Source organism: Sceloporus occidentalis, unplaced genomic scaffold, assembly GCF_023333645.1.
Source record: "Sceloporus occidentalis isolate IW3139 unplaced genomic scaffold, rSceOcc1.0.p SCAF_2, whole genome shotgun sequence".
Classification (NCBI taxonomy): domain Eukaryota; kingdom Metazoa; phylum Chordata; class Lepidosauria; order Squamata; family Phrynosomatidae; genus Sceloporus; species Sceloporus occidentalis.
The window spans coordinates 7,286,818-7,430,996 of NW_028316982.1; the positions used below are offsets into that span (position 1 = coordinate 7,286,818).

Here is a 144,179-nt window from a genome sequence, read left to right on the forward strand (position 1 = left end):
GGGTCCCATGTCCAGAGAAAGGCAGGTTTTATATATATATATATATATAAGTAAATATAAATAAATGGGGAAAGAAGTTTGGGATTATTGCTAATCATAAATTGAAAATGAGCCAGCCGTATGATGCTGTATCAAAGAAGCCAATTTTTTTTAGCCTGCATGGGATAATGCTTTGTTTATTGGGCTATGATTCTGGAGGGTTCTATTCACAGCTTGGCCATAAAACTGCTTGGGTAACTTTGGGCAAATTGCACTCTCTCAGCCTCAGGGGAAGGCAATGGCAAACCACTTCGGAACAAATCTTGCCACGAAAACCCCATGAAGCCACACAGCAACAACAACAGAGTACGAGATGGAACTTCTTGATGGTAAGAGCTGTTCAACAAGGGAACCAATTTACCAGAGAAGTGGTGAGGATCTCTTTCTCTGACCATCTTCAAAAAAAAAGCTAGACAGCTTCCTGCTGGGGATGCTCTAGCTGGATTTCCTCCATTGAGCAGGGAATTGGACTTGATGGCCTCTGCGGACCCCTTCCAGCTCTAGGAATCTATGCTTCTACGTCCACAAGTGCACAATAACAACAATATCTAAAAGTGGAAATCAGGATTTGAACAGGAGAGGGAGCCATTGCACCTGTGATGTGACCTTACAGAAACAGGAGTTACTGTAGTAACCACCCCTCCTCTCACCTCCAGCCCATCAGAGTTTCATGGAGGGGTCAAAATATTGTGTTTTTAAAGAGTTGATTCTGCCTGCCTTGCTTTGACTGGGGATGAAAAGGTTTTGCAATTCAGGAGTGGACAAAGTGTTGCTGTAAGGGTTCATTATTATTCTTGCTGTCCAGTTGACTTTGACGTGTGGCATCTCTATGAATGAATGACCTCCAGGAGATACACACACACACAACTTATGCACAGCTCAGGTCTTGCAAACTCAGGGCAGTTGCTGGGTCTTTCTTGATGGAATCAATCTACTTCACATGCAGTCTTCCTTTTATTTCCGATTACCTTCCACTTTATAAAGCATTTCCATTTTTCCAATGAGTAGTGTCATTTCATATTATTACAGGTTGAGTCTCCCTTATCCAAAATGCCTGGGACCAGAAGTGTTTTGGATTTTGGAGGGTTTTTGAGAGGGTGGATTTTGGAATATTTGCAAATACATACAGAGATATTTTGGAGATGGGTTCCAGGTTTAAACATGAAACTCATTTATGTTTTGTATGCACCTTATATGCAGTTTTGTTGTTGTTCTTGTTGTTGCTGCGTGACTTCAAGTCATTTCCCCTAAGGCAAACCTATGATAGGATTTTCGTGGCAGGTTTCGTCAGAAGGAGGTTTGCCATTGCCATCCTCTGAGGCTGAGAGAGTATGACTTGTCCAAGGTCATCCAGTGGGTTTCCATGGCTGAGCAGAGATTGGAACCCTGGTCTCCCAGTGTCCTAGTGCAATGCCCAAACCATTGTGCTACGCTCTTCTGAAGGTAACTTTATAGACAATATTTTTAATATTTTTGTGCATGAAACAAAGTCTGTATTCATTGGACTGCCAGAAAGCAAAGGTGTCACTATCTCAGCCATCCAAAATTTTGGATTTTGGAATATTTTGGATTTCAGAATGCTGCATCAATAACACTGACAACACCCTGCCTTTCTGCAAAATTGAGTCTCAAGGTGGCTTACAAGTTTAAAAAGAACAGCACAGCTAAAAGTATACAAAAAAAAAAAAAACCCAAACAAACCCACATTAAAATGGAATCAAACTATTCCCAACATTACAACAGCCTCAGTTTAGTGAAGCTGGCTTCGTAAGAGAGTTCAGTCTTGTTTTGCTCTGGGACCCCTTTGTTTGTCTTTCTGTGGGTCCATGCAATCCAGAGAACTCTCAGCCTTTAAAGATGTTGTGGTTGTTGTTTTGCATCAAGTCAGCTTCAACTTCTTGTTGCTTTTGTTCTCCACTTTCAGGTTGTTTCCAACCACGTTCCCTTCTAATATATTAAAAACAAACAAAAACCTATTTTAAGAACCAGATATTTTATATTGGGGGTGCATAGGTCATTTTTGACCTCTCTTGTGATTCAAGGAGCAAAGCATTGATCTCCAGCACTGAAACTGCTGCCCATTGTTTTAAAGCAAGAGCTTTCAATCGGGGTCTGGCACTGTTCTGGTTGTTTTAACTGGGCCTCAAAGAACTGCAAACACCCATTTTTCTAATTTTTAACTGTGCGTATTAAATGGTATTTAAATATTGGTAGTTTAATTCTGTTTTGATGTTGTTCTTTTGCACGCTTCAACTGTATCTTGCTGTAATTGGTACTGCAACAATATTGCAATTTGTAAAATTTCTTGGGGACAAGAAAAGATGTAGATGACAGCCTCAGGTGCAGGTGCAATGCAAGTGCTCCCTCCCTCCTTCTTTCCTTCTCCTTCTTCTTCCCCCCCTCCTTTCTCTTTCTCCCTAGCCTTCCTCCCTTCTTTTCTTTCTTCCACCTCTCTCTCCTTTCCTCTTCCCTCTCTCTCCTTTCTCCCACTTTCCCTCCCTCCCTCCCTCCCACCCTCCTCTTTCTCTTTCTTTCTTTCTTTCTTTCTTTCCTTCCTTCCTTCCTTCCTTCCTTCCTTCCTTCCTCTCCCTTCTCCCACTCTTCCTCCTGCCCTCCTCTATCTCCTTCCTTCCTTCTCCTGCTCTCCCTCTCTCCCTAGCCTTCCTTCCTTCCCTCTCTCTCCTTTTCTTCTCCTTCCCTCTCCCTTCTCCCCCTCTTCCTTCTGTCCTCCTCTCTCCCCTTCCCCGATTCCTTCCTTCCTTCCTTTCTCTCCCTCCCTCCCTCCCTCTCCCTTCATCCACCCTCCCATTCTTCTCTCCCTCTCCCTCTTTCTCTCTCTTTCTTTCTTTCCCTCTCTCTCTCCTTCCCTCCTCCTCCTCTTCTTCCTCCTCTTTCATAACACAAGGCCTGGCGAGAGCTGTTCTGGGAGCAATTCCAAACGGACTAACAAAACATATGAAGGAAATATCCATAGATTAAACCATAATGGCATAATTACAAAACAGTGACCCTGCCTGGAAGTAGCATTACCTATTTCCGGGGAATTCCCTGGAATCTGAGAAATTTAATTAATTTCTTTCTGGGGATTTTGACTGAATATTCCAGTAAATATTGGGGAATTCTGGAGATTTGGGATTTTGGTAAAACATTCCGGGGAATATCTTTGAGGCTTGTTGGCAACGCTGCCTGGAAGGTGCCGCATTATCTGATGATCGCTCCCTGATTTCTAGATTCTTAGGTAGCATCTGAACCACAAAGAACCCAAAGCTCCAGTCATTTAGGCCTTGGAGACTGAGAGGTAATCTACATGCAAGTGCATAACAGGAATTGCTGCCGATTTTCATACATAGACACTTAATTGCCTTCATTTTGACTTCAATGGACATGGATACAAAACAACAACACAATGATGTTGCTGCTAATTAAAATGGTGCCCAAGAAGGCAGTTTCTCTGAATTATTTGCAGCCACACATAGCTTTTTATTTTGTTTACTTATTGGATTTATATCCTGCCTTTCTCCCAAAATGGGATTCAAGGTGGCTTGCAATAATTTAAAAAGGATACAACTAAAACATACATTATGACTGTTAAAAGTAATTAAATAATGTCAGTATTAATACACAACAGTTAAAAACAACAGCATAGTTAAAACCATTTTTTAAAAAATTAAAAACATTAAGGCTTTAAAAACAGCACACCAAATACACACACACACACACACACACACACACACACACACGTATACAAACAAACACTGCATAAGAAAAAAAAATCACACACCAGAAGCCTGTCTAAATGAGAATGTGTCAACCTGCTGGCGGAAAGAAGGGAGCCAAGTGGACCCCCAGTGGCAAGGAGTTCCCCAATCTGGGAGCAGCCACTGGGAAAGCCATTTCCCATCGTCATCAAACACGCCTGTGAAGGTGGTAGGACTGAGGGAAAGCCCACCTTGAGATCCTAAAGCTCATACTGACTTGCAGAAGGAAATACGATCTTTCAGTATAATATAGTAAAGGTAAAGGTAGTCCCTTGACACGAATGTCTATTCGTAACCTACTGTAAGGGCAGGGCTCCTCTCCATAACTAAGCCGAAAAGCCAGCATTGTCCAATGACTTCTCTGGTAGTCATGTGGCCAGCATGACTGCACCAAACGCTGTTACCTTCCCACTGAGAAGTGTTACCTATTTATCTACTTGCATTTGCAAGCTTTCGAACTGCTAGGTTGGCAGAAGCTGGGACTGGTCATGGAAGCTCACTCCATCATGCAGCACCCAGGCCTCGAACTACCAACCTTCCAATTTTTGACTGTCAGATAGATAGATAGATAGATAGATAGATAGATAGTGTAGTACATGGCTTTAAATGTCAAAACCAGCACCTTGAATTCTACTCAGAAATGGGCCCAGAGCCAGTGCAACTGTTTCAGCATGGGAGTCTCATGATCCCTGAACCTTATCTTACTCTCTTGTATACCTTGTATGTGTTAAAGCATTAGATAGAACTGTCACTGGCTGCACTTTGCAAATTTTGTGGCCCTCTTCTAGGATCCATATAGAAAAACACACCTGTCAATTGCAGACAACACTTAATGCATCCCCCAAAAGTTTGTGCAGCAGGAAATTGTTAGTCCTTAAGATGCCTTGAGACAATTTTAAAGCCCACTAGGTGCCCTTGGGCAAGTCACATGCTCTCAGCCTCAGAGGAAGACAACAGCAAACCTCCTCTGAACAAATCTTGCCAAGAAAACCCCATGACAGGTTCACCTTAGGATCATCATAAATCATAAATGGCTTGAAGACAACAACACACACACACACACACTGGGCATGCTCCAGCTTATCCACATCCTCTTTGAATTGTGGTGCCCAGAACTGGACACAATATTCCAAGTGAGGCCTGACCAAAGCAGAATAGTGTGGCACTATTATTTCCCTTGATTTAGACACTATACTTCTATTGAAGCAGCATAAAACCACACTGGCTTTGTTAGCTGCTGCATCACACTATTGGCTCATGTTCAACCTGTGCTCCACTAAGACTCCTATCCTTTTAGTATGTATTGTTGTCAAGCCAGGTGTCACTCATGCTATCTATATCTGTGTATTTCATTTTTGCTGCCCAAGTGTAGTGCCCTACATTTCTTCCTTTTGAAATTCATTTTGGCCTGTTACAGACTGCCAAAATAAAGCTGCTTCGGGTCTCTTTGGAGGTATGCTATTTAAATGATGCATGGGTCCTAAGAGTCCGGAGTTCGCACCAAAGCCACATTCCATTCCTAAGCACTGGAGTGCAGCTTTGGTGCAGCTTCCAGATTCTTATGATGCATGCAACATATAAACAACATACCTCCAAAGAGACCCAAAGCAGCTTTATTTTGGCAGTCTGTAACAGGCCTTTGTTAGCTTTGGCCCAGCTTTTCAGTCTGTTGAAGGTCATTTTGCCATATATTTAAAAAGCCCCACATATTGAATTTTGTTTTCAAATTTTTAGATTGCTTTTTCTAGGCTCAGAAGTCAAATTTCCATAGAAAACACATGTGCGTCATTGCCTGTCACCTACTTTTGTCTGCGCTGCCCTTCTTTGTGTGGTTTACTTCAGTTCAAAATCCTTGGATGTTCAATGTTATATTTTATGCTATATTATAAAATCTATTATATATTTACATCTATTGCACACACATGTTTATGGTGACACTGCCTGATGAATACTGTGGTTTCAATGGGTCCCAAGTTGCTTCTTTTACAAGGACCATGAATAATAAGAGTTTCTCACAAAAGAGCTAAAATACCACAAGACGACAGATTTCTTTGTTGCGCAAAGGTTAAGATGTTGCAGGAGGGCAGATGATTTCATGGAAATAACAATGCTTGCTCATGTAAGTGTGACTCACAGTAGATTAATCAAAAGCAAAAGGCAGAGCTCCAAATGTTCAAGAGCCAAAATTTAGGGGGTCATGTTTTTTGACCCTAATTGTATGGTGTATATGCATGTTTGCAATAACTGGGACTCAAAGGATGTACCTGGCTCTTTTCTCAGCATGAGAGATAAAATTAGAAAGCAAGCCTATAACAGATGAGATTTTAATCACAATTACATCCCATTCTTCAACTCTCTTCTTCATTTGGCTGAAATGTTGGTGGAGGAGAAAGACGTGAGATCTGAAATTGAGGAGCTGGACCATTACTGTAAGTCATCTTTGTCCCCATCATTGGGAGAAAAACAGAATATCAATTAATTAATCATATTAAGACTCGTGGATTTACTCTGTGGTTAAGCAGCAGTTGCTCACTGAATGCACAATGAAATCACCATGTATATCTCCATGCACAGTGTGCAACACCTCGCAATGTGCATGCACGACCATGTGTATATGTTGTTCTTGTGAGCCTTCAAGTTGCTTCTGACTTGTGACAACCCTAAGGCAAACCTACCATGGGGTTTTCTTGGCCAGATTTCATCAGAGGAGGTTTGACGTTGACTTCCCCTGAGGTTGAGAGCATATGACTTGCCCATGGGCTTCATGGCCAAGCTGGGAATCGAACCTTGGTCTTGTCCAACACTCAGACCTCTACGCCACACTGGCTCCTACACACTGTGCATGTGTATGCAGTACAAATTGAGGCACAATGGTACTTCATGTGCGATTTTGCTTCAGTAACCCTGAAGTGAATATAGTTGTTGCTCATTGATTTGAAAAATAATGCCCATCGGTTTCTGCAGGGGTAAGACACCAACAGGATTCTGCTCTCAGGCAGAAAAGAAGATAATGGATAAGAGGATAAGTCTAAAAGAAGAAAATATTGTAGCTCTAAGAGGGGTCACGGAGTATCCAAAAAGGGCCAGACAATGGGCCAAAGTTGAGATGCTTTCAATGTGGATTTGATAATGTTCAAACATCTTGGGAATCTTGGACTAAATTTTTCCCCCAGCACTTGCTGCTGGCCTCACCCAGACCAGAAATGACCTAAATTTCCCCCGTTGTTGTTGTTGTGTGGCTTCAAGTCATTACCAACTTATGGCGACTCTATGATGGGGTTTTCTTGGCCAATTTTTTTTAGAGGTTTGCCATTGCCATTCCCCGAGTCTGAGAGCATGTGACTAGCCCAAACTCACCTAGTAGGTTTTATGGCTGAGCGGGGATTTGAACCCTGGTCTCCAGAGTCCTAGTCCAACACTCAAACCAATACACCATGTTGAAGATGATAAAAAAATCCAGTTTTGAAGTCTGGAAGTTGCAGTGGTAGAAGAAGCTTTCCAAAACTTTATTTGTGCTTAAGAAAGTTCAGCAGCGGCAGCAGCAGGACAGCAAAAAGCATAGACTCCACAGGTATTTGGTAAAAACAACTAGATCTGAGTTCCTGGCAAATAAACAGGATACAGACAGCCAAAATAAAGCTGCTTCGAGTCACAGTGGAGGTATGGTGTTTCAATGATGCATGCGTTCTAAGAGTCCAGAAGTCACACCAAAGCCACGCTCCAGTCCTTAGGGCTGGAGAGTGGCTTTGGTGCAACTTCTGGACTCTTAGGACGCATGCATCATTGAAACACCATACCTCCACTGTGACTCGAAGCAGCTTTATTTTGGCTGTCTGTAACAGGCCATTGGTAGGTAAAAAGAAAATGAAAGAATAAAGAAGAATAAACTCTTCTAGAACATGGCCACATAGCCCGAAAAACCCACAAAAAACTAAAAAGAAACTTACTTTATTGCTAGATCTAGGTTCTACAAAATAACTACCAGTAAATTTCTACTTATACAAGAATATATATACAGTAAATCTCTAGACCTATACATGAATATATACAGTAATCAGTAGAGAAAACTATACTTGGCAGAAGAGTCCCTAGAGCTGACTCTCATGTGTGTAAGAAGAAAAGCATCTTTGGTAGCATAACCTGGTTTCTGTCTCTATTGCTTAGTGAGAGCAGAGAGAGGAAGAGGACAGAGAACAAAGGGGAATAAACTTTACTGACCTCTGGAAAAGGGAGGGCTATGGGAAGTGACCTCTTCCCAAGCAACGCTGACCAACTGACCATGAGAGATACCTCCGTGTTCCTGCTAGAAGACACCCCAGAACCTCCTTGAGGAAAGAAAAGATAAATCTACAAAAGAAGCCTTGATGCCAATGCTCTGAAAGATAGAAACCATGAGTGAGGAGGAGGAGCAGAATCTGCACCGAGGGCCTGTGGGGAAATTGCAGAAAGAGAGAGCAGAATGGTGGGATTGTAGCACAGAAAAACATTTTGCTCCTCTTGGGATCCTGGGATTAAAGGCTTCCTCTGGCACTCCTGGGCAACTTCTAGCCATACCACTTAGGCCCCTTGGGCCAGGGGAACCACTCACCACTGGGCAGGATGTCCTGCCTTAAGCAGCAGCCATGAGAGTTGGCGTGGCCTAGTGGTTGGAGATCAGGGTTCGATTCCCAGTTTGGCCATGAAACCCACTGGGGGACCTTGGCAAGTCACACTCCCTCAGTCCCAGGGGGAGGCCATGGCAACCCTCCTCTGAACAAACCTTGCCAAGAAAGCCCCAAGGCAGGTCCGCCTTAGGGTCATCATAAGCTGGAAATGACATGAAGGTTCACAACAACAACACATGGCCAATGTTCCCTCAGCAGGGCTTCCCCTCCTCCTTCCTCATGACTCCCCAAAAAACTTTCTTAGTTGGTTGCCCTCCTCAAGGTCCTGGTCGCCACAAGTGAGCATCTCTCGCCAAGGCCCCCTTCGTTGCCCACCTGGCCCTCCTTCGCATTTTCCTCACTCTTCTCCTCCTCCCCTTCTTCTTCCTCTTCCATCCTCTCCCTCCCTTCTTTTATCTCCCTCCCTTTCTTCCTCCTCTTCCTTTTCTTCTCCTCCTTCTCCCTTTCTCTCCTTTTCCATTTTCCTCCCCTTCCTCTTTCTTCCTCCTCTTTTCCTCTTCTTATTTTTCTCCTCCTCTTCCTCTTCCTTCCTCCTCTTCCTCTTCCTTCCTCCTCTTCCTTTCCTTCTTTCCTTCCTTCTCCTCCTTTTCTTCTTCCTGTTCCTCCTCCTCTCCCTTCTTTTCCTCTCTTCTTTGTCTTCTTCCTCCCCTCCTCTTCCTCCTCCTTTCCTTCCTTCTCCTCCCCTTCCCCTTCTTTTTCTTCCTCCTCTTCCTTCTTTTCCTCTCTCCTCTTTTTCTCCTCCTCTCTCTCCTCCTTCTGTCTTCCTCTTCCTCTCTCCTCCTCCTCCTCCTCTTCTTCTTCCTTCCTTTCTCCTCCTCCTCCTCCGCCCCGCCTCCCTTCCCTCAGACCCGCCCCCTGCTTTGCATACCCTGACGTCACGGGCCCCCTGCTCCAATCAGCAGCTGCGGCTCCTGGCCGGGAGTCCGGGCAGCGTCCATCGGAGGCAAGCGGCCGGACTGGAGGCGCGCCGGAGGTCGGTCGGCGGAGCCCCGGAGGAGGCTGAGGTGGGTCCGGGCGGAAAGAGGGCGGGAGCGGAGCCTTCTCGCCTTCTTCCCCGAAGCAGGGTCCCTTCGCCGGCCAGTCCTCCTTTGCCAGGACGCTCCTCCTCCATTCCCACCTTCTCTCCAGGAGCAATGCCCCAAAGAAAGTCCTCCGCTCAGGGGGATCAAACCTGTCCTCCTTTTCCAGGACGCGTCCTCCATTCCCACCTTCTCTCCAGGAGAAATTCCAAAAAGGTCCTCCATTCAGGGTGGCGTCCTTTTTTTGCAGGACCCGTCCTCCATTTCCACCTTCCAAAAACGTCCTCCACTCAGGGTGACCAGACTAGTCCTCCTTTCCCAGGGCGCGTCCTCCATTCCCACCTCCTGCCCAGGAAGAATCCCAAAAATGTCTTCCGCTCAGGGCGACCGAACCAGTCCTCCTTTCCCAGGGCGCGTCCTCCATTTCCACCTTCTGCCCATCGGATGTTGGAAGCTAAGCAGGGTCAGCCCCGGTTAGGACTTGGATGGGAGACCGCTGACGAATCTCAGTGGGTGGAGTTTCTGTGGCCGAGGAAGGGACAGGCAAAGCCAGCTCTTGAGGATCCCTTGCCTAGAAAACCCCCTGAGATTCATGGGAAGTCAAGAGGCGTGCACTCAGTCATATGCAGCCTCTTTAGGCCTTTTGACATACAGTAGTTCACATTTGCTGTTTTTTGACTTCGTCAGCGATTTGGAAACAAGAAAAAATGCCTTTCTAGTCCTAAGAATGCTTCGTTTTTAATCTGTGCTGCTTTTCAGACAAGTCTTGAGTCCCAAGATGGGGGAGAAGGTGGGATAAAAATGAAACCATCATGGTCAGCATCTTTGCGCGAAGGAAGGAAAGGAAGGAGGACCTGGAGCATAGAGTCTTCTCCCAGGATGACCAGATGTCCTCCTTTTCCAGGACACGTCCTCCATTTCAGCCTTCTGTCCGGCAGGAATTCCAAAGTGCCCTCCATTTCAAGCATGACGAAGAAGCATGCGCTTATATTCCTGTTAGTGCTTTAAGCTTTTATTTGGTAATGCCTGCAATTTTCTCTTGAATGTCCTACATTCGGCAGTGCCTTGTCCTCCTTTGCGGTTATGACATCTGGTCACCCTGAGTCCTCCTTCCTGTGATCCTTTTTGGTCTGGGATTTTTGCAACAATTTGGGGGGATTCCTTCCCTGTTATTGGAGGGGGGTCTTGCGTGTGCATTGGGGGGAAGGAGGCCCAGCTGTGTCTCCACATTCCCAAATTGTGGATCTCTTGGAATGGAAGAAAAAGGAAAGCTGGACAGAAAAGTCTGGAAAAACAGGGGAAATCCAGCCAGGGAAGGAAAATCCAGATCAGGGTTGATGCAGGAGACTGAAGAGCAGCATCTGCTTCCTTCCAACCTCTGTCCCAATTCTTCCAAAAATAGCCGTTTGGTGGTATACCCATAAAGGCCACACGCTCCCACCATCAACAGGTGCTGAATCTGCTCCAAGTTGTAATCCAAACTATTGTTGTGCATCTTCAAGTTGCTTCCAATTAGGTGACCCTATCATAGGGTTTTCTTGGCAAGTTTCTTCAGAGGGGGCTTGTCATTGCCTTCCCTTGAGGCTGAGAGTATGTGACTTGCCCTGTGGGTTTTCATAATCGAGTTGTGAACTGAAGCCTGGTCCCCAGAGTCGTAGTCCAATGTTCAAACCACTCTGCCACGCTGGATCTGAGGAGTGTACATGTGAAGGTTTTAATGCATCTATGGACTTGTTCACACGGGGAAAATTGGAAGGTTAACCACAGGTTCATCCAAGGTATTTCATGTAATTTTGCAAAATATTTTCAAAGGACGTCTCATGCAAACAGAAGGCAATCCAGACGCAATTGTGAGACATCCCTGGAATAGCTGAATTCGGAAAAATATCAAATTTATAAATCCTTTTCCACTGCGAATTCGAAGTCAATTCATGTTTGCATTAGTATTAAATTCATCTCCAATTTGGCCATGGGATTACTGTTGGCCATGGGATCCTGTCCTCTCTGCGCATGCGCAAACACACTAATTGAAAAACAAGAAGCCGATGGGTATGTACTCATGTGATGTTTTCATTCGCATTCGCGCTGCTTTCTCTTTTGGAAGAACGCTGTGTTCATCTGTGCATTCAATCAGCTACTACATAATTTCTTGCATTTTCGGATCGTAGCCCCCCCCCCCCCTTCTTCCCCTTTCAGGACAGTGATACATTCCTCCTTGTGAAAAAGTCCTCTGTACCTTCAAGTTGCCTCTTGGCTTCTGGTGACCATGAATTTCCTAAGGATTTCTTAGGCAAAGAATCCTCAGAGTTGTGAAGTTGAAGGCTTTCACAGCCGGCATCCATAGTTTTTTGTGGCTTTTTCAGGTTCTGAAGCCATGTTCTAGAAGAGTTTATTCCTGACATTTCACCAGCAGCTGAGGCTGGCATCTTCCTGCCTCTGAAATAGAGCCTCCAATTCCCAGGATTCGTTGGCAGTCTCCCACCCAAGTACTGACCAGAGCTGACACTTCTTAGTTTCCATGATCAGATGGAGGATCTTGTGCCTTCAGCATAGAAAAATTAAAAATTAATTGTTGTTGTGTGTCTTTAGGTTGTGTCTGACTTATGGAGACCAAAAGGCAAATCTATCACATCATTTTCTTGGTAGGATTTCATAGAATCATAGAATCGTAGAGTTGGAAGAGACCACTAGGGCCATCCAGTCCAACCCTCTGCCAGGCAGGAAATCCAATTCAAAGCATCCCTGACAGATGGCCATCCAGCCTCTGTTGGATTTGTTCAAGGGGGGTTGTGTTTTACCTTTCTCTGAGGCTGAGAGAGTGTGACTTGCCCAATGTAACATTATTGTTGTCATTTCTGACTTATGGAGACCCAAAGGCAAAGCTATCATGGGGTTTTCTTGGAAAGATTTATTCACAGTGGGTTTGCCTTTGCTCTTGTATAAAAACATAAATTAATAGATCACGCATGCACACACACACATATTTATTGTAGTGTGTCTTCAAATTGTTTCTGACTTACGGTGAGGCATGTTTCTTCAGAAGGGGTTTGCCATAGCCATCCTCTGAGGCTGAGAGGCAAACCTCCTCTGAATAAATCTTGCCAAGAAAACCCCATGATAGGTTCACCTTATGGTTGCCATAAGTCAGAAATGACTTGAAACCACACAACAAGGCACACAACAACAAAAACAATGACAAAGATTATATGGTGACTTCTGCTTTGCCTTTCCTCCAGGTGGAATTGAAGGAAGACAAGGGGCTTCAGCTGCCAATGGGCCTCTTGCAACAGAGCATTCTCAGTCTGCTTCCTCTCAAGTGCCTGCAGCTTTTTGCATCCATGAGTGCGACAACTTTGTAAGGTAGGCCAGTGCTTTTATCATCTTTTTGGTATCAGATGAGCAGGTGGATGTTGGCTCAGGAACCTCCTAGTTCAGCTATTGCTATTATTATTATTATTATTATTATTATTATTATTATTATTTATAAAGCGCTGTAGGTTTACCCAGGGCTGTACATACGATCAATTAAAATAAAATAAAAATAAAGATCTGCCAATGGCATACACTCTACAAAGAATAATGGAGATTAATACATACATTAAATTAAAAGTAATAAATTAAACACTTAGCTATTCAACTCCACCAGTAGCTAAGAAAGACCATGTGCTTCCCAATATGCTGTCTTTCATAAACCTACAGGGTGATCTTGGGCAAGTCATGCTCTCAGCCTCAGAGGAAGGCAAAGGCAAACTAGCAAAGACATTGAAGCAGGTTTTTAATATATGATCATGTCAGGGAGGCTTTTATGTTATGGGTGTGTGCTCCTGTTATTTATTTATTTTTTAACTTTTGTATGTTTTATACTGTTTTAATAGTTTCACATTTTTGTTTTAAACAATTTCATCTGTAAGCTGCCTTGGGCTGCTTTCTGGGAGAAAGGCAGCATAGAAATGAAATGAAATAACTAAACAATAATTTTCCCTCTTAACAAAGAACAGCCCGGGATAGGTTCACCTTAGGGTTGTCATAAATTAGAAATGGCTTGAAGGCACACAAGAACAACAACAAGAAGAAGAACAACAACAAAGCTAGAGTCATGAGTGCTTGGTTAGATCAAGGTTGGCAACACCTTGGGATTGGATTGGATGACCCCTTGGTGTCCCCCTCCTGTCCCAAAGTTCTCTGATCCAGTTCTGTCAGGGAATCCGGGAGACCAGAGTTAGAATCCCTCCGCAGCTATGGAAACCCATTGGGTGACTGTGGAGAAATCACACTCTCTCAGCCTCAGAGGAAGACAATGGGAAACCTTCTCCAAAGAACTGGCTGACTAAACCCCATGAGAGGCCACCAGGTGTAGTGTCGGACTAGGATCATGGAGACCAGGGTTCGAATCCCTGCTTGGCCATGGAAGCCCACTGGAAGACCCTTGGGTAAGTCAAACTCTTTCAGCTGCAGAGGAAGAAAAAGCCAACCTCCCCTCCAAACAAATCTTGCCAAGATAACCCTGTAGTAGGTTTGCGTTAGAGTTGCCATAAGTCAGAAATTACTTGAAGACACACAACTACAGCAACAATTGTCTGCTGCTCTGAGATCTTTGGAAGTAGAGTGGGATCCATATATTTGAACACATCAATAAATGACCTGAAGATGCAGAAGGCTTTAATATGTATACAGGGGGCCCTCCGCATTTGGGATGTAGAAAGAGAGGAAGACCACAGGCTAGATGGATAGACTCTATTAGGGAGGTGACGGGTAGAAATTTGCAGGATGTAGGCAGAGCAGTGGAGAACAGGGAGTCTTGGAGATGTCTCATCCACATGGTTGCCATGAGTCAGGATTGACTCAGAGGTGGCTAACCATAGATATATAGTATCTATGGTGTCTGTTGGGAGTGCTTTGATTGTGTCTTCCTGCAGGGAAGAATGAGATTTCACTAGATGGTCTCTGGGGTCTCTTCCACCTTGATGAGGCTCTCTCCACATCACATCTCAGATGAGTTGATTCTCTTCCTATTGGCTTTCTTCACTGTCCAGCTTTCACACCCATAATAGAAACAGGAAATACTACTGCCTGGATAAAGAGTAAAATTTCCTTCTTTTTTCCTCCTGTCCTTTCTCAGCTTCCTATGATAGCACTGGTTAAATGTTGCAGTATTCAGGCCTGGGTAAAACCATGTGGCCATGAAGATGTGTTGGACTGCAACTCCCATCTGGCAAGGAGTGCTAGGAATCTCAAACTGATTTCCATGCTGATTGCCTTGAAAAAGGCTGAATTAAGATGATGGCTAACTTGAAACTGTCCCCAAAATAGGGCTGAATAGACTTCGGTGGCCTTTGACACTATTTAGCAGGGAATTCTAAGGTCCTCCTCAAACTGCAACTCCCAGAATTCCATAGGATGCCTTCATGACAGTTAGCAAGTGGCATCAAATTTCTATTATGGTGCAGTGTAGATGCAAAGTTGCAGGCATTATCTGTAGCTGCTAGCTAGACTGACAGTTCTCAAACTTTGGTTCTCTAGGACATTAGCTCCCAGAAGCCCCAGCTCACAGTTGTGGATTCTGGGAGCTGAAGTCCAAAAGCACACAGAGGACCAAAGATTGAAAACCACTGCACTAGACAGAACCAAACCCTTCTCCTGAACTACTAGTATTGTTGTTGTTGCGTGCCTTCAAATTGTTTCCAAATTATGGTGACCCTAAGGCTAGCCCATCATGGGGTTTTCTTGGCAGATTTATTCAGACGGGGTTTGCCATTGCCATCCTCTGAGGCTGAGAGAGTGTGATTTGCCCAAGGTCACTAGCTGGGTTTCCATGGCTGAACTGGGATTTAAACCCTAAACTACTGCAGACCTCTAAACTCCTTACTGAACTACATGTATGTGATACCTTAGGTTAGTTAAAATTGTATTGCTATATTATACCTGTGTAGTGCAGACACATTGTATATTGATAATAAGCAGGACATCCTCTGCACAACCAGCAGCTGTGTCCGATCTGAATCAAAACCAATTGCTTAAAAAGCACAGGAGTGAAAAGCCTTGAATCAATATAATTACTGAAACATAACTACAGAAACATAACGGTGAAGTAAACACCAGGGCCACAAAGCATTGAAAGCAAGGATGAATACAAAGGTGTGAACATCTAATATACAGATGGCATAGAGAATAATAATCACTGTATGAACAAACACAACAAGGAATGATGAACCAATTAACTTGTGTCCAGCACTTCTACATTATATCCTGTTTCAATATTTTTTCCTTGGTAAAGTTTGCATTACATTGCTATTGGTAAGGAAAACTTGCCAGCTGCCGTCAAATCTTGAATGCCATAGATCTCCAGAGACGTAAAATATTGAATAACTTTGCCTTCCAAACTGGCTGGATGAAAATTCGGGAACAGACTTTCTTTTTCACTTGTATACATTTTGCTCCTATTTGCTCTTCCTTATTTTCTAGCTTTCCATGCTTTTGTCTCTTTCTCTGTTTTGCATTTGCACATGTGCAGCCAAGGGCCTTTTTTCCAGGAAAGATGAGTCAATTTGACAAATAAGTTTGGAGATAATTGCCATAATCAGAAACCAGTTCTCCTCCTTCCATGAGCCAGATGCTACCTTGCAACTTCTGAACCTTAGAAGTGTAGAATAAGTGAGACAATAATTCTTTGCAGGAGAAATACTGGATCTGAATGTAAGGAAGGGAGACTCTTTCACTAGGCTGGGTGAGAGGATTTTCTGGAGAGGTTCATACATATTTTTTTTGGCTTGCCTACCAGTTTTTTTGTATGGAGCTGGAGAATGAAGAAGGTTCAATGTTTGGTAAAGTGATGTTTTGGACTACAACTTCTAGGATGCTGAAGATGGTAGTCCAAGCACTGACCTGAATCCTATTGGTATCTTATGTGTGTGTTAAGTTTCCTAAAGGAATTGGTTGGACATTTTTTATATGTTGTAGGATGGCTGCACTGACTTTGAGGTTGTGGAATTGAAGTTGCACATGTAGTGCCATTGGCACATAAATGGTCTGCAATTTCTGAGAACCTTTGTGATTCAAGAGCAGGGTATAAATACTGTAAGTAAATAAATGCAACATGAGCATGCCTGTTCATTTCATGAGGATACTGTTGTACATTGTACATGGATGCAGACTACAAACAGAGCATGGAGGTGAATACACATTTGGTTGTGCCTTCGGTTGCACAGATGGGTCATTTGCACCATATTGTTCAATGTAAGGTTTGCGTAGTGTGTAACTCCACCTGTGGAGGTTGATGCTGACATAAGATCTTGGCCAGTAATGTTTTCTGGTCTTGTGCTTGGAACTTGCACAATTCCTCTCAGTTAATAATAGTCTTCTGAGTTTGTGATCTATCTGTCATGCTTTTAAAATGTTTGCAGTCTTCCCATACATTATCTCAGATTCCAAAGGGAAGGCTGTGTGTTTATCATTTGAAGAAATTTCCTCAGACATCCTATTTTGTTGCCAAATAGCTTTTTCTTTTGTGGTTATTTGTTGTGAAACAAGAGACCTTGTTCTCAACAGCCCTGCTCCAGCCTTGTAAACTCAGGGTTTCTATCACTTCCTTGATGGAGTCAATCCACATATAGTAGGCCCTTGGTATCTGCTGGGGTTTGGTTCACCTGTGGATACTGAAATCCTTGGATGCTCAAATCCCATTAAATACAATAGTGTCTCTGATATAAAATGGCAATATCAAGGTTTACTTTTTGGAATTATGAGGGGGGGGGATATTTTCAAGTCATGGATGGTTAAACCCATGGATACAGAATCCGTGGATGCAGAGGACCAAGTGTATAATGTGGTTGTCTTTCCCTACTGCCTTCTACTTGACAGAGCATTCTTGCATATTGTGATGTGTGCTCTCATTTTACGATTTGGTTTTGTTATTTTGGCTTCTAAGGAGGCTTGAAGCTTGAATTGCTCTCAGACCCATTCATTTCTCTTTCGGGCAGTCCATGTTATCCACAGAACTCTGATTCAGCATTACATTTCAAATGTGTTGACTTTCTTCCTCCCAGCTTTCTTCTCAGATCAATTCTCACAAGCAGGTCTTACTGTCACCAATTTCTTCCCAGTATTTTTGTAGTCACTTGCCCTTTGCCTGGTAGTATGTCATAAATCCTGCCCTCGCTTAACTTGCTTAACCTGTTGCCCTTTACTTTCTTATGCAATTGCAACAATGACTTAATACATTTGAAGAAGGGACCTCTGAGTCAAAAAGGGATGTAAATAATGTAGTCCATAATATGCCTCAAGAATCTTTTGTCAACCTTCCAATATTTCACAGATGAAAACCAAGACACGCATGGCCAAGCAACATCAGAGTGTGGTCAAGATGGTAAACGTTATTAAGGAGAAGAGCACACAAGCCAGGAGAGGCTGCAGCAGTTTGCTTTGGCCTGAGCCTACAGGGAAAGGGGAAGATTCCGTCTCCATCTCTCCTTCCCCATCTTCTGAATGCAAACCCCTATTACACTTTGAACTTAGTTGGCAGCAGTGGAAGTAAGCTGGCAAAGAGGGAGGAGGGGAGAAAAACTGGGACATTTTTACAAGCAGCTGAACAAGTAGGATGGCAGAGGATTAATCCGGATTGTCTCTGCCAAACTGAGAAAGCTGGAGGGTGTGTTTTGTTGTATTTGATAGCATATAAATCATCACAACAACTCAGTGAAATAAGCCAGCATTGTCATTCCACCATCCCAATAATACAGATTTGAGGACTGAGGCAAATGATTGTACAATGGCAACATGAAACAAGTGAATGTGCAGCAGCGAGACATGTATACATATGTGCCACCATGAGCTGCATGCAGATATTTGGTGTCAGACGAAAGTGCCCATCTGCATCTGAGGGGAATGCATAGATGTGTAAGACATCAGGGGGCCATGCCACATTGCAGTTGGTGAAATGATGGTTTGCATTGGCGCAGTGAGGCAGGGCTCATTTTGCAAGGCACTTACAGTCCTTTGTTGTTGTTGTGTGCCTTCAAGTTATTTCTGACCTATGACTGTCTGAAGGTGACCCAACCATGAGTTTTTCTTGACAAGTTTCTTCAGAGGGTGTTTGCCATTACACTTCTCTGAGGCTGAAATAGTGTGACTTGCCAGTAGGTTTCCATGGCTGAGATGAGATTTGAATCCTGATCACCAGTCATAGTCCAATGGTCAAACTACTACCCCCTGCCATGGAAGTCATGGAAGGAGGTAAATGGGGAGAGAGGAACACAGGCAGGGAATTATATGTGGGAGATCTAATGTACACTGCAAAATTAATACAGTTTGATGCTGCTTAAACTGCCACCGCTCAAGGCTATGGATTTCTGGGATTTGTAGTTTGGTGAGACATTTAGCCTTCTCTGTCAGAGCACTCTCGTGCTTCAACAAATTACAAATCCCAGGATTTCATCAGATGGAACCATGGCAGTTAAAGCAGTGACCGACTACTTTATTTCTGTAGGAAATTGATTTATTGTGTATTAATACATCGTATTCTCCATCCAGTGAAAAAACATATTCTACTATTTAGATCTGAGAATACCATTAGTACTGATGAAGAACGGCTTTACTTCTGCAATGCAAATTAGACCAAGATCTCAGTTTTCCAAGTTCTGGGGGAAAGGATGGGATATCAATTTTTCATTAACTAAACTAAACTAATTATTTATCTGTTTTATTCTGTATTTTGTGTTTGTGTGTGTAGCTTTTTTCGGCATTGTAGTTTACTGTTGGATTTTACTATTGGATTTTTAGTTTTGTATTTTAGTACTGTATTCTAGTCTTGTATATTGAAGTAGTCATAAATGTTTTATTCTGTTGTAAAGCACCATATCATCAATGGTGCTATAGAAATAAATGATAATAATAATAAAATGGATAAGGGATAAGCCAAAGGTCACATGGCAAAAGTCTATGTCCTTTCTCAGCTTGCTTTGGGATGGCTTTTGTGAGATGGCGAGCTCCTTCTGTGGCATGCAGTAGGTCCAGAAAGTGGGGTGTTGTTTTTGCAATTTGCAGAATTTTGCAAAATTGCAAAACTATCATTTTATTTGATATTTTTCCCCACAGGGATGACGGGGCCTTTGCAGAGGAGTCTTGGTGAGGGTTGGAGTACTGACCCTCCGATTTCCACCTCTTCACTTGAGAAACAGCATTTGCTTCTATGCTCTCAGCTGTAAAGCCTTTTCCTCCAGGAACTTTCTGTCTAAATTTAGAGTCATGTTGGGGAACAAGGATAACTGGAGAGACAGAGTGATACAGTGTGTTTAGTACGATTAACTATAGCCTTTTGAAGAGCAAGCTGTGGAAATCCTTTCCGCTCCCCGAGTGTGCAGATCTATGTGGACAAAAGAAACCCATTCAAAGGTTGTTTTCTTAGCTGTTCCCTGGAACAGAATTGGACCCTTTAACAACATGCACACAAAGGAGAAGATGCACTCCGGTGCTCATCTGCTGGTTTGCTTGGACCATTTTGATCCTGGAAATTGAATTTCCAGCTGCATTTTAAGCAGGCTCTGTTCTGACTCTGAACTTGTGTACTGTTAAATGTATATCTCCCTCCCTTTTAAAGAAAAATTATTATTATTTCCACATATGCATACAAAGAAAAGGATCTGAAGTGGGAAAGTGGAGAGATGCAGCTTCAAGGAAGACTTTTTGTGCCAAAGGAACAAAACAAAGGTTGTTGAAATTTTTGCATATGATGAAATCAATGTAGGGACTTTTTACCTCCAATGTGGGCAGGACCAGACACATTTCTGAGATCTTTCCAAGGTGACATTTCCCATAAAGCACATGCTCCTTTTTTGTTGCTGTAGAATGAGACAAACTCCATCTCCCAATAGTCATTAAGATATTTTTTTTAAAAAAAGAGTTAATTCAATACAATGTTTCAAAATCAACAGGAACATGGCAGAGTAACTGGTGTTGAAACATTTAGGAAACTTGTCTCTCTCATCTCTCTCTCTCTCTCTCTCTCTCTATATATATATATATATATATATGAGAGCGACAAGTTTCCTATATGAGATATATGAAAAATCACAAGATTCCATAGGATGGAGCTTCAGGGCTTAAAGTGGTGTCAAGCTGCATTACTTCTATAGTGTAGATGCACCTTAAGAAACCAGGGCTCGAATCCCTTCATAGGGTGCCTCTACACTGTAGAAATAATGCAGCTTGACCCCACTTTTAACTACATGGCTCCATCCTAAGCAATCCTGGGATTTGTAGTTTTGTGAGGCAGCAGTACTCTTTGGCACTGAAAGATGTAAAACTACAGATCACTGGATTTCATAGGATGTTCCTACAGCACTTAAAGTGGTATCAAATTGCATTGGGCTGGAGCAGATGGGCAGGAAAAAGCAGCTTGATCCTGCTCTGTCCAAAAGTGGGTTGAAACTCTGCTGTCCCTACAGCCCTCTCCCAAGGCAGACCAAACATCCAGTGTCAAGTCACACTGCTATGTAACGTTTTTTGTAGCCTCCTCCCCACTATTCAGGCACACCACCTCACAAACACACTGCCTGTAACATCCAGGTATCTTCCACATCTGTCCACATGTCGTCCCCTTTCATCAGCCACACAGTTGTATGTGTGATGCTCCACCAGTACAGGGCATTGGTGCATTGATGTGTGAATCATCCATTGGCATAGCACAATCTTGGATCCCCCCCCACATGCCCCCTTCACCCCATGCTCCCTTGCTGTACAATTTATTTTGTGTATATTGTAATTACATCCTCTTGAGTTGTTGCACTATCTTTTTTTGCTTTCCTGCAGCCCTGCACTTTATATATAATCCTTCCTGTACACTCCATTCCTCCAGGAAAAATCTTTTACACCAAAAAAGACCAGATCTGCTACAGCTCCTAAAGCTTGGAATGACCTCCGGAAGAGATTTGCCAGTTATCCTCATTGGAGGCTTTTAAAAAAGCAAAAAACCCCTTTATCTTTCGGCAGGCCTTCTCTGAGTGATAACCGCCCAGAACCAACTCTATACGTCCTTCCTACTATATCTCCTCGTCATTCGTGGGTTGTAGAATAATCTTGTAGTGTTGTATTGTTATATATTTTAATCATGTTTTATGTTAATTTTATAGTTTGGGAGGGAGGGTTGGGTCAGGGTTTTGTGGGTTTTATTGTTTTTATATTATGTATCATAAACTCTGTTGTTATTTGCCTTGATCCCCAAACGGAAGAGGCAGGATATAAATAAATATTATTATTATTATTATTATTATAATTATTATTATTATTATTATTATATGCAGGCACAAAGATGTGCATTTTCCAAACTAAGTTGAAGTCTCCCAGCTTCTTTTTGCTCTGGTTTTTAGCTCCATAGCATGACTTCATTTCGGTTTTCACTGGCCTTGGAGGCATGTGTCATGCAATCACCTTGCCTTCAAAGTGGCTGGAAGCTGCTTTATTCTGCCCATCTGTTTCACCCCATTATTTCTACCGTGTAGCTGCACCCTCAGCAAAACTCACCAGATGATCTTTGGCAAGTCATGCTTTCTCAGCCTCAAAGGCATGGCAACCCCCTCTGAAATTGTCAAAACCCAGGATTGGGTTACCATAAGACACATGAAGGCAAGTAGCAACCACCACAACAATGACTTCTGAGCTACTTCTGAGATCAAATAGCTCCAGAATCAGCTTAGCCTGGGACCATTCAGTTCACTTGGATGCAACTTTTTCACCTAGCGCAGACCACTGCAATATATTCATGCACATTATTTTCTTTTAGTCTGATACATGTGTGAAAATGTTGAAGTCCCCCCCCCCCCCCCCCAGTTTGCATGTGTCTGACACAGTGGGGTAGTATAACATAGTGGAGTAGTTTGTGATTTGCTTAACAGTTGCAAATGTGGGTATCTTAATATTCCAGTCTATTTTATTTTTAGACTACAGTGGGCCCTTGGTATCGGTTGGGGTTTGGTTCCAGGACCCCTAGTAGATACCAAAATCCATGGATGGTTTGGTATATATAATTATTTCAATCCGTGGATAGTGGAATCCAGGAAAGATAGTCTTCCAAGTTTTATACAGTGGGTCCTTGGTATCTGGTGGGGTTTGGTTCTAGGACCCCCTGTGGATATCAAAAATCTGTGAATGCTTAAGTCCCATTAACTACAGTGGCATAGTAAGATGGTGTCTCTTATATAAAATAGCAAAATCAAAGCTTGCTTTTGGGAATTATTATTTATTTTGGGAGTGGAATATTTTAAAAAATAGATGGTGGAATCTGTTGGTGCAGAATTCATGAATACAGAGGGCCAAGTGTATTTCGGTGTAAGTTGTCCAGAGTTCAATAGGTGCCTTGCACTGATCTAAACACAGCTGTGTAAGTGGTTGTGCTTCCTTGGATGTTGCACTAGGATACTCCCTGATGCTGTCACTCTTTGGTGACACAGGCTTGCAAGGACCTGCCAAATTTTTATGTAACTGTGCAAGCAGCATAGCTATACTAGTCTAATTCTATACCATGCAAGAGATGAGCAGGATCTTGGGTGTTAATATGAAGGGTGCCCTACTTCCAGATCCATCACAGCTAATTACTCAAAACATGCAATGGAAAGACGTCAAATTGTGGAATATATTATGGATTCAATAATACCTATCAAGTAATTTAAATTCCATAAAACCATCCAATTGCAAGCATGTCTGGAATGTGCATTTTGGGGCAATGTTGCTTTGAGATTTCCATACAAATTTCTCGTAACTTTTGCATCTTTTAAAAAGTGCAGAATATTGTCAATTTGCCTTTTTTTGTTTTGTTTTTAGAAGGCATATTTTTAAACTGAAACATTTTGCCACTCAATAAATAAGCACGGAACAGCCTTCTCCTCACGTGGCAAGAAGGATTGCATCATCTGTAGTTGCTAAATCCAATTTGCATAAACCCTGTCTGTCTGTTGGAGTGAGGGAATAATCCAATATTCTCTTGAGGGTCTAATCATTGACATTATTGAAAACTGAAGAGGGAAGAAGTGTCTTGAGCAGTTTATTACATTTTTCTCCCCTACTTACAAAAAGAAAACCCAGCTCAGAAAACATAAAATACCTGTGCGTTGGTAAGGGACTTTAGCAGGTAGAGACTTATTCTGACTTGTGTTGCACATTACCTGTAATTTGCAATGATTTGCAGATTTAAAAACATACCCTAGTGTAAATTTAACCTGGAGAAGAGATGATTTCATAATCCTCCTCAAATATTTGGAGGGCTGTCACAGAGGTGGTGGAGCATTTTTCCCCTCCTGGTTGCGCCAGAGAAAAGGACTCAGTAGGCTCATGTTACAAGGAAAAGGATTTCAAATAGACAGGAGGAGGAAGAATTTCTTGACAACATGAGCAATGCAACAGTAAAGCAGGCCAAAGGCAGCCTCTAAAAATGACAGACTCATTTCAGTTACAGGTTTTTAAATTGAAGCTGGAAGGATCCCTCTTGGGGAAGCTGGAAGTGGATTTTCTGTATTGAGAGGGAGTTGGGATAGATGAACTCATAGGTACCTCCCAACTTTACAGGTCTATGACCCATTTTTTTAAAACAACAACAATAGCATCTGTCTGCCTAGCTGAATAGAAAAATGCAGGTTGAGTTTCTTTTATCCAAAATTCTTAAATCCAAAATACCCCCCCCCCAAAAAAAAATCCCAAAACATTTTTCATATTTGGCTGAGTGAGTGACACCTTTGCTTTCTGATGTTTCATGAGCAAAATTATGAAAAAATATTGTGTATAAAAATACCTTCAGGCTACAGTATGTGTATATGGTGCATGGGAAATACAAATCAATATTGTGTTTAATCTTGGGCCCCATCTCCAAGAAAAATACCTCATTATGCCTGTCTATTCAAGTAGAGGTACAGGTATTCCAAAATCGTAAAAAAACCAACCCCCACCCCCACCTCTCCCAGAAATCCCAAACTCTGCTGGTCCCAAGCATTTTGGATAAGGGAGGCTCAGCCTGTAAAGACCAATTTCCTTAGCATTGTTAAATGTCTCCCAAATGAAGAAACAAGTGCATTGTTAACATTAGAGCACTTTGTAGTATCTGGTAGGCATGAACAAGGGGTGATTTTTGCATTTTTAAGGAATTGCCACCCCCAAAACACCCATGATGACTAGGAAGCAACTCTCCTCTGCAAAATTAATTTGCCAAGCAGAAATGCTTTGATGTTAATGAGAGCGATGGGGGCAAGCATCTCAGAGCATCCCTCATTCATTCACTTTCCCATAGGCTTACTGGGGCCCCAAGACAATTTATGGATCTCAGCATGCCGAGAAATGAAATATCTGTTTATCTAGCCTGTGTTATCTGTCTAATCTGTCTCTCTCCCTGTCTTTATGCCTACATAACTGAAGTTTTATAGAAGGAAAGATGGAGAGCTGGGCAGAGCATCAGTTCACTGGGATGGGGAAGTCTGTGAACTCCATGGAGCCATGGTCATTTCTTCAGTTTCCTAAATAAAAAGTTGAAAAGTTAATTTAGCTCCCAAACCCTCAATATATCCCTTAAATATTCATAATTCTGGCAAATGTAAATGATCTGAAGTTCCAGAAAAATGCTTACAGGATCATCTCTTTCTTACAATCTTGAAACTGTGGTACATGCTCTGGTAACCTCTCGATTAGATTTCTGTAATGCGCTCTACCCTTGTACCAAATCCGGAGCTACCCTTGTACCAAATCCGGAAGCTTCAGTTAGTACAAAATATGGCAGCCAGTTTGGTCACTGGTGCATCCAGATTTGACCATATAACACCTATCTCAAAAGATCTTCACTGGCTGCCCATTCGCTTCTGAGCGCAATACAAGGTGTTGGTTATTACCTATAAAGCCCTACATGGCTTGGGCCCGAGTTACTTGAGGGACCGCATCTCCCCATATGATCCGCCCTGCACACTCAGAACATCTGGGAAAAACTTACTGGTAATTCCACCTTCAACCCCCCTAGAAACATTCAAAAAGAGGCTTAAAACTCTTCTTTTTTGTCAAGCCTTCCCCCCTGAAGAATGAAGTTATCTACCCTGTTGCCATTGATTCCCTGCTTACCCTTGAAGGCGAATGATTGTGCTTAGAGTTCTGTAATTGTATGGTTTTATTATGGGATTTTATCCTTTTATGAAATGTCTGTATGGTTGTAATTGTCTGTACACCGCTTTGATCTGTGGAAAAGCAGTATATAAATAAAATTTATTATTATAAATAATAAATCATATTATTATTATTATTATTATTATTAAGCACAATGTGGTGTAGTGGTCTGAGCATTAGACTATGACTTAGGAGACCAAGGTTCAAATCCCCACTAGGCCATTGAAACCCACTGGGTGGTCTTGGGCAAGTCACACTCTTTCAGCCTCTGAGGAAGGCTATGGTAAACCTACTGTGAAAAAATATTGAAAGGCATCACTCTCTGAATCAGGAGCGTCTTCCACTGTTGAACAGCTTTTACCATCATGAAGTTCTTTCTAACGTTTAGGTGGAATCTCTTTTCCTGTAGCTTGAATCCATTGTTCCATGTCCTATACTCTGCAGCGGCAGAAAACAAGCTTGCTCCGTCCTCCATATGATACCCTTCCAAATAGTTAAACATGGCTATGTCAACCTTAACCTTCTCTTCTCCAGGCCAAACATACCCAACTCCTTAAGTTGTTCCTCATAGGGTTTTATGGTTTCCAGACCTTTTACCATTTTGCTCCCCTCCTCTGGACATGATCCAGCTTGTTAACATCTCTCTTGAATTGTAGTCCCTAAAACTGGACACAGGTGAGGTCTATGTTTATAAAGCATAGTATTGTAATATAATACAATAGAAAGGAGCTGTGGATTTTTTATTTTTTTGAGGGGGGGGGGGAGGTTGTCATAAATTAAACAGCCTCCCTTGGCTCTCTGGGTCCCAGCCTGACTTACCGACTGACCCCTCTTTTTATAGACCCTGGCTGCAAGTGATGGCCAGTGGTCAGCTTGGTTGGCTTGCCTATTTGTAATACCTTAGGAGTCTTTCTGACTTGCTTGGTAGCCAGGTTCAGTTAGAATAGAAGTCTGGTCCCCCCATCTGTCACCCAGGGATAACATCCTCAGCTCGCCAGTGTCCGATTTGTACAGCACAGTTGCAGCCAACCTCTTTGGCAAGCTGGTCCTGAGCCGTATCCAGGAGATGAGCTCATGCTTCCACTCAGATGCTCCGTCCTTTGGCTTTCCTCCTGGGCTTTGGCGTGGTTTTGTGTTTAGCCTGCAGAGCTGAGAGGTAGGCAGGAAGCCAGGGTTGGGCTGGTGCAGTGTCATTTTTGGGCTCGGCATCAATCCTCTGGGTGGGCCACCTGCTTTGCAGCAGGTATGTTGCAATTCAGTTACTTGAAAATAGGAGGATGTCTCACCCTGTGACAGATCTTTTTGGCTCACAGATACTTTGTATTTATTGGACTAAGCCTGCTTTATCTCTCAGCTTGCCCTGTCAGAGTGGTGGTGTGGAACTGGTTGTTGCTCATTCTCTGCTTGCAAATAATAAATATTCTGCCATTGCCATCCTCTGAGACTGAGAGAGTGTGACTTACATGGCTGAGCAAGGATTCGAACCCTGGTCTCCAGAGTCATATTCTAGTCTTCAGATCAGTGTACCATGCTGGCAGATGTAAACTTACAGCTAGTGAGTAGAGGCTAAAGTTGCTACCTCTAACAACTCTCCAAGCAGATTAAATTTGTTTATTATTTGTTTATTCAAAATATGCATATCTCGCCCTGTAGCCAAGGTTCTCAGGCCAACGTACAGTAAAATCTGTTTCATAAAATCAGAGTTGGAAGATCATTGAGTCTAACTGCCTTATCAATGCAGGCTATTCAACTAGAGCATCTCCAGCAGGGAGCTGTCCACCCTCTTTCTGAAGATTTCCAGAGAAGGAGACCCACCACCTCTGTAGGCAATTGGTTGCTTTGTCAGAAGTTCTTTCCAATGTTCCATCGAAATCTAGCCCCCCTGTGACCTAAAGTCATTTGACCTGGTCCTACCCTCTGGGGAACAGGCTAGCCCCCTCCTCTCTGTAAAAGCCATTGGTGTATTTAAAGAGTGCCATCATGCCACCCCTCAGTCTTTTCTCCACCAGGTTGAACATGCCCAGCTCCTTCAACCTCTCCTCCTAGGGTTTGTTCTCCATACCTCTTTATCATCCTTCTCTGAACCCGTTCCAACTTGCCTGTTGACATGTGAAATTGTTTTAAACTATTTAAAATTATATGAATGATTTGCAATCATAGAATAGAATCCTAGAGTTAGAAGGGGTCACAAGGGCCATCTAATCCAACCTCAGATCTCCATGAAGGAATATACAACCTGAAATCCTGAAAGATGTCCATCCAACCTCCATTTAAAGACCTCCAAAGAAGACGCCACCATTCCCTTGAGTCAGTCTATTCCATTGTTGAATTGCTCTTGCAGCTAAAAAAATCTTTCTAATGTTTGGGTAGAATTTAAGCAAATTCAAAGCATATTGAAATACGACCTCCATATCCACGGGTCTGATTTACTTACCTGCATCTAGAAAAAAGATCTCTGTGCTCTGAAAATTCTCTAGCATGAGTTTCTGGTCAACTTCCGATATAGCATTTGGCATTATCTGCAATTTTCTCTAACCATAGTAATTCTAGGAATGTGTCTCCTTGCAGATATAGGGGATGTACTGTAAATAATCTAACACTGAAAACAAGAGAAATTGAAACCAGTTCAAGCAGTTTGAAACAATGCACATCTACAGATTTGGATGAACATGGGTAACAGACTGGTTTTGATGCATTAACTGCTTTTGGGTCCTCTTCCTTATTTGCATTTAAACTTGCATTGTAATCTAATGTTAACTGTCTTTTGCTTTTTATGCTGTGACTCTTGCATTTGACAGGTCTCCCTCGCTCTTTGGCCTGGTTAAAGAACATGAGTTTTCACACAAAAGCCTTTGCAATTCTAGGCACTTTATAACTGCAGAGGTTCAGTCCTAGGTGCTGCACGTAAGTGGGTAGGGTTAAGCAAATGAACAAGTTTTGTATGAATGTCACTCCCAAATGAGATAGGGGCTTGGTGTCTAGATCGAGGGAAGTAATAGTCCCATTCTATCCCACTTTGGTCAGGCCTCATCTGGAATATTGTGTCCAGTTCTGGGCACCACAGTTGAAGAGGGATATTGAGAAGCTGGAGCAGGGACGTAACGAAGGGGGGGGGGGTGTCAGAGGGGTCTGGAACCCCCCCCTTCTTGGGTGCAGGCATGTCCCATCAAAAGCGCAGAGGAGACTGGGAGACCAGGGAAAGAGGGGGAATGGCAAGATGAAAGAAGTCAGTCACCCAGGGCCAGGGGAAGGGAGGGAGGGAGGGAGGGAGGGAGGGAGGGAGGGAGGGAGGCAGGCCCAGATAGAGAGGGAGGGCCTCCTTCCTTCCCTGCGACTTCTTCTTTCCCCTCTTTCCCTCATTCAGTCTCCCTAGTCCTTCCGCTCATCCTTCTTCTTTTGCCAGAAAAAACTAGTCTCCTTGTGGAAGGAGAGCAAGAGGAGGAGGAAGAAGAAGAAGGGAAGGAAGACATGAAGGAATGAAAAAAAGGAGGAACAAGGAAGAACGATAAGAAGGGAGGGAGGGAGGGAGGGAGGGAGAACTCAAGGAAGGAAGAGAAGGAAAGGAAAGAAGAGGAAGGAAGGAAGGAAGGAAGGAAGGAAGGAAGGAAGGCAGGCTCTAAAAGGAAGTTTAAAAGAAAGAAAAGGTGACTTCTGAGTTTCCTTTCAGCAGTTATATCCATATACAATATAGTAAAATGTACATAATAACATCGACATTGCTGCTCTTAGTGAAGTTTGTCTCCACGAGGAAGGCAAGCCTTAAAGAACACGGTGCCAGCTACACACTATATTGGTCTGGCAAACCCAAAACTGAAAAACATCTTTCAGGTGTAGGCTTCATGATCAAAAACTCCATCGCCTCCAAACTCGAAACCTTGCCAACAGGACACTCTGATCGCATTATCTCCTTACGCCTCCCACATGTTGTTCTCTTCAGTATATATGCCCCAACTATGCAAGCCGACCCTGCGGAGAAAGACAAATTCTACTCAGACCTATGCCACCTTATACAAAAAGTCCCTGCAGAAGACAAAATCATTATCCTAGGTGACTTCAATGCCAGAGTAGGAAAGAACTTCGAAGCCTGGAAAGGTGTTTTAGGCAAACTGTAACAATAACGGACGTCTCCTGCTAGAATTTTGTGCAGAACAGCAGCTGACTATTACAAACACCATCTTTCAGCAGAAAGACAGCCTGAAGACAACCTGGATGCAGCCCCGATCCAAACACTGGCACCTCATTGACTACATCCTAGTGCGCCAGAGAAATATTCGCGATGTCCGTCATACCCGAGTGATGCCCAGTGCAGAATGTCAAACAGATCATCACCTCGTAAGATGTAAACTAAATCTTCATTTTAAGTTTAAACCTAAGAGGGGTGGCATCCTAAAGAGGAGACTCCAAGTCAACAATCTTCAACAAACTGACATGAGAGCCAACTTTCAGGCAAATCTGCAAACAAAACTTGAAGACCACCCTATAGACTCTTCTCCTACAGTGCTTTGGCAACATATCAAAAACAGCACCCTGAAGTCTCCGGAAGAATCCTTAGGATTCTCCCTCAAGAAAAACCAAGACTGGTTTGATGAAAACAACCAAGAGATCCAGGAGCTGTTGGCAAAGAAGAGAACTGCTCACCAGGCACACCTCGCCCAGCCATCCTGCCATGTAAGAAAAGCAGCCTTTCACCTCATATGTAGTCAACTCCAACACAAACTCAGAGACATTCAGAACAAGTGGTGGATCAATTTAGCAGAAAAGACACAACGTTGTGCAGATCTGGGTGATTCCAGAGGATTTTACGAAGCTCTTAAAGCAGTGTTTGGACCTACATATCAAACCCAAAGCTCCCTATACAGTTCAGATGGTCAAACACTAATCACAGATAAAGCTTCCATTCTGGACCGATGGGCTGAACACTTCCAAAGCCTCTTTAGTGCCAACCGAGTAGTCCAAGATTCAGCTATTCAACAGTTGACACAACAACCGATGAAGAAAGAATTGGACATAGCTCCCACTTTGGAAGAAACCGTTAAGGCCATACAACAGATGAAAAATGGCAAGGCTGCCGGGATTGATGGAATTCCACTTGAAGCTTGGAAACATGGAGGTCATGCACTCCATGCTAAACTCCACAAACTCCTTGTGAGTTGCTGGGAAAAAGGCGAACTGCCATCAGATCTCCTAGATGCAGTCATCATCACCCTGTACAAGAAAAAAGGAGCAAAATCGGATTGCTCGAACTACCGAGGTATAACACTGCTCTCCATTTTTGGAAAAATCCTCGCAAGGATACTGCTGAACAGATTAGTTCCTGCCATTGCAGAAGAGCTTCTTCCCGAAAGCCAATGTGGCTTCAGAGCTAATAGGAGCACTACAGACATGGTATTTGCCCTCAGACAACTGCAAGAGAAATGTAGAGAGCAGAACAAAGGACTCTATGTAACATTTGTCGACCTCACCAAAGCCTTCGACACTGTGAGTAGAAAAGGTCTGTGGCAGATCCTGGAACGACTAGGATGCCCCCCCCCCCCAAATTCTTCAAAGTGATCATCCTGCTATATGAAGGCCAGCAAGGTCAAGTCAGAAATGGCCATGCTCTCTTGGATCCCTTTCTAATAACTAATGGTGTAAAACAAGGTTGTGTTCTTGCTCCAACTTTATTTACAGTCTTCTTCAGCATGATGCTCAAAGAAGAAGACAGCATTTACATATGCTACCGTACTGATGGTATCCTGTTTAACTTAAGCCGCCTGAGGGCCCGCACTAAGACTCTAAACTATCAAGTCCGTGAGCTGCTTTTTGCTGACGATGCTGCCCTTGTTGCCCATACGGAAGCAGCTCTGCAGCGCCTAACATCTTGTTTTGCTACAGATGCAGAACTCTTTGGACTGGAAGTCAGTCTGAAGAAAACGGAAGTTCTCTACCAGCCTGCACCACAAGAAGAACACTACCATCCCCACATCACCGTAGGCACATCTGTGCTTAAGTCTGTCCAGCAGTTCACCTACTTGGGAAGCATCATCTCCTCAGACGCCAAGATTGATAAAGAGATCGATCACAGACTGGCAAAGGCATTTAGCGCATTCGGAAGGCTTCACAAAAGAGTCTGGAGTAACAAACACTTGAGGCGAAGCACAAAATCAGTGTGTATAGAGCCATTGTACTGTCTATTCTCCTCTATGGGTCTGAAACATGGGTCACCTATCGCCAACACCTACGACTCCTTGAACGCTTTCATCAGCGCTGTTTACGCACAATTCTAAATATACACTGGACTGACTATGTGACAAATGTTGCTGTCCTTGAGCGACCAGGGATCACCAGCATTGAGGCCATGCTATTGAGGACGCAGCTGCGCTGGGCAGGACACATTTCTAGGATGAAGGACCATCGCCTCCCCAAAATAGTATTCTATGATGAACTCGCCACGGGTCAGCATAAGAGGGGCGCCCCAAAGAAGAGATACAAGGACTCCCTGAAACAACATCTCAGGCTTGGCCAGATAGATCACCAACAATGGTCCTCCCTGGCCTCGCATCGGGAGGCATGGAGACGCACTATCCATGACGCTGCAGCCTTCTTCGAAAGCTCACGCCGAATGAGCCTTGAAGAGAAACGACAACGCAGAAAGAACCGCAACCTGGAAACATCACCCAAGGAGACTTTCTGCTGTGCTTTCTGCAACCGGACCTCTTTATCCCGAATTGGCCTTTTTAGTCACCAATGCGCTTGTACAAAGCATGGGATGAGTCCTTCCTGAATCTTCGTTCGCGAAGCAAAGCCAGAGAGAGAGAGAGAGAGAGAGACATAATAATAACAACAACAATAACAATAATATCTTATCACCTACAGGGAGGACTAGATGTATTTTGGAATTTTTCAGAGTCTGGTATATTTATATATGTCTAATGGGGTATTTTGGAGATGGGACACAAGTCCAGCCATTAAATCCATCTTTGTTTCATATGCATCTCATGGACATAGGCTGAAGGTAATTTAATACACAATATTTTTAAAATGAGCTGCCAGCAGAATCCTGAGACCACACCAATAATTCCCAAGTTTCTTTGAGTTGGGGTCAGACCAGATGCTCTCATGGTCAGTTTTGGATTTCAGAATAATTCAGATTTCAGAAGTCCAGATAAAGGAGACTCACACTCTACTCTGTACATTTCTTCTGATAATGAACTCATGTTTTCTCAAAAACAGTCATTTCTGGATTTTAGCAACAACAAAAAAGAGGAGGGTCTGTGATGCAAAAAGCAAGATGCTTCCTTCCAGCCTTGTCTTTTCTCTTTTTTAAAAGACAAATAAAATAAAATACAGTTAGCTGGCCCCTTTTCACCATATCAATGGGGATGCTTTGATTGAGAGTTCCTGCATGGTAGAATGGGGTTGGACTGGATGGCCCTTGGGGTTTCTTCCGACTCTATGATTCTATGATTAATTAATTAACGTACGGAATCAATCTAAGTGGGTCACCAATGAAAGGTCAGCTGCAAAGGTCTGGGCCTCTCTGCCCTCCTGCCTTGTAAGCAAAGTCCATTAGCAGACCTCTGGGTTTTACTTTGCAAGGAGTTTTTAATTTTCTTTATTTTGGCCTTTTTTTTAAATTAACGTTTATTGAGTTAAAAGAAAAACATCCATACATACTTGCAATTACAGAATAAAACATATACATATAAACATGAATTCTATAGGTATTCAACAAAGCCAACCTTCATACCTCATACATACACCTTCATAAAAGATTCTCATCCACTTCAGCTACAATATCTCTCCACTTATTATTATTATTATTATTGGATCTAAATGCATCTGAGGAAAACTCTAGGAAAACTGACATCCAGGAAAACTCATGCTGCCAATGTGTTTCTTTCAGTTAGTCTCAAAGGGGCTACAAGATCTCTCTACATGTTGTTGATGTTGTTGTTGTTGTTGTTGTTGTTGCATCTGAAGAAGCAGATGGACTCCAAAAGCTCATGTTTTCAATTTCTTTCTTTCAGTTAGTCCCAAAGGTGCTACAAAATCTCTCTACATATTATTGTTGTTGTTGTTGTTATCATCATCATCATCATCATCATCGCATCTAAATGCATCTGAGGAAGTAGACTGAAGTCTAGGAGTCCTGCCTCTCTTTTTCCCCTAAATGAACCTGAGGAACGCAAGCTCCCCTTCTTCCCCTCCTCTTTGTGTGTGTGGGGGGCTCTTAGGCTCTCGCAATGGTGGCACTTACTCTGGACCCCCCCTTCCCAAAATCCTGGCTACGTCCCTGGCTGGAGCGTGTCCAGAGGAAGACACCAAAATGGTGAAAGGTCTGGAAACAACCAAGCCCTCTTAAGGAGCAGCTTCAGGAGCTGGGTATGTTTAGCCTGGACAAGAGACGCTGAAAAGAGGACTTTTAGGAATTGGTATATGTCTTTGTACCTTATACATATAAGGAATGATATTAGGTTAGTTGAGTTTCATCCTTTGCAGGTTCATGACAAGCCCCAGCAATGCAAGGGATCCCATTGGGAACGCCATCAATTTCTCAGTTCATCTCTGTTTGGAATTGCACACAGAATAAGAATGCTCCCCAATCTAGAGCTCTGTGCCTTGGGCAAGCGGTAGAGGGGAAAGACCTTTGCGTTTCCAAAAGGGAGGAAATGAAGCCCATCTGTTATTGAAATGCAGCCTTATTTTTGCATGATTGTCTTGTGACTCAGGCAGAAGACCAACGTCCTGGCATTTGATTACGGCTCTTCTTGTGACATTTAATCTGAGTTCAGTCATTTGCAAACCAAACAGGAAGAGGGTTTTATGCCACCCTGAAGGAGGCATTTGTGTACCCGTACATTCTACCCTGGAAGTATAGTCACAAAGGAATGAAATGGTGGCATTGCCCACCAAAGGCAATTTTCCTTCAGTCACCAAGTTTCCAGCTTTGAAGAGAATGAAGTGCTGAAAATCTCTCGCACTTGCACCCTTCTCTTTGCTGTGTCAACATTCCCTTGAACGCTTTGCCTGCCCCTTTTCTTGGGATGCTTCAACTCTATTTGTAAATGATCAACAGAAATTTGAAGTTACAGGTTGAGTCTCCCTCATTCGGTATTCTGAAATCTGAAATATTGCAAAAACCAAAACATTTTTCATGGGTGGCTGAGATAGTGACAGCTTTGCTTTCTGATGGTTCAGTGTGCACAGACTTTGTTTCATGCACAAAATAATTAAAAATACTGTATAAAATGACCTTCAAGCTGTGTGTATAAAGTGTATATGAAACATAACTGAATTTTGTTTAGCCTTTAGACTTGGGTCCCATGTCCATGATATTGCACTATACATATATACAAATTCAGGTATTCCAAAATCCTCCGAGAATGTGAAATACAAAAGGCTTCTGGTGCCAAGTATTTCAGATAAGAGAGTCTCAACTTGTACTGCAATGCTAAACCACCGTGGCTGATTTAGGGACAATCTCAGAGCAAATTTAGGCCATGCTGCCTGCAGAAAAAGATGGGGGGGGGGGGAGATGGGTTTTGCCCAAGCACATCATTCCCACCCACAGCAAGGAATTGCATTGAGGTCTTATCTACTTGCCTGGCTGAGAATGGCATGTCATGCACTTAGCTTGCAGAGATTAAGAGCACCTTGCAGCGATGGCAGTTTATGTCTCACTTTGGACTTACTGTAGTGGAAAATCCAAAGCACCAGAGCAAAAGGCAGGTCTGCCATGAAAGAAGAGAGGCTGCCTTATGGGATGGATTAGGGATGACATTAAAGGTTGCCAAGTGGACCATGAAGATATCTTCCTGCACCCTGAGGTGGGTGGGTGGGTTCAGGCCCCAGAGATGTTCTCCTTTTCAGCGAGGTTTCCTGCTCCAGCGAGGACATGTATTAAGTCTGGTAAACTGAAGGAAAAAAATCATGGTGACTAAGGCTGCATCTGCACTTCAGAATTAATGCGCTTTGACACCACTTTAACTGCCATGGCTCCATCTTATGGACTCAGTAGTGGGATCAGTAGTGTGTTGTGGCCCTAAAACTTTCTGACAGGGATGGCTAAATATTTTTCAAAAACTGGAAATCCCAGGATTCTGTTGCATTGAGACATGGCAGTTAGCACGGTATCAAACTGCATTAATTTCACAGCAATTGTTACCAGCCTTTCTTTTCCTAAAAGAAGGTTCAGGCAGCACACAGCTTTTTCCACATTTTAGCTAAATTGGGTGGTTGAATTCTGGATTCTCACTCATCCTACACAATGGTTTAGCTGTGATTAATCCCTTGGATCCATCATGTAAAATTCTGGCATTTGCAGTTAAAGCAGGAGTGTATTTGCAAATTTTCATCCAGAGGCCTTTTCCAGTGCTTCTGAAAACTACAGATCCCAGGATTCCATAGGATGTTATCATGGCAATTAAAATGATATCACAATGCTACAGTAGTGTTGTGTAAAAGGAGACCCAGTAAGAGAAAGATTTTTAGGACCCCTGACTGACCGCCTCAGACAGTAGCTGATATTGTATAGCATACTTATGTAACTCCTGGATGCATGGAACTTTTGTGATAGTGTGTATGTTTTAAATGTATTATTTGTTGTACTATTGCCAAATGTAGACTTGGGGTGCTGCCCCATTGCAGCAATAAAGCTTAACTGTCATGGCTTGATGCTATGGAGTACTGGGATTTGCACTTTTTGAGATAGGTAGCCTTCCCCGACAGTGCCACAACAAACTACAAAGCCCAGAATTTCCATAGCATTGAGTTATGCTAGTTAAAGTGATGTCAAACTGCATTATTTCTGAAAGGACCAGCATAGTTGTGCACCATCCTGCAGTGCACAACTACATGGACAGACTCCTTTTAGTTGGTCCCAACTAGAGTAGACCCATTGACTCAATGGTTGAATAGTGACTTGATACATAGTTAATTCCAGTGGAATTGATGGGTCTTCTTTAGGGGCAGCTAACAATGGGATTTAGGGCCATGTGAATTGGTTATACTTGTGAAGCCCTGCTTCCAAAACCATAAGGGGGTTGCATCCATTGAATGCTGATCAAAAATGCAAGGGAACCCATATGTGCAAAACACTAATAAGATTCCAGCCAGTTTTGGCTCAGTGGAAGTCAGTTAAGAATCTCTCTGTTCTGATTTCTAATTTCTTTCTCCTGATTTCTCGAACATGAACCAAAGAGTGAGCCAGGCTAGCATCAGGTCAGCTGGGCAGCCTTGTCTGAGACTTAAATAATACAGTTTGACACCACTTTAAGTGCTGCAGCTCCCTCTTACAGAATCCTGGGATTTGTAGTTTTACAAGGTCTTTAGCCTTCTCTGCCAAAGAGGGCTGGTGTCTCACCAAACTACAAATCCCAGGATTATGTAGCATGAAGCCATGACAATTAAAGTGGTGTCAAACTGCAATATTTCTACAATGTAAGTTGCACCCTAAGTTGCTCCCTTTCCCTGGCCAGCTAATATGGCAGAAAGAAGCACATTGGGGCTTTCCTTCCTTCCTTCCTTCCTTCCTTCCTTCCTTCCTTCCTTCCTCAGAGGATGGAAATCTTGCCAAGAAAACAACATGATAGGTTACCTTAAGTCTGAGATAACTTGAAGGCACACAACAACAGTATATATAACCAAAACTAAACTAAAGCTAAAACACAGAATTAAAACACAGTAAATACAAATTTCCTAATACACTAAATGCTAGCTAACTGGAATACAAAAGGACTCTGACCCTCCCAACCAAATTACATTGAAAAGATGGAGGGGGAACAAAAGAAGGAACATATTATTCTACCATTATAGATCCAACTAAATAAACTTACTAGAGTTTCTAGTAACCAGATATTATTGCATCATTAGATTTTTTTTTTTTTATTGCTCAAATGGTCCATAAACTGATCTTGCTTCTCTCTGATTAGCTGGTGCTTGACACGGGATGCCCTTGGTCTTGTCTCCTTGAGCAAAATGAGCCATTTGCCCTAAATGAAAAGTCTTGGAAGCGGCCCAAAGTGTGCCCTGATGTATTACTTTGGAAGCCTTTCCCGAATAGCAGAACCATCACTCAAAACATTTGTCTGTCCCCACGGCCGCTGGAATCGGAAAGGACATTCATCACCGGGAATTTAATGAACCATCCTTAATAAAATCACCCAAAGAAAACTTGAATGATTTTCTTAAAGTGGGCAAAATTAGAATCTTGCAAGATCGCACTGTTCCCAAAAAATCTCCTTACTGAACAGGATCCTTCTGTGTTTGAATCATATTTTATTTTATTTTATTTATTTTTTGCTGAAAACTTTTGCTAGACCTTGAATATCTTTGTGGCTGAGTGTGGGAAACCCATGGCCAGAATCCTGTTGGAGTCTTACATTTGTGTAAATTCTCTTGGCCGTTGTGCAACAGAAATGCCCAGTTCACAGTTGTGTAGACAGAGTTTTCTCTGAACAAGGAACCTGGGTTTGTAGCCTCACAAGGGATGGAAACATCCTGGATCTCAAAGGAAGTCTCTTTTTTGTGTTGCTAATGGAATGTAAATTTTATTTCTTGCACTTTAAGATGCTTTGTCTCTCAGTGCCCACATGGCCAGAAGGTAGGGTGACCTGACATCCTCCTTTACCTGGGCATTTCAACCTTCTGTCCGGGAGGAATTTCATAATGTCTTCCATTTTGAGCATGACTAAGAAGCATTTACATTTATATTAGTGTTTTTCATCGCATTGGCTTTTTTAGCTTCATCACACTGTTGACTCAAGTTTAACTTGTGGTCTACTTAGACTCCGAGATCCCTTTCGCATGTACTGTACTGTTGTCAAGCTGGGTGTCCCCCATCCTATATCTGTGCATTTGTTTTGCTCAGAATCCTATAAGTACATATGACAAAATGATTTGAGTGTTAGACTACGACTCTGGAGACCAGAGTTAAAAATCCCCTCTCGGCCATGGAAACCCACTGGGTAATATTGGGCAAGTCACACTCTTTCAGCTTCAGAGGAAGGCAAAGGCAAACCCCTTCTGAACAAATCTGGCCAAGAAAAAGCTGTGATAAGTTTTCCATAAGTCAGAAACAACTTGAAGGCATACAACAGTGGCAGCAACAATATCTTTGTGCCATTTAAATGTTGGGATTCTGGAGTCCAGGGTTCAAATCCCCTACATGGCTATGGAAAACCACTGGGTAGGTAACCTTGGGTGAGTCACATTCTCTCAGTCCAAGAGGAAGGCAAAGGTAACCCCTTCTGAACAAATCTGGCCAAGAAAACCCTATGGAAGGTGTGCCATAAGTTAGAAACAACTTGAAGGCACACTGCAACCACCACATCATGTCCTTTAAATGTTGTGAATGGTTTTCTGGCTTGCAGAGTAAAAAATCTATAGAATTAGTGACCTGTTGGCTTGAAATGAATCTGTTTGTGCTCCAGCTAGCTTCTTGACGTCGCTTCCATCCCACCTCTGGCTTGCACATTTTCTTATGTCACGAGTCCTTTGAGCATGAAATGTCAAATGGTTGAGCCAGTTCCGCCTCTGTCACATATGGGGGGATAATCACATATTTTCTGTTTGTAGGTTGGGTAGCAGTCAGTCATCTGCCCATTTCAGAGTGACTTTCAACCTGCTATTCTGAGGGTTTGGGTTTCTTTTTTACTGTTCTTTTAAAAAGGCAGAGTCCATCTTTCTGAAGAAAGTTCTTCCTAAGGCAGTGCATAATTGACCTGCGAAACCACTGTTCCTGTCTCCCGATTAAAGCCGGAGAAGGTGGAGAGAAGAGCAGACAAAATGATCAAGAGATTTGAGAAACTCCCCTATGAAAAAGGGCTTCAGTGTTGAAAAGTCTTACCTTAAGGTGAGGAGAAAAGATGATTAAAGAGAAGACTTGGGAGAGTTGTATTAAATTAGACGTGGTGTGCAGAGCAAGTTTTTTCTTCCTCCCTTGTATTTTTCATGGAACCAGCACAGACAAAAAGGCAGTGATTGCGCTCATAGAATTAACCAGTTGAAGGATGCATCTATTATTGGACATTGATGCCACTTTAGTGGTCATTGGTTTCAGAAGCCTGGGAGAGTAGAGTGAGCCTTTGGTATCCGCTAGGGTTTGGTTCCAGGACCTGCCATGGATGAAGATGATGATGTTGATGATATTATTATTATTATTATTATTATTATTATTATTATCCCACTTTATTCCTAAAATTGGGATTCAAAGCAACTTAAAGTTTAAAAGCACAGTATAATTAAAAACTTACAAATGGGACAATTAATTTGCCATGCATAAATCTGTGGATGATCAAATCCCATTAAATACAATGGCATAGTAAAATAGTGTCCGTTATATAAAATGGCAAAAATCTAAGTTTGCTTTCTGGAATATATATATATATATATATATATATATATATATATATATATTTCAATATTTTCTAGCTGTGGATGGTGGTATCCATGATAAAGAATCCATGGATAGAGAGGGCTGACTGTACTTGAGCACCGCGGTGGAGAATTTTAAATACTTTATGAAACTATACACCCCAGGATTCCATGGCCATGGAAGTGAAAATGGTATCAAAGTGCTATTATTGCAATGTGGATATACTTGAAGAGTTGTATTCCAGCCTGAATGGGTTAAAAAGCCAATGCTTGGAGAAGAATAAGGTTGACAAAAGCTACTGTTCAGGGTGGCTTCATGCAATATTTAAGGCATTATGTCTTTGGATTCCAGTTGTTTGGAATAGGAAGATGTTGATGTGTTCATGTCCTTCTTGTGAACTTCTTGTAGCTATTGGGTTTGACGTTATGTGAAAACAAGCTTGCTCCTATTTGTTGTTAAGGGTGGTTGGCTTAATCTCCCAACTGTCTCAGTTTGCAAGACCAGTCCCGATTAATCCTCTGCCATTCTGCTTTTTCAGCTGCCTTTAAAATGTCCCAGTTTCTTTCACCACCTCTCTCTTTCCACCTTTATCCTCAGCTTATCTTCATTGCTGCAAACTGAGTTTAAAGTGCAGAAGTTGTTTTCAACCAGTTGTATGTTTTTCATTGTACTGTTCTTTTCAATCTTAAGCATCTCTAAATCCTAATTTTTTGGGGAAAGTGGGATATAAATAAATTTAACAACAGTCACTCTGTGGGGAAAAGTAGGATGGGGGCCTTGGTTGGCTCAGACAAAAGCAAACTGCTATAGCCTCTTTTAATCAGGATGTTTTTCCTTGTTAATAACTTTTGCCATCTTGACCACACTCTCATGCTGTTTGGCCACATGTATCCTATTTTCCCCGTAAAAGGTTGGAGGGTATGATCTTATGTTTGTAATCATCAGTCAGCAATGTGATCCAGCAGCGGAACAAAACCAGTATGATCTTAGGTTGCATCCATAGGAGTGTAGAGTCTAGATTGAGGGGCATAATAGTGCTACTCTATTCTGCTTTGGTCAGGCCTCACCTGGAATACTGTGTCCAGTTCTGGGCACCTCAGTTCAAGACAGACATTGAGAAGCTGGAGTGTGTCCAGAGGAGAGCAAGCAAAATGATGAGAGGTCTGGAAACTACCAAACCCTCTGAGGAGCAGCTTAAGGAGCTGGGTATGTTTAGCCTGGAGAAGAGGAGCAGCTTAAGGAGCTGGGTATGTTTAGCCTGGAGAAGAGAAGGTAAAGAGGGGAGATGATAGCCATGTTTAAATATTGGAAGAGATGTCATACTGAAGATGGAGCAAGATTGTTTTCTGCTGCCCCAGAGAGTAGGACTAGGGACGTAGCCAGGATTTTGAGAAGGGAGGGATCCAGACTATGTGCCACCATTATAATGGGGCTTGGGTGCAGCAGCACAGTGGCATGTGCCATTCATTCTAAAGGAAGGGGGGTCCGGACCCCTGGAACCCCCCCTTGGTTACGTCCCTGGTAGGACACTGAGCAATGGATTCAAAGTATAGGAAAAGAGATTCCACCTAAACATTAGGAAGAACCTCCTGATAGTAAAAGCTGTTTGACAGTGGAACATCCTTCTTTTGAGGGTGGTGGAGTCTCCTTCTTTGGAGGTTTTTAAATGTGGAATCGATGGCCATCTATCCCAGGGAGTACTTTGACTGTGTATTCCTGGTAACTCCTGTTGATGCAGTGAAGAATTGCACTGGCTTTTTTTTTTTTTTTTGGCTATCACATCAAACCATTTAGCTATTGGTCTAGTAAGACCCCTAAATCCTTTTCACACAAACTGCTTTCAAGACAAGTGTTGCCCATCCTATATTTGTGCATTTCATTTTTCTTACCCTAACCCAACACCTTCTGTTTTGCCCTGTTGAAACTCATTCTCTTAGTCTAGGCTCAGTTCTCTAATTTGTAAAGATCATTTTGAATCCTGATTCTCTTCTCTGGGATATTCACTTTCCCTCTTAACTTAATGTCACTTGCAAATTTGATAACCATGTCCTCTATTCCAAATATCTTTTCCATCACCAATAATGGTGAACCCATCTAGGTTGCCTTTTTCAGAGCTCCTTGCTTCGCAGCCTCCACAGTATCCACCATGCATACGCACATTATGTTCTCTGTCATTCAGCACCAACCAGGAATTCATTGACCTTGGCTGATCAATGGCATTCTTCCCCCACAGGTAATAAATATTGATGAAGAATGTCCCTCCCAATCTTCTCATTTTGGTAGCTCCAAGATGCTGAATACTGAAAGAGCTTTAGAGGCAATTTTGGGAGAGGACCATTTGCAACTCAGTAAGGAGAATGCATCCTTCAATTACAGTGTTTGGGTTTAATTCTCAGCATCTTCAAGGTTGGAGTAAAGGAGCAATGTGATGTCATGGACCTTTTGGGTGCGAAATGTTATTTTCTTTTCATTCTATATTAGTGGTAAGAAGATAAGGACCTGTGGGTACTGTGAGGGAATAAAATTTGGAGAGTGAAGGATACCTGAGGAATGTCTGAATAAAGTGGTGTTATTATTATTATTAAATTTTATTTATAGAGTGTTATAGATTTGCGCAGTGCTGTACAATATTAGAAGCCAAAATACAGATAAGAGCTTGCCTATGGTGTACAGTCTAAAAATAGAAGAAGAAAGTTAATAAAATACTAATGTAGTTAACGTCCTAAGATCAAAACAAAAATCGTAAAATAGTAATATCATAAAACAGTAAACATCAGTTCAGTTTTGTTGGTGGCAGCATCTAGATTTTGGGCTGAAAGGCTTTGCTAAACAGAAATGTTTTTAAATGGGACTTAAAAGTTACCGGTGAAGTAGTAGTCCGAGGGTGGATAGGAAGGCGATTCCAGAAATAGGGAGCAGCAAGGAAAAAGGGCTGAATCCGGGCAGGAGAGGAGGAAATCCTTGAAATAGTCAGCAGCCCAGAATCCCTGGAATGTAAGGTATGTACCAGTTCGTAAGGGGACACAAGAGCTGTGAAATAAGTGGGAGCCAGGCCATGCAAAGCTTTAAATGTCAGCAAAAGGAGCTTGTACTGGATTCTGAAAGGGATTGGGAGCCAGGTTGACATAAGAGGAGTTACATAATCAAAACGATTGGCTAAAAAGACAATCCTGGCAGCAGAAAGTGGGTGAATCCAGTGGCATCATAAAGGTTGACATCACCTCCAGGCTCCCTGGCATCCCTTTAGCCACTCGAGGCCACCTTTGCTGTGGTATGGCTCGGGTGCACCACATCATGAGAAGAAGAGTCACTAGAAAAGATTAACAGTGATGGTGAACCTTTTACAGACCGAGTGCCCAAACTCAAAGGTGTTCCTGCACTGGGTGTTACCCTGTGCCAGAAAACAGGACGTCAGGGGCAAGGAACGTCCGCTTTCTGGGGGGCGGGACATCCAGGGGTGGGACTTTCCCAGAGATGGTTGAAGGGCAATGGGATTGGGCCACAGGAGGGAATAGGAGGAATAGGTGCTTGCCTGTTTCTTCTCCTCCTCGGGCCTTCAGCTGCCTCTCCAGAGCCAGTTGAAGGCCCAGGACGGCTGGGAAGAGGTCAGGCACACATCTGTTCCTCCTCTTTCCCACTGTCCGGGTGCCCTCAAAAAATGGCTTTACATGCTATCTCTGGCATGCATGCCATAGGTTCGTCACCACAGGACTATAATGTCTGAAAAGGTGGAGGGCAATAGGAAAAACGGAATACCACATTCCTGATGAATAGCTCCATTCAGAGAAACATGGCCATCAATCTGTAGAACTGAGCAGGGCTGCTGGTGAGAGGGTGACTTGGAGGTCTCTCATTCATAGGATAGCTATGGGTCAAAGTCAGCTTGAAAGCAGTTAACAAGAACATCTCGCCTGTTGCTCAATTGGGCTCCAAGGTGTATTGCTATTCCTGGAGGATTCCAAGAGTGACTATTCAACCTCTTTTTCTCTCTCTCTTTCTCTCTTTTGCCAGCAAAAGGGCAGTTTGCAGATGTAGGGAAAGAGAAGGTCACGAAAGCAGCCTTTGGGGGCCAGCCCTCAATCTAAAAGTAAAAATCCAGTGAATTATAGTTGGCCCACTATATCCATAGATTCTTTATCCATGGATTCAATCATCCATGGCTTGAACATGTTTTTTTCAATAATAATATAAATTCCAAACCTTGATTTTGTCATTTTATATGAGACCCAGTTTTACAATACCATTGCATTTCATGGGGACTTGAGCATCCAGGGATTTTGGTATCCATGGGTGATCCCAGAACCAAACCCAGCAGATATTAAAGACTCACTGTACTTCTCTGTTTAACTGAAGAGCTTTGTGTAGCTTGAACAGATGCCTGGACAGTTTTACTATAATCTGAAGGTATTTTTTACCTAATTTGTATGTCAGGGTCAACATACATCTGGGCCATTTGTGATGATGCCTGTTCAGAAATCAAGAACCCCAAATAATATTTGTTATTGTTGTTCCTTCAAGTTGTTTCTGACTTATGGTAGACCTAAGGCAAACCTATAAGAGGGTTTACTTGTTAAGATTGGTTCACAGGGGGTTTGCCTTTGCCTTCCTCTGAAGCTGAGAGAGTGAGATGCAGGACGGGAGCGAAACCCATCCTTATCCCGTCTGTGGCAGAGATCGCATGGAAGACATTCATACATATAAGCTGATTATGTCATTAAACTGTCAGTGAAGTGGGATTGCATTAACACAGTTGTCAGTTAATACAAAATGAAGGGTAAGGACAGGACAATTCCACTTCACTGATGGGACAATGACAGAATAAGTGCAACACCATGTGAAAGTCTTTTGCATGATCACAGTCAATTGCAGTTTAATGACGGGACACTGACATGATAAGCATGACATCGTATGAAAACCTTCTCACGATCATGCTATAAGAATGGCCAAGGGACAGGACAAGGATGTTCCATCCCCCGTCTGGTAATCTCCATTGACTCATCCAAGATCACCCAGGGGATTTCCATGGCTGAGTGGGGATTCAAAGCCTGGTTTCCACAGTCATAGTCCAACTCTGAAACCAGTATTCCATGTATCAGTGTATAAATGCATTGCATCATGACCTTGAAAGGGCACATCTCTTAGTTTATTTGTGTGAGAGAAAGAGAAATGGAGGGAGAAAGAGAAAACACAATTGCCATTGCTGTTATGAATAAAGGTTTGCCAATCTGTTTGCAAAGGTCCCGACAACCTCTTCTAAAACAACAGCCAGCCTTTGGAGGCTCCAATCGCCCCCAGAAGAGCAATCAGTCGGAGGAGAAAGCACTTTGCATTCCTAGCTCAGAGGAGCCCAGATGGCTTCTGCTCCACTTCATTTTCTCCATTGTCCCATTTCTTCCACCCTCTGCTCCGGAGAGTTAGAAGGCGAAAACATTTTCCGAAGGGAGCTGAAGGACCTTTTCTCAGCATCCTTTCTCTTTGTTGTCCGCAACTGTTCTTGCAAATTATTTCCGACCCACAGTCTCATGTTTGCATCATCTCTCTGCTTCTCCCCTCCTCGCTGTTACTAATTCCTTCATATAGATTATTTAAACAGGACTGTTGTCCTCCTCCTCCTCCTCCTCCTTCACCATCAACTTGGTTTCAGTTTATGACCCTGCTATGAATGAAAGACCTCCTAGAGCCCTGGTCATCCACAGCCTGCTCAGGGAAGCTGTGGCTTCCTTGATGGAGTAATAGAATCATAGACCTGTTACAGACTGCCAAAATAAAGCTGCTTCGGGTCTCTTTGGAAGTATGCTATTTAAATGATGCATGGGTCCTAGGAGTCCAGAGGTGGCACCAAAGCCACACTCCATTCCTAAGCACTGGAGTGCAGCTTTGGTGCAGCTTCCGGATTCTTAGGGTGCATGCATCATTTAAACAGCCTATCTCCAAAGAGACCCGAAGCAGCTTTATTTTGGCAGTCTGTAACAGCCCAGAGATTCATACAGTTGGAAAAGACACCAAGGGCCATCCAATCCATCCCCCTGCCATGCAGGCATACACAATCCCTCCTCCCCCCATCTACCAATTGGCCATTGGATCATATAGTGTTGCACTGGGGGCAGGGAAGGTCCATTTATAGAGTAATACAATCATAGAATCCTAGGGTTGGAAGAGACCCCAAGGGCCATCCATCCCAACCCTCTGCCAGGAATACACAATCAAAGCACTCCCTCGGACAGATGGCCATCCAGTAACTGTTGAAAAACCTCCAAAGAAGGCAATTCCACCAAACTCCAAGGCAGTGCCTTCTGTTCTCAAACAGCTCTTACTGTCAGGATGTTCTTCCTAATGTTGAGTGGAATCACTTTTCCTGTAATTTGAATCCATTGCTTCATGTCCTAGTCTCTGGAGCAGCAGAAAACAAGCTTACTGCCTCCTCATGTTGTTGTTGTTGTTGTGTGCCTTCAAGTCATTTCCAACTTATGGGGTATTCTTGGCAAGAGTTGTTCAGAGGAGGTTTGCCATTGCCTTCTCCTGAGGCTATGGTTTGCACAATAATCTCCTCCAGCATCATCTTCCCAACGAGTTGCTTCTCGTCCTGCCTGTTTTGTTCACCATCCAGCTTTCCCATCAATATACAGTGACTGGAAAATACTGTTTCTGATTTTAGTAGTCAGTGATAGATCTTATCTCTTTTTAATATATTTTTTTAAAAATTATGTCCCATTTTTCTCCTGACCTGGGACCCCAAGCAACTTACACCAATTTAAAAGCAAAGTTCAGCTAAAATCTTTTTTTAAAAAAGTTTTGTTTTAAAAAAAAACATTAGACAAACAATTTTATAAAATATTTTAAATCACAGTTAAAACATAATTGAAAAGATAAAAGCACAGCATACTATGTTGAAAACACTTGAGGATCTTATCTGGTTTCTTCATAGCTTCTTTCCAAGTCTTAATCAACTTCTGATTTCTTGATTACAGTCTCCATTTTAATTAACGATCTAAACTATCAAAAAAACTTTAACTATTTCTTTGTCTTCATCACCTGCTTTAAAGTCATGTAATTGATTTGTCATTATTTTTGTTTTCTTGATACTCAGCTGTAGCCTTGCTGTTCCACTTTTTGCCTTAGGTTTCATCACTATGAAAACTGCTGAAGTTTGGATGAAAACCCATTGTGGAATCACAGTCCTGTTGATGTGAAACTGTCAAAAAAGTGGAACTGGAAATATTTTTGGGAAAATATTCCATGATTCTAAATAATGATTACCGTATATACTCAGCTATAAGTCAACCTCATGTATAAGTCGAGGACAGGTTTTGAGGCCAAAATTATGGATTTTGATATGACCCATGGAGGGTAAAACTTAGGGGTATGTAACAAAGGATCTAAAGGATGATGCACAGGAAAATGGTCCCAGAGAACTTAGAAAATACTGGCAGGCATAATTGTTTGTGCTCATCCTCAAGGCTGGATGGTTGAGAGAGTAGATCCATGCTTCTTTTTGGTGCTCCCGGAATGGACTAAGCTCTTGCCTTTTATTCAGAGAAAGAGGATGCCTCCGAGTTAAAGTACAGAACTTACATTGACCCATGGATAAGTCGATCCAGGTTTTTTGGGTCAATTTTTGACTAAAATTTCAAGACTTATACATGAGTATATACAGTAGTCGCATTTGGTTTAAATCTTATCTCCAAAAGCATTCCAAAGCTTTATGTGGAAATTCCTCTTTTGGAATATTTGTACAGTGTGCCCGCGTTATACGCTGATTTAAGCATATACGGTAAAGCTGCGCGGGGTAGCGCGTCCCATTCAGATGAATGGGGCGTGTGCCTATGGTGCATGCGGCCGCCGTGCCATCGTGCGCATGAGCCCCATTCACTTGAATGGAGCTCAAGCATAGGCCGGAACGGATCCCCCGTGTAAGGCGAGGTTCCACTGTAATGGAGTCAGTGTGGTGTAGTGGTCTGAATGTTGAACTATGTCTTTGGAGACCAGGATTTCCTGCTTCATCATCACTGCCACATTTTAATGTACCCATCAGTATGAGATGGATAAAAAAAATCTGGGATTTACTGCTTCAGCTGGCCCAGCTGGCCAGAACATTTTTGGTCCCTTAAATCTAGGATTTTTGAGATTTTCTGGGACAAATGGCAACCCCAGACAGGGAGGGTGGTGAGGTGGGCAAGCAGTGACTGGTGAAGAGGAGAGTGGATGGCAAGCAACTCCCGCTACTTGCTGCCGCTTTTCTTTCCATCTCCCTTTCTTCTCCCCATGTTGTCTCCCTTCAGGTGGCTTTCTTGCTTGGGAGAAACAACATGAGTTAACGCACTGGGTTGACATCAATCCTAGTGATGCCACTGTGCCAGCCAGTATTTCTAAGTAGATAAATATGTTTGTGCTTTTATCAGCATTTCTATGGAAAGTTCCTTGATAGTGAGTTTTAAAAGGGCAGGTTTCTTTGATGATTTGGATCAGTGTTGTTTACCAGAAAAGATACAGGTTGTAGATCAAATGTTTCCACTTTTGATCGAACTATGAATTTCCCAACAAACGAACACTCTCAGGTTTATGATTTCGCTAAAGGATTTATGCTGTATGTGGTTACTTCAATCAGTGGCATCACTAGAGGGGTGCAAGGGGTGCAGACCACACCAGGTGACACCCTAAATGGGGGATGACGCCACTGATCTTCAAATACCTACCTTTTGGCAGAAACAGACTGTGACATTCATCTTCTTCCCTTTAAAGTGCTTTAAGAGATGGTGGGACTGGGGTGAAACTCAGTGGGAGGAGAAAGGAGAAGCCCTAGAATTTTTTAAAATTAAAATTTCAAATTTCAGAATTTTAAATTTTAAATTTAAATCTTTTAAAACATCACTTTGTATATGTAAAGACCATTAGGTTGTGTGTACAATATTGTAATTTGAAGGTATAATTTTAATTTTGCTAGTTGTTTGCGTCACAGCTATGAGCATTACATTCAGTGGTATATGGGAATTACAATTTACGAATAACGTTAGTGCAAAAAGCATTGCAATCAGCCCTCCTTATCCATGGATTTTTTTAATCCACGGATTCAAGCATCCACGGCTGGATAATACAGTCAGCCCTCTATGTTCATAGGGATCCCTTCCGGATCCCTCCCCCCACGAAAAATGAAACTTGCAGATATTCAAGCCCCATAGGCTTGAATGGGGGTGCGTGCCCCATTTTAACCCCCTCTGTTTGCTCCTTGCGAGTAAACGAGGGCCGCAGATCTGAAGTCCATGAAAACAGAGAGGTAACTTTCAAAAAAAGTATAAATTCCAAATAGCAGGCCTTGATTTTCCATTTTATATAAGGGACACCATTTTGCTGTGCCATTGTATTTAACAGAGCTCGTGCATCCTCGGATTTTGTTATCCACAGCACTTAACATACAATCAATCAATTAAAATAAAACAAAATAAAATTAAATAAAGACCTGCTGGTGACGTACAGTCTACAAAGAACAATAGAGATTAATACCTATATTAAATTGGAAGCAATAAAATAAAGAACACAGGTTAAAAAACAGCATAGACTAGCAATCATGTGTGTTATGCAGTTTTCTGAGCAACACAGAATCCTTTGCTGGGCACAAAAGCAAAGTAGCATAAGATGGCCGGCTGAAACAGTGGGATGTTGCTTTTGAATCCACATATTCCTCTGTTATCTGGGGAGTTCATATAGCAATGCTAAGAGAAACCTACACATGGGGTAGAAATAAATACATTTCTTTAAAAGAGGCATGAGGATAAGGGGATACAGGGATAAGCTCAGACCCTGGGCACCCTGCATCGACTAGACTATCTGGACCTGATTTTTAGAAGTTGGGAGGGGTTGGGGTCATGGTGAAGGAAAACTGCCAAATTTTAGGTGATTTTGTGCACTTTCTGGGGTGTTTCAGACAAATAAATCACCCTGGTATCTGGGGGCTTTGAATTGCTATCCGGAGTTGTTCGGTGGCCACAGAAATGACCCCAGGAGTCCTGGGTGGCTTATGGTCCACTCTTTCCCTACTTCTGCTTTAGAAGATGAGGAAATCTGAATTTTGGGGAGTGCGTTGGCCATTTTGTGAATGGTTTTGGATGCCTTATTGTCAGCCAGAGGGGCTTGAAGCAAATTTAAAATAGATTTCCTTGGCTGATGCTGACAGCCGGTTGCCAGGGCATTCAGCTCTCGTTGCTAAGAGTATGTTGCTTGAATGGCAGTTTGTTGTTAGCTCTTGCCCAGAGAACAACTTGATGCTTGGGCTTGGCAAGGTCCTCAAGAAACAAAGAAAGAGTGGTGGTGGGGATTTGGCAGAAAAGAAAAGCAGTATCTGTGCCACATTGGGTGCCCTTGGCACAGCCTCCATTCAGGAGACTTCGGGGTCTCTGTTTTTCATGCGTGTGCACTCCATGCAGTTGCATTAGGCATTCCCAGTATGTGAGGCAGCGCTCTCTCCCTGAGATTCTTCCCTCTTGCCTTGAGGGCTGGAGAAGAAGGGCCAGACCTCAAGGTTTGAGAAGCCAATCCCTGTCCCAGTGCAACAAGCCTTTCACCAAAGATGACTGCTTTCTTTTGCTTCTATCTATCTCTACCTCCTGGGAAGCTTTGGCACCTGGGCATTTTAAAATCTTTTCCTTGATTCCTAATTCGGAGGCAGTGTTTCAGCCCCTCTGACCTGGTCATGTTGAAGCTTCTGATTTTTCTTGTTTGGGTTGAGCCTTGACAAACATTGCCTTTGCTGCCGTCCTTGTTTTCCTCCCATAATGATCTGGAGGCATCAAGGGGAAACCGTCGCTAATTAGGAGGAAGGCAAGGGGAGGAAATAAAAGGGGAGTGTGGCAGCCATAGAATCATAGAGTTGGAAGAGACCACAAAGGCCATCCAGTCCAGCCCCCTGGCATGCAGGAACACAGAATCAAAGCTCCCCCAACAGCACCTTTAAGACTAACTGGTTTTTATTTTAGTAGGAGCTTTCATGCATAAAAATGTACTTCTTCAGATGCAGCACTGAGTGGTCTTAAGGTCTCAGGTCATTGTTGCTGTTGCTGTGTGCCTTTCAAGCCATTTCTGACCACAGCCACCCTAAGGCAACTTTATGGTGGGGTTTTCCTTGGTAAGATTTGTTGTTTGTCTTGGCCTCCCTCTGAGGCTCAGAGAGTGTGACTTGCGTAAAGTCACCCAGGGTTCTGCATGGCAGAATCAAAGCAGTTTGACACTACTTTATCTGCCATGACACTAGCCTACAGAATCCTGGGATTTGGAGTTTGGTCTTCAGCCTGGTCTGTCAGAGAAGTCTGGTGCCTCACCAAAATACAAATCCCGGGGTTCTGTAGGACATAGTTATGGCAGTAAAAGCAGTGTCAAATGCTTTAATTCTGTAGTGTGGATACACCTTCAGTGGGTTTTCATAGCCAAGTAGCTAAAATGAATTTTGGGAGGAAAGCGGTCTATAAATCAAATCCAATAAAGTAAGAATTAGGTACCTATAAGTTTAGAATATGGCCTCATAGCCCAAAACCCCACAGAAAACTACGTATAAACCATTTGCAGGTTAAGCATTAGCAGATTTTATTATTTGTGGATTACTGTATTTGCCCTTCCATCAAAAAATTATGTTCTCTCTAGGCATCTTTATGTCCTCCAGTTTGATTCTATGGTCAACTTCTGCCAGACTTTGTCCATAGGGTTGCATTGAAGGAACTATAGATGCCCACAGAAAATACTTGTCTCTGCATTTGTAGGTCCTCCTGCATGGTCCTGTGGTCAACTTCCACCAGAGGTTGCCCATAGAGATGCACTGGAGGACCTACGAAACACCTAGAAAAGTATTCTCGCAGTTAAAAAAAGGTCTATATTCTTGTTTTTTTCTACTTTTGTAGGTGGGCTGCACCCCTAACCCCTACAAAAGTTGAGGACCAACTGTAGCTGGAATAACCATTGTCTCTATTTGTCTCTCTTTTCAGGATGAAGCTTCATCATCTCCTGCTGGTAGCAGTGTGGCTTTGTATCAGTGACCTCAGCAGTGCCTCCGGTGAGTACTTAGAACAGGAAGGCTTTAACACAGGAATGGGTAGCCACACATGAGCATGGGCCAGTTATTGCTCTAGTGACCCCCCATGGGTTTTACTGGCCCACTTGGATACACTGGAAGAGATATCACATTCCTTCTAGTGCCCACTTTTGGTCAAACTCTATCCAAAATGGGCTTTGGGAAGGTTGTGGGGTTTTCTGAATGTGTGGCTTTGGGCAGTTTGGAAAAGTTTTGGCATAAAAAAAATCAACAAAAAATTAATTGACTTTTTAAAATGGGATGGGTTCTTTGAGGGACTGTCAGGTGGCTTTGAGGGCTGCAGACACAGAACTTGAGCCCAACATATTGTCTATGTATTCTACACTTTCCACACCCCTTTTTCACCCCATAGAATAATGTGGATTATCCATGCGCTGGACTTTCTACACCCCTTTTTCATCCCACAGAATAATGTGGATTTTCCCTTTCCAAAAAATTACATCAAAGCTGTTATTTAAAGAACTACTTTTGGCACGCCCAGTATGGACTAAATCTCCCAGCAAAAAGTAACTTGTTCTTCGCTTCAGCTAGAGGCTAAGACTAAATGGCAACCCTGTGTTCCTGAAATTGATGATGATGATGATGATGATGATGATGATGATGATGATGATTGGCAGAGGTGCCAATCCTCCAAATGTATATTTGGCAATTTTAGCAGTATAAATACAGTAATAGAATTAAATTGCATAATCGTTCATGCTGTGCCAAGTCTGTGGTCTTAATCTGTCCCATTGGCAGGGACTCTCTTTGAGGTTTTAAGTGTTTCAGCATTGAGCATCCTGTTCCTCAAAGCATTTTTCTTGCTTTGGGCATCCTCTGAATGGGTGTTTACTGTGTAGCACCATGGGTTGCTGTGATGCTGAAGCCCACAATCCCAATTGGCACATGGAATCAATAAATGGGAGCTGGTGATTCCCATGTCAGCGGGACAGTTGAATTAATCTTTTCTAAAGTGTGTGCATGTGTACCTTCAAGTTGCCTGTCAATTTACATTCTTGCATTCTTTGTTGCCTCTGCTTTGCACATGGGCAGACAGACTCTTGGCAGTGAAGTGCAACCACCATGTTACTTTGTTTTTTGTATGTCTTCAAGTTGTTTCCGACTTATGGCGATGCTAAGGTGAACCTATCATGGGGTTTTCTTGGCAAGCTTTGTTCAGAGGGAGTTTGTCATTGCCTTCCTCTGAGGCTGAGAGCGTGTGAGTTGCCCAAGGTGGGTTTCATGGCCAGGTGGGGAATTGAACCCTGCTCTCCAGTCGTAGTCTGATGCTCAAACCACTAGGCCACACTGGCTCACAATTTTCAGAGTAGTATATTGACACCATGCAAATACAATGTAATGTCTTGGCCACCATGTGTTTCAGGTTGTGTCTGTGTTAATCCTGTTTTGAGCTGCCTTGAGCTCCTGTACTGGAAGATAGGGGGGTTCAAGAATGGATGAATAACCTGGGTTTAGCCTAAGTTATGCTGTATCTGTTTCAAATAGTTTGATTCTGCCTTCTCCTTTGATGCAACTCTTTACCTAAGGAAGGCTGCAGTTGTGTGCATGTTTATTTTGCTGGAAGTAAGACCCATTGAACTTGATGGGACTTGCATTCTGAGTGGATGCACATAGGATTGTACTAATGCCCTTGCATATATATCTATAACAAAGGTTCACGTAAGTTCACACTGTGGAAGGCAAGCTGTATCATGGATTGGCAGTGAAGAGATGTGGAAAATATTCACTGACTTTCTCACTCTCATTGAAAAAGGTTCTGAGGACACAGTGAGACACTCCATTAAAAAAAAGTTAACAAACATTAGAGGATTTTTCACATTTCGGGATAATTTTGCTCATAGAGAGTGGACTTTTAATAATGTGTTGTAGCTACTCATTTGCTCTTTCCCTCTTTCTAATGTGTATGTTTTTAATTACTTTTAATTCATTTGATAGTCTGTCTTTTAATTTAAATACACTGTAAGTAGATTGATTCAACAAAGGAAGCCCTAGCTGCCCTGAGTTTGTAAGACATGAGCAGAGCTGTTACTAACAGGAGTTCTGGAAGGTCTCTCATATAGAGAGTCACAGTAAGTCATAGAATCAGAGGACCTTATCACACGAGACACTTACCAAACGTTGCAGAAGCGCCAGAGGTGGAATCATACGTCGTGCTTCTAAAACATAATTGAGGTTTTCCGCTTTCCTTCCATTGTCGAAGCGTTCACGGAGAAGCCAGGAGAAGCCATTTTTTAAAATAACAGGATCTTCCGTTATTACAAAAATAGCTTCTCAGTGAACAATTCATTGACGGGAGAACAACAAGAGCACTTCAGTGACGTTTCAGAAGTGTGATGGATGATCCCATTTCCAGCACTTCTGGAGCATTTGGCAACGTTTGGGCAATGATATCGACACAGTCCCTAGTGTGATAAGGTCCATAGAGTTGGAAGAGACCTTAAGGGCCATCCAGTCCAATCTCATTTTACCATGGAGGAATACAGCATCAAAGCACCCCAAACTGATGGCCATCCAGCATCTGCTTAAAAACCTCAAAAGAAGGAGACTCCACCACACTCCAAGGCAGCATCTTCTACTATCAAACAGCTCCTACCCTCAGGAGGTTCTTCCTAATGTTGAGGTGGAATCGCTTTTCCTGTAGTTTGCATCCATTGCTCTGGGTCCTGTTCTCTGGTGCAGCAGAAAACAAGCCTGCTCCATCCACAATATGTCATCCCCTTAAATATTTAAACATGGTTGTCATGTCACCCCTTAACCTTCTCTTCTCCAGGCAAAACATACCTAGCTCCCTAAGCCACTCCTCATAGGGCTTTATGATTTCCAGACATTTCACCATTTTGATCAGCCTCTTCTGGATATGCTTCAGCTTGTGCATAGCCTTTTTGAATTTTGCCCAGAACTGGAGACAGGATTATTCCAGGTGATGCTTGACCAAAGCAGAATAGAGTGGCACTATTACATCCCTCGACCTAAACACTAAACTTCCATTGATGCAGCATAGAATTGCTTTGGATTTTTTAGCTGCTGCGTCACTGTTGACTCATGTTCAATTTTTGATCTACCAGGATTCCTAGATTCCTTTCACATATACTGTTTTCAAGCCAGGTGTCTCCCATTCTAGATCTGTGCATTTCATTTTTCCCCCTGTGTAAGTGCAGTACCTTACATTTCTCCCTGTTGAAATTAATTTTGTTAGTTTTGGCCCAAAGTCAAAGTGAAACTTGACTGGATGACAAACAAGAATTACCAGGTTTATTATTATTATTATTATTATTATTATTATTATTATTATTACCACCAAGCCTGATGAAGAAGCCAGTGAGGTTCAAAATTAAAAAAGTATAAGAAGGTGGGAAACAGCTCAGCTTTTCCCATGTCATGTTAAAATTCACTTTACAAAAATAAAAAGGGCTTGAGCTGGTGTGACGAAGGCAGAGTTGTGTCACTCGGCAGCAAGCTTTCTTGAGAAGATGTGTTTGTCCCATCGCTATCAGCTTCCTGATCAGAAAGACAAGACTGGGGAGATGGAGGGAGGAAAGCAAGACAAGAAGCCAACTGTGCTCATAAGCTCTGTAGCCCAGATGGAGGAGGGTTCCAGAATGGTTTTTAGAGAGAACCAGAAATAAATTAAGGAAAGAAAGAATCCCAGATCTACCTCTTTGAACTTGGGATGCCTCCTTCACAAGCTCCAATAATTTTGTGCATGAATGCTTGGGCACAGGGACAGCCCTCTGCAATTGTTGATTGCGACATACCCCATTAACATTTTGAGGAATGACTTTATCCAAGTGATGTGACTGTGTGCTACAAACAGGATGTGAGCTGTGTACCAGCCTTCTCTCAGACGTGGTGTTTCCATCCTAGGAGAAGATGCAGCATGAAATTCCACCTAACAGTGCAAGTGCATCCTTTTTGGAAGAAAAAATGGATCTTACATAATAAATTACTGTGGCCCTGTCTGCATGGGCCAAATAAACCAGCCTCCCTTCATCCTAACAGTGGAGAGACTGGATGACACAGGGCCCAATCCATGAATCAGGGAGAAAAAGTTTGGGCAACCTCCAGACCATTCAGTGCTAAACTTGGAGCATACGCTTCTTACCATGGATTTTTAAAAGACCCCAGATGCTTCAGATCTTCCTGGATGATCCAGAACCTTCTGTTCTAATGCTAGGTGTCTGTTCACATGTGTGTCCCTCTGTGCCATCCGCCACAGCTGCCATAGGTACTTAGTTCCATTGATGTATTCAAGTCTTTTAGTCTAGGTCTCAAGTCAAGTCTCTGCTTTCAAGCCTGAACTCAACTCTCACATTCTTGCAAGATACTTCCAAGCCAAGTCTCAAGTTGAGTCTCATGTTTGGGAGCCAGCTTTTAACAGAAAAAAAGGTGGAGTGCATTTTTGGAGGGAACAGCAAGAGCATTAGGCAATGGGCTTGAGGTGGGCTTGAGGTTTCCTTGTCGTCCTGTCCCTGCTGCAAATCAGAAGAGCCTTCTAAAGCTTTTCAAAAGCTTTAGAAGGCTCCTTCCACCTCAGACCCATTGCATAACATGTTTGCTATTCCCTTCCAAAAAATGCACCCCACATTTTGAGAACAGGTCTTGTCTGCTGCTTGAAATGAATGGCACCAGCGAGTCAGCCACTAAAAATATACAAGTCTCAATTCAAGTCAAGTGATTGTTCCATTTTGTCAAGTCAAGTCCAGACCAAGTCAAGTCACTGAAGTGACTTGATTCTGACTTAAGTTCAAGTCAGTTGACTTAGGTCTACATCGCTGCTTAGACAGGAGGGCAGAACATGGACCCCAGGCATGTGATTGTGTCTGGACACCTTATTCTGATCTCAGAAGCAAGTGACTCACTGTGGTGGGGACCATGCCAGATGGCACACCAGGACACACATGCAAGCAGCTGGGATTTGGGATCCTGGGGTTTGTAGTATGTTGTGGCACAAGCACTCTCTGAGAGAAAAAGCTAAATATCTCACAAAACTACACATCCCAAGATTCCATAGCATGGGACCATGGCTCTATAATGCAGTTGCAGCTTTAAATTACAAGAAAAGAGATTTCACCTAAACATTAGGTAGAATTTCCTAACTGGAATTGTCACTGAACACTGAAATGGACAGACTTTGAATGTGGTGGACTTTCTTTCTTTGGAATTTTTTTAACAGAGGTTGGATGACCATCTCTCTGGGATGCTTTTTCTGTGTATTCCTCCACTGGAAGAGGATAGGTCTGTTTGGCATTTGGGTCCATCCCCTTGAGCTCTGCTACTATATTTGATATCTGTCTTGCAGCTGCATGGTTTTGGGAAGGAAGACCAGGTATGCAAGATATGCATGCATATTCTTATGGGTGGTTGACCACTGAGTGAAAGGCTCCAAAGGATGTATGAGTCAGTGTAATGGGCAAAACCTGTCATATTCTTCCTTGGAAGTCAGGTAACTCAATGTGTGGTTTGTTGTTGTTTGAAATGAATGTCACCGGCAAGTCAGCCACTAAAAATATACAAGTCTCAATTCAAGTCAAGTGATTGAGAGGCCTCCAACAGCCTGTTATAAAAAGCCCTGATAAGATCTTGCACACTCAGGGCTGTGGCTTCCTTGATTGAGCATGTGGTCCTTTTCTTTTCCTGCTGACTTCCACTTTAGCAAGCATTACCATTTGTTCCAGTGAGTAACTTCACCACACAGTTTGTCCAAAGTATGATAGTATCAGTTTAGTCATGTTGGCTTCAAGAGAAAATTCATGTTTGATTTGCTCAAAGATTCATTGGTTGGTATCCATAGATCTTTCCTCCAGCATCACATTAGTTGATTTTCTTCCTTTCAGCTTTCTATACCATCCAGCTTCAACACTCATACATAGACACTGGAAATACAATGCCCTGGATGATTCTGACTTTGGTATTTAATGTTCTGTCTTTACATTTGAGGATTTTAGCTACTTTCTTCATAGCTGTCCTTCTAAGTCTTAGTCTTCATCTTATTTCTTGGCTACATTCTCCATTTTGATTAATGAATGAGCTTTGTTGTTATTGCGAACTACCATCAAGTCAAGTTGACTTATGGTGATCCTATGAATTAAATTAGGACTTGGAAGAGCAGCTGTGAAGGAACTAGACAAGAGCCTGAAATGTCAAGATATTTGAAGATTTGGGTAAAATGTCATGTTTTTTAAAAAAATTTAAAAAAGAATACTTTTTTTAAAAAATCATTTTTTATTTTTTTATTTATAATTTTGAAATTTGAATTTTAAAAAACTCTGGCCCCTCTCCTTTCTCCTTCCACTGAGCTTCACCCCACTCCCACCATCTTTTAAAGCATTTTAAAGGAACGCAGATGAATGCCAAAGCCCATTTCTACCCCAAAGTAGGTATTTGAGGAGCAGTGGTGTCACATCCATTTAGAGTGTCACCTGGTGCAGCCCTGTGGTGATGCCACTGAACAAAGTTATGGTAAGTCATTTTTGAAATTTCAATTCTGACCCAAAAATCTAAACATAATTGTTCAAACCTCAAAACCCGCAACCTAAATATTCCCTTGTTTCTTCCTCATATAGATAAAGAATAACTCCCAGTCTTTTAAAAATTGTCTAATGGTTTTCTTTAATTGGTGTCACCCATTTGTCCATTTCGGCTAACGTCAAATACATTGATAATCCAATCTTTTTCTTCATATTTCCAGTTTATAACCCTGGAATTATAACCAGTGATGTGCTTTTTGGTTTATGTTCTGGAATATTCCAAGCTTGGTCAAAGTTTGAACTATTCCAGAAGGTGTAAAAATAACTTTGTCACCTAATTAAACTGCACTTCATAGCATCACATGCAAAATGGTGGTTAATGGAGCTGAACACTTTGGAAGGAAGGAAGAGTGGCTGATAATGGAGGAACAGATGACAAATGTTCAACCAGCCCAGGCTGTCATTCAGAGCAGATGAAAACATAAGATAAAGGGAGGTGTGTTCATCTTTTACAGAAGCATACAAAGTAACTCCACAGGATTACTGTCATGACTTATAAGTTTAATCGTGGCATTTTATCAGTTTTTCAGGAGGATTCTTGGTTTTTTTGATGGAGATTTTAATTGCCATGTTAGTGCCTCTGGAAATAAACAACATAGAATCAGGATGAAAAACATGTCTTGTGGGAGGGAAAATGAGACATTGCGCTTCAAAATTTACCAATGACACCAAGCAGACTAGTGCTACACAAAATAGGGGTCTCTGCACCAATGCCACTTTGTGAGCTGTTGGCTGCTGGCCCACAGCACATTTCCCGGAATGTCGCTGATGTGTTTGGGGAAAGTTGCCAGTCCCTTTCCCTCCCCAGTTTGAGAAGCGCTGGGCTAGTGAATGGACACCTTGGAAGGGATTGCAAGGACCACCTTATCCCATCCCTGCCATGCAAGAAAACAATGAAAGCATTCCTGGGAGATGCCACTCGAACCTCTGCTTAAAGTCCTCCAAAGAAGGAGAGTCCACCACTTTCCATGGCAGTCCATCAATTCCACTGTCAGACAGCCCTCACAGCAGAGCCATTCAAATACTGAAATGGACTGACTTGGAGGATGATGGACTTCTTCATTGGAGGTTTTTAAAAAGACATTGGATTGTCCAGCCCTCAGAAGTCTTTTAGCAGTGAAGGCTTTCACTGGCAAGGGGGTTGAACTGGATGACCCTTGGGATCACTTCCAACTTTATGATTCAGTGGAGTTTATCACACTGGGGCTAATTTTGGCATTAAAGAGAGATTAAAGCGCATTTAAAACATCCCTCAAATAAAGCGAAAATGGTGAGTAATTGCACAAATGATTATCACACGCAATTGTGCAAATAAAGTGATATCAGAAATGCATTGTCGCTCAAATCCCGAAAATAAAAAGATGCTCGTTAATGCTTCTTTATGACCATTATAATGGCGGGTTTTGTGCGACATGGTGTGAAATCATTTAGTGTAATTACACGATTTTTACAGGATATTCACGGAATAAACTCCTGATCTCATAGAATCATAGAATCGTAGAGTTGGAAGAGACCACGAGGGTCATCCAGTCCAACCCCATTCTGCCATGCAGGAAATCACAATCAAAGCATTCCCAACAGATGGCCATCCAGCCTCTGCTTAGAGACCTCCAAGGAAGGAGACTCCACTACACTCCGAGGGAGTTTGTTCCACTGTTGAACAGACCTTACTGTCAGGAAGTTCCTCTTAATGTTGAGGTGGAATCTCTTTTCCTGGAACTTGCATCCATTGCTCCGGGTCCTGTTCTCTGGAACAGCAGAAAATAAGCTTGCTCCATCCTCAATATGACATCCCTTCAAATATTTAAACAGTGCTATCATATCACCTCTTAACCTTCTCTTCTCCAGGCTAAACATCCCCATCTCCCTCAGAGGACATAGTTTCCAGACCCTTCACCATTTTAGTCGCCCTCCTATGGACACACTCCAGTTTCTCAATGTCCTTTTTTAATTGTGGTACCCAGAACTGGACACAATATTCCAGGTCTATTCTGACCAAAGCAGAATAGAGTGGCACTATTACTTCCCTTGATCTAGACACTATACTTCTATCGATGCAGGCCAAAATTGCATTGGCCTTGTTAGTTGCTGCATCGCACTATTGACTCATGTTCAACTTGTGGTCTACTTGGACTCCTAGATCCCTTTCACATGTTGTCTTGTTCAGCCAGGTGTCCCCCATAATCCTATATCTGTGTATTTCATTTTTCTGCCCTAAGTGCAGTACTTTACATTTCTCCGTGTTGAATTTCATTTTGTTAACTTTGGCCCAGTTTTCTAGTCTATTCAGGTCATTTTGAATTTTGATCCTGTCCTCTGGGGTATTTGCTACTCCCCCTAGTTTGGTGTCATCTGCAAATTTGGTAAGTATGCTCCCAATTCTGTCATCCAGGTCATTGATAAAGATGTTGAATAACACTGGGCCCAGGACAGAGCCCTGTGGGACCCCACTGGTCACTTCTCTCCAGGATGAAAAGGAGCCATTGTTGAGCACCCTTTGGGTTCGGCCAGTCAACTAATTACAAATCCATGTAACAGTTACTTTGTCTAGCCCACATTCTACTATCTTGTTTGCAAGAATATCATGGGGAACTTTGTCAAAGGCCTTACTGAAATCAAGATATACTATATCCACAGCATTCCCTTCATCTACCAAGCTGGTAATTTTATCAAAGAAAGAGATTAGATTTGTCTGGCATGACTTGTTTCTCTGAAACCCAGGTTGACTTTTTGTGATTATGGCATTGCCTTCTAGATGTTCACAGACTCTTTGTTTAATGATCTGCTCCAGAATCTTTCCTGGGATTGATGTCAGACTAACTGGACAATAATTGTTGGGATCCTCTTTTTTCCCCTTTTTGAAGATGGGGACAACGTTTGCCCTCCTCCAGTCTGCTGGGATTTCTCCTGTTTTCCAGGAGTTTTCAAATTTGATTGCCTATGACTCCGATATTACATTTGCCGGTTCTGTTAGTACCCTTGGATGTAGTTCATCTGGTCCTGGAGACTTAAAGTTGTTTAGATTAACAAGGTATTCCTGTACTATCTCTTTACTTATTCTGTGCTGAAATTCCCCTATTCTGTTCTCTGCTCCATTATCCTCAGGTTGAGCACCCTTTTCCTTTTCTGAGAAGACTGAGGCAAAGAAAGTGTTGAGTAATTCTGCCTTTTCTGTGTCCCCTGTTAGCATGTTGCCATCTTCTGCATGCAGTGACCCTACTGTTTCCTTCTTCTTCCTTTTGCTGCGGACATATCCAAAAAAGCCCTTTTTATTGTTCTTAACCTCTCTAGCAAGCCTGCGTTCATTCTGCATTCTTGTGATAAACTCCTAAGTAATATTACTAGCTCTTTGAAAAGTCATTTGTGTTGAAAGAAGAGCACAGTCTTTCACCAGTACTGATTTTCTGATATCACAGAACTGGAACTATTAGAGGAGTTGGCATTTTCTTCCCTGCTTCCAGTCTTAGAGGTCCAGGTACCCACTGAATATCGATGCCTGGTAATCCAAGTCAACTCCTTTTCTATAAAGCCAGGCTCTTTTTCTCCTTCAAGGACTTTCTTATTTCCTGAACAGCCTCCTTGCTAAACAAGCCCACCCACAATGCCTACAACCCCACTTGGTAAGGGATGTTAACACAGCAGTTACACTCTCAACCATATTCTGAACCTGATGGTTGACACTACAGGAGGAGTGGATAATTGCAATGGCACCGGGGCTAACAATTATTGATTTATTCATTCATTCTTATTAAAATATTGGGAGTAGGCCCCTTCCATTCCATTTTCACTAGACAAATCCCCTCTGCTCTGGCCTCTCCTTAAGCCCACTTTGGCTAGGCAGGTGCTAGGGTTGTCACGCAAAGGGGTACATTGATGAAAACAGATGGATCTTGTAGCAGAGTGAGATTAACATGTTGGCATGTAATTAGCCAGAGCGGCTGACAAGCCAATTTGTCTTAGTCACCAGTCAGCTCTGGTGGCTCCAAGCCACGTGGCCCTCCCCTCCTCCTGCATGAATCCCCCTCTGTACAGGCTGAGTCTCCCTGATCTGGAATTCCAAAATACAAAATACTCCAAAATACAAAATTGTCCACATGGGTGGCTGAGTGTACACAAATTGTGCATAATTTTCATGCACAAATTTATTAAAAATTATGTTCAGGCTATGTGATAAGGTGTAATAATAATAATAATAATAATAATAATAATAATAATAACAACAACAAAGTTTATTTCTAACACCTTTCCCACCAAAGGACAGAACATCAAGTATATATAATCAAAAATGACCGATAAAACACAACACTAGAAAATGCTAAAATATTAAAATAATATGATAGTATACTTCAACAAGCTCCTCATCAAACAAGACCTGAGAGACAGGTAGGTTGCCTGGACCCAGGAGGTCTCCTCAAGATTACTAGGAATGGGGCATTGCTTTGGCTTGGTGAAAGAATTGTACCTAAATTAACATTGTTGCCGGGGGGGGGGGGGGGGGGCGACATGCTCCAGAACAGGGATTCCCAAAGTTTTGTCCTCCATACATTTTGGACTTCAGCTCCCAGAAGGCTCAACCAGCTTGGCCAGCAGTCAGGAATTCTGGGAGCTGAAGACCAAAACATCCTGAGGACCAAAGTTTCGGAAACCATCAGACCCTATGAGGAGTGGCTTAGGGTGCTGCGGATATTTAGCCTGGGAAAGAGAAGGTTAAGGAGTGACTTGAGAGCCATGTTTCAGTATTTGAAGGGATGTCCTATTGAGGATGGAGCAAGCGTTTTTGTTTTTTTTTCCTGCTCCAAAGACTAGGAGGCAGAGCAATGTATTCAAAGTACAGGAAAAGGAGTTCCAGCTAAGCACTAGGAAGAACTCCCTGGTGGCAAGAGCTGTTCAACAGGGGAAGACACTCTGGTAGACTCTCATCTTTGGAGGTTTTTAAGCAGAGGCTGAAAATTCTTCCTAATGTTGAGTGGAATCTCTTTTCCTGTCTCTTACATCCATTGTTCCAGGTCCTATTCTCTGGAGCAGCAGAAACCAAGTTTGCTCCACCTTGAATATGAGATCTCTTCAGATATTTAATCATGGCTTCCATGTCACTCCTTAGCCTTCTCTTTTCCAGGTAAAACATACCCAGGTCCCTCACCTACTTCTTATAGGGCTTTAAAGGCCTACATGGCTCAAGCCCAAGTTACTTGCGGGAATGCCTCTCCCTACATAATCTGCCCCACACTCTTAGAACATCTGGGAAGTTTTTATTAGAACATCATAATACCAGGTTAATGACAACCTTCCATAGGGCGTTCACTGCCGCGGTCCCAAAATTATGGAATGGCCTACCGGAAGAGATCTGTTTTATCACTACCTTAGAGGCCTTTAAGAAGGCACTCAAGACGGAACTCTTCCGGCAGGCTTATCCACCAGACTCCATATAAAAGGTTATGACAATCGCCCCACTCTTGACTATAACTGTGGCTAATTGTTGAATTGTTATTTTAGAGAACTAATAGGAATGTTGGTGAATTCAGTATTAGTGTTTTATTGATTGTATTTTGTACTATGTGTCATTTTAATGATGTAATCCTGCCTCGATCCATGGGAGAGACGGGAAATATAAATAAACTTTTTATTGTTGTTGTTGGTGGTGGTGGTGGTTTCACCATTTTGATCACCCTCCGCTGGACATGCTCCAGCTTCCCAACCTCCTTCTCAAGTTGTGGTGACAGAACTGGACACAATATTTCAAGTGAGGTCTGACCAAAGCAAAGCAGAACAGAGTGGTGCTACTGCTTCCTACAATCTAGACATTATACTTCCATTGATGCAGCCTAGCATCACATTGGCTTTTTTAACTGCTGGATCTGTGAAGCTGCTTAATCTGTGAAGTCTTGGACAGTATGCTAATCCAATCCCTTGTCATTCATAAATCCAGAGCCAAAGCATCCCTGAGAGATGAGCATCTCACCTCTGCTTAAAAAGCTCCAGATAATTTACAAACATTTTAGAGCTGGGGCCCCAATGAACATGCATTGTGCACAAGCAAACACCTTCCATTTGTGTTCTGCTGCCAAGTCAGACCAGAATTCCTTTTGCCCAGGAGTCACAGCATCTGTGTGTAACAAAAGCATTAACTGAGAATTTAGGTGAAGTTTTGCTGTCACTCACATGTGCTGTTTTTAGTTTGTGGCACCTTTGGGTCCCTGGAAGGGTGCACAAAAGCTAGAATCATTAGAAATCAGCCAGAGACAATAGATTATCTCTTTCTAAGGGCTTCTCATCTGAATTTGCGCATTGCTGAGTCATGAAGAGGGACCCAATTCCTTCCTTCCTGGGCATGCAGCCACCATACTTAAATCATCTCTCTCTCTCACACTCTCTCTGTATATCTTGCTTTCTCTCTGCCTTAACAAAAAATGATGCCAGGCTTCTCCTTGGCTTTGGCCACAACCAATTCCAAGCCAATGGCTGTTCGGCCACTTGTTCTACTTGTAGATTGGTGGGCCATTTTTAAAATATATATATTTTATATATGTTTTAAATACAGAAAGAGAGAGAGAGAGATTCTCTGCCAGTCTTTTTTCCCTTCTATCATCATCATGACCATCAACATTTTATTCTAAGTGTCATTAAGTCCTTGTGAGGTTAAAGAACCGAGTTCTAGAAATTTGGGGAAGATAGGCAAATAAATGTGAAATGAATTATATATATATTCATTTTAATACAAACAGTCTGATTCACAACCAAAATATTAAGCATTCAGGGAGAAAGAAAGAGAAAAAAGGTACGAAGAAAAACAGCGCAAGCAGAAGGAGAATATGGAAAGAGAGAAAGGGGGAGAGAGGTGGTGATCTTATGGTGAGCCTATCATGGGGTTTTCTTGACTTATTCAGAGGTGGTTTCCCATTGCTTTCCTCTGAGGCTGAGAGCAAGTGGCTTGCTCAATTGGACTATGTCATTCATGTGGACCATTGTGAATTTTTTTGTATTTTGTATTTCTGAATTCTGGGTCAAGGAGACTCCGTCTGTACTTTCATTGTCAGCGTTGTGTGCCATTAATTTGTGCTGTTTCTTGTTGCTACTTTGACAACCTGGCAATCTCAGACCCAAGGCAGTTTGCAAAATAACCTATAGGGATGCAATAGGAACTACTCAGTTCTAATTATTATTATTATTATTATTATTATTTACGGTATTTATACCCTGCCCTTCAGCTCTAAATACTCGCAGAGTGGCTTATTACTCTTAGTACAGTTCTAACTCTTTCTGAACCCCAGACATCCATTTTAGGCTGTGTCTGCACTGCACAAACAATCCAGTTTTACACCACTTTAACTGCCATTACTCAATGTAATGGAATTCTGGGAATGGTAGTTTTTGATCCCACCAAACTAATGTTTCCAGAATTCCATAGCCTTGAGCCATGGCAGTTAATGTGGTGTCAAACTAAATTATTTCTGTAATGTAGATGCAGCCTCAGTCGCAGAAGATTTCTCATGCTGTTGCCTTTCTCCCTAGAGCGCTGTGATGACTGGGGGGTGGACACCATGAAACACAAGCCGGTTTACAATGGTGAGCCAGCCAAAATTCGATGCCCACTCTTCGAGGCATTTGTGAAATACAACTACAGCACTGCTCACTCGTCTGGGCTCACCCTCATCTGGTATTGGATTGGCCGAGGGCAGGACCTGGAGGAGCCCATCAACTTCCGTCTTCCCGATAACCACATCAGCAAGGAGAAAGATACCCTCTGGTTCCGCCCGGCTCTATTCAACGACACAGGGAACTATACCTGCATGCTCAGGTAACCATATGCATGCTAATCTCCCTCCCAGGAACCTGCAGCATGAAGTCCCCTTCTCCTTTGCAGTGAATTTGCTTGGAGAGGAGTCTTTCTGTGATTGCATCTGCCCTGTAAAAATACTCTTTGGCTGACAAGACTAAAAACTTTGCAAAACTACAAATCCCAGGATTCCATAGAATGGAGCAACAGAACTTAAAGTGCTGTCAAACTGCATTATTTCTTCAGTTTATATGCTCCTCTAGCCATGTTAGTCTGGAGTATCAGTATGCCAAGAGATCTTGTAGCACATTTGAGATTAAATGTATGGAGAAATTGTAGCTCATGCTTATTATTATTATTATACTTCTATTATAGCTTTTCGTTCCCAATCTCCTATCTGTAGGAACACCAGCTACTGCAGTAAAGTTGCTTTCCCCCTGGAGGTGGTTAACAAAGACCCTGGATCCTGCGTCAGCCAAGCTGTGAAGCCAGAAGAAGTCCTCATGTATTTGAGCTACACCAACATCAACCTCACTTGCCCAGATGTGGAAGGGTTTTATCCAGCCCACATCAAGCCAAAGTTCCACTGGTACAAAGTAAGAACAAGATCTGATGCTTGTTGAAGGCTTCATTTTGGAGATAATGTTGTAATGTTAAGTATACTCACCTTCACGGGCTAGTGGACACTGCAGGCTTTGGGTCTTATGCTAGAAGCACTACTGGACAAGTGCATGTTCCTTGTGTGCCCCCAAGATTGGCACATTTGTCCAAGGACCAATTTATCAGGTTGTTATTGTTTGTTGTTGTATGCTTTCAAGGCACCAATTTGCTGATACACGGGGTTGGTGCTGTCACACAGAAAGCTTTATCGCATTGGCTCCTTCCGTTCCGTTCTGAGCACGGAATGGAAGGAGCAGGGACGAGTGCGGAACGAGTGGGGGACGGATTTTACCGCACGTACCCGTCCCTCATTTGTTCCGTTCCCCCTCTCTTCAGTTCTAAATCCATTCCAGAGGGGGAAATTTTTGAGAACTGTTCTGAACAGTTCTCAAAAAGCGTTCCCTCTGGAACGGAACGGGCAGGGAAGAGAGGGGGAACGGAACGAGTGAGGGACGGGTGTGTGCGGTAAAATCCGTCCCCCACTCGTTTCCGTTTCTTGCCGGGCCGGGCCGAGAACCCAGTGCGATAAAGTTCAGAGCTATACTCTGATTTTAATCTTTTTGTCCTGTTTTTAAACTGTATTGTTTTCAGGTTGCTATTTGCCACCTTGAGTCCCTATATTGGGAGACAGGCAGGACATAAGTAAAATAATAGTAGTATTAGGAATAATAATAATACTAATAATAATATTCTCTTTATCCACCCTTAGGCCCCATCTCATCCACGCTCCACTTTCCCTGGAAACTCATCTTCTGAACCGGTAAATATCACCTCCTTCAATTCCCAACTATTTGCTATCCTACTTTTCACACCTTCCTTTTCTGTTAGCCTTATATAGTTCTTGAGAGTATATTGGTTTTGTGGGTTTGTATGTACCTTTGCACTTTTAAATGAAACTCTCTTACTCATTCAAACCAGAGTCATGTAGCAGTCAGTACTGATAAACGCAGGGGAAAATGATCTCCAAGTTACCCAACCTCTCTCACAGCCTCCTTATTGAGCTAATTCATTTGCCAAAATATTAAGGAGATGCCATTGTTGATGGGGTCCCCAAGTCCACCCACCTTTTTGGGTAACAGGTGCAACACTGCCCCCTGAGAAGGCAAGGTTACTGGAAGATGGTCTCCCAAGGTTTATGTAAGTCAGAGCCAAATAAAAGAAATCAAAGTGAGCACATGCAACTCCCTTCCCTTCCTAATAGTTATGAAAACTATTGATAAAAGGAAAATTTGTTACTCCAGTCTCTTCTCAGCCTTGGACTGCCAAGCTTCTTCTTACAAAAGGAAAAGGGTACTCAGCCTGGGGGAAATGGAGCAAAAGATGCAGTAGGGAAAATACAGCACAGAATAAGTAAATAGGTAGTACAGGAATACTTGGTTAATCTAAATGAATTCAAATTCCCAGGGCCAGATGAACTACATCCAAGGGTATTAAAAGAATTGGCAGATGTAATCTCAGAGCCACTGACAAGAAAGTTTGGAATTTTCTAGAAAACAGGAGAAGTCCCAGCAGACTGGAAGAGGGCAAATGTTGTCTCTGTTTTCAAAAGGGGGGGGGGGGGGAAGAGGACCAAAATAATTGCCACCCAGTTAGCCTGACATCAATACAGGAAAGATTCTACAACCGATCATGAAACAGAGTCAGTACACATTTAGAAAGGAATGCCATAATCACCAAAAAGTCAACACAGGCATTTGAGAAGCCATTGTTGGTGGGGTTCCCAAGTCCACCCACCATGCCAGACTAAGCCGCTTTGATTGCCTTTAGGGCTGAAGGGCGGGGTATAAATACCATAAATAAAATAAATAAATAATCTGATCTCTTTTTTTGATAAATTTACCAGCTTGGCAGATGAAGGTAATGCTGTGTATGTAGGATATCTTGATTTCAGTAAGGCCTTTGGCAAGGTCCCCCATGTCTGGCAAACAAGGTAGTAAAATGTGGACTAGACAATGCAACTGTTAGGTGGATTTGTAATTGGCTGACTGGCCATACCCAAAAGGTGCTCAGCAATAGCTAATCTTCAGCATGGAGCAAGTGACTAGTGGGGTGCCACAGGGTTCTGTCCTGGGCCCAGTGCTATTCAACATCTTTATGAATGATTTGGAGGAAGGAATAGAGGGTATGCTTATCAAATTTGCAGATGATACCAAGTTAGGAGTAGCTAATACCCCAGAGGAGAGGATCAGGACTGAAAATGATCTTAATAGATTATAAAGCTGGGACAAAACTAACAAAATGAATTTCAGCACATAGAAATGTATGGTAAAATTTGCTCTTCTGATCTTGTGAAATGTGCATCAGTTATGTTTATTTATGAATTGTACATGATAGGGAAATAATTTACTCTTACTTGATGCAGTGGTTCTAAAGCATGGGAAACTGACAGGCTTATTCATCCCCAGCTCTGTGGGTCAGCCTCGGAAGAAGAGGAGCCAAATCCCCTCCTCCAATTCCCAAACAAATCCTTGTCTTACTCAGACACCCGCGCCCATGCCACGTAGGAAGACGACTTTCACTTTGATCAATGCCCCCTTTCTTCTCTGGGAAGAGGAATTGCCTCATTTGACTTACGGAGGCCTTGTCCATTAAAATTCAAATCTTGACAATCAATTAGCAAAATTTTTGCAGATGGGAACTCATTGGTCCTGCTGATAAAACCCCATTAAAATGGTAAATTGCCTCTGTGTCACCAAACAGAGATGGATGCAACTTGGAATCCAGCTGCTCAGCCATAATCACTGTGAAACTGTGCCTGTTGCCAGTATTTCTAAGAGGGAAGATGTCCCCTAATGCTCCTCTTTCCTTCCCCTAGCTATTTTCTTGAGGAACAGAAAAGAGCATATGGAAGACGTAATAATAATAACAATAGTAATTAATTTGATGTTAACCCTAACCGTCTGTGATCATAATTTTTGTTTTCCTAATGTTCAACTGTAAACCTGCCTTTGCACTTTCTGCCTTGACCTTTTTCAATAGTGTTTCCATATCTCTGATATTTTCTGCTAGTATGTATTATGGTGTCATCTGCATATTTTATGTTGTTGATGTTCCTTCCTCCAAGTTACTGGAATGTAATATATTCTAAAGCATACCAAAAATACAATGAAAAATAAAAAGGATATTATTACTCCACAGTCCAACATAGGACAGAGTTTGTTACTGCCCAGTTGCCCAGTGTCCAGTCCTTCTGAACACAGGAAACTGCCTTGTCCTGAATCAGGCTATTGGTAGTTTATTCCAGGGTGTCTGGTGGTTGCCGGGTCTGTGGGTGTTGAATCCACTCTGGGTTATAGTTTGACCTTTAAAGGACTGAATCAAACTGTTGAATCATTTCTGGGGACAGGCTTCAGAGAATCATAGAGTGGGAAGAGATTACCCAGTGCATGAATCCACTGCTGAAGGAGAGGTGCTGGTGTTTTATTGTATTTTATTCCTTTTTGTAAGCCACCTTCAGTCCCAGCCCTGGAGAAAAAATTGGAAAAGTGATGGTGTGCCCTTTGGATTGCCTTCACTGTGTGGAGCGTAAAATGTCACCTTCAAAACATCAACCTTACATTACTTTTCAACCAGTCTTGTGCCGTATGTTAAAGGCTTAAGACCTCCTACCCAATTCATCACCTTTTAGAATCATAGCATTAGAACGAACTGCAAAGGACAAGTCCACCCCATGGGATCCCACACAGCTCTTTAAACATCTTCAGTGAAGGAAAGTCCACCTCCATCCAAGAAAGTCCATTCCACTTTAGGAACCATCTCAGAATGGTGATAGCTCTTTCAGAGTTCAGACTAAAACCTAGAGCAGAGTTGCCACCCTCTGCTATCATCAGAGCCACCAGAAGCAACTAATTGCCCCTCTATACTAGCAACAGTTCCCTGACATTTCAGGGAATAGTCTCTCCCAAACTTTCCTGGTGATATTGGGGATTGAACCTAGGAACTTTTCAAAATGGAACACCTGCTATACCTGATTGGCAGTATCTCTTTGCTTTTCTCCCATTGCAATAGCTTTTCAAAATACAATGGACCCTTGGTATCTACTGTGGGGTTTGGTTCCAGGACACACACACTCCGCATATCAAAATACATGGATGCTCAAGTCCCATTAAATACAGTGGCTTAGTAAAATGGTGTCCCTTATGTAAAATGGCAAAGTCAAGGTTTGCTTTTTGGAATTTATATAGATTTAAAATATTTTCAAACCATGGATACTTGAATCCATGGATAAAAAAACTGCAGATATGGAGGGCCGACTGAATATACAGTGCGATGCCCATATCCATGGAAGATAGGTTCCCAGATTGACCATGGATAGCAAAAAAGAGTGGATAATAGCAAACCTCATATTTCTGGTGGAAATTGATCATAGAGTTGTGCTGGAAGACTTCTAGATGCCTACAGAGGTGCCATTTTGGGAAGGTCTCTAATAAAATAGAGGTATTTGTGGACATGGATGAATATGTGTGTGTGAGAGAGAAATCTATTGGGGAGTGTAAGGAGGAAAATTGTCCCCTGGCCCTTGTGCAGTTTCCTGCCTTTGTCTGACCTGCTAATAATAATTTCTCTCCTTGTTGCAGTTCTGCACACTGGTGGATAAATTTCACGAGCGGAAAGCCTATGGCATCAACCTCACCTTTTTCATTGTCCGGCAGACCTATTATGGAGACTACACCTGCATTGCAACCTACAGAGAGAATGGCCGGGATTTCAATCTCACCAGAACATTCAGGGTGAAGGTGGTAGGTAAGAGTGGTTGTGGGAAAAGACGGAGCAGCAAAAAGCATTACTAGTTTCTGACTTACGGCAACCATTCGGGTTTCTTAGTTGTCCAGAGGGGTTTGTTTTTGCCTTCCTCTCATGGCGATATAAAGTGACCCTATAATAGGGTTTTCTTTGTCACCCAGAATCCTAGTCCAACAGATCATGATACTGGGCTATTTCTAAAAATATAGCAATCTCCTCCAAGGGTTTTCTTTGCCAGATTTCTTCAGAAGGAGTTTCCCTTTGCGTTCCCTTTGGGCTAAGAGAGTGTGACTCACCCAAGGTCACCCAGTGGGTCTCTATGGCTGAGAATTCAGGTTCAAACTCTGGATCTTAGTCCAATTCCCAAACCACTATGCCACACTGACTCTGTACAATATTTATTACTGTTGTTGTTGTGTGCCTTCAAGTTGTTTCTGATTTATGGGAATCCTAAGGCAAACCTATCATGGAGTTTTCTTGACAAGATCTGTTCAGAAGGGGTTTTGTCGTTGCCTTCCTCTGAGCCTGAGAGAGTGTGACTTGGTCATCGTCACCCAGTGGGTTTCCATGGCCAAGAATGGATTCAGACCCTGGTCTTCAAAGCCATAGTCCAAAGCTCAAACCATTACACAACTAGCTTTGTAATATATTTATACTGCATCTTCTGTCAAAAGATTTCAGGGTGGCTTCCAAATAACATAAAAAACTAGTTAAGTACTATAAAACAATAAAGATAATTTAAGTAAGCTGAAAATATATTAAACACCAAAATGAGTTTAAAACAGATTTTAAAAATTTGAAAGTTTTTAAAACTATGTACAACCTCCAATTGATTAATTGCATGGGTAGATTTTAACTAATTTCCTTCTGTGAGCTGCCATGGGTCCTAATCAAGAAGAAAAATGACATATAAATAAATACATTCTGCCCCCCCCGCCCCCGCATAAGGGAAATTCTGCATATGCTTGAGCCCCATTAAAGCCAATGGGGTTCATGCCCGCAGTGGTGCATGCTCCATTGCTCTTTTCGGTGTGCGGCACCGCTTATTCCAGCACAGCTTCCAGCGTATGCTGGAAGCCACAAAAGGCATACCCACGTATGATGCGGGCGCACTGTAAAATAAAAAATACATAGAATTTGAGATAAATTAAGGAGACTCAAAGGCCTTAATGAACTGCTGGGACTTGAGGAGGCTTATGCATTGAAAATAAATTATTGTAAAAACCCACATAGTTGAAAACAGATGTGCTGCTTTTAAAAATGGCATTGGATTTTTAATTTAGCTTTACATCCAAACACAGAAGAGAAAGAAATCTACAGTTGAAGGAAAATGACAAAGGCGAAAAGAAGACTTGATTCATCCTCAGACCAACTCTGTTCCTCTTTCAGCTAAATCTTTTAAGTTAATGAGTCCCTTTGGAAGGGGGATTATAATGTCCTGAATCCTCCAAGCTTTGCAAGTCAGAGACCAACTCTGAGATAATGACATTTGTGTAAACAACTCCCCATCCCATCAAAGCAAGACAAGACAGAGCGATGGATCCTATTTCCCTCTCCTCTTCCTCCAATAATTGCTTTTAGATATCTAAAACAGACAAATAATCAAAACTGGATTTTTTTGTAAAAAAAAATGTTCTCTGAGTCCTTGTCTACATTGATTAAATATCCCCAAAGTCTCCCTCCAACCTCATTGCATCCTGTTTACACAATGAATCAGGCCCAAAATGCCTATTTGGAGTTTCCATCTCTTAACTCAGAAGGGATCTAGGAGCCCTAGTAGACTGCAAGTTGGACATTAGTCAACCATGTGATGTGGCAGCTAAAAAAGCTAATGTGATTCTACACTGCATCAGTAGGAGTGTAGTGTCTAGATGGAGGGAAGTAATAGTGCCACTCTATTCTGCTTTGGTCAAACCTCACCTGGAATACTATATCCAGTTCTGGACACTACAATTAAAGATAGATATAGACCAGATTTAGCAAGTCCAGAGGAAGGTGAACAAACTGGTGGAAGCTCTGCAAACCATCAAAGCCCTATGAGGAGTAACTTTGGAATCTGGGTATATTTTTCCTGGAAAAGAGAAAGTTAAGAGGTGATATGATAGCCATGTTTCAATATTTGAAAGGTTGTCATGCTAAGGATAGAGCAAGCTTATTTTCTGCAGCTCCAGAGACTAGGACATGGAGCAGTGGATTCAAGCTACAGATATTCCACCTTAATGTCCTAACGGTATTTGCTGCCTGCCAGTGGAAGATGCTGCCTTGGAGTTTGGTGAAGTCTCCTTTCTTGGAAGTTTTCAAACAGAGGCTGGATAGCCATCTGTTGCAAGTGTTTTGATGGTGTATTATTGCATGGAAGGAGGTTGGAGTGGATGGCCCTTGTGGTCTCTTCCAGCTCTATGATTCTGTTATTCTAAGCATCATTTACCTAACATAAAGGTTTGCTTTTTCGAATTTATATATTTTAAAAATATTTTCAAACCATGGATGCTTGATTCCATGGTTAAAAAAAAATCATTGGATGTGGATGGCTGACTGTACTTTACTAGCAACTAACCCTTGACTGAATCAATGTTAAATTACTCCTTTCATTTGTCCATTGTGCTGAAATTAAGGGGAAACTTTCGACATTTGCATTGTGACATCAAGCAGCCCATTGCTTAAACCATTTGCTGTCCTTTTCCCCTCCAAGAAGCAAATGTGCCCTGAGCTCTGGGTGTGAGTTTTGTCTAGAAAAATAAAGAATTTAAAGGGATCCATCCTTTCTAGGGTTGCCATAAGTCAGGACCTCCAAACCGGGACAAATGTTGGACAACATTTTCAATTGTAGGGCACATTTTTTTAAAATGGAGGACACGTGAAAAAATTTTCTGATTTTTAAAAAATGTTAATATAAATGCATGTTTCTTAGGCATGATCAAAATGGAGGACATTTTGGCATTATTCCTACACAGATGGCAGAAATGTACTTCCCTTTCTGGCCAAACCACCCCCCTCCATTCCAAACAGCACATTTCAGCATTGAACATGGCTTTATTTTAACATGGCCTCTTGCATATTTCAAAGGCTTATTGCATCACCAAACTCTTTGAGTTTCACACTGAACATGATTTAACATGGCTATGCATATTGAACATGTCCAGGTGGTTTAACAAGAAGTGGATTTGCCCTCGGTTTCAGGTGTCTTGCACCAACTATACTTCTCAGAAGTGTGTACTTGGTCAAGGTACTTTCGTTTTGCTTCACTGCGCATGAGTTTATAAAAATAAGAGCAACTTACATTGGACATGCCTCAGAGGCTTGCTGATATCAATATCACCATCATCATCATCACTATCATTATTAAAAGAAGGCAGACCTTTTAGCATTAAAAGCACCAAAAACACACAGAAAAGGCACTTGGGAAAAATACATATTGGAAAAAATACACATAAAAATACACTTAATAAAAATAAATACTGGAAAAAATACACTTTAAAAACAACACCCTTAACCCTCCTCCTCTTCCTCCTCCTCCTCTTCATCCTCCTCCTCCTCAGCGCCAAAAAAGGGCAAAGGAAATGGCCCTTTCCTTTGCCCTCTGGCTGCAGCCCGGCCCAACAGAGGAGGAGCTCCTCCTCCTGAGTCTGGCTGGTCAATGGGGGCAGACTGGGGCTGGAACAGCCCTGCCCCCTGCCAGCGCTCACAGGCTCCGGGCCTGTCCACCTCATTAGCCCTGCGCGCGGCCATGCAAGGGTGCGCGCAGGGCCAGCAGAAGCACCCGCCGGCCAGCGCGAAGGAGGAGGTAGGTGGGCCACGTGCCGTGTGCATGCAAAAAAAAAGGAGGAAGAGGAAGAGGGCAGGTTGCGCAGTTGTGCGGCGCGCAAAAGAAAAGGAGGTGGGGGAGGAGGAGGTGGGTGGCCGCTGCGGGAGTGCGCGGAGGAGGAGGAGCGCTGCCTGGCCCGCAGCCAAGGCAAAATCCGGGCCCCAACCCGGGAATTGGCAGAACCGGACCGGGACTGGGCCGGTTCCGCCAAAACCGGGATTGTCCCGCCTACAGGCGGGTTATGGCAACCCTAATCCTATCCCCCTATATGCAGTGAGGATAGGCTGTCAGGTAGACACTTCTCGAAAGGGGAAAGCAAACATGGTGTTACTCAGTGGGTATCTTAGTTATGGTCTAGTGAAGGACATTTTGGAATTATTCCTAAAGAAGGGTGAAAAGTAGGACATGATCCTGGACAAGTCACCCTGCCCTGGAGTATTCTGGAAGGTGTAGACGAGCCCTTAGAGGAAATCCACCTTTTTGCGTCTGGTATGAAGGTGGTCTCATATCTCTTTTCCTATGGAAGAAGCCTTTTTGTCTTCCCCAAAGCCCCCTCTGTTTAACACTCTTGCCTGTGTGCTTTTCTCCATCCATCTGCCTGTCACAGAAAGACCTGTTAGTCAGAACTGTGTCATTTATAAAGAAAAGTCTGTTTTGTCCAGGTGTCAAGCATGACAATGGGGTTTTTTAAATGCCTGCACTTTGGCAGTAATCATGGCTTGGGGACTGAGCTCAGAGAAGTGTGAAGGACTGTGATAACTGAAGGGAAATTCTCCCATTAAGGAAAGGAAAACATTGTGGGTACAGTATATTGTTTACTCAAACTTGGAAATGGACTGAAGTACCAACAATGGAAGAATGGATGGACAAGATAGCTGAGTTTGCCCAAATGGCCAAATTAATGTGGTTTCTAAAGGATAAACCTCTTGAAGACATTTTGAAAGATTGGAAACAGTGTATGGACTTTATTGAGCAATAAGAAATCTAACAATGTAATAATCTGTGGTTATGGTTTTTAGTAATTTTAGTAGAATTATTTAGTTGGATCTGTAATGGTAGAATAATATTTTCTCCTTTTTTATTTTTATTTTCATTACAGCCAGGATGAGAAGGGGGGGTCAAAATGCATGGATGCTGAAGTCCCATTCCCTCAGGGGAAGGCAGTGACAAATCTCCTCTGAACAAATCTTGCCTTGAAGACACCATGATAGGTTTGCGTGAAGGTCACCATAAGTCTGAAATGAGTTGAAGGCACACAACAACAAGAATAACCACTCAGAGCAGCACATTAACAGTTTCTCACAATCAGCTCTTAAAAACTTGATGGAATAAGAAAGATTTTACTTTCCAGTGGAAAGAGAGCAGAGAATGAGCTGCCCTATCCTTCCTAAGGAAGGAAGTTGTGGTATATCTTGTATGTTTGACACCCATAATTTTGTAATAACCTCCTCTTCTCTTCAACAGCCTTTTCCAGGTCTGGTGGAGCTGCTGGCCAGACAAAATTGGAGGAGATTTCCACCTAGCTAGCAAAGCCACCAGGCCCTGAACTTTGGCACTTCTTCCCACCAATGCACCAAATGACATCCCTGCCTAAGGTGTCACCCAGTGTGATCCGAACCCCCTGCATCCTCTTAGTGCTGCCTCTGGAAGGAAGTGTCCACAGTCTGAGAACAGCCTTCAAGTAGGCTCTGTCTCTCTTCCTCCTACTAGTCATGCCTAGGAAGGTAGCAGGGCAGAGAGAAGGATCTCTGCTGAAGATCTTACAGTTCGAGGCTCATACAGGGGATGCCTCAGACCATACCACATTGAATTGTTGTTGTTGATGGCAGTGTCATCATTTTTATTTACATTTCCTCCAAAATGGAGATTCAGTGTGAATAAAATTGGATTTAGAGAACCAGCATAATGTCATGGATTGAGTGTTGGACTATGACTGTGAAGACCAGGCTTCGATTCCCCACTCGGCCATGAAACCCACAGGGTGACCTTAAGTCCCAGTGTCTTAGCTTTGGGAAGGCAAGGGCAAACCTTCTCTGAACAAATCATGGCAGGAAAACCCCATGATAAGGTTGCCTTAGGGTTGCCATAAGTCAGAAATGACTTGAAGGCACAGAACAACAGCAACAACAAAGTGGGATTTAGGTCTTTGAATGGTGAAAACAGAGAGAAAGGGGCCTTGGTTTTGATTTGTTTTCTCAAGGAAATGCAAACAGTGCCTGTATTTTATTTTTATTTTTTGACAGGCAATGTCAAAATGTAAAATGAGTTTTTTTAACAAAACCTTCCTTCTGTTTTACACATTTTGTCTGCAGCCCCTCCATCCAGTTCAACGGCTCCACAAATAACCACTCCGAACAACTATGTTGTCTATGAATACAAGCCAGGTAAAAGTCTAGCTGTTCTCACTCACTCTTTCGATTTAAACAATGAACATTGCTATTTTCATTGTCCAGTAGATTTTGCATGTTCAGCCAACAGCAATCAGTTGTATACACTGTTCTTATGACACAACTGCAGTTCACCCATGTGGCTGTTAGGAACATAGGAATGCTCTTTAGAATCAAGCCATTAACATGATCTATATCAGGGATATCTGCAGAGATCTTGTAGCACCTTTGAGTCTAACTGAAAGAAAGAAGTTGGCAGCATGAGCTTTTGTAGACTTAAGTCTACTTCCTCAGATGTATTTGCACCACCGCCAACAAAGCTCATGCTGCTAACTTCTTTCAGTTAGTCTCAGAGGTGCTACAACAGCTTTTTACATGCTGATTTTACAGACGTACATGACTATATCTTTGATTTCTAGGAATATTTCTAGGGGAGGGGAGGTCCTTGTGGGCTGAATTAGAAGAACCTCCACATCTTCTGGGCTGTGTTTTTCAGTTTTAGTCACATCCTCAAGTTTTCATGCTAAAATAAACCAATTACTGTTAAGGGTGATGTCCCCTCTCCCACTTTCTTTTTTATGCTCTTTCATTGGAAAGCAGATCTATCATTAGAAAAAAGACGATGTTGAGGAAAGTGGAAGGCAATGGGGAAGGAGGAAGAACCCACAATAGGTGGATTGACTCCATCAGAGAAGGCATAGTTGCACTGCCGGCAGACTCTGAGAACCACTGTTAATGTCTCCTGGAGGTCTCTCATTCATAGGTCTGCCATATGTTGAAGCTGACAACGAAATCATGGAGAACCTGGATTCATTTATTTCTAAATTAGTTCTAGGGAGTGAATCTGGAAGACGCCAGGGATTGAACCCTGGACTTTAATCACCCCTTTGCTTGGCCTTGATTAGCTCTTAGTTTGGTCTTTGTTTGATTCCATTTTTGGAAGGAGGAACCAGGTGTATTTAAAAGAGTTTAATTGTTGTATCGGCACTTGGCTAACATGAAATACAGCTGCGAAGAGATCTTGTAGCACCTTTGGGATTAACTGAAAGAAAGAAACTGGTAGTGTGAGCTTTTGTAGACTTGAGCCTACTTCCTCAGATGCATGGAGTGGAGAGTCCAGGGACAGACCTACACAAGCAGGCTGTCTCTGAGAATGGCAATAGAAATGCAAAACTTATGGGTATGGAGATGAGGTGGCAAGTATGGATGTACTTCATACCACCATTGGTATTGTTCTTTCTTTAGGAGCAGACATCATTCTCCACTGTGAAGTCATTTTTACATTCCTGAAGGACTCCCCGCAGGAGGTCTGGTGGACAATAGATGGAAAGAACACAGATGAAATCACAGACCTCAAGTTCAACATCTCCCAGAGGTAAGCGCCAAGGCTCTCCCTGATGTCTAAGAAGGAGAAGAGGTTGCTTAGTACAACATGCATGTGCAAGCCATGGAGGAGATACAGGTCACTGGTAGCAGCAGAAGGGGCCACAACAGAGAGCCTGGAAGTAAACAGGGAGGAAGTGGGAGATAGGTTAGGGGCTGTGCTCTGTTTATTTATAAGCATTAGTATTAACATTATCATTTAGATTTCTATACTGCTTAATAGTGAACTCAGCAATCTCTAAGTGGTTTACAGTGTGTAAGACAATTGCCCCCAACAAGCGAGGTACTCATTTTATTAACCTACGAAAGGATGGAAGGATGGAGCCCTGGGATCGAACTCACAATGTTGTGGCTGCAGTACTGGGGACATTTAACCATTGCAACTCCAGGGCTTCTTAAAATCAGCTTCTTCCACCAAGCCGGATCTCATAGTGACTTACAAGATAAAAAAAAAAACAACTCCCTAGAAGCCAAATGGCCACATCAAAAGACAATGATGCTTGGGAAGGAAAAAGGCAGTAGGAAAAGAGGAAGACCCCATTCCAGATGGAGAGACTCCATTGAAGAAGCCAAGACTGCCCTGAGTTTGCAAGACCTGAGCAGAGCTGTTGAGGACAGGGTTACTTGAAATCCTCTCATTCATGGGGTTGACTTGGAGGCAGCTAGAAAAACTTTAAAACACTTTTAGAGTGTATGTTTTTGTTGTTGTTTTTGTTGTTGTTGTTGTTGTTGTTGTTGTTGTTGTGTGTCTTCAACTCATTTCTGATTTATGGCAGTCCTAAGGTGAAGCTGTTATGGAGTTTACTTCTCACATTTCTTCAGATGGGGTTTGCCATTGCCATCCTCTGAGGTGGGTTTCCATGGCTGAGCCGAGATTTGAACCCTGGTCTCCAGTGTCATTGTCCAGTGCTCAAACCACTTCACCCATGCTGGCTGTCATGTTTTTAATATATTTTGCAATTTAATTCTGTGTCAATGTAGACTTTTTATAGGATTTTAATCTTTTAAATGTGTAAGCCACCTCGAGTCCTAATCTTGGGGGGAAAGGGAGAATATGAATAAAGATTATTAATAACAATAATAATAATAGGCAATTGCCTTCTGTAGCTATGGAAACAAAATGGGGACAGGGAAGCAGGGAGGTTTATGCTGCATCCTCTCCTACATAGACTCATAGTTCAAGTAAATTAAATGGCAGTTGCAGATGGCCAGGTTGGTGGGACAGTGAATCTGATGTGGCCTTTCATCTTCAGCCTTTCAAAGGAACTGTACAAGGTGCTAGATGCAGGTTTGGGGGACAGTGCTCAGCACCTTGCAAAATTCTTTTAAAGTTCAGGGTAAAAAGTGGAGTGAATTTACTATGCAATTTACTATCAGCTACAACCTGCTTTCACTGTGTAGATTTCTGCTTGCCAGACGTAAGTAGTATTGTGGGCATAGTCTTTCTTCTTTGTCCTTTTGCTAAATGTGCATCTCTTTCCACTTTCCCTTGAATGATGCTCAAGGTGACTAGCCACAGTGAAATTCAGTGTAAAACAAAAAAAAATGATAGTCAAAACATGAGGACAGGCAGGTAAACATAGAAGAAGTGAATAAATCTGATGAAAAAATGAGGCAGTGAATCAAATCAACAGAAAAAGAGGGAGGTAACCAAATTATGACATTTTCAATTCCCATAACAGTCAATTAATGCGGACAAAGAACTGCTTAATGCAGATACCTTTGTTTGTAGAAATGGAGTTTTACCGAGATAGGACCTCATCTTGAATACTGTGTCCAGTTCTTGCATGGGCAACTCTGACAAATATAGTGTGTAGATCATGGGAAGTCATAGTGCTGTTCTCTTCTGCTTTGCTCAAACCTCACCTGGAATCCTGAATCCTATTCTGGGCACCACAGTTCAAGAGGGATGTGGACAAGCTGGAGCATGTCTGGAAGAGGAGACTAGGAGCCAGGTTTCCCAAATCCCAGTCCAGCATCTTAACTGCTAGACCACACTGACTCTCTTTTGTAAAAAAAAAATGCTGTATTTAGCATATGTTCCAGAGGATAAATTAGCTTGTTGCAGCAAAATAGGCACAGAAGAGTAAAAAAGACTAACAAATTAAGACGAATAAATTACCGAGTTAATATCCATCAAGAGGCTCAGTTCTGTCTCTTGTGGCTTCAATCAGAATAAATAAAACAAAATCAGTGTATTAATTTGTTTACTCGATACCAGGCTGTCTGTGTTATCAGAAAGAGTTATGCTGTGAATGAATATGATGGAGAATGTAACTCCCTCTGTATTTCCACATTTCACTGACCTCAGACCTCAACTTTTACTTCTTTCCTTCCCTGAAGCTATATATATAAATGATGATGATGATGATGATGATGATATCACCACCATCCAAAGTGTACATGATACAATAGACTCAATGAAAGTTCTATTTAATAAAAATTGTAATGCTATCCCTCTCTGTTCTTTGAGAAGATGTGTATCTTTTGTTCCGTTCGTTTGATTCAGAGGTAGTGTTAAACTACTTTAGGGATTAATTTGAAAGGCTGGAGTCCCTGCAGTGCAAACTAGAGGCTCCCAAATGTATTGGACTGCAGCTCTCATAATCCCCTAACCAGTTTGATGTTGTGCATTGTAGTCCAACAGAGATAATGTTTCCAAGCTCTTCCCCCAGTGTGTGTGCTGTGAAAAAAGAACCCACAAATGTTCCTCACTTGTTGCACATGATTTTTTGCCAGATAGCTTGTGTTGCACTTCAAAAGCAGTTGTCTCAGGGGGTGACACCCACAGGGTATGTAAAAATATGGTTTGTCCCTAGTTCCCATCATGTGGGAGAGGCAGCAAAATGGATGCATTTATGATCATCAGCTGTGATGGCCTCCATGCACATAATTCCTGCATAGAGTCATGTTGATGTGTATAGGTTCCCCTACAGAAGTGACTGGAGATTTTTGGAACTTCTATGTTTAGTTCAAGGTTGCAGAATGGAGCTGTGCAGACAGTAACCTTGCACATACTGGAGCCATGGCAGTTAAAGTGGTGTCATACTCATTATTTCTCCAGTGTAGATGCACTCAAAGTCTTTGGAAGAACAGAAGACAAGTTGGCTCCATTTTCTAAAGGACATCCTTTCAGATATTTGAGGAGGGCTCTATCATACCACTTCTCAGCCGTCTTTTTTCTAAGCTAAACATACCCAACTCCCTCAGCTGTTCTTCATAAGGACTGGTGATTTTGACCTTTGGTCATGTTGTTTGCTCTCCTCTGGACACCCTCCAGCTTCTCAACATCCTTTTTTAAATTGTGTCCAGAACTGGCCACAAGATTCCATGTGAGGTCTAACCAAAGCAGAATAGAGTGATAGTGGGCCCAAAACAGACAGGCCAAAATAAAGCTGCTTTGGGTCACTTTGGAGGTATGCTGTTTAAATGATGCATGTGTCCTAAGAGGCCAGAAACTGTGCCAAACCCATGCTCCAGTCCTTAGGATTGGAGTGCGGCTTTGGCACAGATTTTGGCCTCTTAAGATGCATGTGTCATTTAAACAGCATACCTCCAAAGTGACCCGAAGCAGCTTTATTTTGGCCTGTCTGTTTGGGCCCATTATTACCATCATTGAGCTGTGATTTATATTTCTGTTAATAAGAGTTGCCTTATTTTCTTTTCCAGGGAGGCACCCTTAGACATTGGAAGTGTGTTGGTTGTAAAGACGTTGTTTGTATCAAAAGTTACAGAGAAAGATCTGAAGCGCAACTATACCTGTTTTGCTCATAACAATAATGGGACTACTCATATGCAAGCGTGGGTGAGGATGAAAGGTAAGGGGTGCTTCCAGTGTCATACTTGTGACCCATGGAACTTTTGGCTGGATAGAGCACACTAGAGTCCAGGAAAGTTTATGCTAGAAAGTTCTTCTTCCCAGCTTGTCTCAAAGGTGCTACAGGTTGAGTCTCCCTTATCCAGAATTCCAAAATACTCCAAAACCCAAAACTTTTCTTATGGATGGCTGAGATAGCCACACCTTTGCTTTCTGATGGTTCAATGAATACAAAGTTTGTTTCCTACACAATATTATTTTAAAATATTGTATAAAATTACCTTCAGGCTATGCATATAAGGTGTATATGAAGCAAATGAATTTTGTACATCTCCAAAATATCTCATTATCTTTGTTGTTGTTGTTGTTGTTGTTAATAATAATAATAATATATTTGTATCCCACCCCTCTGAGAACAACCAGACTGGCTAACAAAGTTAAAAATACAACACATATAAAATCCCTGGTGCCCTCCCCTCCTTAAAAAAGTATTAAATCCAATGCAGAATTTAAAAACAAACAAACAAAAAAACATACAAATTAAAAACTGACCAGGAGGTCAACAACATCAGTCAGCAAACCATCAATGGGAGCGGCAGTATCTTATTCCCAGCCATTGTTCTGAGGCCGGGTTCTCTATTCTGGGAAGGCCTGCCGGAAGAGATCCGTCTTAACAGCCTTTTTAAAGCTGTCTAAGGATGTAAGTAGACGGATCTCATCCGGCAGGCTGTTCCACAGTCTTGTGTTGTGTGCCTTCAAGTTGTTTCCAACTTACAGTGATTCTAAGGTGACCCTATCACAGGGTTTTCTTGGCAAGACTGGTTCAGTGAATACACCTTGTGGCCAAAAAAAAAAAAAGAGTGATATGTAGGGTGGTGATAAGTAGAGGGCCAAGGACTTTGTTGCATTGTGAGAAACTGGAACAAAACTAGAACAAAACTAGAACAGGGATAGAGGTATTACAGATAAAAGATAAGACTGATAATATTTGCTATTCAAAATCAAACATTCAAGAACATACACCAAAAATTGTTGTACATCCTGTCAACATCATATAACTTAAACTGAGGGTGCGTGAAACAATGACCTTGCAGTGAAAACTTGCAGTGTACACAATGACCACAAGCATAATGGCCCTTAACACTTGTTTCTGTCTGAACTTGTTTTTATGAAAAAGCAGTGGAGCAAAAGGTCCTACAAATTTTGAGTATGTTGTTAAGCCACATTAGTTGGGGACATTTTCAGATGCTTTAGCAGTTTCTCCAAAACTGTTTATGAATTCACTGCTTTGAGTCCTGTTTAAATGTAAGGTATCTTTATGCTCATTGTGGAGAACTCACACAATAGATATTGGTTATGTTATACAGTCAGCCCTCCCCTAACACAGGGGATCCGTTCCAGACCCCTGCATAAGGCAAATTGAGCGTATCTCAAATCCCATTAAGGACAACGGGGTACACCCCGTGGCGTGCTGTGGTGCAAGTGCCACAGGTGCGCACCCCATTTTTCTATCAGGGTTTGCTTTCCTCATGATCTCAAGTCCATGAAAGGCAAGCCTGTGTAAGGGGCAGGCCAACTGTATGATGTTTGTATGATGTACAGCAATGGTTCCCAAACTTTGGTCCTCCAGATGTCTTGGACTTCCATTCCAATAAGCCCTAACCAGCTTGGCCAACAGTCAGGAATCCTGGAAGCTGAAGTCCAAAACATCTGGAAGAACAAAGTTTGGGAACCACTGGTGTCCAGTAACCTTTGAAGTATATTGTTCAGTGTTGGACACTGAATAGTAAATATTAGCAATATGATATCTTATCTGTTATACTCCTATATCTGAAAACAGATCCATGGTTTATCCATACAGGAAAATACAGTAACATTCCAAATCCACAAAACAGCAATATCTTCATTGGGACAACCAAAATGCTTGAAATACATGATGCATTATGTACAGCGATACCTTTCTTGAGCCAACCAATACATGTATCATGTATTTTGTGCATTTTGGTTGGCCCAAGAAAAGTATTGCTGTTTTGTGGATTTTGAATGTTATTGTACTATGCTTTTGTTCTAGTATTTTGTCCTAGTATAAATATAGGTTTTGTAGTCTGAGGAGTGCCAGAAGGAAGGCGCATTAGTGCTGCCACAGGAGTGGTTGTAACATAGGAGTTCCAATCACTTCTTGTGGCAGCATTACGTACCAGTCACAAATGGCTTTTTGTGGGTCAGATAGCCATCACTAAACCCACACCTTGATAGAGAAGAGCCAGACTCTCCACCAGAGTAGATTTCAGTACCTCAAAAAGTGGAGATCTCATTGTTCTTTGGGCAATGTTGGCAATCAGCTGCCTTCCTGTTGTCCTTCTACCTTCACAGTCTTCTTGGCTACTGAGAAAACCCATAATGGGAAGGTGTGTTGGGCAAGAATCACTTGAAGGCTTTCTCACCCATATCTTTCCTTCTGCCTCTTTGCTTCTAAAGTAGCCCAACTAGACCTGCTAGAAAACAAGTCACAGAAACTTCCCCTGGGGCTTTCACTCTCTCTGTAGTCTCCCTTAGCTCTATATCCATTTTCCATTCCCCCCCCCCACCATAAACATTTTTCTTAACCCCAAATGCCCTTCTTGAAGCATGGGACCAAAGGTAGAAAGTCACACTCTCTCAGTCTCAGGAGAAGGCAATGGCAAACCTCCTCTGAACTTATCTTGCAAAGAAATCCTATGATTAGGTTTGCCTTAAGGATGCCAGAAGTTGGAAACGACTTGAAGGCACAAAACAACAATAACAACAACAATAATAGTGTCTCAGTTTAGGAAGGGGTTAAAAACATTCCTATTTGAGCAGGCTTACCCCTGACTCTCTGACCCCTGAAGTATTCTCTCCTCGCCCCCTTCGTCAGCATGTTAGGCTGGCATGAGTGGGGGTTTTATTGTTTTTATTGTATTATGTTGTTGCGATTTTATATTGTTGATATTGTCATACTGTTATATTGAATGTTGGAAACCGCCTTGGTCTTAGAAAGGCGGTATACAAATAAAATTTTACTTACTTACTTATTTACTTTTAAATACTTTTGTACTGTATTATATGGTGGTTTTAAATATTCTTAAATTTTATTTTAATTTAAAGGGGTCTCTCCTGAACCTTAAATAGCTCAGGGGGTGGGGAGGCTCAAGGACATGGCAAAAATGCCACCACATCCTCTTAGAGGCTGTTTGGGGATATTGTGGAGCAAAATTGTAATTTTATTTATTTATTGCAGTAGTTTAGTGGTGATGGCCACCAGCCATGCCTCTTAGGTAGCATAATATGCATAATATAATATGCCCTCCTATCCTCCCAGAGCTGCCCACTCTTGCTGCATAAAAAGATTTGCTGGCAACAGCATAAATTATAATTTCCTTTTGTGGTACCCTCCACTAGTATATTTAACTCAGAAAATCTGGGTTTTTGCTCTCATGAAAATCCTGTTTCTTTATTGATCTCCAACAGTTCCAGTCTCAAGGTACACTGTGGAGCTGGCATGTGGCTTAGGGGCCACCATCCTCCTTGTGGTCATCTTGACGGTCATCTACCATGCCTATTGGCTTGAAATGGTACTCTTCTACCGTGCACACTTTGGGACAGATGAAACCATCCTGGGTAAGGGATTTCATTTGGTTGTATGAACTGTTCACCCATTTCTCCTTTTCAGACACACCCAGGTTCAATAAATTGCAGTATGCATGGCCACATAGTCATGGCCAGTCTGGCTTTTTATTCTTTTCTATTCTATCCATTTTATATCTGGATTTTCTGCTGAAAACCAGGTCAATCAGCACCTTTTCCCCCTCTGGATTAATGCTCTGAGGCAATGAAAGCCCGGGAGTTTGCCCCAATCGTCCCATATGTCATTTGGATAACTTGTTGTGAACACTATAAGAATAATAAATTATTTCTGTCTTGCCTCTCCTCAAGGCTTGAGGTGAGGTACAGTGTGTTAAAATAGGAAACACAATTAAAGACACATAAATCCACAGTTGAAATAGAATACTATAAAACCATTAAAAGACATTCATAAGAGTTCTTATACAGATTAAAAAGTCATGATTTAAAATCTACTGGATAGGCCTGCAAGAAGAGATATATCTTTAATGCTGTTTTAAATGCAGTCAGCATTTCAAGCTGTCATATCTCCTCTGGCAGGCCATTCCAAAGTCTGGGGGCAGCAGAAAAAAAGGTAAAACCATTTAAATTGGCCCATGTAGACTTGCCCACCATTGATCTTTTCATCTTTCTCTTGTTGTGGTTTTCCTCCCTTTTTATAGATAGGAATTTTTAGTTTAACAAGATTCAGTTTCTCTGCAAGCATCGGTGCCCCAATACAGTTCTCCCCCACCACCACCACCACTTTTTCTGTTACACAGTGTTTCTCTGTCTGTTTTCTACCCTGGGTTCCTCTCCATCTGTCTTCCAAACGACATGACAATTTATAACCTGTCCTCAAAAGAAAATGTGGATGTACTTATTATCTATTTACTTATAAATTAATGTTCTAGTATCTGCTGCTCCAGAGGCTCAAACACAGACCATTGTGTCCAAATTTCAAGAAAAGAGATCTTGCCTAAACGTTAGGAAGAACTTTTTACTGTAAGAGTTGTTTGCAGTAAATTTCCTCAGAGAGTCGTGGATTCTCCATCTTTGAAGGTCTTTAAAGAGAGTTTGAATAGTCATCTTTTGGGAGTGCTAAACTTCGTCTTCTTCCATGGCAGAATAGAGGTAGACTATATGGGCCTTCAGATGTTAAGATTCTATTATTCTATTATAGGACAATGGGGTTGTTCTCACTAGGTGAAACCCCGCGTTCTGAATCGAATCCAAGGAGTGGGGTTCCTATTAGGATCCGATTTAAACCTAGAACGGTTCTAGAGCAACCCGCAATCGTCCCCACTACAAATCGAATTGTAGAGCGGAATAAAATTTTGAATCGAGTTTTCCTCATTTAACGCGTGTTAAAAAAACACTAGGGTCTGAGCTACGTTTTCCCATTGATTCGATTTAGGAACCGGAGCATTTAAATAGGAACGACAGCCTTTGAAATTGCATTAGATGAATGGGAGGAGCGGAGTGCGATGGGGCTGGCCTTGGGGGAGTTGCCCTTTCTGTCCCCATCCGTCATGGCTGTCGCCATTTTTGCTTCCCTCACCCCTTTGTCCGCTGTGGTCTTTCAATAAGAGATAAGGATTATTTTTATTTTTTATTTTAATGGTTTACAGGCGCTTAATCTCTTCAGCGCTTTAAGCGCCTGAAGTCCCGGCTGCTCAAGCGCCTGCATCTGCCAGTGGATTGCAACCTCCCCTCTGTGTGGGGAGAGCCCATTTCTAACGGAGGAGAGGCAGGAAGGGAAGGCTCCTCTCGAAGAGGCATTCCCTGCCCGCTTGGGCTCTGATCTCGCCCAGACAGGGAAGGGAAGGCTCCTCGCGAGGAGGCATCTGATCTCGCCCAGGCAGGGAAGGGCTCTAATCAATGGGGGCGGATAGAGCCTTTCTCTCTCCCTTTCTCAAATGGAATCTGCCTTCTCCTCCAACCCTGGAAAGAGAATCTTTGGGAAGAGTGCTCCCTCCCTGCTTTTCCAGCAGCCTCCTTCATTGATCTCTGGGCTCTCTGAAGGGATTCTCCCATAGTTCCTCTGGAAAGAGCTTCGCTTTGCCAGAAGCCTCCCCCATTGATCTCTGTGCTCTCTGAAGGGATTCTCCCTGGCTGTCTTTTGGGAGACATGAAGAGGGGATGCTGTCATGGAAAACCTATCCCATAGTTCCTCTGGAAAGAGCTTGGGTTTCTTAAATTCGCTTTCCTAAATTCGCTAAATTCACAAACAGTCAATGAAATGGAAACGATGCCAAAAGATAAATCGCTTCCAAATATTCCGGATTAACGTTACATCATTCTGACGTACTATTGATTGATAGCTCCAAATAAGGTATGGAGGAGAAGAATCGCTTTATTTAAACACCGATTTCATGCCAAGTAGGAACGCTTGCAGGTAAAAACTTCGATTTAAATAACCAGATGGGAACGATGAACAAAGCGATTCAGATAGCGGGATAAGAACAGTGTTATTTTGAATCGATTTTATTAAAAACGTTGTATTTTAAATCGTTTCAAATCTTAAGTGGGAACAACCCCAATATAACACATCCCGTTCTCTTGGCCTCAGAGGAAGGCAATGGCAAATCTTGCTAAGAAAACCCTGTGATAAAATTGCCATGAGTCAGAAATGAAATGAAGGCATGCAGTAACAACTACAAATAACTTGCACAGATCTCTCCCAGTATTTGACCATCCCAAGGATTGCAGAGGAATTATTCTGTGTACAAACACATGTAATTTTTTTACATGTGCACACACACACAAAACATTTTCTGCTCAGAATGCACTGTTTTCTTCACATAAAACCCCATTTGTGGGTGCAGAAGACAGAACTTTGCATGATAAAAAATGTGTTTTTTCTAAGCAGAATAATTCCTCAGCAGCACTTTTGGATGTGTGAATAGAGAGAGAATACTGTGGACGAATGTTCCCTGCACAACCACTCTGGCAGCAGGGAGTAAATCAACATAATTATTTGTCCTATGCATAAAAGGATGAAATAATCACGGATTGGCATCCCTAGTGCAATGGACCTATTAGCCACCCTTGGAGATCTGAAGTGGAGAAATGGGATCGTCTGGATATCATTTGCCATTTATTGGCCCAATTTTACTAGAAGAACAATAGGTGTGACCTACTCTTTGTTTGTATTTTTGGTGACTTAAATTAAATAAAAAGGAAAAAAATAGATTCTGCAATAGCCTGCAAGGAAGTGCTGGAAGCCTTCAGCTAAACCAGTATAGTCTGCCCTCTGTATCCACAGATTCTTCATCCGTGGATTCCACCATCCTTGGCTTGAAAATATTTTAAAAAATCCAAAGAGCAAACATAACGGAGGTCATTTAACTATGCCATTGTATTTAATGGGACTTGAGCATCCATGGATTTTGGTATCCATGAAGAATCCTGGAACCAAACCCCAGTGGATACCTCAAAGCTGTACTGCTCAAAGTTGTAGTCCATGGACAACAAGATATTGGCTGCCAGTCCATTGTGAGTTTCCAGGAAAGAAACAAACAGTTGCCAGCAGTGGGCACAAATATGGTGGCGCTCACTGGCACTTTGAAAAGAAAACCCTGCTGCTCCTCTGCATCAGATATGTCAGAAGCACAGGGCTAAAGGACAGGGATGCTTTCCTCTGCTTTACCAATAGTAATGTTGATTTTTTTAGCAGTAATGTTTTTGGGATATCTGATAAAGTCTTGGGGAGGCCTGAAATTGTAGCCAGCTCCAGTTCAGAGCACCTTTCTCTTCTCTTCTCTTCCCCTCCCTTTCCACCCCCCCTTTTCCTGCAAACTGTGCTCTCTTTTGTATTGTAAATTCCCTGGCAGGATCCATTCTTTTTAATATAATCCCTGTACCTCGCCAACCTGTTGCAAGTGCTTGATAAATGATTGATGTTGGTATTGTTTTTTGCTCCCATTCTTCCCACCCACCTGGCTAAGCCATGTGTGCAACTGAACATCAGAACAATGAACAACTGTGTGTATGATCCCGTTGTTGCTCCTCTTAGTCAATAGAGGCTCTTGGCCTCTTATTCCGTATTCTTGTGTGGATCCCAGATGGCATTGTTTTCTTGATGTTCAAAGGCACCGAATAATTTGGTTTGCTTTTATACAACCAAGTATGTGCTTAGCATTCTCCTTGAAGTGAAATAAGTAAGATTTTTTTCCTGGAGACAGAGGAGAAGTTGGCATCATGGTGTCTGGCCAGCTTGTTAGTGTTCATATTATAGAATCACAGAATGACACGGTTGGAAGAGACCCCCAAGGGCCATCCAACCCCCTTCTGTCATGCAGGAATACACAATCCAATCATTCTTGACAGATGGCTATCCAGCTTCTGTTTAAAACCTTCCAAAGAAAGAGACTCTACTATCCACCCAGGCAGCAGCTTCCACTGTTGAACCACTCTTACCGTCAGGAAATCCTTCCTCTGAAGCCAAGAAAGAAGCCATGGGAGAGGCCTTCTGCCTTCATGCTCTGTTTAGAGGTTTTCTGGAGGATTTGCCTGGCCACTGTTGGAGTCAAGATGCTGGGTTTTGATCTGATACAGAAAGGATGTACTTAATGTTGCAATATGGGGATAGACAACTAGCAGGAGTTGAGAGCCCTCAAAATCTGTTTGCAAGATCTTAGAAGTCCCCAACTATACTACTCACTTAGAATTTTTAAAAATCAACTATAGCATAACCCCCATATCCACAGGACCCATATCTGTGGTTTCACTGACCCTTGTCCAAAAACGTTGTTCCCTCTAGGCATTTTCTAAGTCCTCCAGTATGATGGCACTCTTCCAACCTAAGTTGACCATAGAGTCATACTGGAAGACCTAGAAATGCCTAGAGAAGTGTTCTGTCTAGGAAACCCTATGTCGTCCAGCAGAACTCTATGGCCAACATCCTCCAGAAGTTATCTATTTCAATAGGATTCACTATTTTGATACATGCACACTAAGGCCTGGTACACACTGCCGGAAAGCGGCAATCTGGGACAGCTTTAGGGCTTGGGATTGTGGAGCGACCGCATGCTCCCGAACCCTACCGCACGGTGGAGGTGGTGGTGCCATCATGGCACAGCCCCATCCACAGGGGGGCCATCATGATGACGCAAGCGCGGTGCTGTGCTTGTGTCATCGATGCATGATTTTTTGGTGCAGAGGGAGGCCCCACAGTTTGGCTGCTGTGGCATCCCTCAGGAGCAAAAACGGGTGCCTCCAGCCCACCCTTTTGGGGCAGTCTGTTGAGCCCCAATGTCCAGGAATATATTTCCTGAAGATACAGGGGTTATACTGTAATCTCTCTCTCTTTTTCATGTGTGCTGAAAGCTGTGCCAGAACAAGCCCTGGCACGCCCCGGAAGAAGTAATGGGGCGCACACCTGTGTCACATGTGTCACGCCGCAGGCACAAGTCCCATTGGCCTGTTACAGACAGCCAAAATAAAGCTGCTTCGAGTCACAGTGGAGGTATGGTGTTTCAATGATGCAAGAGTCCAGAGTCCAGAAGCCACACCAAAGCCATGCTCCAGTCCTTAGGGCTGGAGCGTGGCTTTGGTGCGATTTCTGGACTCTTAGGACGCATGCATCATTGAAACACCATACCTCCACTGTGACTCGAAGCAGCTTTATTTTGGCTGTCTGTAACAGGCCATTATTTCTAAGGGGGTTCCAGCATATGTTGGATTTCCCTTAGGGCCCGGAACGGATCACTGCATAAGGAAAGGGCCCACTGTACTTAAATTTCAACTTCTGGTTTATTTCTTGTTTAAATAAATGCCCCACTTGTACCTAAAATAGCCCAGGAGTGTCAAACCCCCCACCCCCCACCCCCGCAAAATTGCACCCACTCTCTTGGAGGGGTGTGGGGAGTATTGGAAGTAAAATGAAATTATGTGGAGATGAGCCCCCCAAAGACCCTGGGACCACATGTGATGTGTAGACCACAAGTCCCACCCCACCTGTTCTAATGCAAGTGTGGGAATCCTGTGTGGCCCTCCAGATGTTGTTAAGCTGCAACTCCCAGCATCCTTCACCATTGGCAAAAATCCTGGCTCGGCCATGTAAAAGCTCATTGGGTGGCCTTAAGCAAGTCACACTCTCTCAGGCTCAAAGGATGGGAATGGCAAGCCCCCTCTGAAGAAGCTTGCCAAAAAAACTCCATGATAGGTTTACTTTAGGGTTGCCACAAGTCAGAAACAACTTGAAGGCACACAGCAACATAGAGACAATGTATTGCAGCAGAGAAGTCAACATATAAAATAGCAAAATCAGGGTTTGATTTTTGGAATTTCTATTGTTTTGGAACATTTTCGAGCCATGGATGGTTGAATCCCTGGATAAGGAATCAGTAGCTATGGAGGACCAATTATTAACCAGGGCCGATCATACTTTGCTTCCAAAATCAAATGAGATTGGGTTTGTTCAGGTTGGCACAACTTTACAACTGGTTGCTCAATCCACTGGTAGATGCAGTGTGATTTTTAATGCCACCCCCCATGGAGTAGCAGCGGTTGGCACAGTGAAACACACAGAGCGCCATCCTTTCCGTCATGCTCTGCCACTTAATGCCATAAATGTTCTGTTTTTCCTTCTGGAGCAAAAGCTGGGAAGGGAGAACGAAATGTCTTCAGCTATCTAACTGAATTTTGTATGTCTCTGTGTTGTTGTTTTTCCTTCATGCATTCTCTCCGACTGGGGATACTGTCATAGATGGGAAGGAGTATGACATTTACGTATCCTATGCGAGGAATGCTGAGGAGGAAGAGTTTGTGCTGCTGACGCTGCGGGGAGTTTTGGAGAACGAGTTTGGCTACAAGCTGTGCATTTTTGACAGAGACAGCCTCCCCGGGGGAAGTGAGTATCCCAATGCTGCAGCTCTTTCCCCATTCTCTCTCCATCACTTATCCTCTTTTTCTCTCTGTGACACTCAGATTGTTTACGTAGGTGGCTAAGAGAGTGACACCTTTGCTCTCTGATTGTTCAGTGTACACAGACTTTGCTTCATGTACATAATTATTTTAAAATATTGCATATAAAATTAGCTTCAATCTATGGGTATAAGGCAGTGATTCCCAAACTTTGGTCTTCCAGATGTTTTGGACATCAATTCCCAGAATTCCTGACTGTTGGCCAAGCTGGCACGGACTTCTGGGAGTTGAAGTTCAAAACACCTGGAGGACCAAAGTTTGGGAATCACTGCCTTATCGCGTGATTGTGCGCAGGTTATCACACATATCACACTTATCCCATCAGTATTCTGTTTCTGTTAATGAAAAGTGACACAACAATTCCACTTCATTTTTGGGATACTGACAGGGTAAGTGTGATGTCGTCTGATAATCTTTGCACGATTGCACGCTAAGGAGGGTAGTGATTCGCTTCACTCCTGTCCTTTTTCACATGTAATAATCTCACAGTCTCTGAAGCAACAGAAAACAAGCTTGTTCCATCTTCAGTATGACATCCTTTCAAATGTTTAAATTGGACTATCATGTCACCTCTTAAACTTCTCTTCTTCAGGCTAAACACACCCAGCTCCCTAAGATGCTCCCTAAGGCTTGGTGATTTCCAGACCTTCCACCATTTTGGTCCTCTTCCTCTAGACATCTTATTGCCCCCTTTGAGATATATAGAAGAGGGGAGAGATGCTCCCTCGGGTCCCAAGGTCCCAATCCTAAATTGCAAAGATTCCCACCAGTCCAGGATTCTTCTTATCAGGATTTCTTGATAATCAAAGAAACATGTTTTGACCACTTTTCAAATATTATTGAATATCCCTTCCATTCTTAGCAAATACGTCTGCAAGGCAAGGCATTCATTTAAATTATGAATATGGAAATGCAGCCCATACACTGAATGCAGTCCTGAAAGCCTGCTTTCCAGCCATCAGCATCCCCAGGAGATCCTCCAAAAACCCCATTCATTGTTGTCGATCTCCTTCTAGTTCAACTTGTGGTGGCCCTCTGAAAGAGAAACTGCCCAGCTCAGGTCTTGCAAACTCAGGGCAATCCTGGCTTCTTTGATTAAATCTGTCGATCTGCAATGAGAGATAGTTTTTTGTGAGTTTTTTGTGCTATGTGGCCATTTTCTAGAAGAGTTTCTTCCTGACGTTTTGCCAACATCTAGATGATGCCAGCCACAGATGCTGGTGAAACGTCAGGAAGAAACTCTTCTAGAACATGGCCACATAGCCTGAAAAACCCACAAAAAACTATGAATGTCGGCCATGAAAGCCTTCGACTTCACATTGCAATTAGAGAGTTCATCTACACTGTAGAAATAATGCAGTTTGACACTCCTTTAACTGCCCTGACTCCATCCTACATAATCCTGGAATTTGTAGTTTGGTAAGCCACCAGCATACCTTATCAGGAAAAGCTAAAAGCTAAAGACCTAGCAAAACTACAAATCCCAGGACTCCATAAGCTGGAGCTACAGCAAGTACAGTGGTGTCAAACTGTGTTATTTCTGCAGTGCAGATGCACACTAGATATTTCTCTTTTCCTACTGCCTTCTACCTTTCTTAGCCTTATTGTCTTTTCCAATGAGTCAGGCTCTCTCATGATGTGTTCAAAGTATGACAGCTTTTGCAGAGGGTTCAGCCTTGATTTGCTCTTGGACGCATTGATTTGTCTTTTGGGCAGTCTGTGGGTTCTGCAGAACTCTCCTCCTGTCCCCCATCCTCTGAATCCCCTGTACTAACCCCAAAATATAATTTTGGTGACCAAGAAAACCAAAACAACTTTAAAAAACCCCAAACTTTAAATGTGTAAATAAACATGCACATTTCAGCCAAAAGTCTTGGTTAGGGTTATTACAGTGAGCTAAACTCATCTAAGGTATGATTATAGTTTGATAGGATTGGTACAGTAAGATCAATACTTCGAGGATACATGTAGTAAATAAAGTTAGACAGAAGAAAGAGAAAAAGGAAACTTTTGCAATGTAAATTGTTGAAGACTAGGCTTTAAGGCAACATTGGAAGTAAGGTTTATACTCAATTTAGTGTCTGACACTGTAGAAAGGGGAATTCCCTTTCAAATGTGATATGAAAGTTGTGTTGAGCATGTTTTTTATGTTTTAATAAATAAATTTTAAAAAAAGTCTTGGTTAGGGTTATGTCATCCAAATGTCCAGAATGCAGAGGTCTAGGTGTGAACAATGTCCAGTGTCTCACTCTATGTAAAGCTAGAAATTAGAATACTAGAAGGGAAAAATCATTTTTTGTTTGGGGGGGGGGGGGAATAGAATTCTTATTTAGAAGGGCAATGCCCTCATTTTGCCCTCTTCCCTACAGTTACACCCCTAGGAAGAACCTGAAAGCAGAGATGGGATAAAGGGCTAGTTTTTGTACCCAGGCCCCCCTGGGCTTTATGGATGGATGAAAATGCCAAACCTGCTTCTACGTTCTGTAACCCCCCCCCCCCACACACACACACACACAGAAATTCAGCATGGCTTGAAGACCTACCCTTTGGGGCAGAAAATAGTGGTCGGAGGGGTGGGGGTTCTGGAGGGATCACAGGCCCCTGGGGTGCAAAGATAAGAGATTTATTGTTGTGGTAGAGATGTTTGGTTGTTTCTTGAACTTGCATAGATGCCTGAAATCTTTTGCCTGGTTAACTAAGTGTGTTTGTTTTGGAAGACGAGAGGGTGAAAACCATGGGGTTGATGATCACACACACACACACAGAGATAGACACGTCTTTCATATTATTCTTTGCTTCACCACTGAGACAATTGCTGAACATTAGCCAGCCCTGCAATTTCTGTGCTATTAAAGAAAATCCAACTTTAAGTGCTGCTAAACCTCAGATTCTGCAGAGTAAATGGAAGGAATTAGTTGCAACAGATGCACCCATTCCTCGTAGTAAAATGGCCTGTTTTATTCTATGTTTCTGCAGATCCTGGTAATTTAGCAAGTGGTAGGATGATACTGAGAAAGTTTACGCAGGAATGTGGGAGAGATTATGGGTAATGGAGAGAAGGAGGGAGTAGTCAGAAGTAATGTCAAAATACTTAGTTTCATGTCTTCCCATAGTCTTCACAATGACCCTGTAAACTAGATTATCTTTCAGAGTTTGCAAAACTACCAGAATCCCCCTGCCAGAATGGTCACTGGATTCTGGGAGCTGGAATCCACACAAGGAATCACAAGCTCTGGTTGTATTTCAGGTAACATCAAGAGAGGGAGAGTGCATAAAAGCAATGTTTCTTCTTTGATATACAAGGAAGATGGTGGGAGGCTCTTGTGGAAATTTAAAGACTGAATTATTTTAGCACATGTCATCCAGGGAGCAAACTTTCCCTTATTTTGAAAGTAATTTTTTTTAGATTCATGACTGTCAGTGGATGAATGGGAGCAAATGGTCCAGTTCTGGAGTTGGATTTGAGTTTGCATCTCCTTATGTGTTCCATGTTTTGCTCAAGCCTTGATAACAACAAAAAAGCAGACATGTCACCTCATCTCTAGAAGCAACGGTGACAATGATGGCATCTGTTTGCCCGGCAGGCTTTCCCGACTCAGAGCCAGAATCGTTGATGTGAGGCACCTCCTTCCCTCCTTCTGCTCAGGTTCTTTATGCATAACCTGGCACTGGCTCCTTGTTCCTTCCTTGGCACTGGAAGTTGGTCTTGTTGTCTATTGTGCAGACTAGCATATTTCCATTGCCCAAGCCTCAGCAGATGTTAACAACACATGCAAGCATCTTCATCCGGTTGGTTGTCTGTTGGAATTCTGTGAAAGCTTACACCTTCAGTGAGCGGTATACATCATAGAATCATATCATCTTTGAGTTGAAAGGTACCACAAGGGTCAACTAGTCTAGCCCCCTGCCTTGCAACTATAGCCCTTTTGAGAGTTGCCCATCCCACATCTGTTTAAGGACCTTCAAAGAAGGAAAGTCCATCACCTATTCCACTGCCAAACTGCTCTTGCATTAAAGAAGTTCTTACTAATTTTGGGGTAGAATCTTGTTTCTGTTTGAAAAAATTCAGTATCCCTTTTTCCCTTCCTCTTTACTATTTAGAGCAAGCAGGGTAGCATAGATGTTCCTGCATGTTAAACTCTGCTCTTTTTCTTCATTTAAAAATACTAGCATTGAATTTTGTTGTTTGTTGTTGTTCTGTCGTTATTGCTTTGTGCCTTCAAGTTGTTTCTGATTTATGCTGACCCTAAGCCAAACCTACCGTGTGGTTTTCTTTGGCAAGATTTGTTCAGAGGATGTTTGCCTTCGCCTTCCTCTGGTCAAACCATTACACCATGATGGTTCTCACTACTAGCATTGAATTACATGGCAATAAATACCATTTGTAACCCTGTTAAAAAACCATGTGATTCAGGTCACTTCCTTTTTGGAAGTTACTCACACAAACAGATTCTTCTCTCCCTATTGGGTCACCATCTCCTTCCCACAGATTCCTCAAAAAGATGGTGAGACCTAAAGCTTTCTTCTTTTACCTGATCTATTCATTAGCTAGTTGGGATATATGCTCCCTAATCATATATAGATTCAAGCCATTAGTAAATATTGCATTTATTGCAAGCTACCTGTCAGTTTCATTTCTCATGCACTACCACCTTATTGCAGGACTAGGTGAGAGTGAAATTCTGTATGTATCAGATCTCTGGGGGGAGATGGCCACCACGAAAGTTTTTGCAGAAAACTGCCAGGTCAGTGGCCCTGATGAGACGATCCAAGCACCCTGTGAAGCAGGGATGGGCAAGGGGTGGACATAGAGCCACTTAAACCCCCAACCCAGGCTGTCTCTTTAGCCCCAACTCCCTTCCAAAACTTTCTTGGACTGATCTGTCATTCCATGAGAGAGGGAAAGTTGCAGCAAATTCTGCATACAGATAGGCAGTGGGAATTAGCCAGGAGGAAAGAGAATTTAGGAGGCTTACTAATAAAATGCCAGAGAGAACAATTTGTCCTGTAGGCTTCCCCCTCCCTCTGTACAGTATTTCCATATTGCCACATAAAAAAGGCTAAGTGTACCTCTCCTAGATGGAGTAGTGATTCAGTTTTTTGATAGCCTGTAAGTCTGTCCCCAAACTCACACACATGTGTTTGGATTGGAATCCTGTTCAGTATTTACAAGATCCTAAAATGGATTTACTGTACAATCTCATTAAGGTGTGGGATCCACATTTATGGATGTCAGTACCCCAATGTGACCCCCTCCCAAAACGTAGCTCATAAAGCAGGCAGCACCCCAACCCCAAAGAGTTCTGAGGTGCTGAAGATTGGGGTTCTGGAAAACGATTACTCCAGGTCTCTCCTCCTTGTGGGGCACCTTGAGACAAGCAGCCCCCTCCACAATATGTTCACGATCATTTTGGGGGAGGTGGCATTAGCAAACATCACTAAAACAATGAAGTGCCATCATTGTAGCTGATGATGCAGACAAGGAAAGACTTTTCTATCTTGACAGGTATTTGATGAGTGATGATATAAGACCCATCTTACACAATATACTGCATGTTGCTAATTGTCGTGTTAGTCTGTGTGGGTGTGTGCTGGTTTTAATTTTCTCTGATTCTTTAATTATGTTTAAACTTTTCTATTTTGTAGATTTTTAACATTTTTTAAAATAATTTTCCCAATCTGGGAAAATGGTGGAATATAAATAAGGTGATGGTGGTGGTGGTGGTGGTGGTGGTGATGCAGGGTCTTGGCCAAGGTTTTCAAAGGAGTTTGCATGTGTCCCCCCCCCCCCCCCCAATACATCCATCATTCAAAACCAAACTTCTGGCCAACATTGAGGGATTTCACCCTTTTTCTTGGCACTTGGAGCTCCAGATAATCCAGACAATTGGCCCATGGAGTCCTAGAATTCATTGAAGTTGCTGTTAGAAAGCCCTTGTCATCTGTTTCATGATCTCCTGCTCTGTGATTAAAATTCTGAGGAGCAATTTAGAGAGCTGATTATTTTTAGGCTGGAGAAGAAAAGATTAAGGGGTGGCATGAAAGCCATGTTTAAATATTTGAAGGGATGTCATATTGAGGACAGAGTAAACTTGTTTTCTGCTGCTCCAGAGACTAGGACACTGAACAATGGGTTCAAGCTACGGGAAAAGAGATTTCTACCTAAACATTAGGAAGAACCTTCAGAGGGTAAGCACTCTGTGGAAGATGCTGCTCCCTCAATGGGTGGTGGAATCTTCTACTTTGGAGGTTTTTAAACAGGATGAATGGCTACTTGTCAGGAGGGCTTTGATGGTGTCTTCCTGCAAGGCAGAAAGGGGTTGGACTGGATGGCCTTTGGAGATCTCTTCCAGCTGTAGAATTCTTTGATTCTAAGAGCAAAGAATCCTGATCCAGACTGAACATGAAAGTCAGGAAAGGCAGCCATCATCTGCCTTTAAGAAGCCTTCCTTGTTGCTGGGTTGAAGTCACAGATGTCTGCTCACAGACAGGATCTGCCTTCCCAGCCTGTTTTGCACGTCTCCTTCTGTTTGGCTGTTATTTTTTGATGAGCTGAGAAATCAGCTGTCCTTCCTCCGCTCAATCTCCCGCTTGGCTCTGATCAGTCCCAATCTGAGACCTCCTTCAGAGTAACCCTCTCATCATGTTTCTTCAGACTTCTTCATTCAAGGGAAGGGATTCTTTGAGTCTCCTGGCTAACCCCAAGATCCTGGTCACAATATTTATTATTTCACACCCCAAATATGGAAAGACAGACATACCACCGAAAACCTACCTACCCACAGCATTACAGGACAAATTGTTCTTGCTTGGTAGACAGTCTTCTAAACTTTTCTTTTTCTTTTGGCTAATTTCCCTGCTTTTTTCTACATAGAATTTGCTGCATTTTGTTTTACCCTCCCATGAAATTACCCTGCTTTCACAGTCTCTCGGGTGTTACTGACAAGGGTTTTGTGGCATCTGACTCAGATTCTATCCAGGAATCATCATCACCTCCTCCCCCACCTCTCTTTCTCTTCCTTTTCTCCCTCTTCTTTTCCTTTCCTCCAAGAATTTTGGACCATCAAGGATTCAAATTCTAACGAAGAATCATCATCATAATCAACATCATCATTTCTTCCTCCTCTTCCTCCTGTTTTTCCAAGCTCTATTTTTCTCATAGCCACACAGACAGATTTCCTCAAAGTCTCCTGTGATACAGCTTTATATGACCACTAGTAAAAGGCAATCCAAGAGCTTTTTTTGCTGAAACCCCTCTCTAAGTTGAGCAAGTAATATTTATCATTAAACAAACAAAAATTCCTGCTTTTGTTAGTAAGAATTAAAAGAATACTAGAATCATAGAATCATAGAGTTGGAAGAGACCACAAGGGCCATCCAGTCCAACCCCCTGCCAAAGGAGGGGATAAATCAGTAAGCAGGAAAAAGAAAGGCAGGAGGAGTAATAAAAGCAATTGAATGGTATTAAAAAGTGAACTGGTTCCTTCTAAAAGTAACCTAAGAATATTCAGGTGTCACCAAAGGTTTCTCAGAGAATACATTTTGTTGTTGTTTTTTTAGCAAGGCCATCCACCCTCAGTTCTTTCAGCCATGCCAACTAAGTTGATGGAAGCTGTAGTCCAGACTGGTGGAGAGCACTATGATAGGGAATATCATAGTGCCAGTGGTTCTTGAACCCATATTCTGAAGGTTTTGGTCTTAAGCTCCCACAAATATCAGCCAATGTGCCCATACTCAGGAATGCTAGGAGTTAAGTGCCAAACATATGGAGGAACAGTGTTTGAGGACCGCTGGAATAGACCATGGAGCTGGAGCCAAGCAGGCTCCTTGGGACACCTGATCCACATTTCTGAGAGCCAGTGTTGGCTTTAGGGATCCTATCCATGAGCAAGGAGACACATCTAAAGTTGCAACCCTATATATCTTTACCTGGGAGTAAGATCTATTGAACCTAATAAGGACTCTGTGCTGAATTGAAATGAGTAGGACTGTACTGCAAGGATATGATCCCATGTGCACTTCCTTGGGGAGAAGTCCTGCTGAAATTAGTGAGGTTGCTTTCGAGTGAACATGCAAAGGATTCCCAACTTCTGCATTATACAGGGAGTTGAACCACTGCTTTACAAATCCCCATGTCTCTGTTTTTCAAAATCCTGGTGTTTCCATGGAGTTATGTGCCCTGTGGTTCTTGGCCACTATGCCCAACCCTCTACCACCTTGATGGACATATTGCACCATTTTTCCCCAACATACGCAACATTTTGTGCTGCTGTTTTCATGCTGAAATGGGCTAATCTCCTTTGGGAAATACAGCATGGAACAAAATAACTATTAGCTTAGTTCAGGCTTCCTGGAAAGCATCTGTCTTTCTCCTGTGGGTAGGAGATTAAAGCCTTCTCTGGAAGGAGAGGACTTATCTCACAGTCCCTCTGATGTTTAGACTTCCTCCTTTGTCTGGGACTTTTGAAAAGGCCAAATCAGAGGGGACCAACCAAACTATGACATATGTCATCTTTTGACTACCAAGAGCTCATCCAAGCATGGAATGGCACACTCTTGGAAAGAGAGAGCAAAGCACTAGAATAGACTAGGTTGTTTTTGCATGCATCGTTTAGATTCCTTTTGGTAACACATGGTGTTGTAAAACCTGTATGCAAAGAGATCCCGTAGCGCCTTTGAGACAACTGTGTGAAACAAGTTGTAGCATGAGCTTTCATAGATGTGGTCTACTCAGATGCATGGACTCCATTGACCAAGTCTAGGAAAGCTTATGCTACAACTGCTTTTGCACAGTTAGTCTCAAACGTACTATAAGATCCCTTTTGTATACTGATATTCCAGACTAACATGGCTACGTCTCTGAATTCTACCCTCTGTTGGAGAACCTGGTAGTACCATAAAATATATATTGGGAGGTACTGAGGAAAAGAGATGTCCAGTACCTTCTTCTACAACACAGTCATCTTGGATGCATAGGAGCAGCTGGAGACTTCCCCAGCTCAGCTCTGTCTCCTCCCATTGATCTGTAGGGTTACATCCCAGGCACTTTGCAGTTCCCCTTGAACATCTCCCAGGGATGGAAGGCTGCAGGGTATGGCGTTGACTCCTCCTTGCCCAAGTGTGCAGGAACAGCCAGAATACATTCTGGTGCACCCACACAGTAGATCAATAGCTAGAGCCATGTAGGTGTGCTGGAGAGATTTAACAGGGACCAAAGGATGTACTTCTTTGTGTCAGTTGAAACTGATTTGTAGACTTTGCTTCCATGAGACAACAGGCTCTGGTGTCATTGGGGTTCACAAATCTGTTCTAGATTTTAGTTGGAATTTTCAAGGAGCTGTCAATGGTGCCTAACTTATCCAGCCCCCCTTCCACAGATAGCCATGTCAGGATGGTATCTGCTCCAGGTTTTCTCTTAGACTTGAAAGGAACTATCCAAGAAATTGATACATGTGCTGGTATCCTCACGACTCGACTTCTGTAATGCCCTCTACATGGGGCTACCCTTGTACCTAGTCCAGAAACTTCAGTTAGTCAAAATATGGCAGCCAGATTAGTCACTGGGACAGCTAGAGGTGACCACATTACACCTATATTAAAATCACTTCACTGGCTGCTATTAGTTTCTGGACATAGTACAAGGTGTTGGTGATGACCTTTAAAGCCTTTCATGGCCTGGGTCCCACCTATATGTGGGATCGCTTTCTTCCATACAATCCACTTTGCACACTTAGGTCCTCTGGGAAAAATTTACTTCAGCCAATAAAGACCAGACTGACTGCGGTTACCCAGAGGGCCTTTTCATCTGCTGCTCCCAAATTATGGAATGGCCTGTCGGAAGAGATACAAAACATTACCAACCTTGACAGCTTTAAGAAGGATGTCAAGATGGATCTCTTCCGACACGCCTTCCTTGAATAGCTCACTTGGTCACCTGTTGATATGGACCCCCATACAGAATACCTTAGGACAGTCATCCCACTGTCGCTGACCAACTGATTATTTTAATGACTCGATGTTATTTTATTATAATTTTATGTTATTGTTGGGGGAAAGGATAATTGGTTTTACATTGTATTGTTATATTTTATCACTGCAGTAAGCTGCCTCGATCCTGGTGGAGGGGCGGGATAAAAATATATTATTATTATTATTATTATTATTATTATTATTATTATTATTATTATACTGAACCTATTAGGGAGGTAGAACCATGGATAGTTCCTTTATGGTTTGGACTAAAACCTGTAACAGAATCATGAATCCCAGTAACAAATGAGACACCAGTAGTTTGAAGGGACTTAAAAGGGCAGAACCATGAAGGCTGTCAATGGCAGCTAGTCATGATGGCTGTGGGTCAGCTGAGGGATCACTGATAGTGTGCCTTTCAACATCAGCTCCTGGAAAACCTAAACAAAAAGATATATCTTATTGGTGACTTTTCCAAATGGTCACTCTTGCTTGGTAGTTGTGGGGAACAGAATTAGAAAGTCCTAGGGCCAGATCCACATTCATGTGCTTGTGTTCTTGTGTTTCCAGGGAGACACAGGTTAACAGCACCCACATGTGTAATTGGGGAATGCCTGGTATTTTTGCAGCTTCCCCAGTGCAGAGTGGGATTTTCAAATAAGCTTTTTAGGGGGTAAGAGCCCAGGAAGTGGGAAGATGGTGGGCAATGAAGCTTTCATCAAGCTCATGTTTTTGACTTAAAAGAAGGGGGGGATCAAGCCTGAAATCTAAGCACCCACAGATCCCCAGCAGGCAAACCAAATTCTACATTCAAGATAAATTATGCAACTGAATGTAATTGCCTTTTTCTTTTTCTTTTTCTTTTGGAGGATAGTGCATAACTTCCATTTCTCAATACCCAGAGTTTTTGTTTAATTGAATTTCTCCACCAAGAACTCTGGAAAAAGCTGAAGGAAGGAAGGGAGGAAAGTGTGTGGACACTGGGGATGTTTTATCCATTCATTCATTTTTAGCAATTATTAGTCATAATTCCAAATTCACCCAAGGCATGCATTCATCCAAAAAGGCATCCCATTCAGCCACAGGGAACTAGAAACCCAAATGTCCTTCCTTCTGTCTACACTGTTTGTGCAGAGGCAATCCCCATCTCTGCCCTAGATAAAGTGGGAGCTGGTGGTTTCCATGTCCATAAGGTGATGAATCTGTACCAGTTCTAAGTCCAAACATTTAAAGAAAAGCTATGCAAGGATCCCAAAAATTTTTCTGGATAAGGCTCAGCTCATTGGATAACTCCTCTCAAAACTGGAGTAAAATTCAGAGCAGGCTCTCCATTCAACTGACATAAAACCCGAAGTTACCAGTAACCCCAGTCCTCCCAGTAATGACAACCTGAATCTTCTGCTGGCCAGGGTTTGCTTTGACAGTCACCCATAGATAAGATTTAGTAACAGCTATTAAAAAAGAAAGCCAACACAACACAAAATGATACCATAATATAAAATCAAAGGCTTTCATGGCCAGCATCCATAGTTTTTCATGGGTTTTTTGGGCTATGTGGCCATGTTCTAGCAGAGTTTCTTTCTGATGTTTCGCCAGCAGCATCTGTGGCTGGCATCTTCAGAGAATGCTTGCCTGGAAAAAGTTGGGTGTACATATACTGTGTGAGCCTGGGAATGCAGGAGTGATTTGCATGTGTCTTGTTCTGTGCTGATGGCCGGCCTCAGGCTGGGAGGCTAATGCAAACAAGGATTAATGTCTGCTAATTGGTGATCATTATCTGCATTCCCAGGCTCACACAGTATATATACACCCAATTTTTCCAGGCAAAGCATTTTCTGAAGATGCCAGCCACAGATGCTGGCGAAACGTCAGAAAGAAACTCTGCTAGAACATGGCCACATAGCCCGAAAAACCCACAAAAAACTAATGATACCATAATAATTCAACAAGTTTGCAAATACTTTGCCAGTTTGCATGTATTCAACAAGTCTGCAAGTTTGCAAGAAATGGGAAAGAAGTTAAAACTAGCTGTAGAAGGAATAGTAATAATAATATTGATTTATAATAAATCATATGGAAATCAATAAAAAGTGAGCTACACTAGATGAGAAGTATGATGTAAATTTAATGTGCAGTTAGAATCAACATTTAAAGATATACATAGACACACATATATAATAGAAATAGCATTCAATGGCCTTTTTTTATCTCTGTTGGAATATGTTAGTCTTTTTAAATCTGCAAACTGGGTTTTACGAATAAAAAGTATACATATTCAACAAGTCTAAAAGCCTCAGGATAAAACATTGGCTGGAATTCTCTTGATGTGCCTTACACATGAAACTTTACTTACACATGGGACTGTACTTTTTCAAATCCAAGGATGTATCCAGGCCTTACTCTGGGAGATAAACTGCTGGTTATACAACACTGGAATTCAACTAAAGGGTGATGTTGTGCTGCCATCATGTAACTAGCCAAGTTGTGGGGTGTAACTATTTGGTGAGAGAGCAATGAGTGCATTGCCCCTTCAAATAAGGATACCTCCCTCTGAATTTTCTTCTAATCCCCATGTTTCTAGCATTGCAGAGAGTTAGTAAAAATTCTTCATGAAATCATAGAGTTGAAAGGGAACCCAAGGACCATCTGGCATTCCCTGGTCACTTGGCATGCCCCTTTTCTTTGGATCCCTAAACTGTGTCTCTAAATGTTGAGTTCAGTGTCTATGTTACTGCTATGCTAGAAATTTGTGGACTGACCGGGAAAAAATGGAAGAGGGAGGCAAAATTCTTGTTTGCAGGTACAAGGCCCTCAGATTTTGTTTCCCCCTCCCATTATCTACTCACCTGACCCATGTGCCAATGCTCACTATGCCAGAATGAGGTAGGATCTTGGCCATTACACCCACACACTCCACATGAATAGAAATGTCTTCTCATTTGCAAGATGGGGTAAGTAGCACTGATTCTTGTTAAACATCTTTGGGACCATCCTACAAACCTGCAAGATGAAAACTGGGTAGGTAAAATGTGTTGCTGCAATAAGGAATAAAGGACAAGTTTATGGGAGAGAACCATACAGTTTGTTGGGCATCATGGCCCTAAAGTTGGTAGAACTCTTGGTCAACCCAGCACCTAAAGATTTCACAAACCTTATCTTCACTATCTTCAGGGATAGAAACTGGCCATGGTAAATTTATGGCTTTGGCATTCTGCACCCAAATTATCCTTGCTTGGCAATTCTGAGCACTGTGTTTTATTCCCTAACCTAGTTGGTGTATTTTTCTCTCCCAGTTGTCACGGATGAGACGCTGAGCTTCATTCAGAGAAGCCGCCGCCTGTTGGTAGTGCTGAGCCCCAACTATGTCCTCCAGGGCACGCAGGCTCTGCTGGAGCTGAAGGCTGGCCTGGAGGACATGGCCTCCAGGGGCACCATCAAGGTGATCCTTGTCCAGTACAGAGCTGTCAAGAGGAGCAAAGTCAAGGAGCTGCGGCAAGCGAAAGCCGCCCTCACCGTCATTAAGTGGAAAGGCGAGAAGTCGAGTTACCCCCGGGGAAGGTTCTGGAAGCGGCTGCTGGTGGAAATGCCCATCAAGAGCAGGCCCAAGAGTGTGGTGAAGGTGGACAAGAGCAAGTCCTCCTTACCTTCTCTGAAAGATGTCTGAGAAACTGGGATGGAGGCTTGGAGATTTTGGAGGCTCAGTTTGACTCCCTGATTTAGCACAACTCAGTTGGACATTGTGGGTTACTTGAGGTCCCACTTCATTGTTGATCTACCTACAAAGCCAAATACACACACACACACACACACACACACACACACACACACACACACACTGTCCCACTTGTTGAGGAATAGACAGGTCCTTCCAAGTAGAAGGAAATGCTAGGCTGATGATGGCTTATGTTTACAAAATCAGGTTTGAAGACCAACTATCACCCCAAACCTGGGGTGTTCCTGATGGGTTGGACTACACATCCCCAGCCAGCATAGCCTGCTGAGAATATATGGGTAGTGTAGTCTAACCCATTAGGAGGGTCTGAGGTTGAAGAGGTAGCTATCTTATTTCATAATTTTACTTTCCAATCATCTCCACAGCCCAAGAGATTCATTGTGGGAAAGGTTAAGGCCTCTTTTTGAACCCAGAGCACAGAACTGGGAAGAAACTTCGCCTCCTTTTCACCACCATCCTCCTAAATAGAGGATAAGGCTTACTCACCATTTCCACCTGATTAAGCCAGACCAGTATAAGTCAGAGGCACACCATTGGAGCTGTGATCTCTGTCAAGAGTAGTATATCTAAACAACACCAGAACACTGGCAAATTGTAGTGGTAAGGTCAAGTAGTATAATGCAATGCAGTCAGTGTTATAGATCAGCTGAGAAGTTTCATGTTGAAGACCAAAAAATGGGTAAAAATCGCATGCATTCTCCAAAAATGTTAGCCAATGAAGAAGGTCATCAATTACTAAATCTACAGGGTTACACCATTGTTCTTGGGAATCCAGCGAGTTCTTGGTACTGCTGGTAGTTCCCATGAGTTCACTGTGTACTCTCATTATCACCATACCAAATCACATCTGATCTTATTGTCATAAGTCAGCAAAACAACAACGGAGAAGAAACTCAGGGATCACACCTGGAAAATAATGGTACCTTGTGTCTACCAAACTGTGTAAGCTGAACTACAGCTGTCTTAGTAGAAGCTGGGAAACTTGGTTTGTGTTTATGGAAAGCGTATCTCCATCCCTTAGCTTTGCCATAGAACTCTTCCTTGGAGCCTATTATCATCTGCTAGCCAAGTGGTTATAGGTTGCTGGAGAGGTGCAGCCAGTCTTTCTGGAGATGCAAGGCTCAGTATGGAAGAGTTCCTCTCAGGTCCCCCAGGTGCCTGGGTGCATCTGGTAGGCATCCAGTGTCATCCATTGATGAATGCTGTCTATCCTCATGTGATTTTCAACCCCAGAACATTATGACTGAACAAGATCCATGGCCCAGAGCCTCAAGTACCACGTGGAGTTACTGGCAAAGTTTCTGTTGCACTGTAGCCTGACAGAACAGGAGAAACTATGCAGCCTTCCAAATATTGTTGGGTGTTGCAAATACCAGCATTCCTCCTCATTAGCTGTGCTGGCTAGAGAGTGAAACCTAACAACATCTGGAGGACCACAGGATTCTCATCCCATAACAGCAAGTCCTTGTCTTTCCAGTAGTTGACTGGAATCCTGTTAGTGTCTGCCACAAGAGCAAGGTTCTTCCTTCAGAAGCATTTGGACCTTTTTGTCCAATGTGCAACATCTGCATACAGTTCTAGGTCATGGAGCTGAGCATGTGGTTCTATTGTGCATACGGATGTGTGTGCACATGTCAATAGGCAGGTGCATTCGGTTGTGTTGCCATTCAACACAAGGGTTCTGTGGGATAATAACTGGGAAATTCCATGTGTGTGGATTTACGCTACACAACCCTGATGTTGGATTTTAGCCATTAGCTGCAGTTAGCTTTCAGTTCAAGGCTATGGGCTGCCAATATACAAGATGTTGGTGGTTTTTTTTATATTTTAGAGTTCAGTGTTATTTCTTAAATCAAAAGCTTTTACAGTGCCAAGAAGGTAAATCTGAGACTTCCAGGTTTATATGGAGCACTTAGTGGTGACCGGTTAAAAGGCCCTGCTGCTTGAAGTGTGTATATTCTCAGATCAGATGCAACACTTTTATTCCCCACCATTGCACAGTTGTGCCTTAACTACTTTTCACATCTCCACCATCTGCTGTATTCCTAGACCCTGATAACACTCCTCTGACCCTTGATTGCAAATGAAGCAACAGGGGCAGGGAGAGTCTTGTGTTTTAAAGTCCAAGGCTGCATCTACACTGAAGAATTAATGCAGCTTGAGCCTGCTTTACCTCTTATGTCTCCATCTATCCTGTGGAAGCCTGGAATTTGTAGTGTGTTGTGGCCCCAGAATGCTCTGGCAGAGAGGGCTAATTATCTCACAAAATGATAAATCCCAGGATTTCACAGCATTGAGCCATGGCAATTAAAGCGGTGTCATACTGCATTAATTTTGCAGTGTAGATGCAGCCAAAGTCTCCAATCACTTCTGGACTCACCAGGGGGAATAGGTGTGGTCCATAAGGATTCTGGGAAGGGTTGGGAATGGGAAAGGACTGATACAAAAGCTGAGACTAAGGGTTCTTTCCTTGTCACCAATTCATCTGGCGTTTGTTCATTTGTTTGATAACAAGAGACTCATTTTTCCTCCACCATTTTTCTGCCTTTGTTTCATATCGTCCACTTTGAAAAGAGATAATATCCTGTTGTGATGCTTGTTTGTTTTTAGTTTTGCATTTTTAATAAAATACTTGTTTTGATATATTTTCCCTCTGCTTGTGTTTTCATTCATTCTCCATTTCTCATCTGCATGCCATTTTTCTTGCCAAGAAAGTCCAGTGACAGGTTCACCTTAGGGTCCCTACCATAAGTAATAAATAACTTTAAGGCACAGAACAACAGCAGCAGCAGTTTCAAAGGATGTAATGGCCAATGTTCTAGTTCAGCTGCTTAGCTATGTAACTATCTTAGGTACATAGCTAAGCAGAATCTTCTGGCCCAACGTCAACCCCATCCCACATTATTGGGTATCACCCACTGCAAGTGACAGAGGTCTGTTCTCCTATCAGTCAAGGTGCAGCCAACTGGCATTTCCTCCCTCCTTGTCTGAGTGATACCAATACAACAGTCAAAAGCAGGATCCCTATTGCAATCCCTGCTTGAATTAGAAGTCACAGGTTCAGGGTGGTGGTGGTGGAAATATCAATTGCCACTTCCCAATTGACAGGAGAACAAGCTCTGTCACTCACTGCATCTGATACCCACTAAAACAGGATTGTATTAGTTTTTATGAACTCTACATATTCCCTAAATTATTGAATATGAAGGGATTGTGAAAATGATTCAGTTACGAATGCAGAATTCTGAGTTACAAGTTTGCAATTGTGATCATGAATTCCACCCAACTTTTCCAGGCTTAAGAGTTGCAGGAGAGTCTTCCCTGCCCCTTTGCTAACCAAGGGAGGCCATATAGCACCTGTCTAAGAGCCCTAAACCAACCTCTAGTTGAAGGAATCAGGCAGAAAGGTCTTGGTGAACCAACCCCATTTGGCAAGAGCTGGTGGCACCAGGTTATCAATTGGTATTGCTCTATAAATAGTCAGAAACAAGCACCTTTAAACAATAAAAAAGGATGCAGCAATAGCACCCACCCATGTAAAGCTTTAATAAGTACATTTTGAAAGTCATAGAATCATCAAGCTCCGTTCAGCAACCTCCCTGGCCCAATTTAAGAAGGGGCTAAAAACATTCTTTTTCAAGCAGGCTTACCCCTGATTCTTTACCCTGAGAGTCCTCTTCCCCCCTCTGTCAGTTGTTTGTGATCTGGCACAAGTTCTTTTATTACTGTTTTAATGGTATTGTTTTTATAAATTGTATTTAATATTGCTATTAACCGCCCTGATGTTTCGAAGGGCGGTATATAAATAAAGTTATTTATTTTATTTATTTATAGGCGCCTTACAGACGGGCCTAAGCAGCGCCGTCGTTGCGCCAGGAATACATGCGAGGGGCGGAGCTTCCGGACGCGCCTTGCCCCTCGCGCGTATTCCGTACGTCAAGATGGCGGAGCCCTATACAGACGGGCGCGGCCATCTTGACGTAACGGACGCACAGCGTCCGGATGTCTAAACCTGGAAGAGCCGTCGCAAGTGCGCGCTTTGGCATTTGCGGCGGCTCTTCCGGGTTGCCGGAAGGAGTGCGATTTCTGCACTCCTTTTTTGCAGCGCCGAGGAATCGCGCGGTTTGGCTGCTGCGGCTCCTCCACACTGCAACCGGCAGTGGCCCAAGACCGCCCCTTTTGGGCGGTCTGTAACGGGCCATAGTCACAGAGTTAGAAGAGACCCCAGGGCCATCCAGTGCAACCCCATTCTGCTATGTAGAAAGACACAATCAAAAATCCCTCCTGTGACATGGCCACCCAGCCTCTGCTCAAAAACCTCCAAAAAAGGAGACTCCACCATTCTCCAAGCCAGCATATTCCACTGTTCAACTGACCCAAACTTTTATTTAGTGCCCATCTAACCACTACAAAACTGTCCTTCTTTCTTTGGGGAGTTGCTGTGATAATGCCATGTCATCATTATCATCATCACTGTTATTGGTTGTAGCAGTAGTAATAGCAGTAGTAGCATTTCTTACCCACCTCCCCATGGATTGTGGCAGGGAACAACAACCGATTGATATACAACTGGCAATATGAGTTAAAACACACAAAATCAGTTAAAAACATACATCAGTTTAAAAGAACAAAGAGGACACGTGCATAGTAAAACAATCCATATTTTAAAATTCATCATTAAACATGACAATTTAAAAATCATCTGGATAATCCTGCCAGAAGAGACTGGTCTTTAACGCTCTTACATTCAGATAGCATATTCAGCTGTTGAATCTCTTCCGGCAGTCTAGGGGCAGCTGAAGAAAATGTCCTTTGGCTGACAATTGCCAGCCTCGTTCTGAGTGTAAAATATTTAAAGTTTGCTATAATAATGCACAGCAAAGTTGAAGGCATTAGGAAAAATGAAAGACCACATTACGGTTGGATAGATTCCATAAATAAGCCATGGCTGCCCCGAGTTTGCAAGACCTGAGCAGGGCTGCTGATCACCAAGCTTGTCCCAGGTCTCTCACATTTATAAGGTCATTATAAAATACAGGTCAAGTTTCCCTTTTGCAGGATTCCAAAATTTGAAATATTCAACCTGAATTGTCCACAAGACTGGCTGAGATAGTGACCATCTCGGTCAGTCCTTGTCAGATAGTGACAGACCTATCTTATTGTCCTCAGCTGTGGTAAGTCACTCTTGTAGCAGTTCTGAGTTTGTGCAGTCTACTGGTGTCATTGTCTCCTCTCCTCTGTCTCCCTATCCATTCGCTATTCCAGAAGAGCCAAGTTTTTAAAATTGATTGTTCATTAAATCACAATAGTATAACTCTGGAAGTGCATTTAAAAAAAAAAATGGACACACACAACAATAAAAAACATGCCAGGTTGGGCATAGGGCAGGAAGGTGGGATTAAAAATGAGGGCACAAGAGGGTGCGAGGGGACAGCAGCAGCCTATTTGCACTATTGAAGGGTTGTGTGGTACCCAGCTGGTATTATTATTATTATTAGTAGTAGTAGTAGTAGTAGTATTTACCCATCTCTCCCCACGGACTAAGTCAGGGAACAACAAATGAGCAATAAACCACATTGATTAAAATACATTAATTAAAACATGCCACAGTTTGAAAGGACAAATAAGGCATACACATTTGAAAACAATGCACATTTGTACTTCCTTTCATTAACATGATCGCAGCAAGAACGCAGGTCATGTGATAAAGTCTCTAGAGACATCTCTGGCCATGGCAATGGTGCCACAATCATAATTGTGAAACGCAAATCAGTTACGAAGTTGTTAACTAGCTTATGACACCATAGTTGCCTAATAGGATGCCAGCTTGTATTTCTGAATATTTTACTGAAATTTTAAATTCCTGCAACACTAGAAATTTGGGTAGCAAAGGAAAAATCCATTTGGGTGGGCAGAATTCTCACTGTTCAGGGATGTCTCCATTTGTGTGCCCCTGGCACACCTTCCCATGGAAGTGGGACCGCATGTTCCTCTGTGGCAAAAGGCTATGCTGATGGCAGCATTGTGACCAACAAGGTCTCTAAAGTCAGACAGGCTTTGGCTAAGGAGCCAAACTCAATGTGCCAAACAGTGATTGGATAATAATGGAGGGGGATGCTGTGGGGATGGGGAAATATTCATAATTTTTCATTCATGGATCATAAAATGGCTTTATCAGCAATCAGGAAACCCCACTGGGAAGAATAATGGACCAGTGAGAATTTTGTGCAACTTTCTCCTGGTATTCAACATCTCAAAGTATTGCATTATTCTGTAGAGAAAAACATTTTTTTCACAAGCCTGCTTCCACTTGTTTCCTGCTCCAAAAGGAATGTTTCTATGAAGAGAACAGAAAAAAAAACCCACACACACACATCATCCTAGGAACTTCACTCTTGGAACATCATCAGGGCTCACCACTTGTGACACCCCTAACGCTCCAGTTTTGGCACTGAAATCTCAGGAGCTGACTAGGGATGGAAAGAATATCCCAAAAATGATTTTTAAAATGGTTGAATAATGTATTTGTCAAGTGCTGAAAACCCCTAATGTGACAAATCCGGGACTAACAAGAATCATTGCTCTTTGGGACTTATTCTGTGAAAAATTCACAGATGGTTGTTTTGCTCAGAAAGCAGCATTTTCTGTTCTAGAAACAGCATTGTTAACACAAAATATAATAATGATTGTGCACTGAAACATTATATTCTGCACAAAATTCTGGTGTCCTGTACAAAAAAAAATAAGTACAGACCGGTATGGTGACCTTCTGTGCAAAATTCACACATGGTTATTTTGTGCACAAACAACATTTTAATTTATCTAACCTCCACACACACAAAGGGCTGAATAAAAAATCCTTTTAGACTACAGAATTATAGCCCTATGGTTTATAGGCTATAAACCATTTAACTGCCATTTTATCTATTTATTTGATTTATATCCTGCTTTCTCCCAAGATGGGATTCAAGGCAGCTTACAGTAATTTAAAAGGGAGACAACTGAAATTACAAAAGTTTAAAAACATCAATATTAAAACACAACAGTTGAAAAAACAACATAATTAAAAGAACTCTAATTAAAAACATTAAAGTATTAAAAACAGACATCAATTATATATACACACTATATAAGTACAACATTAATACACTACATACAGTACTTCCATTCTATTTTAACTCCCACGGCTGTACTGTATGTGATTCTCAGAGCGATAGTTCAAGGAGGAGTATTTATTATAATTCTCAGCCATAGAGCTACTCTAACCTACAAATCATAGTTGTAGCTATATCTGTCATGGTTCTTAACGTGGAATATAGTGCTAAAATTGTGCAAGTGTGAAAGGCCCAAGATTTGCACAAGTGCCTCTGGTCACTTTTCTCTCCTTTATACCTCTCTTCCTCCAGATATGACGGAAGCCATTTTCGACTTCATCCAAAGGAGCCGGAAGATGATCGTGGTTCTAAGCCCGGACTATTTGCTGGAGAAGAGCATCAGCATGTTGGAGTTCAAGTTGGGCCTCTTGTGCCAGAATAATATTGCTACCAAGCTAGTGGTGGTGGAATATCGCCCACTCCAACGGGCCCACCCCAACATCCAGCAACTGAAGGAGTCGGTGGCCTTTGTGACCTGGAAGGGAGAGAAGTCCAAACGCCCGGGATCCAAATTCTGGAAGGCTTTGCGCCTGGCCTTGCCCTTGAGGAGCCTGAGTGCCATGGGTGGGACGGCCTGGAATGAGAGCTGCTCTTCCCATTCGGACATTAGCCTAGACCATGTTCAGAAGAAGAAGGGCCGGTTGAAAGGACAAACAGAGGGACAGCAGCAACAGCAGCAACAGAGCTCAAGGTCCCAGGGCATCCCCATCCAAAGAGGGGTGGCCCCAATGCCCAGGCTGAAGGCCAAAGACCACACCAAACCTTTCCTGGCCTGTCGGTGCTGTGTGGCCTATTGCAATGAAAACCACCAGAAACTCAGGGGCCACGGCCGAACCATGGCCAAACCCAAGTGGGAGATGCAACACCAAAGGCCGACAGTGGGAGGGTCAGCAGGACTGAGGGTCTCAAACAGTCAAAAGAAGCAGCCTCCAGCCCCACAACTGCCCAATCTCAGCCTCCGACATTATGCAGACTTGTCGAACAACAATGATTTTTATGCCCTCTAGTCGGAGGCTGGGGTAGAATGAGTATATCAATACTTAGTCCTTGGACTCAGGGATGATGGAAAGAGAGTCCACCTGTGGTTGAGGGTGAAGACCTTTGAAGGCTCAAGGAACCCATAGAATGATGCCATGCTTTGCTGAGAGAGATGGATTGGCCAAGGTGAGAAGAGCGTCCATGGGGCCTCGTGGAGTGAGGCTTCCCTTCTCAGAAGAACTTGGCTGGTCTTCACATGGTCTTTACACTGGATGCATTTCCTAACAGCTTCAGTCCCAGGAAAAGGTCTTCTTAACTCGGGGAGGTTGATGGACTGGAGGAGCATTAGCTTTAAGAGGCACTCTTGGGGTGCTGTTTTGCACAAAAATGGGAGGCGAAGAGGATTTGGAGTTTTGTGTATGGAATAAAATGAGAAGGTAACTTGGGCTGCATCTACACTACAGAATTAACACAGTTTGACAACCACTTTAACTGTCATGGCCCTATGCTATGAAATTCTGGAATTTTTAGGTTCGTGAGACCTCTGTCAGAGAGCTCTGGTGACACAGCAAACTATAAATGCCAGGATTCCATAGCATTGAGCCAGAGTGGTTAAAGCAATGTCAAACTGCATTGTGGCTGGCAGCAGCCTTGGCAAGACAGTCTCAAGTAACAACAGACAATGGAGAGGATGGACACAAACACACATAGAAGCCTGATGCCCTCCAGAAGGTTTGGATTACAACTTCCACCAACTCTGGCCAGAACAGGGAATGACTGAGGACAATAGACCTTGTAGTCCAAAACATCAGAAGGTGATAAGAAAAGGTTGCTGCATACGTCTACCCTCTGTACCTATTTCTGTGTTTATTTTTAAAATTTAAGTATGGGGAGAGTTTTCCTGAGTTAGGCAAGGGCTCAGTCAGAACAGCAAAAACATAAAAATTAAAAAAAAAATATTTTGCTGATAAAAAAAAATTGATTTTTTTAAAAAAATAAAATTCCAGTGTAAAAAAATCATTCTGGGTTTTGGGTGGGTGGATGCAGTTGTGATGTTTCATTTGGAAATTTTTTCCCATGTTTGCTCTGGCAGTGTTGCCATATAAAAGACATTTTGGGAAATACTTTTATAAAAATTAGACGTTCCCCCTCCCTTCCCAGTGGATGGTTTCTTTTCAAGATGGGGAGAAAAGAAGCAAGATGTTTTAAACAAAGTGGTTTGGAATTAAAAGCTTTCATTTCTGCCTGTTACAGAGGCGGGTTACAAACCGCCAAAAAATACGTATGGAATACGTATTAGGGTTAGGAAGGGGTGGTGCTTCCGCACCCCCCTAACCCTAGTACGTATTCCATACGTACAACATGGCGGCGCCCTTTCCACATGGGGGCCGCCATGTTTATGTATCGGACGCTGTGCGTTCGCACGTGTTGCAGCGTCTATGACGTTGCGAGTCCGCCCCTGGCGCCTCGCGACGTCATAGAGGCGCCGCTTAAAGAAGCTCCATTTTGGAGCTTCTTTTTTGTTCCACAAGGGAGCTGCGCGGTGTGGCTGCGGCGGCTCCTTTACGGAGCAAGCGGCGGCGGCGGCAGACCGCCTCAAAGCGGCGGTCTATAACCCGCCAGACTGCCAAAATAAAGCTGCTTCGGGTCTCTTTGGAGGTATGCTATTTAAATGATACATGGGTCCTAAGAGTCCGGAGGTTGCGCCAAAGCCACACTCCATTCCTAAGCACTGGACTGCAGCTTTGGTGCAGCTTCTGGATTCTTAGGATGCATGCATCATTTAAACAGCATACCTCCAAAGAGACCCGAAGCAGCTTTATTTTGGCAGTCTGTAACAGGCAGAAGCTTCTGTGTTCCAGCACAGTGGTTATTGCACAGTTCCTCCAATCTATTTCTTCTCAGGGGACATGTGTTGGTTTCATGGCAGGAATGTTGACACAGCTGCTGTGGTGACAACTGACAGATTCACTGTCATTCCAGAAAGACTGCTCTCCACTTCTCAGAGGCCCCACTGAAACAAGAAAGCCATGCCAAGAGGTTTTATTTGGAATGGGGTGGTGAGTTCAGGTTCTGTGGAACCTATCTACACACTGCCCAGTTACAGTACGTTCATCTTATTTTAACTGTCATGGATCCATCCTAAAATCCATCAGTGATACCTTTATTGGCCAACCAAAATGCACAAAATACTTGTTGCAAGCTTTCAAAGCTCCATGGGCTTCTTCATCAGATGTTACAAACCAAACAGGAGGGGAAAAAAAGAATTGGAAATGTTAGTCAGATGCCTGCATGTTGTTTCAGTCCTTAGTAAAGACGGTGTGCTGGGAAGGATATCTTTTGCAGACAGGCTCCTCCTCCTTCTGGCCATGCGGCAATAGGGAGATTTTCAAATTTGAAAATCTGCTCCTCAGCATACCATCTTTACTCAGAACTGAAACAACATGCAGGCATCTGACTAACATCTCCAATTGGTTTTTTCTTCTCCTCTTGTTTGATATGTGACATCTTGCCTGATGGAGAAGCCAGTGGCGCTTTGAAAGCTTGCAACAAGTATATTGTGCATTTCAGTTGGCCAATAAAGGTATCACTGATGGATTTTTGTTTGGATTTTTCAAATGGCCAACAGAGCTACCCTTGCATGTTTTATGGATCCATCCTGTAGAATACAGGAATTTGAAGCCCCATGCTCTCATTGTTTATTGCCATCAAGTTAACTTTGACTTATGGTGACCCTATGAATGAGAGACCTCCAAGTCACATGCTCTCAGCCTCAGGAGAAGGCAATGGCAAACCTCATCTGAAAAAATATCTCCAAGAATTCCCATGACAGAATCACCTGAGGGTCAGCATAAGTCAGAAGTGTCTTGAAGGGATACAGCAATAACAACAACAACACATCAAAATCCATAATTTTGGCCCTCAAACTAGGCCCTCCACTTATACATGAGATCAACTTACACATGAGTATATAAGTTAACTGCAAAGTTCAGATACATTCCTGGTGAGACTGAGGAGTGAAATGAGAAAGCCAAGCTTTTCCCAACCCAACTGATGTTACATCCAACCCCATTGCACTCATGACAATGAAGCAGGAGGGAACCAAAATCTGATGCATCCTCACACTGCCTCCTTCCTTGGCTCTGTTTTATCCACCCTGAGTTATTGCTGCTCTTTTCTCCATCTGCTTAAACGCCTGCATTCTCCTGCAGTTTCTTTGCAAACCCTGACTCCATGGCCGCTGGTGGGTGAGATTTCTCTAACATTGTTTGCTGGTATGCCATGAGCAATCAATCTATATTCAGTCAATGCCAGAAGAAGAAGAGTACCACCAAAGTCTGTTGCAGCCCATGGGGAAAAAAAAAGATACAAAGGAGTTGAGTTGGATCTTAAAAGATGAACATATACAGTAAATTGTGATGGATGCTTCCCTGAGACAGACAAACTGGGATCTGGTCTCACAAAAACAGCTTTAGCTGTGATAAATTTCCTCATCTTTGAAATACCACCTAGAAAGGCTCACTTTCTTGTTCCAGAGATTCATTGCCTGGGATATGAGGAGGAGGAGGGGAGGGAAAGAACTGAACACAGAGAGGAGGTTTTATGGGGTGAGAGTGTGGATCATAAAAAAGGCCAGTTATATTGCAAGGCTGGGAGGACAAGGGATAAAGAAGGAGAGGACTGTTAAGTGCGGACAGGGACAGGGCTGTGCCAGATGCCAGCCTCTTTCAGCCTTTCACTCATTCTTCCTCAGGGACACTTTAATGCATGAGTAAATCAGGGTTGCATGTTGTCCAGAGAGGCAGCTTTAGTTACAAGGAGGTGTGGCGGATTTAAATAAAATGGATTTTTAAAACATGTGAATGCAAAGGAAGAAGGGAAAGGGGAAAAAGGGAAGGAGGAGAAATACCTAAGGTATAAACATTGGATACACATGTTCATTAAAGCAGAGTCAAATATATAGGAGTCAATTGTCTTACCTTGGAGGGTGGGGACATACAAAGACTGATGAAAGAAAGAAAGAAAGAAAGAAAGAAAGAAAGAAAGAAAGAAAGAAAGTTGTTTTTTAACTTAAGCAATGCAGTAACGAAAACTCTTTCCGACATGCTGAAAATTGTCCAAAAAGTTACAGCTTCCAGGTGTGGCAATTCATCCTTTTGTTTTGACCAGAAAATGTTGTTCTGCAGAGTTTGAAGAGGTCAGTGGCCTCCAAAACAGCCTTGAGGGCCACATTTGACTCCAGGCCACATTTTCCCTTACATTTAAAGGGGAAATCACAATCGCAGCAATAGTGTTGCAGTCGTGACTAAGAAGCAATCATGAACATGGAACAGTTATGGATGAGTAAATCTAAGCAACTGTTCCTTGTTCACGATTGCTACTTATCCATGACTGTGATAGTATTGCCAAAATTGTAACTCCCTTTCATCACAAACCTACTTTTCTGAGCATCAGCTGCATGGGGAGAAGGAAATTCATTCTGCTGCTGATCAGAGCAATGGTGAATGATGTTTCTATTAGGTGTGGAGAGGTTGGGCCAGGAGAGGTTACTTATTTAAGTACAGACTATATTTAACTGCTGTAGCTGAAGCAAAATACAGTCCTGTATTTGCAGTTGATACCTACAGAATACATATTCATGTCTGGCTGATGCAGGAAGATCTACTGACCATTGAATGTTGGATGGTGTGTGATTTGTCTTTCCAACCTTGGCAAGTATGGTTGGGCCTCCATAGTCACAGATATTTTTTTTATCCATGGATTCAAGCATCCATATCTTGAAAATATTTTTAAAATATATAAATTCCAAAAAGGAAACCTAGATTTTGCCTTTTTGTATAAGGGATACCATTTTACTATGGACTTTATCACATGGAGGAAAATTGGAAGTTTAAACTGGAGCAGATCATTAATAAGAGTCTGTGGACATCTAGAAGGCAATGCCATAATCACAAAAAGTCAACATGGGTTTCAGAGAAACAAGTCATGCCAGACAAACCTTATCTCTTTCTTTGATAAAATTACCAGCTTGTTAGATGAAGGGAATGCTGTGGATATAGTATATCTTGATTTCAGTCAGGCCTTTGACAAGGTTTCCCATGACATTCTTGCAAACAAGATAGTAGAATGTGGACTAGACAAGGCAACTGCTACATGGATCTGTAATTGGTTGACCGTCCGAACGCAAAGGGTGCTCAACAATGGCTTCTTTTCATCCTGGAGGGAAGTGACCAGTGGGGTCCCACAGGGCTCTGTCCTGGGCCCAGTGCTGTTCAACATCTTTATTGAGGACCTGGATGACAGAATTGGGGGTATACTTATCAGATTTGCAGATGACACCAAACTAATACCCCAGAGGACAGGATCAAGATTCAAAATGACCTGAACAGACTAGAAAGCTGTGCCAAAGCTAACAAAATGAACTTCAACAGGGAGAAATGTAAGGTATTGCACTTAGGGCAGAAAAATGAAATGCACAGATATAGGATGGGGGACACCTGCCTGAATGACACTTCGTGTGAAAGGGATCTAGGAGTCCAAGTAGATCACAAGTTGAACATGAGTCAACAGTGCGATGCGGCAGCTAACAAGGCCAATGCAATTTTAGGCTGCATCAATAGAAGTAAAGTGTCTAGATCAAGGGAAGTAATAGTGCCACTCTATTCTGCTTTGGCCAGACCCCACCTGGAATATTGCGTCCAGTTCTGGGCACCAAAATTTAAAAAGGATGTTGAAAAATTGGAGCATGTCCAAAGGAGGGCAACTAAAATGGTGAAGGGTCTGGAAACCATGTGCTATGAGGAACGACTTACTGAGCGTCTCTTCTCTTTAGCCTGGAGAAGAGAAGGTGAAGAATTGATATGATAGCCCTGTTTAAATATTTGAAGGGATGTCATATTGAGGAGAGGGAAGCTTATTTTCTGCTGTTCCAGAGACTAGGACCCGGAGCAATGGATGCAAGCTCCAGGAAAAGAGAATCCACCTCAACATTAGGAGGAACTTCCGGACAGTAAGGGCTGTTCGACAGTGGAACACATTCCTTCCTTGGAGTGTGGTGGCGTCTCCTTCCTTGGAGGTCTTTAAGCAGAGGCTGGATGGCCATCTGTCAGGGGGGGTTGGACTGGATGGCCCTTGTGGTCTCTTCCAACTCTATGATTCTAAACAGGGTTTTTTCGTGAAAATTGCACAATTACTATTAAATTGCAATTAAGATTTTCAGACACAGCACAATAAAAGATCCATTATCCTGGGAATAACCAGGGAATAACCAGGCAATGAACAGCAAGAAGGCATTTTCAGGATTTTCCTGTGAATGATTTGTTGCTGTTTATTGCCTGGTTATTCACAGGTTAATGCCACTTTAATCGCTTTTCAATGTGACATCTTATGAAAAGCTTTATTGCAATTGCATGATATTCCTGGGATATTCCTGGGATAATGGCCATTTAATTGCAACATTGTGTGAAAATCTTAATGCGAATGCACAATTTTCACAGGATAATTCCCATTTATACTTCCAATTGTCCACATGTGATAAAGTCCTATGCCATTGTAGATATGCCATTAGTGAGCAAGAATGTCAATTCATATTTGAATTCCTTTGGCACTTCATTTCCATACACAAAGGATTTTAAATGTGAATTGACATTCTCACACACTCATGGCATATAAAGGTGTGTCCCTGGCTTTTCACTCCACCAAATGCATCTGATCAAGTAGGCTCAAGTCTACAAAAGCTTATGCTGCCAACATTTTTCTTTCAGTTAGTCTCAAAGGTGCTACAAGATCTCTCTACATACTTGGTCTAACCTTAGTGCAAGTGACTTGCCATCACTGCTGCCACACTGGGTGACAGAGTGGGACATATGTGTGAACAGCTGCCTGGTATCACAATGGAGGGCCCATGTAATAGGTAAAAGGGGGGTGCTCTCAGAGTATCCTGGCCCCTCCTAGGACATGGGGCAATGGATGCAAATGACAGGAACAGAAATTCCACCTTAACATTGGGAAGAATTCCTAATGGAACGAGCAGTTCAACCATGGAAGACACTCTCTCAGAGGGTGGTGGAGTCTTCTTCTTTGGAGGTTTTTAAACAGTGGCTGGATGGGCATCTGTCATAGGGAGGGCCTAGACTGTGTCTTTCTGGAAAGGGGTTGAATTGGCTGGCCTTTGGGGCTCTCTTACAACTTTATGATTCCATGAGTCTATCTGTGATTTCTTTGGTGTAGGTCATCCTTCCGTTGATAAGAGGGTACATTGTGTCCATAGTTGCTGCTCCAGAGAAAGGATACAGAGCTATGGATTCAAACTACAGGAAAAGAGATTCCACCCAGATGTTAAGAAGAACTTCTTGAGGATAAAAGCTGTTTGACAATGGAAGATGCTGCTGCCTCTGAGGCTGGTGGCAGAAGGGGTTTGGAGTAAATGTCCCCTGGGGTCTCTTCCAACTCTATGTTTCCAAGTTTCCATAGTTAGGATCACAGTAGCAGAGCATTACTTGATGCATAAAAGGGGGAAAGGGGGAGTGGACATGAAAGGAATCTAGCAGCATTTTGAAGACTTATTCCTATTTTAGGATGGGCTTTTGTGGATACCAGTCCACTTCTTCAGATGCAGTAAAAATTATATTAAAAACCCAGATTACAAAGCATATTTATACAGTTGTGGAAGTGGGATAGAGTTTAATAGGATCTGGAAAGAGGCAGTTTGTGACCCTCAGTCTGCAAAGGGCTGTGCTGGGGAACAGGCCGCATTAAGCAAACAAACTTCCTTGATGCCTAGGTTCTTGAATAGAAGTACTGATGCTCCAAAACTCAACTCTGTTCCACCTGGTAGACTGTGAAACGGAGATGATAATTTAAGAGCAGCAGCAGCAGTGACACCATCACCACCACCAATTAATTATAGTAAATAGTTATAGTAGAATAAATTGCAATTTAGGGAAAACGGAGTATTTGTTTGTTTCAATTATTGTTTCCAGCTATAGTCTAGTACTTAGGGATTTCTTTCTATTTTGTTAAATAAGCATGGAGCAATGTGTGTGCGCACATAGGGGAATAATTAATTTCAAAAGTCTTAAGAAATGAGCATCGCTGATGCGTAAAATTAAAAGGACCACTTAAGAGTGAAGAAAAGGAAAATCGGGAGGAAATATCCTTTAGATCTAAATTGTTTAAAAATGGGGCAGGGGAGAGGGGTTTTTTTTCTGATGGAGCAGTGGTGCATGAAATAGTTACTTTTTCCCTCTCAGGCTCTGTTGCCTTCCAGGATGACCTTGGCTTCAGTTACTCTTCCTCATGCTCAGCCTGGAGGGAGAAGAAACACCCTCTTTATTCCAGAGATGCGGCTCTGTCCATCTGATTTTTCCTGCTCAAAGCATGATTGATGATTTCCTACATGGCTGCTGGTCTGAGAGGCGGCCTCCCTGTGAATTGACAATGGATTCTAGATGCTTCCCCCCCCCCCCCCTCCAGAGATGTATTTTTGGAAAAGAATGTGGGCTGCTATATTTAACTACCCCTCCTCCTCCCAATTGCTCATCCATGACTTTCCCTATAAAACACTCTTTTGCCAGTCCACTCCTGACCCAGTGGGAAAGAGCTCCAAATAGCTTTCCCTCCTGGCCCTGGGGAAATCGCTTTTACCCATTGCAGCCATTAAGTGTGTTAAAAATAAGAGACAGAGAGAGAGAAATCTTTTCAGAGAAAAAGCAGCTGCTTCCTCTTCTCTCTCTAAGTCCCAGATCATGCCCTTTTCCAGGATCCCATCCATGCCAGGTCACTCGCTGCAGGGCAAGAGGCATATGGCACGTGCTCTCAAATATTTCAGCCTTGACTTATACCACTCTCTGGATGCCAGGATTCAGAGATATATCTGGAGGAGCCCCCCCCCCCCCCCACACACACACACACCAAAATTACAGCATTCTCCCCTATTAAAAATACTGTTCCCCTCCCCACCCACATGAATATTTTCCTTCAGTCTTCATATTTATAGCATTGCAGAGAGTGAGACACTGACTGTGTCAGTACCATAGAAATGATCTAGTTTGGCACCACTTTGACTGCCATGGCTCCATCTTATCGAATCCTGAGATCTGTAGTTTGGTGAGGTGCCAACACGCTTTGTCAGAGGAGGCTGAAGACCTTGTGAAACTATACTTCCCAGGATTCCATACAATGGAACAACAGCACTGATAATATGTGAAACCAGCATTATTTCTACAGTGTAGATGCACCCATGGAATTGTCGTGTTGGAAGGGACCACAAGGATCATCTAGTTCCAGCTCCCAGTCAGGCTGGAATATATAGCTAAAGCTTTCTGAAATGATGCATGTCCAACTTCTATTTAAAGACCTCCAAAGGATGAGAGCCCACCACCCTCAAGACAGTTTGTTCCACACTTGTAGAGCTCCTAAAGTCACTGTGGTGTCCAGAATAAACTCGCACTATTACTTTCCTTGGTCTAGAGATACTATACTTCAGTTGATGCAGCCTAGAATCACATTGGCTTGGCTGCCACATTACACTGTGTATTGACTCATGTTCAGCCTGTGGTCCATTAACACTCCTAGGCGGGTTACAAACCGCCATATAGTACGCGACGAGCGCGTACTAGGGTTAGGAAGGGGCGGTGGTTCTGCACCCCCCTAACCCTAGTAAGTGCTCCACGTGCACAAAATGGTGGCGGCTGTTCCACACGGTCACCGCCATCTTGACGTAGCAGAGGCGCTGCGTTCGCACGTTGCACCCCGGAAATGATGGCGTGAGCGCTCGACTAGCACCTCGCGGTGTCTCTTCCGGGGCCTGAGAAGGAGCGCGATTTCCGCGCTCCTTCTCTGCAGCGTCCGGGAGCCACGCGGTTTAAAGGCTGCGGCTCCCGGACACTGCAAGCGGAGGCGGAGCCAGACCGCCGCTTTTTGGCGGTCTGTAACCCGCCCTAGATCCCTTTTACATGTACTGCTGTCAAGCCAAGTGTCCCCCATCCTATATCTGTGAATTTCATTTTTACTGCCCAGGTGTGTTATCTAACATTTCTCCCTGCTGAAATTCATTTTGTTAGTTATGTCGCAGCTTTGTTATCTATTAAATCATTTTGAATTTTGATCCTGTTTTCTGGAGTATTAGCTACCCCTCTTAATTTGGTGTCATCTGAAGATTTGGCAAGAAGGCCCTCTATTCCATCATTTAAGTCACAGGTACAGGTACAGGTACTACTACATCCTGCAATGTTGACACTTCACACCTCAAAGTCTTCTATTTGCTGTATCCACATTCCCTGGGACATTTAGAATCATAGAATCATAGAGTTGGAAGAGACTGCAAGGGCCATCCAATCCAACCCCCCCATCTGCCATGCAGGAACTCACAATCAAAGCAGTCTTGACAGATGGCCATCCAGCCTCTGTTTAAAGACCTCCAAAGAAGGAGACTCCACCACTCTCTGAGGGAGTGTGTTCCACTGTCTAACAGCTCTTATAGTCAGGAGGTTCTTCCTAATGTTTAGCTGGAATCTCTTTTCATGCCCATTGCACCTTGTCCAAATCTCTGGAGCTGCAGAAAACAAATTTGCTCCATCTTCAGTATGACATCCTTTCAAATATTTGGCCTGTCTCTAAATGCTAATGTTAAGTTTCTACAGTACTAAAAATGTAAGAAGTGAAAGAACATTTTGTTTGGGGACAGAATTCTTTTATTTTTTTGGGTGTTTTTGTGTGTGTGTGTGTGTGTATGGATGTCTTCATTCCCCATCACAGTAGCTACACTCCTACCAGGATTCCTGCTCAGGGAAGAAATTGGGGGCAACATTCAAGAGACTCATCTTTCCAAGCAAGAGACCTTTTTTTTAATTTAAGAGGCAATCTCAGAATCTTAGCCATACATCAGTAATAATTTTAGTTCTCTGGGCACAGGTGGCTGACGTAGAGGAAAATGTCTGAGAGATAAGCCAGCATATGAATTCTGTCCAATATTATTTTATCCACCAAATGATTCATTATTTTAATTAAGTGATGGTTGATTTGTGAAAGGCAAGTTTTCTTATGCATTTATTATATTTATATTCCATGCTCAGGTCCAGATTATCAGTGGTTCGGCATATGCAATTGCTCCACGCCTTTCACTGTCTAGGGACTCAGTGCAGAATGGAATGGAAGTTTGACTTTATTGCAGTGATATCCATTGCTGATATTCTACATCTACTGTGTAGGGTGCATCTACACAGTAGAAATAATGCAGTTTGACACCACTGTAACTGCTATGGCTCCATCCTACAAAATCCTGGGATTTATAGTTTGGTGAGGTGCCAGCACTCTTTGGCTGAATAGGCTAAAGACGTTGTGAAACTACAAATCCCAGGATTGCATAGGATGGTGCTACAGCTCTTAAAGTGGTGTCGAACTGCATTATTTCTACAGTGTAGATGCACCAAGAAAACCTTGTGGTAGGTTTGCCTTAGGGTTGATGTAAGTCAGAAACGGCTTGAAGGTACACAACAATGACAAAAGTGGGTGTACCCTTAGTTATGAATGTGTAACTAAGCAATCTCTTCTGCCCTGAGGTCACCTTAAGAGCCAGCAACCAGAAAGGGCAAAGAAGGTCTTTCAGTTTCTGACCGGAGCACAAGGAGGAGGATAATAAATAATAATAATAAAACTTTATTTATATACCACTTTTCCAACAAGATCAAAGCGGTTTACAAGATAACACCGTGCCCCATGTTTCCAGATGATCTCTCCCAGCGGCTTCATGTAAATATTAAACAGCATGGGGGACAGAATGGTGCCCTGAGGGACGCCTGATGTCAGCTCTCTTTTCCGAGAGCAGCTGTTCCCCAGCCCCACCATCTGGAATCTTTCCGAGAGGTAGGACTGGAGCCACTGGAACGCAGTGCCCCCGATCCCCAACTCTCTCAGGCGTACCAGACGGATACCATGGTCTATGGTATCGAAGGCCGCTGAGATGTTCAAGAGCACCAGCAGGGTCACACTTCCCCTGTCGATACTCAGACGGAGGTCATCGACTAAGGCGACCATGGCAGTCTCAACTCCATATCCTGCCCTGAAGCCAGTTTAAAATGGGTCCAGATAATCGGTTTCATCCAAGACAGCTTGGAGTTGAAAGGCGACTGCCCTCTCAATCACCTTGCCCAAAAAAGGTAGTAAGGAGACCGGTCTATAATTACTCATCTGCAGGGGGTCTAGGGAGGGTTTCTTCAGAAGTGGTTTCACTATAGCCTGTTTTAAGGCAGATGGAAATACACCCTCCCGAAGGGATGCATTAATTATGAGATGTAATGAGGTTGTTATTACATCCCCTCCCTGAACGGTCAACCAGGATGGGCAAGGGTCAAGAGGACAGGTCGTCCTTTTTACACAGCCAAGGAGCTTGTCCACGTCCTCGGTATTCACAAACTCAAAGCGATCCAGAATAACCTTGTTTCCAGATTTTTTATTCACCTGCACAAACCAGCAAGCAAGGCTGCAAATGGATTGTGATGGGTTTTGGTTCTGATTGTTGCCACATCACTTGCTGGCAGGATGGGGATGGAAATGTCATCCTCCTTCAGAAGATACATACACTTCCTTCACTTAATGCAGCTGTTGGCTGTTAACCTTAGATTGTAAGCATGAGAGCAGGGAACCGTCCAATTAAAAAGATTGTATGTACAGTGCTGTGTAAATTTACAGCGCTTTATAAATAAAGGTTAATAATAATAATAATAATAATAATAATAATAACAACAACAACCTGTGGGACATTTACATAGTACCTTACATTTCTCCCTGTTGAAATACATTTTGTTAGTTCTGGCCCACTTCTTTAATCTGTTAAAACCAATCCTCTTCAATCCTGAACTTGTCATCTGGGGTATTAGCTACGCCTTCTAATTTGATATCACCTGCAAGTTTTATAAGCATGCCCTGTATTCTTTTGTCCAAGTCATTGATAAAGATGTTAAATAGCACTGGGCCCAGGACAGAACCAGTGGCACCCCACTGGTCACTCCTAAAATGAAGAGGAGCCAATGCTGAGCAGTCTTTGGGTTTGGCCAGTCAATCAATTACAAATCCACCTAACAGTTACGTTGTGTAGCCCACATTTTTCTAGCTTCTTTGCAAGAATACCATGGGGAACCTTGTCAAAGGCCTTACTGAAATCAAGATATGCTCTATCCATAGCATTCCTTTCATCTACCAAGTCAGTAATTTTATCAAAAAAAGAGATTAGATTTGTCTGGCATGACTTGTTTCTCTGAAACCCATGTTGACTTTTTGTGATTATGACATTGCTTTCTAGATGTTCACAGACTCTCTGTTTAATGATCTGCTCCAGAATCTTTCCTGGTATTGATGTCATACTAACTGGACAATAATTGCTGGGATCCTCCCCCCCCCTTTTTTTTTTTTTTAAAGAGGGGGACAATGTTTGCGCTCCTCCAGTCTGCTGGGACTTCTCCTGTTCTCCAGGAGTTCTCAAAGATCATTGTCGATGGCTCTGAGATTATATTTGCCAGTTCTTTTAATACCCTTAGATATAGTTCATGTGGTCCTGGAGACCTAAATTCATTTAGATTAACCAGGTATTCCTATACTACCTCATCTATTCTGTGCTGCATTTCCCCTGTTGTGTCCTCTGCTCCATTATCCTCAGGTTGAGCACCCTTTGCCTTTTCTGAGAAGACTGAGGCAAAGAAGGTGTTGAGTAGTTCTGCCTTTTCTCTATCCCCTGTTAGCATTTTGATGTCTTCTCCATGCAATGGCCCTACCATTTCCTTCTTCCTTTTCTTGTGGATATACCCCAAAATGCCCTTTTTATTGTTCTTAACCCCTCTAGCAAGCCTGATCTTATTCTGTACTTTAGCTATTTTGAATTATGGATGGTTTAACATTGCAGATGGAGCCATTTGATACAGGACCTCAGCTATAAAGAACTTTGTGGCAGAGAAAGGACTAGATACTTGATTTCCTGAGTGACAGCCCAATGCTCTAACCACTACACTATGCTGGCCCCAGGGAAAGGGTCCCAGATGAACTTTCTCTGCCCCAGAGCCTCTGTGGGTCTTTAAAAACCCCTGTTGCATCAAAAATCCCCAGCAAACATTGACTTCTTCCTCCTCTGGGCTTTGGAAGTGGAGCAGGGATGAGGGGAGATGTAAAAGAGACCAGAAATTTTGTAGAATGAAAGACTGGATTGCAGGGCTTAAAAGCTGGGTTCTTAATGACAACATCTGCACAAGGGTTGCCAAGCAACACTATGTTGACATCTAGATTAAAAGAGAAATGAAATACATCAGATAGCTGCTTCCAATTAATCATTGCAATAACTGAAAGCCAATTTCCTATCCTAGTCTTTGCAAAAGGTGGCACTGTGGGACAGGGTGATCGGGTGTCATAACTGCAAAACAGGACAAGACACAGTGAAATGTAGGATGTTACAAAAGAAAAGCTAAAAACACAAATATAAATGCATTTAATATGGTTTATTTAGAGCTGTATTACAGATACAGTATTTTATTATGTACTCGGCCATATTTTTTCGATGAATTTATCTTCATTGAAATGCCTTGTTGGCTTGAAATATGCCTATAGAACCCTGAGGAGGACAAAAGCTTAAGGTTGTATTCTGCTAGCAACAAACCCATGACTAAATCTGCATTTAAATTATTTCTTTCATTTGTGCACTGTGCACTGAAATTAAGGGGGAAATCCTTTCAACATTTGGATTGTGTCCTCAAGCAGCCCATTGCCTAATTTATTTGCTCTCCTTTCCCTGTCTGAAAAACAAATACACCCTGAACTCTGGTTGCAAGTCTTGTCTGCTGCTACTCTTGGGGGGGGGGGGGGATTCATTTCGGTTAGCTCTGTCTGCTGTGTCTGTTTGAAATGCTGTTCTGTGTGTATGATTGCACTCTAAATCTTTAAAATAGTTTTCTAAATAAAACTGTAGTTCCGCCAGAGCTGGAGTCCTCCTCAGTGAGTAGTGGTTGACACAGGTGCAAATGATCCTAAGGTTACCCAGCCTTTCGCAAGCTTCTCTGCTAATTTACCCCCAACTTTAAAGAGAAGCTGACACACTTGTTGGGGACCCCCCACCTTTCTTTGGGTAGCAAAGATGCCCCCCCACCTGACAAATCCTCTGGAATAGTGCAACATCCATATTGGGATGATACTTTGTTGTTGATGTTTTATTTGTTGCTGTTGTTGTTGTTATTATGTGCCTTCAATTCCAACATATGGTCGCTGGAATCATTTATGACCATTACATACTACAGGCATCCCCTACTTATTGGATGAATTAGGGGCTGTACAGACCAGCATTAAAGGCCGGCATGGGGAGAAGTGGGGATGTGGCGTCTACACAACACACACCCCGACTCCTCCCCCATGCCAACGTGTTGCTGCGCACCTGGGTGGCATCACGGCACTCTTCTGGCACTGAATCCTCATGATACAGCACTAAAGGATACATGCATTCCATCGGAGGGTGATAGAGTCTCCTTCCTTGGAGGTCTTTAAACATAGGCTGGATGGCCATCTGTCAGGGATACTTTGATTTGGATTTCCTGCATGGCAGGGGGTTGGACTGGATGGCCCTTGTGGTCTCTTCCAACTCTATGATTCTATGAAAGGAGTGCCGGAAAGCCATAGCACTGGCAGCTATTGTGCCCTTTCCAAGGCACAAAAGGGAGCTACTTTTTTTGTGCCACAGAAAGACCAGATGGGGGGCATGGCATGTGGTTGCTGCAACCCCAATCTGGCTAAGAAGGAGACAGCTCCAGGCCACCCCTTAAGGGTGGTCTGTTCAGCTCCTTGGAGACCAGAGCAGGTCCAAAGGTCGAAATGGTTGAAAGAGGCAACCAAGTTCAGTCAACTGACCACAAGACTGTGCCAAGGTAATCAAGGGAGAAAAAGGCATGGAGTCGACTGTCAGAACAAAGCACATGGGTGCAAAATCAAAGTGAAAACACTGACGGAAGAGCAGACCAAGTCTGGAAACCAAAAAAAAAAAAAAAACCTTCTGAGGAGCAGCTTGGGGAGCTGGGTATATTTAGCCTGGAGCAGAGATGGTTAAGAGGGGACATGACAGCCCTGTTTAAATACTTGAAGGGATGTCATATTGAGAATGGAGCAGGTGTGTTTTCTGCTGCTCCAAAGATTAGGACCTGCAGCAATGGATTCAAGCTAAATGAAAAGAGATTCCATCTCAACAGTAGGAACAACGTCCTGACAGTAAGAGCTGTTGGATGGTGGAAGACGCTGCTTCGGTGTGTGGTGAAGTCTCCTTCTTTGGAGATTTTTAAAAAGAGGCTGGATGGCCATCTATCAGGGGTGCATTGTACTGGATGTTCCTTGAGGTTTCTTCCAACTCTACAATTCTATGATTCTAAAGCAGTGTCACACTGCGTTATTTCTGTAGTGCAGATGCAGCCTAGGTCATGTATTCGTAACTGCCGAGCAGGAATCCAGCTGGCGTCCTTCTCTGAAGGGCATATTTTTTCAGAGGAGTTTTTCCATAGCTGCCTTCTGAATATATTGTACAGAGGTGCTACATGGAGGGGTGGTCCATGGGCCAATGCTGGTCCTTGACCCTGCCAGATCCTGATGATTTCCCAGGAAAGAAAGAAATGACTGTACCAATTGGACACAGATATTGTACTGGTCCCTGGCAAATTGTGGAGGGAGAGAGATTGCCAGTCTCCCATATCAAATAACTTGACATGCAGCTCCCGACAGTCTCCCATCCAAGGCACATTATTTGTAATTTTAGTACCGGATCCTGCCACCAGGTGTCAGTCTACATTCAGAATTGAGCCATGGGCATTTCTTTCTTTCTTTTCCTGCTAAAGTTTTAAAAAGATCTTGCTGTCCTTTCCCTCTCTGTCCTGCTTTCCCCATCTGTGAGTTTTTAGCACCCCCAAATGGTGCAATGTTCCCCTTTGGAAGGTGTGAGTTGTGGAGAAAGGATTCTTCTCACCGCCAAAAGAAGTAGTATCTTTTTGCAATGAAATGCAGTTGTCTCCCAGCAGAACAGCTGAAAAAGATTCTGGAGGAGGAAGGAGAGGAAGCCATCTGTTTTCATTTCTAGAACATTTGTTGGAGCTTTCTTTCCTAGAGTACTGATGCCCCAAGTACCAAAATCATTCAAACTCAGGATTGTCCATGCTATCATATTTCCAAATGCTATGTATGGCCGAGCAAGCTGGACAGTGAAGAAAGCGCTAGCAAGTTGTAGTGGTTTGAATGTTGGACTAGGACTGTGGAAGACCAGGATTCAAATCCCCCTTAGCCCCAGAAACTCAGTGGGTAACTTTGGGCAAGTCAACTCTTCTGAAGAAACCTCTCACTTAAAACCCCATGATAGGTTCATCTTGGGCTGCATCTACACTGCAGAAATAATGCAGTTTGACACCACTTTAACTGCCATGGCTCAGTTGTATAGAATCCTGGGATTTGTAGTTTTGTGAGGCACCCACACTCTTTGGCAGGGAAGGCTAAAGACCTACAAAACTACAAATTCCAAGATTCCATAGGATGGAACTACAGCACGTAAAGTGGTGTCAAACTGCATTATTGCTACAGTTCAGATGCACCCTTAGGATCACCATAAGTCAGAAACAATTTGAAGGCACAAAACAACAACATAAGGAAGAGAATCAACTCTTGAAATCTGCTGCTGGAATAGGAGAGTGCTCCAGATACACAGACTACTAAAAAAGAGAAATAAAATGGGTTTGACAGCAAATCAAGCCTGATCTCCAATTACTAAACTGAGGCTGTTACACTTTGGACACATTGTGAGACAATGTGATTCCTTCGAAAAGCCAAGTGGATTGATTCCATCAAGGAAGCCATGGCTGCCTTGACTTTGCAAGACTTAAACAGGCTTTTTGATAACTGGGACACATGGAGGTCTCTGAAAGGGCCACTTTAAGGCAAAGTTAACTTAATGGCAATAGGGAACAACAAGTGATTCATCCTGTGCACTTCTGTACACAAATCATACCCATTTTTGCAAGTCATACTCCCTACCATAACTATTTTTGTGAGCAGTTTCCCCAGATATATGCCTTTCTGTTTACAGTTTGCATGCATATGTATGCAGTTTCCTGAAAGGACCTCATTTCTCAACCAGGCAAACTACATTGCAACTTTCAGAGAAATCAAAGTGCCAAGGATTGATTTTCTTCCAATTCATGCATCAGTTTGGGACAGGCAAATTAGGTTGGTGCATATTAAAAGGTAAATCAAACAAAACTGACCTCTTCCTTAGAAGAAATACTAATAGTGGCCCCACATTACCTTCTCCAGCACATCTGAATTAATTTTTATTCCATTGGGAATTCAAGCATTGACTAAGCCCCCCAAAAAAGGAAAGAGCTAGAATAGTGTAATGTAAACCCAACTTGAGTCAGTTTTATTTTAAACATGCCAAGGAATACAAAAGCGGGATTATTTTCGGATGACATCCCCTGACATTGCCATTATCCCGGACTTAACCAGTGAATTAAAATGCACATTTTGCCCGCTTTTGACCACTTTTTACTTTCGGGAAAATCCTGAAAGTAAAAAGAGCACATTTTGGCCATTTTAATCATGAGTTAAGTCCGGAATAATGACTATGTTGGGGGACATCGTCTGAAAACAATCCCGCTTTTGAGGGATATTACAGGATTTAATCCCTGTTTATTCACAGGATTTGGGTGCTTTGCCTCCTGTGTGGTAACCTCCTCAGTTTAGTCATCCTGGCTTCTATGGAGAATTCAGGCTTGCTATGCTCCAGGACCCATTTATTGGCCATTTTAGCAGTCCGTGGTATCCACAGAACTTTTCTCCAGCACCACATCTCACATGAATTGATTTTCTTTCTAGTTCCTACATACAACATCTAAGCTAGCCATAGCAAAAGCATCCCAACCCCCATCATCCCCACACACATATAACATATATCTGGTAGAATACAACCAGGATTCTAACAACTGCTTAGCTTTTGCAGCCATACATAGAAATGGGAAATACAATGACGTGATCAATCCTAACTTGATATTCAAAGATATATCTTGATGCTTCAGGATCTTGTCTTGTTCCTTCATAGCTATGCTTCCAAGTCCTAGTCTCCTTCTGATTTCTTATTTTGTGATGTTGCACCACCTAAAAGGGCAACCAAATGCACATGTGTGTCTGCAGGACAACCATGCACAATGCACATACACATCATTGCACCAGTGAGCAATGCAAATGTGCATTCATGTACAATGTGCATTCATGTACAATGTCCAATCATGCAGGATAACACCATATGCACATCTCTGCTTCTGCAAACTCAGATTGAATATGAGTGTTCTCCACTGGTAAAAAACAAACAAACAAACAAACCATAACATCCTGCCACTATTCTAGGGGAACTTAAAGCTGTGTAAGACATCAACAGGGTTCTAGCTGATGTGTTATGAGATCCCCAGTGTGTTTGTTTCCAAGGGGACCTGTAGGACAGCAAAGGATGTAATGCATTGAGATCAAGAAGCCCCCTCTGCCAAGTCATTCTCATCATGCATTTGACTTGTCCTCAGTTGTGATGGTTGTCCTTTCTTGACTCCTTCAACCTGTTCACATTCCCTTCCCTCTGCGGCAAGGAGCAAAGAGCCAAGTAATTTGGAGTCTCAAGTAACATCTCTATGCCTTTTTCAAATAAGAAATAAAAAATTAAGATACATTAAAAAGATAAATGTTTAAACAGCTGCAATTATAAGGCTGGAGAAAGAGAAAATAAAAGGCATTGTTTGGGACTTGGAGCCGCAAGTTTGGACACTTTCCAGAAGGGAGGAACTGGTTGGTGACTCGGGTGAATTGTCCATCACTTTCCCGAATTCCCCCACATGGCGCAACCTTTTTGCGCTGTGGGAGATTTCTCCCCGACAGCTGAATGAAAAGAGAGCAATGTGGAAAAACCAGCTTGCATGATTGATCACCTTGCAGCCTCTCCCGGGATATTGTTCTCAATGGACAGGAGCCTGAAGGTTTCCTACTAGTGCCTTTGCTGGATGGTTTAGCCACTCAAAGAGGGGGACAAGTGATATGTATCTCCATTCTGTGTTTTATCATGGACACTTAAGCAGAGGGAATGCTAGCACTGATCTTATCATCGGCCGATAAACCCAAATAAACAATTCTCCAGTCCATCAGAATAATGGAGTTTTTGGTTCAAGAGAATGCTTGGCCCAAGAGGATTCTCTCTCTCTCTGGAGCCAAGGGATGCCTTCTGCTGCAACATCAGAGTATTGTCATCATCATCATCATCATCATCATGTTTATTTATATCCTGCCTTTTCCCCAGGACTGGGGTTGCATCCACAAGAAATAATGCAGTTTGACACACTCCCAGTGCTGTAGCTCCCTCCTTTGGATTTGTAGTTTTACAAGGTCTTTAGCCTTCTCTGCCAAAGAGTGCTCGTGGCCCATTGGTTGGTTGTGTGCCTTCAAGACATTTCCAATTTATGGCAACACTAAGGCAAACCTATTGTGGGATTTTCTTGGCAAGATTTGTTCAGAGAAGGTTTGTCATTGCCTTCCTCTGAGGCTGAGAACCTGTGACTCCCCCAAGATCACCTAGTGGGATTATGTGGTGATCTGGGATCTGAACCCTACTCTCCAGAGTCACTCAAACCACTGCATCACACTGGCTCTCTCAGAAGTCTACGAATCCTAAGATTCTGTAGGATGGAGTATGTGGTGTCAACCTGCTTTATTTCTGCAGCATAGATGCACCCTGGGACTCAAAGTGGCTTACACTTTTAAAAGAGTACAATTAAAGCCAGACAAAAAAAATCAACATTAAAACCAAATTAAACTATGAACTATATAAAAAAATCTATTTTTAAAGTTTAAAAACAGTACAATTTAAATTTTAAAAATGCATGATTTTGAAGATTATTCCATTAGACTCATATTCTGCACAACATTTGCACATGTATTTTTTCACACACACACACACACACAAATCATTTTCTGTGTAGGAAACAGTATAGAAACAATCTGTAAATTTTGGGCAGAATAAGTTCCAAATTGTGAAAATTCTCAACCATCCAAACTTGAGGACTTGAGAAACATGTTATTTTGAGGAATGTTATTTTTAAACCATTTAAAAATATTATTTCCATCCCTACTTTGCAAAAATTCAACTTTAATACTACTTGCTCACCTTTTATTTTTGAAAAATCCTAGTCAGACTTCTTAACAATTCGATTTTGACTGAACTCTGCTGAAGGAATCTTGCTTCCTCTAGCGCCAGTAGAGGAGGTCATACCCAGAAGAAATACTCCGAACCCAATAGGACATCCCAAATCATTGTGAGGAATTTGTCTAAGTAAAATTAGAATTGGTGTTTCTGCTTTTAAAACACACTCCAAGCCCTCCTTCTTCTGCCAGGGTGGCATCTTGGCACACACCCTTTTAAATGGGGCACACCATGATGATGTCCTTCATGCACAGTGCCCAAACAGCACTGCACACAAAGGGCATCATAATGGATTTCCTGCATGGCAGGGGGTTGGACTGGATGACCCTTGCGGTCTCTTCCAACTCTATGATTCTATGATTCTATGGCGGCCATGGCGCCCCTTCTAGAGAACAAAAAGAAGCCCCTTTCTGGGGCTTCTTTTTGCTCCGTGTGTGTGGTTGCCACAGCCTGCATCTGGGGCTGAAAGGGGCAGAGTTGAGCCCCCCCATCTGTCAAGCCCCTAAGTCTGCAGCAACTGAAGTAAGCTGGGGACAAAGAGGGAAAAGGGGAAGAGAAGAGTGAAACCAAAACTGCTGGCACACTGCAGAGATAATGCAGTTTGACACATAGCTCCATGGTATGGGATCCTGAAATTGGTAATTTGTTGTGACACCAGTGCTCCCTGACAGAGAAGGCTAAATATCTCACAAAACTACAAATCAAAGAATTCCATAGCATTTAAAGTGATTTCAATCTTCATTAACTCTGCAGTCCAGGACATTTTAAAAACAGGTGAAATAGTGGGATGACAGTTAATTCAGTGGTAATCTGTCTGCCAAACTAAGAAATTTCAAGGGTATGAATCATTATAGTACTTCAATCCCTCTTTAACTGTCATAGCCCTGTCCTGTGGATTCCAGTGAATGGAAGCATGGCATTTAAAAGTGGTATCAGACTGTTATAACTTTGTAGTGTAAATAAACATTTTGTTCCATTATGACACAAGTAACTCTAACTGAGTGGTTCCCAAACTTTGGTTTTCAAGCTGTTTTGGGCTTCAACTCCTAAAAGCCCTTGCCAATTGGGCCAACTCTTGGCTTGAAGTCCCAAACATCTGGAGGATCCAAGTTTGGAAAACACTGCAAACTAAACCTACATTTAGGCAGGGACGTAGCCAAGGGGGGGGGGGATTTTGGGGTCCGGACCCCCCCCCTTCCATTAATAAATAATAAATAATAAAAATTTTTATTTTTATACCGCTCCTTCCAAAGATCAGGGCGGTTCACAGTAAAGTAACAGCAATACAAATAAACAACATACATTAGTATAAAAATACATACAATAAAAATAAAAATAACTAAAAGCCCCGTTAGCCGATCCTCTTGCTCTTAAAGAGGAATGGAGGTCTGGTTGGACTTTACTCGGGGAATGCAGACTGAAATAGAAAGGTTTTCAAGTCCTTTCTAAATTGGGCCAGGGAGGTGGCCGAGCGGAGCTCTGTGGGCAGCGTGTTCCAAAGGGCCGGGGCGGCGATGGAAAAAGTCCTCCTCATGGTGGAGGTGAGCCTAGCCCCCGGTACCCTAGGTAATTGCTGCCCAGATGTTCTGAGGGTGCGGGACGGAGTATACGGGGAGAGGCGGTCCTTCAGGTATCCCGGGCCCAAGCCATTTAGGGCTTTATAGGTAATCACCAACGCCTTATATTGTGCCCGGAAGCGAATGGGCAGCCAATGGAGGTCTTTTAACACCGGTGTTATATGGCTGGCCCTGGAAGTACCAGTGACCAGCCTGGCTGCCATATTCTGCACCATTTGTAGCTTCTGGGTTTGGTATAAGGGTTGCCCCATGTAGAGTACATTGCAGAAGTCCAGTCTCGAGGTTACCAGAGCATGTACCACAGTTTCAAGGTCCCTCTGGGTCAGGTATGGGCGCAGCTGGCGAATAAGCCGAAGCTGATAGCAGGTGTTCTTGACCGTCGCACTCACCTGAGCAGTCAGGTGAAGCGACGAGTCAAGAAGCACCCCCAGACTGCGCACGGAGTCCTTCACAGGGAGCGTGACCCCATTCAGGACAGGTGGAACCACCGCCATTCCTGGACCAGGGGAACCATTAGAAAAATGAATGGTGTGTGCTGCTGCGCCGCCGCACCCAAGCCCCATTATAATGGTGGCACTTAGTCTGGACCCCCCCCCCCCCTTCCTAAAATCCTGGCTACATCCCTGATTTAGGAGCTCTGCTTTCAAAGCTGCTGCTGATATGGCAATGTTTGGGAGAGACAGGAGGTGTCCTGCCAAGCGTCAAGAGGAGGGATTAAGTGTTCCTTGCCATGACACCTGGAGCACGGAAGCGCCAATTCTGTGTGCAGTGACCTCAACGCTCAGCCGAAACAGACATTATTTGCTTTGCAGAGGATGGCAAATCAAACAAGGCAGGAGGAAAGGCGAGCAGGGAGAGCCAAGAGTTTGCTTGCAAGTTTTTCCTGGGAGGAAAGAAAAGGTTGTTGGCAAGTCAGTGCAGTGTAGTGGTTTGATTGTTGGACTACAACTCCTGGAGACCAGGGTTCAGATTGCCACTTGGCAATAGAAACCTACTGGGTGACACTGGGCAAGTCACACACTCTCAGCCTCAGAAAACCTTTGCCTCAGGGTCACCATAAATTGGAAATAACATGAAGCCACACAACAACAACAGGGCAGATTATCAATGGTGACATTGGTGCAATTGCTCCCTCACTGTTTTGGGACCAAAAACTAAAGAGGTGGGGAGGTATCCCTTGTGATGTCCTGACTCTCCCAATGTTTCTGTTGTCCCCAGCATTTTTTGTGTTACTTGAATAATCAAGTAGATGGTATCCAGCTGTTAGTCACCTCAGTGCAGTAACTCATGCCCCAGGCTCAAAACCACAAGGGCAATAATTTTTCAGGAGCAAATGAAGCCACTGTGGAAGAGAAAGGCTCTGGTTTACTTGCCGCCAAGAACTACCAGACTTGGGCATCCAATGGGACTCTTCATGTCCAAGGGAGTTCTGGTCTATCCACCTTGCTTACAGGTGCCAAAGGAGTTCAGGCACCATCTGGTGACGGGGGAGGCCTCCAGGAGTTCACCATGGTGTACCGACAGCATTATGAGCAGATGTCATAACTGCAAAGGATGACAAGACACTGCAACATGTAGGAATTGGAAGAATTGGAGGAAGGAGGTTTGCAGTGAGATAGAAAAATACAAAAGGATACCACCAGGCACAAGACTGCCAAAAAATAAATAAATTACAAATCTGGATACTTCAAGAAGTTTTTAGGAGCTATATTAATATAGTAAATATCCAGTAATACACAAGGGAACACACAACAATCACATGTATATTAATAACACATGTTGAAGGTGAAACAAAACAATTAGGTGCATAACAAAAACATATATTCAAGATGTATAAGGCTGACTGAGGTTCACATAAAGTCAGAAACAATAAATTGCATAACAATGAAATATGCTAAAGATGTATATGGCTTGACTGAAGCTTGACAGGTGGCTGGTTCAAGAACCTTGTTTCTAAATGCAATGCTTCATTTCCAAGATCAGAGGGGATCTGGTGCCATGTGTGTGTGTGCTGTCAAGTCAACTGTTGACTTATGGCGACCTCATGAATTTCATAGGGTTTTCTTAGGCTTGGAATCCTCAGAGGAGTTTTTGCCAATCCATTCCTCTGAAATATAACCTACAGCATCTAGTATTTGTTCATGTTCTCCCCTCCAAGTACTAACCAGGGCTGATCCTGTTTAGCTTCCAAAGTTACATGGCTGCAAAAGGGCACACACATGACCTCACCTGGAATCTTGTGTCCAGTTCTGGTCACCACAGTTCAAAAGAGATTTTGAGAAGCCGGAATGTGTCCAGAGAACAATCCTGGGGGCTGGACAACGTGATCGGCAAACCCATTTAAACTTTATTTAGTACCATCTAGATCCTTCACATGTCTTTGGGTTGCCCTCCTTTTCCATGGGAAACTTCCTGGTGTTCCAGAGATCATTGTGACCTCTTAAAACATGCCTGGCTGCAGACATGAAAACATCAAAATATGAAGCCCCCATATACAGCACTTCACACTCATGTGCATTGTGCACAAAATCACATTACATACCAGTGTGCATTGAGCACTAATGAGCACCAGTCACTCTTGCCAGTATCTCATGACAGATCTTCACAATTCATTAAAGGGGTCTATTAGTACTTCCCCTAGGTAGCTAGGTAAAGCTGTGTAATGTAACAGGTCATACAGGATTCCAGCAATCAGTAGTAGTGATGGTGGTAATAACAGCCACTATCACTGCCACCACCACCACCACCACATGGTTTTGAAAGGGAATCAAAAAAGAAAAAAAAGCAAATTTAAATATCAGAGAAATGTCCTGTTGGATTCTAGAAGCAAAGTAGGGTCAGGCCTGCTTTGTCCTGGTTTGGAGACCCTCAAGAGGGAAGGCCAGAGATCTCTCCAAGCAGAGCTGAAAAAGAATCCTTCCTGAAGTTGGAAGTAGTGGGTCTGTCAACTTTCAGATGGGCCAAGTGTCTGTAGAAATAATACACTGTAGAAATAAGCTGAACACCACTTTAACTGCCAGGGCTCCATCCTACATAATCCTTGGACTTGGAGTTTGGTGAGGCACCACCATCACTCTTTGTCAGGGAATGCTAGAGACCTTACAAAATTACCAATCCCAGGTTTCCATAGGACAGAACTACAGCACTTAATGTGGTGTTAAACTGCATTATTTCTACAGTGCAAATGTGCCCTAGGGCACCTGCCTATGTTGCTATGAGGGATTGATAGCCACATTATTAGAGCTGGGAAACTGTGGAAGGGAACGGAGCAACATAAGAACTCCCCAGAAGACTCTGGAAGGCTGTGCTGCTGCTGCACCTCCTCCTGGAAACCACACATTTTTACCCCCAAATGCTCTGCAAGGGCTGTGGGATGCAGTTTCACCATGTTTCCTGGGCTATTTTGGGCCCAAGAAAAGACTTTTCAAAGAACAGGAAGTGATCTAAAGTCATTTTCTAATCCTATCTCTAATCCTGGGCATAAAATGCCCTAAGTATGGGAAAATGCTGCTGGTGCTGATATTTTTTTTCCCTGGAGGGTCAGCCAATTACAAATTCACCAATTTTTTTATTGCAATCATTTTCTTTAACCACTGAGGGCCCACACGGGTTCCAGACATGGTGTAAATGTCCTCCATAGTTGCTACAAAGCATTTGGGGGCATTATATAGAGCAAAACATTTTATTTTATTTTTTTGCAAAATTTCTTTGGACCCTGGGGAACACCGGGGGGGGGGGGGGTAAAATTATTCTAGAGACTGCATGCAGCCCACAAGCCATACTTTTGTCAACCCCAGTCTATATAATGCCAGTACAATACAAAGCAATCATTTCTATGCTTTCCCCAATCTGTAACAGGGTCCATTTGTTACTGGAGGTGGAAATGCTGGCAAGTATGTTCTGGCTGGCAAGCCCATGGAGCCAAAGTATTTTCAGAGTTGTGTGGGCTAGGAACTTGGCATAGGTGGAAGACTTCACTCTCTCTGTTGCTTTCCCTTGCAGCACAGATGCATCGGGAGAGCAGATAACCATCATGTTCTGGTGACAGCTGGGATCAGGCAGACAAAGGCCCTCGAACACCCTCCTTCATGGGCACTTTCTCCAGAGACTTTATAATTAAACCACCCATCACTCCTCTGTGTACTTTTCAAAGGCCACAAAAAAGCACCTCAAGGGTTGCCTCTGCATTCTTTTCAATCATCAAGAAAACATCTTCTTTCACCGCAGGATGGTGACAAACCCAGCCTCAGCTGTGTGTCTTCCTGTGAGAACTGAAAAAGGTAACTCTATCTCCGTGGAAGCCACCTGTGTGCATCCTTTGAGAGAGAGCGGGAGAGAGCACATGACTTTTCCATTTTTGGCAACTTTGTGTGAGCAAAATATGTGAATGTGGCTGTTGTGCCTGCCCTTTGAATAGAATGTGAAGATGGCTGCATGTGAGGCAAGGAGCAGAGGTAGAGTGGTCACATCACAGGGCTTAACCCTTAGTTGTAGAATCACAGAATCCTACAGAATCAGAAGAGACCTCAGGGACCACCCAGTCCAACCCCCTTCTGTCATCATGAAGGAATACACAGTCCAAACACTCTCAACAAATGGCCACCCAGTCTCTCTTTAAAAACCTCCAAACATGGCTTGCAGGGCTTGGATGCTCGTCTTTGGAACTCCATATTATGTGCCAGAGCTGGGTGTCATCCCATGTCTCCCCAAGATTATGTTTGATGCTGAACACTGACAAGGGATGCAAGGTATTAAATTATTTACTCCCATAAGGGAGAATGAATAATTTGACTTATTTTCTCCCTATTACTGTATTGTTGTGTGCCTTCTGGTCATTTCTGACTTATGGTGGCCCTAAGGCAGACCTGTCATGGGTTTTTATTGGCAAATTTCTTCAGAGGGGGTTTGCCATGGCCATCCACTGAGGCTGAGAGAGTGTGACTTGCCGAAGGTCACCCAGTGGATTTCCTGGCTGTAGTCCAGTACTCAAACCACTATGTCACACTGCTACTGCTAGATATCTTCAAAAACTATGCAGTTCTCAAAATTGGCTTGTGTGGAGAGAAAATCCAGTGGCAGAATTGGGCCACCAAACTAATTCTACCTAGACTATCCCTGGCCAGTGATCCATCTTTGACAATTTTTGGAACACTGTCTTCCTTGTAAAACTAGGCCAAATCGGGACTCTGGGGAGAGCTGCCCCCCTAGAATGTGGCCAGTGGGTTGGAATGGGTTAGAAAGCACAGGGTTAGACAGTGCAAAATCAAACAAAGAAAGTATGGAACAAAGAGTATGTCCTTAATAGATTAAAAAGCTGGGCCAAAACTAACAAAATAAATTTTAGCAGGGAGAAATGTAGGATACTACACTTGGGCAGTAAAAATGAAATGTACAGATATAGGATAGCTGACACCTGACTTGACAACAATACATGCAAAGGGGAGCTAGAAGTCCTAGTAGACCACAGACTGAACATGAGTATGATTGGGCATTTTAAAAAGCCAATGCGATTCTAGGCTGCATAAATAGAAGTATAGTGTCTAGATTGTGGGAAGTAATAGTACCACTCTAGTCTGCTTTGATCAAACCTCAGATGGAATCCTGTGTCCAGTTCTGTGCACCACAGTTCAAGATGGCCATCCAGCCTTTATTTAAAAATCTCCAAAGAAGGGGACTACCACACGGCGAGGGAGTGTGTTCCACTCTCCAACAGCTCTTACTGTCAAAAGGTTCCTCCTAATGTTGAGATGTTATCTCATTTCCTGTAGTTTGCATCCATTGTTCCATGTCCTAGGACTTTCTCACACGAGGACAATTGGAAGTATAAATGGGGATTATCCCATTAAATTCATGTA

General features: G+C 42.7%; 1 protein-coding gene across 1 annotated transcript; it reads left to right on the forward strand.

Moving 5' to 3' along the window:
• The first annotated feature begins 9,382 nt into the window (after positions 1-9,382).
• LOC149317931 (interleukin-1 receptor accessory protein-like) lies at positions 9,383-116,560 on the forward strand. Its single transcript, XM_089508681.1, has 13 exons — positions 9,383-9,465; positions 12,717-12,840; positions 51,925-51,992; positions 66,068-66,353; positions 66,736-66,928; positions 67,702-67,752; positions 71,570-71,735; positions 77,853-77,924; positions 79,173-79,302; positions 82,980-83,128; positions 86,617-86,766; positions 93,461-93,604; positions 114,787-116,560. Exons 3-13 carry the CDS (start codon positions 51,926-51,928, stop codon positions 115,539-115,541), a joined length of 2,163 nt encoding a protein of 720 aa, XP_089364807.1. The 5' UTR covers positions 9,383-9,465; positions 12,717-12,840; position 51,925; the 3' UTR covers positions 115,542-116,560.
• The last annotated feature ends 27,619 nt before the right edge of the window (positions 116,561-144,179 follow it).

Coding starts and splice junctions, on each gene's coding strand:
- LOC149317931 (XM_089508681.1), top strand. CDS start 51,926: ATGAAGCTTCATCATCTCCTGCTGGTAGCAGTGTGGCTTTGTATCAGT. Junction 66,929..67,701: donor CAAAGTTCCACTGGTACAAA/GTAAGAACAAGA, acceptor ATCCACCCTTAG/GCCCCATCTCATCCACGCTC. Junction 77,925..79,172: donor TGTCTATGAATACAAGCCAG/GTAAAAGTCTAG, acceptor TTCTTTCTTTAG/GAGCAGACATCATTCTCCAC.